Here is a 123,570-nt window from a genome sequence, read left to right on the forward strand (position 1 = left end):
ATAGCTTGTTTGGAAGAATGGGCGTTTTAAATGATCTCTCAGTAAATATATTTTCTTTGTTAAAAAAAAAAAGCTAAATGATTCTTCTCCCATCAACCTTCACACTAGATGGGCATGATGAAATAGATAAACTAAGTAAGCCCTTAACTGTATCCCATACCTTTTCAGAATATTTTTTTACAAGCAATAAAAGCATTTTTGTAAAATATATATTTTTTCTTACAATTTAATTTAACTGCATAATTACGTAGTGTTCTATAATTATGTTAATCCTTTTCTAGTTTAGATTTGGCTGCTAAGACTTTTGCCATATTTATTTGAGAAAATGCCTCACCCAATTCATCATCAATCCATGGAGATGGACGTGCCCCAACTGTACAGTACTCTTTCTTACTGGGGCACTCCTTTGGTCGTAATGGACCAATTATTCCGTAATTATTCCTCCTTTGGTCATCTTTCCTTCCAGTTCTCTCCTGCCCACGACTAACGAATTGCAAAAATCTCCCTCACTAGCTTTAAGCACCAGCTGTCAGAGCAGCTTACAGATCACTGCACCTGTACATAGCCCATCTGTAAACAGCCCATCTATCTACCTACCTCATCCCTATACTGGTATTTATCTATTTATTTTGCGCCTTTGCACCCCAGTATCTCTACCTGCACATTAATCTTCTGCCGATTTACCATTCCAGTGTTTAATTGCTATATTGTAATTACTTTGCCACCATGGCCCATTTATTTCCATAACTTACCTCATTTGCACTCTGTATACAGACTTTTTGTTTTCTTTTGTTCTACTGTATTATTGACTGTATGTTTTTGTTTATTCCATGTGTAACTCCGTGTTGTTGTGTGTCGAATTGCTATGCTTTATCTTGGCCAGGTCGCAGTTGCGAATGAGAACTTGTTCTCAACTAGCCTACCTGGTTAAATAAAGGTGAAAAAAATTAATAAAATAAAAACCTCAGTGAGCAAATAAATAAAACATTCTGTAGCGTGATTTAAATCATCCTCTACATAAATCAGCTCCCAGGGTACAGCAGCCAAATCATTGTAAAATAACTCATGATTAATTGTTTCAATTTCCTTTGACCGCAATCTTTGGGGGTTTCTTTGGAACCTTGATGTTCATGGTTATGGTCACAATATTATGGTCTGTCCAGCCCACTGGTATTGATCTGGCTTTTAAGCATTGCAATGGTATATTAAAGATCAGATCAATGCACATGTCCGAATGATGACCTAACTTAGTTTATGATCATATCATTAATTTAGTTATTTCTGAATTATTGTGATCCTTCCAATTGTTGCAGCGTTTGCTGTCATAATGTGAAGCTTGTTGTTCTCAATTCTCTGTGTAATTATTCTGTGATTAATTAAACAAATCACGGAATAGTAATTAACTAGGAAGTCGGGGCACCACGGGAAAATGTTGTTTATAGATTTGCAATTTTCTGAATATAATGCTTCAGATATTTTATCTTATCGATTAGTCTTCTCTTAATGTATTATTACCTCATCAGTCTCATTCCTGAACATCACAAACCCTTGGATATCTGCACAAACCCTAGCATCATGAATCAGCGATATACAAATTGGCTTAATTATTTATTTCCTAACTAATCAATCACAGAATTACATAAACACACACATACATTTGTTACTAACATGACACAAAGAAAAGTCCCTAGTGGATGAAACTGATATGACGGCTTGGTAGACAAAGGAAAGGGGTGGGGACATCTCAAGAGCGGGAAAATTCAGAGTTGATAACTACACTCATGGAAATGCTAATTCTTTGAACATGAACAACTGCTCATTCGAAAATAAATTGCAATTGACATATTTATGATTGTATGCCTTTGTTGTCCCTCTCTGCGATCGCCGTTCCGTCTGCTGGGTAGATTGTCGACAGTTTCTGGTTTGTCCACCAGAGATCAAAGTCTTTCGTAGTTGTAGCTTGTTATAATGGACATGTCAGAGTACCATTCGGTCGTTCGACGAATGGTGCAGGTCTACAATTTTGTTTCTGGTGTCCTTTGACAGCTCTTTGGTCTTGGCCATAGTGGAGTTTGGAGTGTGACTGTTTGAGGTTGTGGACAGGTGTCTTTTATACTGATAACAAGTTCAAACAGGTGCCATTAATACAGGTAACGCGTGGAGGACAGAGGAACCTCTTAAAGAAGAAGTTACAGGTCTGTGAGAGCCAGAAATCTTGCTTGTTTGTAGGTGACCAAATACTGATTTTCCACCATAATTTGCAAATAAATTGATAAAAAATCCTACAATGTGATTTTCTGGATTTTTTTCTTCTCATTTTGTCTGTCATAGTTGAAGTGTACCTAAGATGAAAATTACAGGCCTCATCTTTTTTGTTGGAGAACTTGCACAATTGGTGGCTGAGTAAATACTTTTTTGCCCCACTGTTTATGACACAATTTATAATAAAATCACCCAAGATAAATACATTTCTGTTACTGTCTGTGGCCAGGTCAAACCCAGTGCATAAGTCATCCAGATCGAACACCTTAGACGTAGGAGGTCTATACACACATTCTACCAATATGGGTGCCTGGTGAAGCAGATGTACTTGAACCAATATGGGTGCCTCTATTTGACATTAAGGTCATCCCTCCTCATCCATCTTAAAAGGTATGTGATTTTGAATATACAGTGCTACACCCCCAACATGTCCCTTCTCAGTACACTATATCCATGAATGTTAATTTGCCCATAATTTACATATGCATCCAAATGCATTTCGGTCAAAGCTAAAATATGAATATTATTTATGTTGACTAAGTTAAAAACCTCATGTATTTTGTTAGTGTAAGGGGTGCGAACTGGCGGCAGAGAAGTCAGACGCAGGAGAGCAATAACTGTTTCCAACAGCACAGTTTATTAACAAACAAAACCCTGGAAAACAGACTAATAAAATAAATGGGTACATAACCCAACGCACACCAGGACAGATGAGCACAAGCACTTACAACAATCACCCACAAGGACATGAGGGGGAACAGAAGGTTAAATACACAACATGTAATTGATGGGATACAGTTTTTTTTCTCCTTTCACTGATCTCAGTGGGGAAGTGATCATTCATTCCAAAATCAGTGTTTCTGAGTTCTCTGCCCCTGCTTTTCGCCATTTCCTTTTGCTTAAAATGTTCAAAACATCGACTAATATCCCGTGGCCTATTTCCAGATGCCTTACTCATTCTATGGACTCTGGAGAAAGTGACATTACGCGCGACATCTGTGGGCAGTTTCAGTTGAGTTGGGACAGTGTCCTTACAGCTTCTGCTGTTGTCATTCTCCGGTATCACTGAAAAGATTGTCCAGCATTGAAAAGATTGTCCAGCATTGATTGACACTTTACATCAAGCAAGGTTTCTTTAAGTTGTTTGTTCTCCCTTTGCACCACCTCCACCTTGCCATAAATTGAGTCTACAGTACCTTTCAGCTCCGTGTTCTCTTTCCTTCGATCATCAATCTGACATTGGCTGAATTCTAGACTGGCACATAATGCATTGTTGTCCTCTCGTAGTATATCCAAGGTATCAAGTTTGGCAAGCTTTCATTTCATGGATTTCAACAAGTCAACATCCATATCCGTAAACCTCTCCCCCCCTCTCCAAGCGTCCCCTCTTGCTTGGGGTTGGTTCGATGCTTTCACTGATACTGCTTGGCCAATTTGGCTTTGTTTTATTTGTTGATTGGGTTTGTTGTCCTTAACAGTGCTTGAATCCTCCGAAACCAGCAACATGTTTCTTTGAGCTCGTAAGTATCTCTCGTCAATGAATCTTTCAAGCTCTTCAATGGATTCTGAATCATCCAGTGTGTTTGCAGGCAGTGAAAAACAAAAATAACAAAAGAACGCATGTATCTTTCCGGACCTGTACAGGCCATTTGTAGATACACCCAATAATGTTTTTTTTTTACGATAGTGTACTCACTGAGGGTAGAGGGATGGCTCCCTACAGAAAGATCTTCCTATATGAGTAGTACAGAGGACCTGGAGCAGCTACAAGTTCATGTCTACGGTTATAGGAGCTCTCTGATCCTCTACACAACAGGAGCTGGGCCTTAAACATGAGTCCCAACAACTGCTGCAGGTTTACACACACACGCACACACGCACACACACACACACACACACACACACATCTCTAATGTATTATGGATTGTTGTCCAACACAGTCTGCTAAAGCATGAGGTGAAATGGACTGATCTGCAGATTTCATTTTCACATCTAATTGTAGCAAATTGTAACACATTTAAAGCATAATAAGCCGGTGAATTTGTTATCTCATCCTCCGGGAGCCTTATTGCATTACAGACAAATGCAGATTGATTCGCTAATACAGGTTTAGCTGTTAGCCAGGGTGCTATTTGATTACCCCTCCAGCCTTGTTCTGTAGCTCTCTGAAGATTAGGACCTCTTTCACATCAGAGAATGGCTGATAAACCTGATTAGGTCTAAATGAGTTAGCGTCTTACTGTATGTGTCCATTTTTATAGATCAGAGTGAAAGGGGTACTAACTCGCAGACGATCTGTGTGTGTGTGTGTGTGAGCGCGAGTGTGTTTATGTGTGTTAACTTGGTTAAAGCGCATGCAATCCAATTGTGTGACCTGGGTTGGCGTGTGTTGATAGCCGTTGTGATTACTCCAATTCTTGTTAATCACATTTCTCCCTGCGTTCTGCCACTCCATTATATATCTGATGGATTAGACCACTAAATTAGCAGGAAGCTTATCACATTTAGCTTTGTCCTCAACAATGGTTGCCCCAAATCATTTATGATTTAGTGATTTATTTATGTCTGGACTATTTTTCATCTCTTCATGACCTGCTTGTTTTAATTGACTGAACAGAACCACGAAAGAGATAGGACTTCGATTTAGCTTCTCGAAAGGCAATTGAATGCATTGTACATTATTACTCATAACATATCTAGCCGCTGGTCATCATTGTTTCTGGACTGCATATTCACATACCTCATACATCTGAATACTGACTGTGAACTGAATAGCTTGGTCCAGGCTTTTCTGTTCGTGCTGTCCTGTAAAGGGTTAATTCTGTATTGGTTCAAGGACCTGGATTTATGCCTGTATTGTTTCCATATTATCTCCTCAGCAAACACGTTAACTGGTATCTCTCTGCCTTATCCATTGAATCTCTATAATGTAACATCCTCTGCATTGTTCGTTAAATAGTCAGAAAGGACTAAAGCACGGATGGAGTCAGAATATAGTATGTGATTCTTCTTTAACTCTCTCTCCCCCTCTTTCCAATCAGTTCTGAAGGTCCTGGAGACAACCATTTCCGTGAACGGGGTGGTTCACCTAATAAACTGGCCACTAGGTGTATATTAAGTAGCCTTTACATATTTTTTTGCACAGAAGGGGTTGAAAAAGTGTCAGATTACTCTTTTTTTGTCAATGTTTTCACCCCTTTTTAAATGTTGTTTGACATTTAAACCTTTTAAAATGTTATTTCGTGTTCCCTGAAGTCTACTGGTTACAATGATACAGTACCTTCAGAAAGTATTCTCACCCTTTGACTTTTATCACATTTTGTTGTGTTATAGCATTTAAACATTGTCACAATGAGGCCAATGGTGATTTTAAAACAGTTACAGAGTTTAATGGCTGTTGTTACGTTATAGACTTATTCTAAAATTGAATACATATTTTTTTGTTCCACAGCAATCTACACACAATACCCCATAATGACAAAGATAAAGGTTTTTGCAAATGTATTATATATAAAAACAGAAATACCTTATTTACATAAGCATTCTAACCTTTTGCTTTGAGAAATTGAGCTCAGGTGCATCCTATTTCTATTGATCGTCCTTGAGATGTTTCTACAACTTGATTGTAGTCCACCTGTGGTAAATTCAATTGATTGGAAATGGTTTGGAAAGGCACAATATAAGGTCCCACAGTTGACAGTGCATGTCAGAGCAAAAACCAAGCCATGAGGTTGAAGGAATTGTCCGTAGAGTCTGAGACAGGATTGTATCGAAGCACAGATCTGGCGAAGGTTACCAAAACGTTTCTGCTGCATTGAAGGTCCCCAAGAACACAATGGCCTCAATCATTTGGAAATTGAAGAAGTTTGGAACCACCAAGAGTCCGCCCGGCCAAACTGAGAAATCAGGGGAGAATAGCCTTGGTCAGGGAGGTGACCAAGAACCTGATGGTCACTCTGACAGAGCTCCGGAGTTCCTCTGTGGAGATGGGAGATCCTTCGTGAAGGACAACCATCTCTGCAGCACCCTTTATTGGAGAGTGGCCAGATGGAAGCCATTCCTCTGTAAAAGGCACATGACAGCCCACTTGGAGTTTGCCAAAAGGCACCTAAAGGCTCTCAGACCATGACAAACAAGATTATCTGGTCTGATGAAACCAAGATTGAACACTTTGGCCTGAATGCCAACCGTCACGTCTGGAGGAAATCTGGCACCATCTCTATGGTGAATCATGGGGGTGGCAGCATCATTGGCAGCATCATGCTGTGGGGATTTTTTTCAGCGGCAGGGACTGGGAGACTAGTCAGGATCAAGGCAAAGATGACGGACCAAAGTACAGAGAGATCCTTGATGAAAACCTGCTCCAGAGCGCTCAGGATCTCAGACTGGGGTGAAGGCGCACCTTCCAACTGGACAACAACCCTAAGCACACAGCCAAGACAACGTGGCTTCAGGACAAGTCTCTAAATATCCTTGAGTAGCCCAGCAAGAGCCCGTACTGAGTAAAGGGTCTGAATACTTATGTAAATGTGATATTTCAGTTTTTTATATATATATATAAATTAGCAAAAATGTTAAACCTCTTTTTGCTTTCTCATTATGAGTTATTGTGTGTAGATTGATGAGGGCAAAAATGATTTAATCCATTTTAGAATAAGCATGTAACATAACAAAATGTGAAAAAAGTCAACACATCACTTCATATTTTTCAGCGTGGTGGTGGTGGCTGCGTTGTGTTATGGTTATGCTTTGTCTTCAGCAAGGACTAACCTTTTCACGCATGACTTCCAAATATCTCTAAGGGTCGCCCCCAGCGTGAGTTTTTTTTTTTATGTGCTTGATGTCAGAATACACTCACTGTTCCAAAATTGGATTGTTACTCAACAGGACAGTTAACCTGCGCTGCCCTTAAACCAAGACACCTGCTAATTATCTATAGGCTGTATTTCAACTTATTCACTTGACATTTTGTTTTCTAACAACAATTTGAATTGAGGTGTGTTCCGCATCCTCATTAATTCATATTGAAGTAGCCAATTTCACTGTTGCGGACAATTTATCAAATCAAATTAAATCAAATATTATTTGTCACATGCTCCGAATACAACCTTAGCGTGAATTCCTTCTTATCAAGCCCTTAACCAACAATGCAGTTTTAAGCAAAATAAGAGTTAAGAAAATATTTATTAAATAAAGTTAAATAACAAAAACGAGGCTATATGAAGGGGGTACCGGTACTGAGTCAATGTGCGGGGGTACAGGTTAGTCAAGGTAATTGAGGTAACATGTACATGTAGGTAGGGGTAAAGTGACTATACATAGATAATAAACAGCAAGTAGAGCAGTGTAAAAAAACAACCGAAAAACAAAACAGGGGGGTGTCAATGCAAATAGTCCGGGTAGCCATTTGATTCGCTTTTCAGCAGTCTTAAGGCTTCTTAACAGCATCTATCCCAAAGCCCTTTGGACCAAGACTTGGCAATTCATATCGCGGAACAATTTCTTCTTTAGCGGATGGTGGGGGTGGGGGGTGGGGGTGGGGTGGGGGGGGGGGGGACACAATTACAAGTCATTTGTAGACTGCAAATTGACCCCAAGAAGTCCGAACAGATTTAAAATTTGACTAAAACATAATAATTTCAAACCTTTCTTACATTTGTATATGATGACGTGTCTCTCTATTATGTGTGAAAATACATTTTACATTTACATCATTTAGCAGACTGTCACGACTCCCACCGAAGGTGGCTCCTCTTCCTGTTCGGGCGGCGCTCGGCGGTCGTCGTCACCAGTCTACTAGCTGCCACCGATCCCCTTTTCCTTTTCTGTTAGTTTTGTTACACCTGTTTCTTGTTTGGGTTTTGGGTAGGGCTATTTAAGCCCGTTATGCCCGCCTGCTTTTGTGCGGTCTTGTTCCTCTGTTGGTTTGTGGATGTGCATTTGTATTTAATTTCTCCTGACTGTTTGGGTCCTGTTTTTGGGCCGGTCAGTTTAATGCGCCTAGTGTTTTTGTCGTGACCATTTTGTACCGGAATAAATACTATTGTCCTTTGCGTCTCCAAACCCACTACTCCTAGAATACCTGACACAGACGCTCTTATCCAGAGTGACTTACAGGAGCAATTAGGATTAAGTTTCCACCTAGTCGGCTTGGGGATTTGAACCAACAACCTTTCGGTTACTGGCCCAGCGCTTACTGACCCAGCACTCTTAACCGCTAGGCTACCTGCCGCTCAGATTTCCCGAATTAAAATCACTTGGAGCTGATTTCCTCGGGTTTTTACAGGCAGCGATGCAACCAGTCAAGATGCTCTCGATGGTGCAGCTGTAGTTGTAGAGTGTTTCTGAGGATCTGAGGACCCATGCCAAATCTTTTCAGTCTCCTGAGGGAAAATAGGTGTTGTCAAGCCCTCTTCACATCTGTCTTGGTGTGTTTGGACCACGATTATTTGTTGGTGATGTTTGTTGGTGATGTTCTCAACATTCTCAACTACAGCCCCGTCGATGAGAATGGGGGCATGCCCCGCCCTCCATTCCTGTAGTCCATGATCATCTCCTTTGTCTTGATCAAGTTGAGGCTTTGCTGAATGGGACAAACTTCTCTCTTCAATGAGAGCCCAAGCACCTCCCCAGTGCTTCCCCCGATCAGGTATGCAGACATTTGCACAATCTAGCACAAACTTTTTCCCCCTGTCACATTTTCTGGATGGCGCTCCTATTGCCTTCCTTGTTGTTTTCTGTACAAATACTAACTTTGGACATGTATGCGTTCCAGTCAAAGTAAGTGCCTTATGTTCTGTATATATTGTTGTTTCTTCTGTAGTATACCGTATGTATGTGTGGAGCATAATGTATTTACTGTTTTATTCACATGTTTTAGAGTGCTGGTGACAGTACTGGTATCTTGCTTTACGATTCTTGCATGGATTGTAATGGACATATGATGTGTGTAAAATACTTTTTGAAGGTTGTACTGATTATGATGAGCTAATGCTAAGCTATTTCCCAAGCTATGTGTGGCACCATTCTGGGTGTCAGGTAAATGTCTATCAGACAAAAGATGTTATAACAAAATGAGGTGAGTAATGGTTCACTCATCTTTCGAGTAAACTTTCCGGAAGTGAATGATGGTAGATGACACACCCCCTTCAACATGCATACTGAAAACAGACCAAACGCATCTTGTCTCCTCTTCTTATCTTTGGTTGACCTGAAAAAACAAACATGGTGGCATGCACAAACTACCCAACGTCAGATTATTTAGATCAATGATGAGCTCACCCGTGATGTGATGAATTGTAAATAGTAATTTATATTAGCTAATTCATATTATGGTTTCTGTCAGTCAAGAGCTAGGTAAATATGTCAATGTCTGAACATTGCATCCAAAAAATAAACTGGTCACATTCAGGACATAACGTTGTAAGGAATGTGTTCGTGCAAAATATTTATGTGGAAAAAACAGTGTTGCCAGCTCAAACAGTTACTGTTGCTTCAAACCGGATGTTCTAAATAAGCATTCTAATCAAACCGGTTTGAGCGTAAGCTGCAGGGAACACTGTAGAATGATCACACCCATGTACTGTCAAAAGGGCTAGGGAGTTTTTTAGGATAAAAATAAATGGAATAGAGCTACGCACAGGCAAAATCCTAGAGGAAAACCTGGTTCAGTCTGCTTTCCAACAGACACTGGGAGACAAATTCACTGTTCAGCAGGACAATAACCTAAAACACATGGCCAAATATACACTGGCGTTGCTTACTAAGACAACATTGAATGTTCCTGAGTCGCCTAGTTACAGTTTTGACTTAAATTGGCATGGTAACCTATGGCAAGACTTGAACAAATATTGTACAATCTAGGTGTGCAGATCTCTTTATGCGCGTTTGAATTGTTTTTCTATTTACATCCATTTGGATACCTCCGTAACAATGAGCTCATGTCGCCCGATTTTTACCTGGCATAGCTAGAAAAGTTTGCCTTCTCATCAGGACACTCAACACTGTTCATTAGGAGGAGATCGCATTGCATATCAAACACACTAGACTAGAAGCTAGCTAGAAAACTTGACAATATGACAACCACTTTTTTTTAAAACAGAACACTCGTGTGAATTGGCCTCTATGGATAGGGCTACATTTAAATGTTTCTTACAGAAGAAATATGGAAAGCATACGCATAACCATGGTAGTAAATGAAAGGGAACAGTTTGGAGATCATGTAGACCAAAGGTGAGGACAGAACAGTTCACCTGACACAAGGCTGAATCCAAACATTACACTGTTGATTTGATGTACATTTAGCATTTGCTGTACTTTTCGCCGTATTTGTTGATAACAAAATCTGAAAAAATACTCTGGGATACATTCAGTAACATGATAAGAATATCCCTGGAAAATATGGGGTAGTTGCAACATAAGACAAAAAAGTACAAGGGTTTGAGAGAGAGGACTAACTGGTGTCTCTAAGTCGCCACACACCTCTGCAAAGCATGCACAGTTCCTAAGTCATTTCAATGCACTTTTATGACTCAAAAGAATTCCAGTCGTTTAACATTATCGGTGTGGAAACGTTATTTGTGGAGTTCACAACCTACTACACTTGTGAGAAGCAAGCTTTTTATTTATTTCATAACCATTGCGAGTTTTGTCAATCTTTTCATTGTCTTTTGTTTGGAGTGCTCCATGAGCAATGAGTATGAGTCTGGTTTCTCTGTCCTGATAACATTGAAGGAGCATGCGTGCCTCTGCAAGCATAGAAGTAGATCTAACTGGCCTGCTGCGTGAAAATGTAGGAAAGTACCCATTTGGCAATGTCTGATTTCTGATTGTCCTAACACACCACATAAGTTGGTCGTAGAAAAACAGTGTTACGATCTGATCCACCCAGTGGAGGTCTGGCCAAGGATGAATACGCTTTGGGGACCGAGCCGTAACATAAGTCAATGATCTTATTTTTCCTTGTTAGACAGGTCACATACTGGGTGTAAGTACTCAAAGTGCAGCCATTGAAATCCCCCTGATGAATTTGGGGTAAAAAATTATGTCAGCTGCAATGACAATGTTTGCTTTTGAATGCACTGATCAAGTTTGGAAGCGCAGAATTGTCCGAATATTATGAGAGGGTTTTCTATTTAGGAGCTGAGATGTGGAGATATATAAGTGGTTTGTAATACCCTACATTTTTTTATTTGTAATCAAAATCACATCACAGGCAAATAAGATCATCTTAAAACAATGTGGTCTCTACGCTGGCGAGACGTGCTCCTCTAGGTGATAGATGGGCTGTGTGTGTGTGTGTGTGTGTGTGTGTGTGTGTGTGTGTGTGTGTTTGCCCATAAACATGGACATATCTGTGTGTAAGTGTGTGAGATCGATGCGTAGCCTCTGTACAGTGGTGTTTTATGAATGCGGTGTATGTGTTAACAGAGTTACGACAACAGACTCTACTTCATCATCTTAGACATAATCACCTCATGGCCTGTTAACCTGAGAGGTGGCTGGGGGGCAAGAGGGAGAATGTAGGGAGGGGTGCAGGGGGTTGTTTGGAGAGTACAAGGGATGAGTGCGGGGAGGAGAGGAGCCATCTGGTGGTGGGAGGCACACAAGGTTGTATTTTGAGACGTGCCTTGTAAGAGGCTTTTTTTTGTTCCACCCATTAGTGAGAGTGCCGTAGAAATGTAATAACTGTATGTGGTAGTCAGTGGCGGCTGCTGAAAGGAGGACGGCTCATAATAATGGCTGAAATGGAGCGAATGGAATTGCTTCAAACGCATGGAGATCACGTGTTTGATGAATTTGATACCATTCCACCTTTTCCGCACCAGCCATTCCAACGAGCCTGTTCACCTGTGGTGGTAGTAGTGCCCCATCAATTTAAAATGTATAGGGTACAGATTGGGGTGGCAGAAAGTCTTAAATCTTGAGCATTTTGCCATGTCATTTTGGTCTGCTTTGCCTTGTAGTTGCTGCCAGCTTGGAAGCGTTTGTTAAGGCCTCTAAAAGTGGAAGTGACACAAAACACCAGATATTCAGTCATATGGAGAAGGTGGAAACGAGTGTCTAGGGTTAGAGACAGAAGCTTGACATCTGGAGTGGGAGAAAGTGGCTTTAGCAGCAGATACAGAGGAAGAAGGTAGAGATCAGGGAGTGAAAGGATAATAGGTCCTCCGGAAGTTTAGTTTTCCTCCATTTTCGCTCAGCTGCCCGCAGCCCTGTTACGTAAGCTCGCAAGGAGTCACTCAGCCACGGAGCGGGATGGGAGGGTCGAGCTGGCCTGGAGGAAAGGAGACAGTGCGAGTCATAGGATGCGGAAAGGGAGGAGAGTAGGGTCGAAGAGGCCGAATCAGGAGACAGGAGGGAGAAGGATTTAGCATTAGGGATGGATGATATAAAAGGAGAGAGTAGAGGGGGAGAGAGCGTTTGGGCTTCTTGTGTACAATTTGCTGTCTACAAATGATTTGTAATTATGTTCCCTGACCATACCCTCAAGAAACTCTATATTAGGAAGGTGTTCCTAATGTTTGGTATACACACTTGGGATTCTTATTTTCCTGAAAATCTTTCCCAGCGTCCTGGCAAAATACCGCAAAAATCACAAGTGCCAATTTAAAACGATTTAAACCAAGACATGTTCATAACCCCCTGTTCACAGTCTTATGGCTTCGGGGTAGAAGCCTCTTGGACCAAGGCTTGGCGCTCCGGTACCGCTTGCCGTGCGGTAGCAGAGAGAACAGTCTATGACTAGGGTGGCTGGAGTCTTTGATCATTTTCTGGGCCTTCTTCTGACACCGCCTGATGTAGAGGTCCTGGATGGCTGGAAGCTTGGCCCTAGTTACCCTCTGTAGTGCCTTGCGTCGGAGGCCAAACAGTTGCAATACCAGGTGGTGATGCAACCATGCTCTTTTTGAGGATCTGAGGACCCATGCCAAATCTTTTCAGTTTCCTGAGGGGGAAAAGGTGTTGTCATGCCCTCTTCAGGACTATTTTGGTGTGTTTGGACCATGATAGTTCGTTGGTGATGTGAACACCAAGGAACTTAAAGCTCTCAACTTGCTCCACTACAGCCCCATCGATGAGAATGGGGGAATGCTCGGCGTTCCTTTTTCCTGTAGTCCACGATTTCCTTTTGTCACGCCCTGACCTTAGAGAGCCTTTTATTCTCTATTCGGTTAGGTCAGGGTGTGACTAGGATGGGCAATCAATGTTTTCTATTTCTTTTTTGGCTGGGTATGGTTCCCAATCAGAGGCAGCTGTCTATCGCTGTCTCTGATTGGGGATCATACTTAGGCAGCCTTTTCCCACCTGTAGTTTGTGGGATCTTGTTTTTGGTACTGTGCTGTTTAGCCCTACTAGACGTTACGTTTCATTTTGTATTTGTTGTTTTTTTGGTGTTCATTTAATATATTAAAATGTATGCTTACCACGCTGCACCTTGGTCCGATCCTTCCATCGACGAACGTAACAGAAGATCCCACCACAAACGGACCGAGCAGCGTGGCCAGGAGGAGCAGACATCCTAGACATGGGATGATATCTTGGACGGTAAGGGATCCTGGACGTGGGAGGAGATCCTGGCCGGAAAGGATCACCTTCCATAGGAGCAGACGGAGGCAGCAAGGGAGGAACAACGAAAACACCGGGGTTCGCGACCACGATGGAAGCCCGATAGGCAGTCCCCCCAAAAAGTTTTTGGGGCGGCACACGGGGTGGTTGGCGGAGCCAGTGTTTGAACCAGAGCCAACTCCCCGTACTCACCATGGGGAGCGTGTGACCGGTCAGGCACCATGTTTTGCGGTGATAGGCACTGTGTCTCCAGTGCGCATCCACAGCCCGGTGCGTGCTGTGCTAGCTCCCCGCACTTGCCGTGCGAAAGTGGGCATCTGTCCAGGACGGGTGGTGCCGGCTCAGCGCGCCTCGTCTCCAGTGCGCCTCCTCGGTCCAGGATATCCTGCGCCGGCCATACGTACTGTATCTCCGGTGTGCCTTCACAGCCCAATGCATCCTGTGCTAGCTCCCCGCACTTGCCGTTCGAGGGTGGTCATTTGTCCAGGATGTGTTGTGCCAGCTCTACACTCAAGACCACCAGTGCGACTCCACGGTCCAGTATATCCTGTGCCAGCTCCATGCACCCGGCCTCCAGTGCGTGTCTCCAGCCTGGTACGTCCTGTGCCAGCTCCACGCATGAAGCCTCCAGTGATTATCCATGGCACGAAGCCTCCAGTGATTATCCATGGCACGAAGCCTCCAGTGATGATCCATGGCCCAGAGCCTCCAGTGATGATCCATGGCCCGGAGCCTCCAGTGATGATCCATGGCCCGGAGCCTCCAGTGATGATCCATGGCCCAGAGCCTCCAGTGATGATCCATGGCCCGGAGCCTCTAGCGATGGTTCCCAGTCCGGAGCCTCCAGCGGGGGTTCCCAGTTCGGAGCCTCCGGCGACGATCCACGGTCCAGAGTCCCCGGCGACGATCCACGGTCCAGAGTCCCCGCTGACGATCCAAGGTCCGGTTCCTCCGGCGACGATCCACGGTCCGGTTCCTCCGGCGACGATCCACGGTCCGGTTCCTCCGGCAACGATCCACTGTCCGGTTCCTCCGGCGACGATCCACGGTCCGGTTCCTCAGGCGACGATCCATGGTCCGGAGGCCCTGGCGACAATCTACGGTCCGGTTCATCTGGCAACAATCCACGGTCCGGACCCTCCGGTGATGATCCACGGTCCAGTTTCACGGATGTGGAGGAATCCGCGAGTGGAGCAGGGTCTACGTCCCGAACCGGAGCCGTCACCGAGGCTAGATGCCCACCCAACCCTCCCCCATAGTCAGGTTTTGCTGCCGGAGTCCACACCTTTGGGAGGGGTACTGTCACGCCCTGACCTTAGAGTCTTTTTATTCTCTATTCGGTTAGGTCAGGGTGTGACTAGGGTGGGCAATCTGTTTTCTATTTCTTTGTTGGCTGGGTATGGTTTCCAATCAGAGGCAGCTGTCTATCGTTGTCTCTGATTGGGGATCATACTTAGGCAGCCTTGTCCCAACTGTAGTTTGTGGGATCTTGTTTTTGGTACTGTGCTGTTTAGCCCTACTAGACGTTACGTTTCATTTTGTATTTGTTGTTTTAACTGTGTTCATTTAATATATTAAAATGTACGCCTACCACACTGCACCTTGGTCCGATCCTTCCATCGACGAACGTAACACCTTTGTCTTGATCACGTTGAGGGAGAGGTTGTTATCCTGGACACACACTACCAGGTCTCAGACCTCTTCTCTATAGGCTCTACGTCTCATCGTTGTCGGTGATCAGGCCTACCACCATTGTGTCGTCGGCAAACTTAATGATGGTGTTGGAGTCGTGCTTGCCCACTCGGTCATGGGTGAACAGGGAGTACAGGAGGGGACTAACCATGCACCACTGAGGGGCCCCCGTGTGGAGGATCAGTGTGGCAAATGTGTTGTTTCCTACCCTTACTGAAGAACACTACTGCTAGTCAGATGATAACTCACATTGTCATTCTTTGCTCACCATGGGGTCGCAGGGGTAGTCCATACGGACAACACTACACAGTTCAGCTGTTCGGCTTTCAGTGATTTTGCTAAACTGTAGGGGTTCAAGTATGTCAGATCAAACCTACTGTACTCACAGTCTAATGGATTAGTCGAGAAAGATGTCAGAATAGTGAAACTACTGCTTAAGAAAGCTCTTGACTCAAAGACTGATCCATATCTAGCTTTGTTAATCTACCGGACTACTCTCCTGGAGAGCTGTTGTTCAACAGGAAACTCAATACTAGGTTGCCAGTACTACTATAGAAACAGAAAAGGATGACAAGGCCATTCTTAACAAACAGAGAGAAAAGGGAGTTACACACAGGATAAATAGGAGACACTTGTTACTGTACATGTACCTGAGTGTGAGAAAACAGACGGGCAAGAGTGAAATTACAAGTCAGACAATGTCCAGCCCAGTCCAGCCCAGACACTCCTGTGTCAGACAACACCAGGGCAGCCTGTTGAAACAGGACAGTCAGGTAGAGAATTAGAGGCTGATCGAGGAAATGTTAATGTGTTATTGAAATGCAATGTTTACCATGCAAATGTATTGTAACCAGGTTGTTTATGGAGAATTGTTTTCTCTCTTACGGAACAAAACGTATCTTGATAAGGTGGATGTGGCATATTTTATGTGATTTCCCGATTTAATTCCTGCGCAACCTCCATAAATAACTCCCTTGACAGGGGCCCTGCTTTGGAAATCCATACACAAAACATTCCATTCAAAAATAATTTTGAGGCACAAAAGTGTCATGGTTCTTTCAGGCACCAGAGGGTGGCAGAGACAACCATAGATACTTTCTTTGTTACTCAGGTGTTGCTTATCATTTCATTATGATTTCCCTTTGAAAAGAGCTGTGTTTTCTGTCCATGTTTGCAGAAGCGTGATTTTGGTTGCTCTGTGTGTTTGTCGCCTGAGTAAGTTTTCGAGTCCTTGTTGGTTTTTCAGTATTACTGTGATCCTTCTTTTACCTTATTTTCAGGAATTATTTATGTTTATCCTGATTCCTCATTTGGTCCATTCTCTGTACCTGGGCCCAACACCACCATGTCACAAAAGCACACTTCTTCTGTTCCGCGGAACACACAACAAATCCGAGTAAGAACAGGTCTTGTTGTTCTCACTGACGTCACCTTACCCAACTCTTCCATGATACTCCTCGTGACTTCGAACGAATCCTCCAGGCAACATTGATTTTGTTTCCTTTATTTTTCACGACTGTAGCCCTCTCATTCTCTGTACTCTCATCTTCACCCGACCCACCATTAGTTTTTGAACAGAACATCTGTTTCCACCATCTTCCACCTTCATCCCATGGGAGCCTCCCGCTGCTCCTTTTTCCTTCTGGTCCCTCACTCCACATTGAGACCTGTTTGGCTTGTTATAGACCTGTCATGTTACTAATATTGATGATGATGATAGCAGGGAAAAAGTGTTGCCAAACATCAACAACAATATTTTCTGTGATATTGCACTTCCCTATACACCTCAAGGTATGGAAATATGTCCATATGAATAATTACTTTATAAGTACTGATAGTTTATTCTCACTTAATATACACTCTAAGGACTATAAAATAGATAATAAATAATTGTACATCAAAGGCAATCACTTTGTGTAATGCTGTAGGTTTTTCAATGGGTGAAGAAGTACATGGCTCTCACTATAGTTAGTAGTGCTGTGTGAGAAGCCTGCCACTAAGTCCTGGTAGATAGCACCATCTTCTGGTGTGTAAACTTCAAATGAGCAGCGGGTACTGATGAGAATTACAACCCTGGATTATCATAAAATAATAGGCCTTAGGCCTATACATTGTATCTTTCGCTCAAACTGTCCAGTAAAATTCCCATTAACTATGTCTTTCGCATCCCCTACTTTTAGCCACTGACTTTCTTAACAGTAAATTCAACAAGTGGTTATTATTAAACATTACCAACATACTGTATTTCTTCAGAGTTTATCATTTCAATAAAACCCAATTCTTGTGTTCTTTTTTAGGCAGCTCTACAGCGTTGTCCATATGGGTTGGAATGTTCTACTGGTTTTGAACCTAGGGGCAAGTAGACCCCCAGCTCCGCTAAAACCATTGACAACCATACTGAACAAAAATATAAACGCAACATGAAACAATTGCAAAGATTTTGCTGAGTTACAGTGCATATGAAGAAATCAGTCAATTTTAATATATTAATTAGGCCCTAATCTTCGGATTTCACATGCCTGGGCTGGGGCACAGCCATGGGTGGGCCTGGGAGGGCATACGCCCGCCCACTTGGGAGCCAGGCTCAGACAATCAGAATTAGTTTTTCCACACAAAGGGGCTGTGAGGCCGGTTGGACGTACTGGCAAATTCTCTAAAACGACGTTGGAGGTGGCTTATGGTAGAGAAATGAACATAAAATCTCTGGCAACAGCTCTGGTGGGCATTCCTGCAGTCAAGATGTCAATTGCATGCTCCCTCAAAACTTCAGACATGTGTTGCATTGTGTTGTGTGACAAACTGCACATTTTAGAGTAGCCTTTTATTGTTCCCAGCACAAGGTGCATCTGTGCAATGATCATGCTGTTTAATAAGCTACTTGATATGCCACACTTGTCAGGTGGATGGATTATCCTGACAATGGATAAATTGCGCACAAACAGGGATTTAAACATTTGAGAGAAATAAAGCTTTTTGTGCTCATGGAAAATTTTGTGAGGGTAGCCTCATGATATTTCTCAATATTGGCCTCCATTAATTTGATATTTGAGGTATATAAAATAAAAGTGAACTATACCTGACAAGTATGAGTGGTTTAGGTTCATTTCCCATACTTTGTGGGCTCTACCTGTCAAGCAGCAAAGGGCTCATTTGCCAATGTACTGTTGGCTGATAATGTTTACTTTGCGAGCTACGGTAGAAACTTTTTGTACAGTTAGCTAAACATAGTGTTGGCTATGCCAGCAACATTCATTTTAAATATGTCTTTCAATGGAAGAGATTTATTGTTGAGATGTTCAGTTTCTCTGACATAAATCAACAAATCCATATACGCAGCCTCGTCTCATAGACTAGCCGTAACAGTAAAAGTAAATCCAGGACCGTAAAAATAGTATGATTGATATGTTGTGTTTGATATGGTTAAATATGACAGAAGGTTACGTCTAGCAATCAAAGATTGCATATTCGAATCTCATGGACAACTTTAGCATTTAGCGAATTAGCTACTTTACAACTACATAGCATGTTAGCTAACCCTTCCCCTAACCTTTTCCCTTTTAGCTAACCCTTCCCCTAACCTTAACCCTTTATACTAACACCTAGCCTAGTGAATGTTAGCCAGCTAGCTAACGTCAGCGTTAGCCATCTAGACACCTAGCTAACGTTAGCCACAACAAACTGGAATTAGTAAAATGTCATATGTTTAGCAAAATTGTAACATTTGTAGCTTTAGCAAATTCATAACATATCATACAAATTGTAATTCATAACATAGTAAGTAATAGATGATGGACATCCACAAAATAATACCATACCACCATAACATATCATAGTAGATGGAGAGTATTGGGTTTACATACAGAATAATACTAAATGCTCTGCGACCAGGTTGCAGCCAGCACTGCATGGTTTTATTTCTAGGAACACAAGTTAAAAAATACATATATATTATGAATACAACAAATACAAAAAAACTGAAATATACAAACAAGAGTACATAAACCTAGCAGACATATTACATATCTAGATTTATTTTAATTATTTTAATGCTTTTTTGTTTTTACATTTACTGATCATTTCAAAATAATATTTAAATTATATCTTAAATAATGTGAAGAGGGGTTTGTTCTCTTCCCATGAAAGAAACAAATTAACAATGAAAGTTCAATCAGGGTCCATTTCATTTGGATCAAAATAAAACATAAACATCAGAGTCTCTCAAATTAACATTATAATAGTCGTTTCTTTTCAAATAAAATATTCTAGGAGCACAAGTCGTGATGAGGAAAACTCAGAGCCGGGTCACGTGTGAATATATCTATTCAGATGCGCTAGGCGGGGTCTGTCCTGCCAACTGCAGTCTAATCTAACGTGAACGTAGCATGCGTGACTGCAGACAGTTTAAAGACAACCACAAAAAAATCAAAATCCTTGATAGACAAGGGTCTTTACTAAATGAACGTATGATTGTTGTTACAATGTATCGTCTCTGTAAAGATGTGTTGTTTACATTGACAGAGTGATAGTCAGGCGTCACATTATTCGCATTATGCATCCGATGCCTAGGATCGACGGGGACATTTTTGACTGTATCCAACGAGGGAACATTGATCAGTGTGCACATTTCATTGAACATGATCGATCTATCCTCAAAGAGAAAGGTACGTTTATAGGCCTGCCTATGCATTTTGTAGTATGCATTAGCCAACCATTTACTGTACACACATTTGGGGAATGAATGTTATTTTCGATCTTTTTTTAAATCCAAAAGCCTACCATATTGCAGAAGAGCATTTGTGGAAACCAAGACTGTTCTCAGGACAGGCCTGGTAGCTAGATATTTTTGCTTCGGAGACAATTTCAACAAACCCAACCCTTTTCGTGCGCAGCCGGCTATACAAGTAAATGTATCCCCGTGGAGCGGTTCGTACATAACATTGTCCATTCAGGCTGCAAAGGTGTCTATTTCCTCTTTAACTCGATTTATTGGCGAAAAGAAAACAGGGAAATACGCATACTTTATTTATGAAACACCATGCTACAATGCTTGTCCCGGATGTCGCATACTGTGTTCTTTCAATCAGGTTGCAGCGGTCCATTTTTTTCAACCCTGGGGTGTAATCATTAGTTCAAACAGTACCGTTTTGCTACTAAAACAGAGGAAGGCCCGAAACATTGTAAAAGACTCCAGCCACCCAAGCCATAGACTTTTCACTTTGGTACCGTCCGGCAAACGGTACCGGATACCGGAGCATCAGCTCTCGGGCCAACAAGCTCTGAGACAGCTTCTACCCCCAAGCCATGCTGTGCTGTTGTCTTAGGTCTCTCTTTATGTAGATTTGTGGTGTCATTTGTCGTGATCTGTGTTTTGTCCTACATTTAAATGTTTAATCCCCTTCATTGTAAATAATAATTTGTTCTTAATTGACTTGATTTAATTGAATTGACCATTTTTACCAGAGGTGGACTCAAGGATGATCAATGGAAAGAGGATGCACCTGAGCTCAATTTAGAGTCTCATAGCAAAGGGTCTGAATACTTATTTAAATATGGTATCTGGTTTTTTAAAATATTTTTTATAAATTAGCAAAAAATTCTAAACCCGTTTTCACTTTATCATCTTGGGGTATTTTGTGTAGATTGATCAGGATTTTTTTTTCAATCAATTTTAGAATAAGATGTATATACAATGCCTTAAGAAAGTATTTACACCCCTTGACTTTTTCCACAAAAAAATTACAATTAAATCCATTTTAAGCCGACCTTGTAACACAACAAATTGTGTTACAAGGTCGGATTAAAATGGATTTAATTGTAATTTTTATGTCAACGATCTATACAAAATAATCTAATGTGGAAGAAAAATTCTAACTTTTTTGTAAAAAAAAATATATATATACATACACACTATTTTGATTACAAAAGTACTCAAGCCCTGAGTCAATACATGTTACAATCACCATTTGCAGTGATTACAGCTGTGAGTATTTCTGGGTAAGTCTCTAAGAGCTTTGCACACCTGGATTGTACAATATTTGCACATTATTCTTTTAAAAAACCCTTCAAGCTTTGTGAAGTTGGTTGCTGATAATTGCTTGACAGCCATTTTAAAGTCTTGCAATAGATCTTCAAGCCAATGTAAACTGTATCTTGGCCACTCAGGAACATTCAATGTTGTCTTGGTAAGCAACTCCAGCGTATATTTGGCCTTGCGTTTTAGATTATTGTTATCCAGCTGAAAGGTGAATTTCTCTCCTACTGTCTGTTGGAAAGCAGACTGAACCAGATTTTCCTCTAGGATTTTGCCTGTGCTTACCTCTATTCTGTTTATTTTTATCCCCAGTGAACCATAAACAATTAATGAACATGCACCAGTGGAACGGTCGTTAAGACACTAACAGCTTACAGATGGTATGCAATTAAGGTCACAGTTATGAAAACTTAGGACACTAAAAGAGGCCTTTCTACTGACTCTGGAAAAACACCAAAAGAAAGATGGCCAGGGTCCCTGCTCCACTGCGTGAACGTGCCTTAGGCATGCTGCAAGGAGGCATGAGGACCGCAGATGTGGCCAGGGAAATAAATTGCAATGTCCGTACTGTGAGACGCCTAAGACAGCACTACAGGGAGACAGGACGGACAGCTGATCGTGCTTGCAGTGGCAGACCATGTGTAACAACACATCGGTACATCCGAACATCACACCTGCCGGACAGGTACAGGATGGCAACAACTGCCTGAGTTACACAAGGAACGCGCAATCCCTGCATCAATGCTCAGACTGTCTGCAATAGGCTGAGAGAGGCTGGACTGAGGGCTTGTAGGCCTGTTGTAAGGCAGGTCCTCACCAGACATCACCGGCAAATCTAGTGCCTCCATGAGGAGGAGATGCACTGCAGTACTTAATTCAGCTGGTGGCCACACCAGATACTGACTGTTACTTCTGATTTTGACCCCCCTTTGTTCAGGGAAACAGTATTCCATTTCTGTTAGTCACATGTCTGTGGAACTTGTTCAGTTTATGTCCCAGTTGTTGAATCTTATGTTCATACAAATACTTACACATGTTAAGTTTGCTGAAAATAAACGCAGTTGACGGTGAGAGGACATTTCTTTATACAGTTGAAGTCAGAAGTCAGAAGTTTATATACACTTAGGTTGGAGTCATTAAAAGTCGTTTTTCAACCACTCCCCAAATTTCTTGTTAACAAACTATAGTTCTGGCAAGTCAGTTAGGACATCTACTTTGTGCATGACACAAGTAATTTTTTCAACAATTGTTTACAGACAGATTATTTCACTTATAATTCACTTTATCACAATTCCAGTGGGTCAGAAGTTTACAATACACTAAGTTGACTGTGCCTTTAAACAGCTTCGAAAAGTCCCGAAAATTATGTAATGAATTTAGAAGCTTCTGATAGGCTAATTGACATCATTTGAGTCAATTGAAGGTGTACCAGTGGATGTATTTCAAGACCTACATTGAAACTCAGTGCCTCGTCGCTTGACATCATGGGAAAATCAAAAGAAATCAGCCAAGACCCCACCCTGTACAACTGGGTCCTGGACTTTGACTGGCCTCCCTCCGCTGATCCATAACACTGGGGCCCCACAAGGGTGCGTTCTCAGCCCTCTCCTGAACTCCCTGTTTACCCATGACTGTGTGGCCATGCACGCCTCCAACTTAATCATCAAGTTTGCAGACGACACTACAGTGGTAGGCTTGATTACCAACAACAACGAGACGGTCTACAGGGAGGAGGTGAGGGCCCTTGGAGTGCGGTGTCAGGAAAATACTCACACAACGTCAACAAAACAAAGGAGATGATCGTGGACTTCAGGACACAGCAGAGGGAGCACCCCCCTATTCACATCGACAGGACAGTATTGGGGAAGGTGGAACATTTTAAGTTCCTCGGCGTACACATCACGGACAAACTGAAATGGTCAACGCACACAGACAGCGTGGTGAAGAAGGCGCTGAAGAAATTTGGCATCCTGAGAGCATCCTGTCGGGCTGTATCACCGCCTGGTATAGTAACTTCTCCGCCCACAACCGTAAGGCTCTCCAGAGGGTAGTGAGGTCTGCACAACGCATCACCGGGGGCAAACTACCTGCCCTCCAGGACACCTACACCACCCGATGTCACAGGAAGGCCAAAAAGATCATCAAGGACAACAACCACCCGAGCCACTACCTGTTCACCCCGCTATTATCCAGAATGAGAGGTCAGTACAGGTGCATCAAAGACCGAGAGACTGAAAAACAGCTTCTATTTCAAGGCCATCAGACTGTTAAACAGCCGTCACTAACATTGAGTGGCTGCTGTCAACATACTGACTCAAATCTCTAGCTACTTTAAATGTATCACTAGTCACTTTAAACAATGCGACTTTATGTAATGTTTACATACACTACTCATCTCATCTATATACTGTATTCTATAACATCTACTGCATCTTGCCTATGCTGCACGGCCATCGCTCATGTATATATTTATTTGTACATATTCTTATTCATGCCTTTACACTTGTGTGTGTATAAGGTAGTTGTTGTGAAATTGTTTGATTACTTGTTAGATATTACTGCACGGTCGGAACTAGAAGCACAAGCATTTCGCTACACTCACATTAACATCTGCTAACCATGTGATCAATAAAAGCTCCCAGACAAGCTCCCAGAACGGAAATGCAGAGTGCTGAAGCGTGTGTCCTCGGTTGCAACACTCACTACCGAGTTCCAAACTGGGTTTTCATGGCCGAGCAGCCACAGACAAGCCTAAGATCACCATGCGCAATGCCAAGTGTCAGCTGGAGTGGCATAAAGCTCGCTGCCATTGGACTCTGGAGCAGTGGAAACGCGTTCCGAGTGATGAATCATGCTTTAGCATCTGGCAGTCCGACAGACAAATCTGGGTTTGGCGGATGCCAGGAAAACGCCACCTGTCCCAATGCATAGTGCCAACTGTAAAGTTTGGTGGAGGAGGAGGAATAATGGCCTTGGGCTGTTTTTCATTTTGAAATTATCAGACCAGGGGTGAAAATACAGACTGCTAAAACTTGATTGGCTTAACGCGGTACTTGGCTTAACGTGGTACGCGACATCCGGGACTAGCAATAGCCACTCTAGCATGGTAGTGGAAAATGGTGTTTCATAAAGAATGTATGCATATTTTTTTTATTTTCTCCCGCCTTCTTCAGTTAAGGAGGAAACTGACTTTGGGCTAACCACACTATTCTAAGGCCACATCCGGGTAGTGTGCCTAAATTATCATATCGTTATTCTCGGGAATTTGTTCTTAACTTCTATAAGTAAATGCTGAATAATAAGTATGTCAGAGGTGATCATACTGAGATGATTGTTGTCAGAGCTTTTCCAGAAGCCTTTTTCACACAGCTATCGCTTTGCAGCATCAAACATGCATGAGCAAATTGCTTTGTTACAGGCAGCAGATATTGATACATATGTATATGTGTGTGTATATACACTGCTCAAAAAAATAAAGGGAACACTTAAACAACACAATGTAACTCCAAGTCAATCACACTTCTGTGAAATCAAACTGTCCACTTAGGAAGCAACACTGACAATACATTTCACATGCTGTTGTGCAAATGGAATAGACAACAGGTGGAAATTATAGGCAATTAGCAAGATACCCCCAATAAAGGAGTTGTTCTGCAGGTGGTGACCACAGACCACTTCTCAGTTCCTATGCTTCCTGGCTGATGTTTTGGTCACTTTTGAATGCTGGCGGTGCTTTCACTCTAGTGTGGGTTGTAGACTCCGTCTCATGCTACCACAAGTGGCTCAGGTAGTGCAGCTTATCCAGGATGGCACATCAATGCGAGCTGTGGCAAGAAGGTTTGCTGTGTCTGTCAGCGTAGTGTCCAAAGCATGGAGGCGTTACCAGGAGACAGGCCAGTACATCAGGAGACGTGGAGGAGGCCGTAGGAGGGCAACAACCCAGCAGCAGGACCGCTACCTCCACCTTTGTGCAAGGAGGAGCAGGAGGAGCACTGCCAGAGCCCTGCAAAATGACCTCCAGCAGGCCACAAATGTGCATATGTCTGCTCATACGGTCAGAAACAGACTCCATGAGGGTGGTATGAGGGCCCGACGTCCACAGGTGGGGGTTGTGCTTACAGCCCAACACCGTGCAGGACGGTTGGTATTTGCCAGAGATCACCAAGATTGGCAAATTCGCCACTGGCGCCCTGTGCTCTTCACAGATGAAAGCAGGTTCACACTGAGCACATGTGACAGACGTGACAGTCCCAAGACGCCGTGGAGAACGTTCTGCTGCCTGCAACATCCTCCAGCATGACCGGTTTGGCGGTGGGTCAGTCATGGTGGGGGGTGGCATTTCTTTGGGGGGCCGCACAGCCCTCCATGTGCTCGCCAGAGGTAGCCTGACTGCCATTAGGTACCGAGATGAGATCCTCAGACCCCTTGTGAGACCATATGCTGGTGCGGTTGGCCCTGGGTTCCTCCTAATGCAAGACAATGCTAGACCTCATGTGGCTGGAGTGTGTCAGCAGTTCCTGCAAGAGGAAGGCATTGATGCTATGGACTGGCCCGCCCGTTCCCCAGACCTGAATCCAATTGAGCACATCTGGGACATCATGTCTTGCTCTATCCATCAGGAGCATGCCCAGGCGTTGTAGGGAGGTCATACAGGCACATGGAGGCCACACACACTACTGAGCCTCATTTGGACTTGTTTTAAGGACATTACATCAAAGTTGGATCAGTCTGTAGTGTGTTTTTCCACTTTAATTTTGAGTGTGACTCCAAATCCAGACCTCCATAGGTTGATAAATTTGATTTCCATTTATAATGTGTGTGTGATTTTTTTTTTTTTGTCAGCACATTCAACTATGTAAAGAAAAAAGTATTTAAGAATATTTCATTCATTCAGATCTAGGATGTGTTAATTTAGTGTTTCCTTTATTTTTTTGAGCAGTGTGTGTGTGTGTTAAGATGGTAAGATTGGTTAACACCACTACTGGCCATATTCCACCTAGTTTAAAATCATACAAAATTTAAGGTCCAGCATCACAGTTCCAGAATGCATCACCACACACTGTTCTTAGATGACTGCTGAAAACCGACTCCTGATGTCTCTTGTTGGGATTTTGTCATGTCTAGTTTAACTACTCATCTCAGATCATTGATAATCAGTCTATCCTTTCAGACAGACCTCCTGTGACAGTATGGCAGGAAGTCACAGCAGCCAAAAAGACCGTGGTATAGAGACAATAGTAGACCTACTGCTCTTTGGGTGGTTAGGTTGGAAGTGACTAAGTAATAAAATAAATGGGATCATTTACAGTTGTAGCACCCTAATCATCTTTGTGTGTCGGTCTGTATCTGCGTCTGTGTGTAGGCTGGGGTGGTTTCACTCCTCTCCACTTTGCGGCCCTCCAAGGTAACCGTTGGATAGTTAACCTGTTGCTAAGCAATGGAGCTGACCCCAACCTGACCTGTGATGCAGGAATGACGGCCTTCCATTTAGCCTGCAGGTCAGTAACGCTACCTGTCTCCTACCACTTCAGTATTTGCAGATTTTAATGGATTGAATAGGTCCCCCTATCCAGTCCTATTAGATCTATGGAAAGGGACTAGGGGAAGAGTGTTGGGCCCCTGGAGCATCTAGAAATGCCCCCGTCTCTCCCTCTTCTCCCTGAAATGTGTACTTGTACACTCCCCCTCATTGATGTGAAAGGAATGGACTGGTGTAAGAAATATGGTGGAACCTCCCTCCAGCCTGTGCTTACATCAGTCCAATGCTTTGAAATCCTTGAGGGGGAGTGATCAAGTGCAAATCAAATTGTATTGGTCGCATATACATATTTAGCGGGTATAGCGAAAAGCTTGTGTTCCTAGCACTAGTAAAGAATTAATTTTACTATTAATGCTAGTAATTATTATTGACTGTAATGTCTGTGTCTCTCCAGGCATGGTAATGTATATGTGATGCACCAGATTATGCAGCATGGAGCTGATCTACGCATAGTAGACCATCAGGGAAAAACCGCCCTACACCATGGAGTGTCTGGAGGCAACATGTAAGAACACACACACACACATAGCTACATAATATTACATGTGTGTGTGTCTGTCTGTCTGTCTCAGCAAAAAAATAAACGTTCTCTCACTATCAACTGTGTTTATTTTCAGCAAACTTAACATGTGTAAATATTTGTATGAACATAAGATGCAACAACTGAGACATAAACTGAACAAGTTCCACAGACATGTGACTAACAGAAATGGAATAATGTGTCCCTGAACAAGGGGGGGTCCTCGGACTGCACCAGATTTGTCAGTTCTTGCTGTGACATGTTACCCCACTCTTCCACCAAGACACCTGCAAGTTCCCGGACAATTCTGAGGTGAATGGCCCTAGCCCTCACCCTCCGATCCAACAGGTCCCAGATGTGCTCAATGGTATTGAGATCTGGGCTCTTCGCTGGCCATGGCAGAACACTGACATTCCTGTTTTGCAGGAAATCGCACACAGAACGAGCAGTATGGCTGGTGGCGTTGTCATGCTGGAGGGTCATGTCAGGATGAGCCTGCAGGAAGGGTACCACATGAGGGAGGAGGATGTCTTCCTTGTAATGCACAGCATGGAGATTGCCTGCAATGACAACAAGCTCAGTCCGTTGATGTTGTGACACACTGCTCCAGACCATGACGGACCCTCGATCCCACTCCAGAGTACAGGCCTTGGTGTAACGCTCATTCCTTTGACGATAAACGCGAATTCGACCATCACCCCTGGTGTGACAAAACCGTGACTTGTTTTCAATTTTTTTAATTTTCAATGACTGGATGGGAACAGTGGGTTAACTGCCTTGTTCAGGGGCAGAACTACAGATTTTTACCTTGCCTGCCCGGGGATTTTATCTTGCAACCTTTCGGTTACTAGTCCAACGCTCTAACCACTGTAATCACCCCTGGTGAGACAAAACCGCGACTCGTCAGTGAAGAGCATTTTTTTGCCAGTCCTGTCTGGTTCAGTAACGGTGAAATACATCCACAGGTACACCTCCAATTGACTCAAATTATGTCAACTTGCCAATCAGAAGCTTCTAAAGCCATGACATCATTTTCTGGAATTTTTCAAGCTGTTTAAAGGCACAGTCAACTTAGTGTATGTAACCTAGTGACCCACTGGAATTGTGATACCGTGAATTATAAGTGAAATAATCTGTCTGTAAACAATTGTTGGAAAAATTAATTGTGTCATGCACAAAGTAGATGTCCTAACCGACTTGCCAAAACTATGGTTTGTTAACAAGAAATTTGGGGAGTGGTTGAAAAACGAGTTTTAATGACTCCAACATACGTGTATGTAAACTTCCGACTTCAACTGTATGTGGACCCTTTGAAATTATCTGGATTTCTACATAAATTGGTCATGAAATTAGATCTGATCTTCATCTAAAACACAACAACAGACAAACACACATTATTGTATTGTTCTTGTCTATATTAGAATACATAATTTAAACATTCACAGTGTATGTTGGAAGAAGTATGTGAACCCCTAGGCTAATAACTTCTCCAAAACCTAATTGGAGTCAGGAGTCAGCTAATGTGGAGTCCAATCAATGAGACGAGATTGAAGATGTTGGTTAGAGCTGCCCTACCCTTTAAAAAACACTCAAAACATTTTTTAGTTGGCTCTTCACGAGAAGCTTTGCCTGATGTGAACAAAGCCTCGAACGAAAGACATCTCAAACGACCCGAGATTTAAAAAATTTGACTTGCATAAAGCTGGAATGGGTTACGAAAGCATCTCTAAAAGTATTGATGTTCATCAGTCCACTAAGACAAACTGTCTATAAATGGAGAAAGTTCAGCACTGTTGCTACTCTCCCTAGGAGTGGCCGTCCTGCAAAGACGACTGCAAGAGCACAGCGCAGAATGCTCAATGAGGTTAAGAAGAATCCTAGGAGTGTCATCTAAAGACTTACAGAAATCTCTGGAACATGCTAACATCTCTGTTTATGAGTATACGATACGTAAAACACTAAACAAGAATGGTGTTCATGGGAGGACACCACGGAAAAAGCCACTGCCGTCTAAAAAAAAACCATTGCTGCACATCTGAAGTTCGCAAAAGAGCATCTGGATGTTCCACAGTGCTACTGGCAAGATATTATGTGGACAGATGGAACAAAAGTTGAGTTGAATGGAAGGAGCACACCAACATCAACCTCATGCCAACTGTAAAGTATGGTGAAGGGAGTATCATGGTTTGGAGCTGCTTTGCTGTCTCAGGGCCTGGACAGCTTACTATTGTCGACAGAAAAATGAATTCCCAAGTTTAACAAGACATTTTGCAGGATAATGTAAGGCTATATGTCCACCAATTGAAGCTCAACAGAAGTTGGGTGACGTAACAGGACAACGACCCAAAATACAGAAGTAAATCAACTAAATGGCTTCAACAGAAGAAAATAGTCCTTCTGGAGTGGCCCAGTCAGTCCTGACCTCAACCCGATTGAGATGCTGTGGCATGACCTCGAGAGTGCTTCACACCAGACATCCCAAGCATATTGCTGAACTGAAACAGTTTTGTAAGGCGGAATGGTCCAAAATTCCTCCTGACCATTGTGCAGGTCTGATCCACAACTACAGAATGTTTGGTTGAGGTTATTGCTGCCAAAGTAGAGTCAACCCGTTATTAAGTCCAAGGTTTTACATACTTTTCCCACTCTGCACTGTGAATGTTTACAGTGTTTTCAATAAAGACATAAAAACATATTATTGTTTGAGTTATTAGTTTAAGCAGACTGTGTTTGTCTATTGTTGTGACTTAGATGAAGATCTGATCAAATGTTACGACCAATTTATGCAGAAGTACAGGTAATTTCAAAGGGTTCACATACTTTTTCTCGAACCAAGTATGTATGTGTGTTGTGCATCAGTGACATATGTCACGCCCGCACGCACACACACAAACGCGCACACTTACCCCGCGTCGTGTCTCCTAGTGTTGCGATGCAGTACCTGTGGGAGACGGGAATGTTCAGGTGGTGCGATGGAGACATGTACAATGTCACACCTCTACACCTGGCTGCTGATGCTGGCAACACCGAGGTGATCCGCTACCTGCTCCGAAACAAGGTGAGGTGGACACACTTAATGCTTGGAGAGTAAGTCTGATGATGACCATGTTCCCTTTCTATTGTGGAGTTTTGCTATGGAGTTTACCTTACAGAGTTAGGTGCGTCACGATATCTCCTTTCTCCTGGAGTGTGCACTCATTCACTACTTCCCACAAATGTAAAATCTTTAAATTAGTGGAGGCGGAGGAAAGTGGGAGTTCCACCATATTTCCAGGCAGGTCTGTTCAAGTCAGTCAGAGGTGAACAAGTGCACAACCTCTGTAACATGCGCTGCTTGCTGAAAGAGCTGGGGCCCGATGGAGCACTCGGCTGCAGTACCCTTCAACTATTTAGGATTGCTGCCTCACTATTTAAAATGTGTGTGTGTGTCAGAGGTGTATGGTAGAGACTGTGGATGAGGATGGGTTGACAGCGGTCCATGTGGCATCAGAGAGAGGCTGTATAGAGATGTGTTGGACGCTACTACAGAGATCAGGCTTCAGGATACTACACTTGAAGACCTACAGCGGACACACGCCACTGGACCTCTGCAGGCAGGGAAGGACATTCAGGTGGGTCGCAATAGCTCTAACCTTTACCTGGGTATTAATTAGGCACAACACGGAGGACAACAGACAAAAACAGGGACTTGTCTAATAAGGAACTTTTATTTTCAGGTGCAAAAAGTTTTAACGTTTTCCATTGTGTGACAAATACCACCCAGGAATATATCACACTGTCAACCTCTTCTGTCCCATTGCCGTACCACCATCACTTTCTGTGTTGGGGTTGTATTTCCACAGACATCTGCAGCTGGCCAAACTACTGACCCGCTACATGAAGGAGCCACCCTTCAGCAAACCTGAAGAGTCACCAAGTTAGTGCTACGCCTTTAGTCTCTAATGAGGCTGTGATAAGTTTAACTGTAATAAACATTGTGTGCCAACGAATCATGTTAATGTGTATAATTGTTTGTGTGTATCCGTGCATGCGTGGATCTTTGTGTGTGTGTGTGTGTGCGTGCGTCCAGTCCTGTACTACTGGACATTATTCTTCCCGTGTCTGATCGGAGGAGTGATTCTGATTATCGCAGCGATGTTGGGGGGCTACGGAGGGATAACGTGCGCCGTCCTCTTCCCTTGGCTGGCCAGGAGTATTTTCTCCCAGTTACACCGCATGACCACCTACCAGAGGTACAGACTGTGTGTCTATGTGTGGCCTAACTGTGTGTTTGTGTATGTCTGCGTTATACATTATATTCATCCATTGTATTGTTCTTTGTTCCATTAACTGTTGTGTTGCAGGTTGGCCAACCCCGTCTACCTAGGGACTATGATAGCTGGACTGTTCCACTCTCTAGTCTGTTTCTACTACAAAATACTGCCGCCTAATATCCTTTATCTTAGTGATACTGTACTGCCTAATGTATACATACAATTGAAGTCGGACGTTTACATACACCTTAGCCAAATACATTTAAACTGTTTTTCACAATTCCAGATATTTAAACATAGTAAAAATTCCCTGTCTTAGGTCAGTTAGGATCACCACTTTATTTTAAGAATGTGAAATGTCAGAAGGATAGTAGAGAAAAGGATTTATTTCAGCTTTTATTTCTTTCATCACATTCCCAGTGGGTCAGAAGTTTACATACACTCAATTAGTATTTGGTAGCATTGCCTTTAAATTGTTTAACTTAGGTCAAACTTTTCGGGTAGCCTTCCACAAGCTTCCCACAATACGTTGGGTGACATTTGACCCTTTCCTCCTGACAGAGCTGGTGTAACTGAGTCAGGTTTGTAGGCCTCCTTGCTTGCACACGCTGTTTCAGTTCTGCCCACAAAATTTCTACACGATGAGGTCAGGGCTTTGTGATGGCCACTCCAATACCTTGACTTTGTTGTCCTTAAGCCAATTTTCACAACTTTGAATGTATGCTTGGGTCATTGTCCATTTGGAAGACCCATTTACGACCAAGCTTTAACTTCCTGACTGATGTCTTGAGATGTTGCTTCAATAAATCCACATAATTTTCCTCACTCATGATGCCATCAATTTTGTGAAGTGCACCAGTCCCTCCTGCAACAAAGCACCAACACAAACAGTTCTATTTTTGTTTCATCAGACCAGAGGACATTTCTCCAAAAAGTACAATCTTTGTCCCCATGTGTAGTTGCAAACCGTAGTCTGGCTTTTTTTATGGCGGTTTTGGAGCAGTGGCTTCTTCCTTGCTTTGCTGCCTTTCAGGTTATGTCAATATAGGACTCGTTTTACTGTGGACATAGATACTTTTATACCGGTTTCCTCCAGCATCTTCACAAGGTCCTTTGCTGTTGTTCTGGGATTGATTTGCACTTTTCGCACCAAAGTACGTTCATCTCTAGGAGACTGAACGCGTCTCCTTCCTGAGCAGTATGATAGCTGCGTGTTCCCATGGTGATTATACTTGCATACTATTGAACGTGGTACCAAGGATGAACCAGACTTGTGGAGGTCTACTATTTTTTTCTGAGGTCTTGGCAGATTTTGTTTGATTTAACCATGATGTCAAACAGAGGCACTGAGTTTGAAGGTAGGCTTTGAAATACATCCACATGTACACCTCCAGTTGACTCAAATTATGTTAATTAGGCTATCAGAAGCATCTAAAGCCATCAAATCAAATTTATTTATAAAGCCCTTCGTACATCAGCTGATATCTCAAAGTGCTGTACAGAAACCCAGCCTAAAACCCCAAACAGCAAGCAATGCAGGTGTAGAAGCACTGTGGCTAGGAAAAACTCCCTAGAAAGGCCAAAACCTAGGAAGAAACCTAGAGAGGAACCAGGCTATGTGGGATGTCCTCTTCTGGCTGTGCCGGGTGGAGATTATAACAGAACATGGCCAAGATGTTCAAATGTTCATAAATGACCAGCATGGTCGAATAATAATAAGGCAGAACAGTTGAAACTGGAGCAGCAGCACAGTCAGGTGGACTGGGGACAGCAAGGAGTCATCATGTCAGGTATTCCTGGGGCATGGTCCTAGGGCTCAGGTCCTCCGAGAGAGAGAAAGAAAGAGAGAATTAGAGAGAGCATATGTGGGATGGCCAGTCCTCTTCTGGCTGTGCCGGGTGGAGATTATAACAGAACATGGCCAAGATGTTCAAATGTTCATAAATGACCAGCATGGTCGAATAATAATAAGGCAGAACAGTTTAAACTGGAGCAGCAGCACGGTCAGGTGGACTGGGGACAGCAAGGAGTCATGTCAGGTATTCCTGGGGCATGGTCCTAGGGCTCAGGTCCTCCGAGAGAGAGAAAGAAGGAGAGAATTAGAGAACGCACACTTAGATTCACACAGGACACCGAATAGGACAGGAGAAGTACTCCAGATATAACAAACTGACCCTAGCCCCCCGACACATAAACTACTGCAGCATAAATACTGGAGGCTGAGACAGGATGGGTCAGGAGACACTGTGGCCCCATCCGAGGACACCCCCGGACAGGGCCAAACAGGAAGGATACACTTTCTGGAGTTTTCCAAGCTGTTTAAAGTCAGTCAACTTAGTGTATGTAAACTTCTGACCCACTGGAGTTTTGAAACAGTGAATAATAAGTGAAACAATCTGTCTGTAAACAATTGTTGGAAAAATTACTTTTCTTCCAAATGGACAATGACCCCCAAGCATTCTTCCAAAGTTGTGGCAAAATGGCTGAAAGACAACAATGTCAAGGTATTGGAGTGGCCATCACAATGCCCTGACCTCAATCCCATAGAAAATGTGTGGGCAGAACTGAAAAAGCGTGTGCGAGCAAGGAGGCCTACAAACCTGACTCAGTTACACCAGCTCTGTCAGGGGGAATGGGCCAAAATTCACCCAACTTATTGTGGGAAGCTTGTGGAAGGCTACCCAAGTTAAACAATTTAAAGGCAATGCTACCAAATACTAATTGAGTGTATGTAAATATATATGTGTATAAATATCTACAGTGGGGCAAAAAAGTATTTAGTCTGCAACCAATTGTGCAAGTTCTTCCACTTAAAAAGATGAGGCCTATAATTTTCATCATAGGTACACTTCAACTATGACACCACCCGGGCAACGAAGGAGTGGCTTCGTAAGAAGCATTTCAAGGTCCTGGAGTGGACTAGCCAGTCTCCAGATCTAAACCACATAGAAAATCTTTGGAGGGAGTTGAAAGTCTGTGTTGCCCAGCAACAGCCCCAAAACATCACTGCTCTAAAGGAGATCTGCATGGAGGAATGGGCCAAAATACCAGCAACAGTGTGTGAAAACCTTGAAGACTTACAGAAAATGTTTGACCTCTGTCATTGCCAACAAAGGGTATATAACAAAGTATTGAGAAACTTTTGTTATTGACCAAATACTTATTTTCCACCATAATTTGCAAATAAATTAATAACAAATCCTACAATGTGATTTTTTTTTCTCATTTTGTCTGTCATAGTTGAAGTGTACCTATGATGAAAATTACAGGCCTCTCTCATCTTTTTAAGTGGGAGAACTTGCACAATTGGTGGCTGACTAAATACTTTTTTGCCCCACTGTATATAAAAAAATGTGTGGCCTACGTGTAGTATATTGTTGGTTGAGCCTTAACCCGCTGTGACGCTTGTGGGGGGATAGTGTTCTGGGTCATGTGTCGCTGGTCCAGTTCTCTATGGTTTTGGCCATGTTCTGGAAGATTCTAACCCAGGATCCTGGGGAGCTGGGACCGGGAGATGCAGATCCTCGCTTCTCCTCCATAGCAGACCTGCTGGAGAAAAAACAGAATCCTCAGAGGTTCTGCATCTACTGTGAGGTGAGGAGAACCAATCCATTAATCAATGCCTTTTCCCACATCTTTTTTTCATCCATCCTCCATATTCCCGAACAAAACTGTGCACATCCACAGAGAACTACATTTCCTAAATGCTCACCAAACAGCGCCTCGATCCAGTCGGCAGTTTTCTTTATCTAGATTACTCAACTTTGGCAAATGTGTTGAGACAACAAAGAAATGTATGTACCCAGAACTCTCCTGCCCCAAAATTTAGTTAACTAAAAATCGTGTTGCAGCAGATTGCCTTGATTTAAAACTTAACTCAACTTAAAAAAATAAAATAAAATGTTTTACAGTGGTGTTCATCAATAGCAGCAGATGTAATAAGCTGAGTTTTCTGTAAATGTTTTGTTCAAATGTAAAATATATTGTTACTTAATTGAATTTTGGGTATTTTTGGGGAATTGCCAACACTGTCACTTAAAACCAGGGGTTGGAACCAAAATTACTTTCCAATCGTTTCATTCTGAACAGAACCATCGGTTGCAGTCCAAACACTTAAAAGACAGACCCTCATCCACTTATGCCCTTGGGGGAAATCCCCGTCGCCATCTTGGCGGGTGTTCCAAATGAGTAGCCAAGCAAGGGAAGTTTGTAACGTAAGCCCCTCAGCCCTCGGTTTTAGTCAGCTTTGTGAGTGTACCATTATGTTCACTCCTGGCCTGAAACTCCCCATAATTCAATTCGCGGCGATTGTACATCCGTTAAGAAAAGTCTGCGAAAACTTTTTAAAATATATATCAATGGAGAAGTCAACATACAAGAATAAACAAATGCAAATAAGTTAGACATTTTGCTACTACGTAAAAAGTAAATTGTTTTGTTTGGTTATCTTTTGGAAATTGTAGAGATGAAACATTTCCCTTGTTCTGAAGTTCCAGTTCTGAAGTTCCAGCTAGGCAGGCTAACGTTAGTTAGCTAATTTATTTGCTAGCTATTACACAGTAGGCTTATATTAATAATGAAATATTTAATATGTAGACATACACTCATAATTGACTGTAGTGCATATAAAGCACCCACAAGTTACCGGTGGCTGGAAACACAATCATCGCGTGATGAATGAGTGACAAATTTCCAGCCAAGGGTGGCCCATTTAAAAATCATTCCTGTCTTCTTTTTCTTTTTTTTGGAGAAAAATCAGTATACATACAAGAACTATACAGACAATGATAACATATGCTAGGGGGTACAACAAATGACAGATTATAGAAAGACCTTAAAAGATGCACACATATTGATTGTTTTAACAGCGTTCTTATTAAAATAATGTATAATGGTCTTAATATACTGCTCGATTTCCTTATAGAGAACAGTGTTTTTTTTATTAGTGAATTTACATTTTTGAATATGAAATTTTGCCATTAGCACAATTAGATTTATAAGGTAAAATTGTTTTTCTTTATCTTTATTATGGTTAAGGAAACCGAGCAGCACATTCTCCCATTAAAAAACAAAAGTCATCAAGAATATTAACGATTATAAAACCGTGAATATCTTTCCATAATTGTTTGACATGTAGACAATGCCAAAATAAATGTGAAACTGTTTCTGGGTGCTCAACACAAAAAGTACAATCAATGTTAATGTATTTTTTGACTTTCTTCAGGTAAGGATTCGCTGGGTAATACTTATGGATCGTTCTGAAAGGGACCTCCTTTGACCTTGTTAACAAGCAAGTATGTGTGGTAATAACCAGACTTTTTTTCCCAACAGATAATGTATTCCATTAACTTGTGACATAAGGGATGGATACAATATCCCTTTGAAATAAAGCACGAATAGATCTGTTGTTCTGAGGGAGCAAGGAGAGAAACATATTTTCCCTATTGGAGAGTCAACTGGATTAAGCAAGGGTAGGTCAGGAAGGTGAGGTCTGGTTACACCTCTAAATAACATGAGAGTTCCAGATGGAATAGCATCAAAGACTATGGCGAACTCTCTAGGTGTTACAGGGATATTGTAACGAGATAAAAAAAAATCCTCATAATTGAGTAACAATCTTTCTGCATTAAAAAGTTGACTCACCAGCAGGATATGATTATTGAACCAGTTGTTAAAAAAGAAAGACTTTCTATACAAAATGTCCTTACTGTTCCAAATGAAATACCTGAGGGGAAAAATTATGTTTATATATTAACGACCACGCTACGAATACTTGTCTATGAAAAGCAGATCATTTTGCAGGAATCTTATCAATGTTATAGTTACAAAGTAACAAAATTGAAGCCACCAAAACAGGAGAAGAAATAATGAGGGATGAAATTCCAAATTGAAGTAGGATTCTTTACAATTAATCTTAAAAGTATTATTCAAAGTAGGAAAATCTACAAAATTGTGTCCACCATATTCATGAGTTCATAACGACAAATTGCCTAATATAATGTGTACGATTTTTCCAGGTGAAGTTGAAAACATCTGGTCAACCGCTTTACCTTTTTTGTTGTCAAGATATAGGGACTCCTTCCTTCTTAGCCCTCCAAGTGTATACTCCTCAGGCGTCATGAGACGTCAACAGAAATATCCACTTCATTTGAAGGCTGAGGTGTTAGGGTGTGTCTAAGTGTTTGGACCGTAACCATCATTTTTTTGGATTCCGTTCCGACCAGAAAAATAAAGTTCTGAATCGGTTCTAACCAAAACATAGTAATGGTTTATATAGTTTCTTTCTGTTCCTTTTTAAACCTCAAAACTATATTTTTGTACATTTAGCTAGACATTAAATTACTTAACCAATGGATAGAACAGCTTGCTATGTAGCTACATGCGTTGGACAACAAGTGTAGGGTGTGCGAGATGCAACTGAAATTTTGCAGAGCGCGCTGGGCATCTTGTTGTTATGACATACAATATCTGAACAAGGCCCATGGAATTATACACATACGGTGGAGTGGCTTCTATGAAGGAACTTTTGAATGTCTTTGAACTTCAGCGAGTTGGTTTCACTAACGTTGGACTTAGAGAATTACCTTTCCGTAGTTAATAAATCCATTGTGAAACGTGATAACTGTGGTATCTGTAACTAGCATTGAAAAGTAAATCCATTCTAATAAAAAAATCTCCCTAATTTTTGAATCATGCTTGTAACGTCAGTAGCTGCCGTAGACTATGCTTCCGAGGGAGGGGAGAGGCAGATGGCCTACACACTGATAAAAACTTCCAGCTGGCAGGCAGACACTGGAATACGTTTGAGTGACAGCAAGGGCTTTGCATAGACTCCTTGTTGCGTTTTTTTGTGGGACTGGAAAAAATAATGCCCAGAACGTTAACCGGTTCCCATGCTTTTAAAATAACTGTTCTGTTATGGAATAGTATAGATCACTTTCGCTCTGGTTCTGTTCCTCAAATGTAGTTATTTTACGGTTTTCAGTTATTTCAGGTATTTTCCCTGAACCGGTTCCAACCCCTGCTTAAAACAGTTGTGTTTATGATATGATTTATAGAAGTGCATAGATGCGATAAACAAGTCAATCGAACATAACCATGGAATTGCCATGGAAACATGCAAAATTTGCCTACATTTAGGGGTATTTCACTCTGTTGAGGCACAAATTGGAGTATAATGCTTGTATGGATGTCAACCCCAACACAAGTTTACGTACTTCCGGCGCCAACAGAGATGGCCGCCTCGCTTCGCGTTCCTAGGAAACTATGCAGTTTTTTGTTTTTTTACGTGTTATTTCTTACATTAGTACCCCAGGTCATCTTAGGTTTCATTACATACAGTCGAGAAGAACTACTGAATATAAGATCAGCGTCAATTCACCATCAGTACGACCAAGAATATGTTTTTCGCGACGCGGATCCTGTGTTCTGCCTTACAAACAGGACAACGGAGTGGATCCTATGCAGCGACCCAAAAAAACGACTCCGAAAGAGAGGGAAACGAGGCGGTCTTCTGGTCAGACTCCGGAGACGGTCACACCGTGCACCACTCCCTAGCATTCTTCTTGCCAATGTCCAGTCTCTTGACAACAAGGTTGATGAAATCCGAGCAAGGGTAGCATTCGAGGGACATCAGAGACTGTAACGTCCTTTGCTTCACTGAAACATGGCTCACTGGAGAGACTCTATCCGAAGCGGTGCAGCCAACGGGTTTCTCCACGCATCGCGCTGACAGAAACAAACATCTTTCTGGTAAGAAGAGGGGCGGGGGCGTATGCCTCATGGCCAACGTGACATGGTGTGATGAAAGAAACATACAGGAACTCAAATCCTTCTGTTCACCTGATTTAGAATTCCTCACAATCAAATGTAGACCGCATTATCTACCAAGAGTTCTCTTCGATTATAATCACAGCCGTATATATCCCCCCCCCCCCAAGCAGACACATCGATGGCTCTGAACGAACTTTATTTAACTCTCTGCAAACTGGAAACGATTTATCCGGAGGCTGCATTCATTGTAGCTGGGGATTTTAACAAGGCTAATCTGAAAACAAGACTCCCTAAATTTTATCAGCATATCGATTGCGCAACCAGGGGTGGAAAGACCTTGGATCATTGTTACTCTAACTTCCGCGACGCATATAAGGCCCTGCCCCGCCCCCCTTTCGGAAAAGCTGACCACGACTCCATTTTGTTGATCCCTGCCTACAGACAGAAACTAAAACAAGAGGCTCCCACGCTGAGGTCTGTCCAACGCTGGTCCGACCAAGCTGACTCCACACTCCAAGACTGCTTCCATCACGTGGACTGGGAGATGTTTCGTATTGCGTCAGATAACAACATTGACGAATACGCTGATTCGGTGTGCGAGTTCATTAGAACGTGCGTTGAAGATGTCGTTCCCATAGCAACGATTAAAACATTCCCTAACCAGAAACCGTGGATTGATGGCAGCATTCGTGTGAAACTGAAAGCGCGAACCACTGCTTTTAATCAGGGCAAGGTGTCTGGTAACATGACCGAATACAAACAGTGCAGCTATTCTCTCCGCAAGGCTATCAAACAAGCTAAGCGCCAGTACAGAGACAAAGTAGAATCTCAATTCAACGGCTCAGACACAAGAGGCATGTGGCAGGGTCTACAGTCAATCACGGACTACAGGAAGAAATCCAGCCCAGTCACGGACCAGGATGTCTTGCTCCCAGGCAGACTAAATAACTTTTTTGCCCGCTTTGAGGACAATACAGTGCCACTGACACGGCCTGCAACGAAAACATGCGGTCTCTCCTTCACTGCAGCCGAGGTGAGTAAGACATTTAAACGTGTTAACCCTCGCAAGGCTGCAGGCCCAGACGGCATCCCCAGCCGCGCCCTCAGAGCATGCGCAGACCAGCTGGCCGGTGTGTTTACGGACATATTCAATCAATCCCTATACCAGTCTGCTGTTCCCACATGCTTCAAGAGGGCCACCATTGTTCCTGTTCCCAATAAAGCTAAGGTAACTGAGCTAAACGACTACCGCCCCGTAGCACTCACATCCGTCATCATGAAGTGCTTTGAGAGACTAGTCAAGGACCATATCACCTCCACCCTACCTGACACCCTAGACCCACTCCAATTTGCTTACCGCCCAAATAGGTCCACAGACGATGCAATCTCAACCACACTGCACACTGCCCTAACCCATCTGGACAAGAGGAATACCTATGTGAGAATGCTGTTCATCAACTACAGCTCGGCATTCAACACCATAGTACCCTCCAAGCTCGTCATCAAGCTCGAGACCCTGGGTCTCGACCCCGCCCTGTGCAACTGGGTACTGGACTTCCTGACGGGCCGCCCCCAGGTGGTGAGGGTAGGCAACAACATCTCCTCCCCGCTGATCCTCAACACTGGGGCCCCACAAGGGTGCGTTCTGAGCCCTCTCCTGTACTCCCTGTTCACCCACGACTGCGTGGCCACGCACGCCTCCAACTCATCAAGTTTGCGGACGACACAACAGTGGTAGGCTTGATTACCAACAACGACGAGACGGCCTACAGGGAGGAGGTGAGGGCCCTCGGAGTGTGGTGTCAGGAAAATAACCTCACACTCAACGTCAACAAAACTAAGGAGATGATTGTGGACTTCAGGAAACAGCAGAGGGAACACCCCCCTATCCACATCGATGGAACAGTAGTGGAGAGGGTAGCAAGTTTTAAGTTCCTCGGCATACACATCACAGACAAACTGAATTGGTCCACTCACACAGACAGCATCGTGAAGAAGGCGCAGCAGCGCCTCTTCAACCTCAGGAGGCTGAAGAAATTCGGCTTGTCACCAAAAGCACTCACAAACTTCTACAGATGCACAATCGAGAGCATCCTGGCGGGCTGTATCACCGCCTGGTATGGCAACTGCACCGCCCTCAACCGTAAGGCTCTCCAGAGGGTAGTGAGGTCTGCACAATGCATCACCGGGGGCAAACTACCTGCCCTCCAGGACACCTACACCACCCGATGTCACAGGAAGGCCATAAAGATCATCAAGGACATCAACCACCCGAGCCACTGCCTGTTCACCCCGCTATCATCCAGAAGGCGAGGTCAGTACAGGTGCATCAAAGCTGGGACCGAGAGACTGAAAAACAGCTTCTATCTCAAGGCCATCAGACTGTTAAACAGCCACCACTAACACTGAGTGGCTGCTGCCAACACACTGACACTGACTCAACTCCAGCCACTTTAATAATGGGAATTGATGGGAAATGATGTAAATATATCACTAGCCACTTTAAACAATGCTACCTTATATAATGTTACTTACCCTACATTATTCATCTCATATGCATACGTATATACTGTACTCTATATCATCGACTGTATCCTTATGTAATACATGTATCACTAGCCACTTTAAACTATGCCACTTTGTTTACATACTCATCTCATTTGTACATACTGTACTCGAGACCATCTACTGTATCTTGCCTATGCTGCTCTGTACCATCACTCATTCATATATCCTTATGTACATATTCTTTATCCCCTTACACTATGTACAAGACAGTAGTTTTGGAATTGTTAGTTAGATTACTTGTTATTACTGCATTGTCGGAACTAGAAGCACAAGCATTTCGCTACACTCGCATTAACATCTGCTAACCATGTGTATGTGACAAATAAAATTTGATTTGGTTTGATTTGATATCATTACCAATCAACTGCATTGGTTAAAAAAAACAACCGACTACCACCATCTAATTATACGAACGGGAATTAGCATTTAGTAGTCACTTCTTCTAAATCTGAAAAGGGACATCTTCTACATTTTAATGCACGAAAACAGACATATATCCAAATGTAACTTAAATACATAAATCGTGACGGATTTGACATCAATCTGGTCCGCATCTATCCCTTCTCAAGTTAACCACTCAAACAGGAAGTGTTTCTCACTGCTGTTCCCTCTCTTCTCTAGTTGTTCCAGCCGGACCATACTAAACACTGCAAATTGTGTGATGTGTGTGTGAGGGATTACGACCACCACTGCCTGTTCCTGAACCGCTGCATTGGTAGGGGAAACCACCGCCTCTTCATCATCTTCATCCTCTCCATGGCCGCAGCACACCTCCTTTTTGTGGCTGCGGCAATTTACCACCTGTATGTGGTGGTGGTGTCCCTTGAGGACCAGTCGTTGGTTAGGGCAGTAGCTAAACAGTTCTGGGTGGTCACATTGACAATAATGAACGCTCTGACAATCCTTTGGGAGGCTTGGCTGTTGACAGAACAGTTTGATGCCATCGCCATGGGGACTACAACCTACTTCAAACCTACCTGCGAGACTCGGCAACGGTCACTAGGACACCGCTGGACAACGGTTCTTACCTTCCTATTGGAGGGGAGGAGACGGTTAGATTATGGACAGACGGAGGACAATATCTCCATAGACATTTAGACAATATGCACTCTAAAACCTGTGGTATAATGAAGAACAATGTATATATGAATTCTATATTCCATTCTTGAAACCAACTGGATCATCTGTGAGACTGTTAGCATGGTGAGCTAGAGTCTAGGCATTACCTTGGGAAGCTAATACCGCTATTAAACATATAACAAGTGGTGTGTAGACCAGAATTGGTTCTAATAGATCTTAACATTAGAGATTCCTTAGATTGTCTTTGGGGGTGTGGTCGTCAATATATCTGTTTAAACTTTATACTTGAACATAGGTATTGAAAAATTATACTTTTAACATATAGTAGTAGTAGACAGTAGACTGAATGCGGAAATCTTGCCAGCTAACATGTCACACTCCTCACATAACGCACTGACTTAACACTATGTCCTGGTTAAGCATTTCCTATGTATACAGTACATGTAGAGCTAGTTTTATGTGATGCTCTGAGCTATTTTAAAGCTGACAGTACTTCTACAACAATGTAGCTAGTTTATGAACAACTGATCTTGCGCTGTCCTGTGAAGGATCCCACTATTTTACTACAGTATATCCCGTGGAGTTAGCTTTCTGTTTTACATTTTTAATGCATTGGTGTATTTAAAACAGTGTTTCGTGGGAGATAACTGGTCACTTGAAACGTGACCGGTTTCTTTTTACTTAAATAAAAAGTAATATGATGATGTGATGCGTGCCTTTATGTTATTGGTGGCGTAAACCATAGCTAACAGTGACTAGACTTTAGCTTATAAGTACGATGTAATTTGGCTAATCGTATGGCTATGTTAGTTCAGGGAGCTAACACAAGTCTACAGGTCTCAGGCAACATGACTTATTAGGCAAGAGTGGTTCGACATGTAAAACCACCTTCGTCACATGTTAACATTGGCTAATAACATGTCGTGACTCTGCCCTACTCTATAGCAAAACCAAGACTCGGCACTGCTAACAGACCACATCCAGTCATCTCCCGTTACTCTCACTGATTTCCTCAATATCCCATGGGGACATATTGCTAGATTAAAAGATGATGATTCAGTAGCCATCTAAGCGTGGTGTAGTCAGGTAATGAATAATGTACAGTGCCTTCGGAAAGTATTCTAACCCCTTGACTTTTTCCACATTTTGTTAGGTTACAGCCTTATTCTAAAATGTATTAAATTGTTTTTTCCCCTCAATCTACACACAATACCCAATAAACACACAATACCCAATAAAAATAAATGAAATATTATATTTGCATAAGTATTCAGACCCTTTACTCAGTACTTTGTTGAAGCACCTTTGGCAGCGATTACAGCCTCAAGTCTTCTTGGGTATGACGCGACAAGCTTGGCACACCTGTATTTGGGGAGTTTCTCCCATTCTTCTCTGCAGATCCTCTCAAACTCTGTCAGGTTTGATGGGGTGCAGCAACGCACAGCTATTTTCAGGTTTCTCCGGAGCTGTTCGATTGGGATTAAGTCCGGGCCACTCCCAAAACATTCAGAGGCTTGTCCTGAAGCCACTCCTGCATTGTCTTAGCTGTGTGCTTAGGGTCATTGTCCTGTTGGAAGGTGAACCTTCACCTCAGTCTGAGGTCATGAGAACTCTGGAGCAGGTTTTCATCAAGGATCTCTCTGTGCTTTGCTCTGTTCATCTTTGACCCAATCCTGACTAGTCTTCTATTCCCTGCCACTGAAAGACATCCACACAGCATGATTCTACCACCACTATGCTTCACCGTAGGGATGGTGCCAGGTAGCCTCCAGACATTTCGCTTGGCATTCAGGCCTAACAGTTAAATATTGGTTTCATCAGACCGGAGAATCTTGTTTCTCATGGTCTGAGAGTCTTTAGGTACCTTTTTGCAAACTCCAAATGGGCTGTCAGGTGCCTTTCACTGAAGATTTGGCTTCCGTCTAGCCACTACCATAAAGGCCTGACTGGTGGAGTGCTGCAGAGATGGTTGTCTTTCTGGAAGGTTCTTTCATATCCACAAAATAACTATTGAGCTCTGTCAGAACTTTTTTGGTACCCTTCCCCAGATCTGTGCCTTGATATATTCCTGTCTCAGAGCTCTACGGACAATTCCTTCGACCTCATGGCTTGGTTTTTGCTCAGACATGCACTGTCAACTGTGGGACCTTTTATATAGATGTGTGTGCCTTTCCAAATCATGTCCAATCAATTGAATTTACCACAGGTGGACTCATCTCAAGGAGGATCAATGGAAACAGGATGCACCTGTGCTCAATTTCAAGTCTCTGTTATCAAAGGGTTCTTATGTAAATAAGGTATTTCTGTTTTGCATTTTTAATACATTTCCAAACATTTCTAAAAACCTGTTTTTGCTTTGTCATTATGGGGTATTGTGTGTAGATTGAGTATTTTTATTTATTTAATCAATTTTAGAATAAGGCTGTAACAAAAATGTGGAAAAAGTCAAGGGGTCTGAATACTTTCCGAAGGCACTGTATCTGAGCGGTTTAGCCATTTGTGTCACATGCAATATTATTGAATGTCCTCTGCATGGCCTGCTCTATATACAGAGTGTTTAAGATGGGAGAAAGCAGTCTGTACAGGTTGAGGAGGCCAGAAGACCTAACATCCATTCTACTCTCTACCACTCTCTCTCTCTCTCGTCACTCGCTTACAAACACTCTCACTTGCACTCTCTCATACACACACACACACTCCCTAAATCGGCATTAAGGATGCTAGCAGTAGCAATTTTCTGACGTGGCATCGCCTCTGTTCCTGGCACTCCATTCCATCTGGTCCTTTTCCATTAGCCAATCAAATCATATAATGTTAATTATCTCTGTCTTATTGGTGAGCTGGTCTGGGATCAGAGGGGATCAGAGGGGATTGTATGTGTCATGATGTGATTATTGTCTATGACTGCTGCCGGTGACCATAGCAACGGAATAAACAAACATTAACAAAGTGTGAAAAGTGAATAGCTAGAACACCATAAGCGGAGGCTAGTGATTTAAAAAATGGAGGTGAATGAGAGACCCACGGTATAGATGCAGACCGCAACGGAAGTGATAATGCGTGTTTACAAAAAATAAATGATTTTAACCTAAAACATTTAATAAAGACATGTATATTAAAATATTATGGGCAATGAGATGGCTACTTAGTGTTAGGAAGATATCACAGCAGTGATTGAATGAGAGTATGAGTTGGGGTGTATTCGGAGGCTTGACTTCAGTCCAGGACAGGGGTTGAGGTGTTCAGAGGCTTCAGTGCAGGACAGGCTCATCATGGATGGATGATGTTGGAGAAGAGCTCAACTCTTCCACTGGGGGCAGGACACGATTTGACTGGGAAGACATAACACAACACAGACAAAAAAAAGCTAAGAATAAATTAGTCCAAGCAAAGATTTTTTTTTAAATCCCATTGATGTGTAATAATGTGATGGTGTTTATCTGATTTTCTCTCATCACTGTATGTAGAGTCAATTGACAGGGCTACTCACAGTGCATGGAGATGAAACATTCAATGCACCAGTGGATGAGAGGGCACGTGAGACATGGCTTTAGTTCATGTCAGGAGAGTGTTGACACTGGTAGTGGAGTGGAGAGGGCCATCATGGCTTAATCAGGGAACAGGAGGGGACTTAGCTGTAAATACAAATAGCAGATACATTGAGTTACACATGAATCACTGATTTGAAAATGTAATTCGCTCTCCATAAAGTAATTTCCTCCGCTGCAAATAGAACTAGCGGTTACAGTCCATTACAGCAACGTCTTCATAATGGGCAAACACGTTTCTCCATTAAATTAAACTCAGACATCTGAGAATTCACAAAGTCAAACTCAAACTGCGCATCTCACCCTCTTGACGTATCAAGGTAGCCCAGAAACATTCTAGAATAAAGCACTGATCATCCACATACCTGATGAAAACTGACAACTGCGAGCTACAGCTGATGTCTGTGGTTTAATCCATTTGCCATGTGAAAAAATGAGCTGAGTCAACCTCTTAATCTCACTTTTAATGGATGATGCAATGAAAGCTATTAAATCATTCTGAATTGATTTTGACATTCCAGAGAAGACCGTAGGATCTTCCACATGCTCAGTAAGTAAAGCATTGTAAAGTGCAATTTCCTCTGCAAGCTCCTTGTAAGAGGAACTTCCCTTTCATCGTGCCCCCGAAAAGCCAAAAATGATTTGGCCAGAAATACAGTAGTGTCGATAAACTGCTTGAGAACATCCCAGTTTATTCTTACAGTACCTTCTCGTTGTGTTGCGCAGTTGGAATATGCAGACCTTTGTGCATTACATGATCGATGCAGTTTTTTCCCAGAAGCTTGAATCTGATCTGGGCAATAAAATAAAAATCAAATAAATGTGCTACATTGTTGTAGGAAGGCATTCTGGCAGAGAAAACTGCACTCTGGTAGCTATCTAGCTTCTTGTTACTAAAGTTAGCAAAGCAAACTGAAATAAATAAACTCAACACAAAAATTAAGTTCTAAAACCAAGAAAACAATATATATAATTTACCTAATTTGTTTCCTGTAATTTGAAGAAACTCATTTTAATCTAACCGTTTTTTGGGGATATTATCTCAGTCTCTAACTGTCAATGTCACCGAGTCACCAAGCCTCTCCACACATATGACCCCCATGATGTTCTACAGCCCAACCCCAATACACCACACTAGATTAATGATCTGTTCCTATGATTGGATGGACAACGTGTCAGTTCATACTGCAAAAGCATCGATTGGTTGGACATCCTCCGGAAATCGTCAAATTACCAAGTAGGTTTATGGAAGGGGGTGAGAAGTATGAGCCTCCTAGGTTTTGTATGGAAGTCAATGTAGCCGGAGGAGGACAGAAAATAGCTGTCCTCCGGCTACACCATGCTAGCCTAGAGGGTGCTGTTGAGACTACTGTAAGCCATTGCAAAACAGTGTGTTTTATTTAATATATTTAGTATAGTTTTATCTTAAAGGATAACTTTTTAATGTTTTTTTTTTAAATTACTTCTGAAATTCACTGATTAGGATGGTCCTCTCCTTCCTCCTCTAAGGATCCTCCACTGATAATGTATTTACATGCAACAGAAATGACTCATCCAAAAATAGATTTTTATTGGTAAACTTGACTCTGTTAACAGATAGTGTTAGCCAGCTAATTAGCTAGAGTGGGAAATTTATGAAGCTTTCAAGACAACTTGGACATTTCTGACTTAGAAAGACGTTGTAGAAAAATGACCTCAGAGTTTCCCAATTGGAAAATATCAGAATCAACCACACTGCATCTAGCTGATCTAGGGTGTAATCATTTGTCCAACAGTTGCAAACGAGAGTTTCTATTGGCCACATTCAGGTGTGCTTAGCCCAGTTTCGTTCCGTTTGCTTCCGTTCTAAGAAAAGTTTTTCAACAGAATCGGTGGAATGAATACACAGTTCACTTTCATAGCAGCAACGTTGTATTCCTTCTCACGTTTACTCTCTCCTCCTCTCACCTTTTCCCTTCGCTTGTGGACTTCAATGCACAACACATCAGTTAGCCTGTAACCAGGCAAAAAAAACGTGGCAAAGCCAAACCATATCATAAATGTTGACAACTACACACAACCTACATTGTTGTCACCATATTAGCTAACGTAACGTGGCATACTAAACATACTGTAGCTATTAGAACTAATGCGTTAGTAAACCCGCTACAATCATGCAGTACAGTGTACAGTCACTAAGCAGTTTAGCAGTTACACGGGTGGGCCCCGGTGACAATAAATTAGTAAAACATTAGCTTACCTTGACTTAGAAGAGCTCCAGTTTTGGATAGTCATAGCCAGCTAGCTAACATAGCATCCCTCTGTTTGAGCCGGATGTTTGAGTAGGCTAAATGTACCCAGAGGAGGACGGAAGCTAGTTGTCCTCCGCATACACCATTGTGCTAATGTTTTATACATTTTATGGTGACATGCATATATTTAGTATAGTTTTATCTAAAAGAATATACATTTTTTTTATATTTCAATATTTTTATTTTTATGACATTCACTGAGGAGGATGGTCCTCCTGTTCCTCCTATGAGGAACCTCCACTGGTGCTGACGTATCACCATGCAGGCTACGTTTTCTATTGTGATTGGTCAACAATGACGGCACCTCTTGAAAATTAAAGCAGATTCCAATTTTCTCCGACTCAACTGAGCGACTACCAGCACCGGAGATCACTCCACCTCTCTTTCAGAACAGACGTAACTTTTATGTTTGCAGGTTTTGCAACCATGGGGTGGTCCACCTTCCTCCTGGAGAGCGATGGTATGTGCAAGCTTTTTTCCCGTCCTGCTTTAACACACCTGATTCAGCTCATCAAGATTCTGATGAGCAGCTGATTAGAATTAGGTGTAAGAGCAGGGTTGGACTTGGAACTAAATCCTGCACACCCAGTAACTCTCCCAGGAAGATTTTGGTTTGCCATCCCTGGCACAGACGAAAATGGGAATGTAAATGCTACGACTGTCTGTATGGACTGTCTATTAATACCCAGAGGAACCAACATGTGTTTAGCCAGAGGGCTGCACATTCACTTCTCCATGCTGACTACCCACTTCCTGAGACAGAGAGAGAGAGGAAGCACATGATTCTGACCCCACACTATGTGAAGACCTGTGTCTGCATTTCATACCACTGTCTCTGAGCTGTGTGTTTCTTTCTGTGTGTGTGGATGCCTATGTGTATGTAGGTCTGTGTGTGTGTGTGTATGTGTGTCTCCTATCTCCACAGTGAGCTATTGAGGACTGAAAGGCGTCTCTCTCTCTCTGTCTGAGATGACGTGGCAGGTAATAGTCTCTTCTATTTAGTAGCATCATCAGTCCTGAGCATAGCCTTCTATAGCTCCAGACTATCACTGCTCTGTTGTGCTGGTGTCAACTCTGGGTATAGAGCATTAGCGCTATCATTATCATCTGAATGCCTCTCACAATTATCAATTATATGACTGACCGACTGAGCATTCAGGCTGTTGAATACATCTTGTAAGTTGGAGTGAGGGTCATGGTATGATAGTTGTTGACTTTCTGTTGTAGTTTTTCTCAGACGCTCTCTCTCTCACTGTGTGTGTGTTGACTCTGAATGTTTGTGTGTCCGGTCAGCATTCCAGATAGTGGTACCGAGCAGTAGACAGATGGAGTAGTGTCTGTGATTAACCTTTCCAAGACTCTACCAATGGACAGACAGAGACGAGACTCAGGTAATGACCAGCTCAATGTTCTAACAACACCTGTGCTATGTTCGAATACCCATACTAACATACTGTATACTACATACTAATGAGTATATGTATTTTATTCCCCCTAGCAGAGCTGGTTAGGCTGTTTTTATGTTATTTGGAGCGTTGGTGACTGTAACTGTGCTGCTGGCAACAATTTTTAATTACCCTATTTGCCAACGTTTACTGACACCGGCCATATTCAACGGATGTTGAGCGTTTGTAAATTCGTCAGTTATTCTGCGGTCTGGCACACTCAGACACTAGTGCTCTGAAATCGGAGTAGAAGGCCAGAGCGACTTAACAATGACCATTGAGAACGCACAACAACTATACCACTTAGCTAAGGTAAGAATGACATATAGTTAATAAACTGGCAGTTCAATGTATTAGTAGCCAACTAACGTTAGGTAGCTAGCTAACATACCAGTACGTACTGCTGTAATGATATGCTACGAGGATAACGTAGCTAACAAATTGTCAGCCAACCTAACTGATTTGAAAAAGTCATTACTTTATTTACACTGCTGAAAATGTTCTTAACATTTGTCATAATTACTTAAAGCAAAGAAATTGTATCCGCTCTCGTCGGACTTCAGCTGCATATTTTCTGCCATTTTCTTGAAATCTGAAAATGTTGTGAAGCCACGCCCATTTTCTGAAGAATTGTATTATCGGCCCTAAAAGCACAGAGTGTCCAGAGCTGGTATACTTTGTATATTGGCGAATTTAGTACGACATCCTAGAACTCTTGGCATACTAACTCTATCCATACAATAACCAATACGCATGCTACATACTCAATTTACATCACAAATAGTACGGTTAGTGCAGTTAGTATGAATATTTCGAAACACAGCTCTAGAGTGTTAGATGTCCACAGAATTTGCTGTTCTAAAATGATACGGACAGCATTTGTAGTCTTTTCTGGGTGCAGAAGGCTAGTGAATGGCTTACCTGAAAACAAGAGTAGAATAGTTTTACATACCTGGCTAGTAACATAAAGTGGACTATGGCAAACTGTGATTATGTGTGTTTGTGCATGTGCTTGAGTGTGTGTGCACCCTTCTGTGTCTGTCTGAATAATGCAGCAGGAGTAATATTAGAACTGAGCATGTGCAGGAGATGTCTACCCCTCGCAAAACCTCTAAATCCCTCTAAACATATACATCTCTCTCTCTCTCTCTCTCTCTCTCTCTCTCTCTCTCTCTCTCTCTCTCTCTCTCTCTCTCTCTCATTGGGCAGGGCTGTAAGTACACTGGGCAGGGCTGTAAGTACACTGGGCTAGTGAGACAGAGAGAGAAGGGGAGAGAGAAAGGGGAAGGGAGAGAGAGTGTAACTGGAAAGGAGACAGAGGGAGAGTGGAAAGAGAGCCCGGAGGGTGCTTGCCCGGAAGGAGATTGAGTGGCAGTGAAGAAGAGAGATAGAGAAAGGGTGGTGCCTCAGGGAATAAGAAACAGGGTGAGGCAGCAGAGTGAGAGGAGAGAGCAGTGTGCGTGTGACTGGAGGGATCCAGACATGGGACTAGCGCTGCAATGACAACCATGCTTAGCCCTAAAAACAGACAGACACGCAGGGGTAAGAACAATCTTTCATCCTCTCATCCTCTCTTTCTCTCTGCAGCATCTCAGCAGTATGCCGGTCTTGCTGTCTCACGCTCTCTGCAACTGTTATAGCAACTGTGTCTCCATAATGCATGCAGCACACTTTATCTCTTAGTGTTTTGGCTGTGTGATAGTTTACTTCTGTATTTGGAGGATATGATTATTGCATCTCCTTGCATGTGATAATGCCACTATCTGATGAGAGCTGTTCTCTCTTTTCCAGTCTCTGCTAGACTCAATGAAGTTTATGGAATTGATAACAATTGATCAAGTATTCAGAACCCTTGACTTTTTCCACATTTTGTTACGTTAAAGCCTTACTCTAAAATTGATGAAAAACAATTGTCATCAATCTACACACAATACTCCATAATGACAAAGCAAAACAGGTTTTTAGCCACTCTTCAGAAAAAGGCACATGACAGCCCGCTTGGAGTTTCCTAAAAGGCACCTAAAGACTCTCAGACCAAGATAAACAAAATTCTCTGGTCTGATGAAGCCAAGGTTGAAATTCTTTGGCCTGAATGCCAAGCATCACGTCTGGAGGAAACCTGGCACCATCTCTACAGTTTAGCATGGTGGTGGCAGCATCATGCTGTGGGGATGTTTTTCAGTGGCATGCAATTGGCATGGTTACTGCAGAAATGTCCAACAGAGCTTTTGCCATAGAATTGAATGTTCATGTCTCTACCATAAGCCGCGTCTAACGTTTTTTCAGAGAATTTGGCAGTCCATCCAACCGGCCTCACAACCGCATACCACGTGTAACCACGCCATCTCATGACCTCCACATCTCCACAGCTTCTTCACCTGCGAGATCATATGAGCGTGGGGAGGGAGGTGCTCAGGATTATTTCTGTCTGTAATGAAGCCCTTTTGTGGGGGAAAAGTAATTTTGATTGGCTGGGCCTGGCTCCCCAGTGAGAGGACCTGTTTCTTAAGTGGGTGGGCCCATGGCTGTGCCCATGCCCAGTCGTGGAATCCATAGATTAGGGCCTAATTTATTTATTTAAATTGACTGATTTCCTTATATGAACTGAATCTCAGTAAAATCTTTAAAATTGTTGCATGTTGCATTTATATTTTTGTTCAGTTTACAAATCACGGATGCATTCTTTAAAGGTCCAATGCAGCCATTTTTATCTCAATATCAAATAATTGCTATTTAACATTTAAGTACCTTACTGTGATTGCTTTCAATTACAATACTAAAAAATAAACCAAAATAGCTTCTTAGCAAAGAGCAATTTCTCAAGAAAGAATTTTGCTAGACTGTCTGGGAGGGGTCTGGCGAACCGGACACCCCTACAGCCTCCGCAAGGCGTGGGGCCCACGAGCTCTGGGGGCCAATGCTCCATTCATCATTGTCTATTTTTAAATATAAATCGTTTTAACAGTAACCCTCCAAAAAGTGTTTCATAAACCTTTTTTAATTTCCATATGTAGTTAGGAAGCTAAGTGTTTGTTTCTTGGGCTTGAAGAATATGACTGATCAAAGTGCCTCAGACCTTGAAAAATAAATCATTGAACTGATTGAAAATAAGGGGATATTGTAGCCCTTGATTCTGATTCTCAGTTCCATTCCATTACACATACGAGTCATTGGACAAAGGCGTCTTCTGTATGGGGGAGTTTTATTAAGAGCTGCAATGCTCGGTCTAAACATTAACACGTATCGTTTGCAGTACGGTTTTGGAAACATATCAGCAAGAAATAATTTTAAAAAAGGTTCAATTCATACACACTGCCATATTTCCATGGTACATCGCTTGTTTGCGGAAAACAGACAGAAGACAGAGTGGACTACCTGTGCTAATTAGCTATCTGTGTCTCCCAACACCTGTGTGTAAATAAAAGACTGACTCCAAAAATGTGTTGTCAGCTGCAACTGTGTTAAAACCAGTTAAAACAGTGTACAACAAGTGTGTATTTTACATTTGTGAAATTATTTTGACGTGATATGAAAGTAGAGTGATTGATGTTTCTAGAACAATAACACAATTGAGAATCGATTGACGTTTAGATGGAGTATTTGGCTGTTTTGGCTTCCAGAGCCAATTCACCCTTTAAACAGAACATGTAATGAATGTCCTTGTGAAACTGGAAAGAAAGGAGTGGTGCTTCAAATACAGCAGTTCTGGAACCTCTTTAATTCAGCCTCTTGCATTCTCTTTAATTGCCAGCCTCAACAGGTTGCGGGAAGAGGTTAACTGTAGGCTATTGGAAGCTCTGGGCAAAGGGTGGCTACTTTGAAGAATCTAAAATCTATTTAGATTTGTTTAACACTTTTTTTGGTTACTACATGATTCCATATGTCTTATTTCATCGTTTTTATGTCTTCACTATTATTCTACAATGTAGAAAATAGTTTTAAAAAACTACAGAAAACCTAAATAATTATGTAAAGACAAGATTAAATCAAGAATAGTCTGATGGGTGATAATATTACCCTATCACTTTTACCACTCCCCAGATCTGTGCCTCAACACAATCCTGTCTCTGAGCTCTATGGACAGTTAATTCAACCTCATGGCTTGGTTTTTGCTCTGACATGCACTATCAACTGTGGGACCTTATATAGATAGGTGTGTGCCTTTCCAAATCAAGTCCAATCAATTGAATTTACCACAGGTGGACTTCAATCAAGTTGTAGAAACATCTTAAGGATGATCATTGTAAACAGGATGCACCTGAGCTCAATTTCGAGTCTCATAGCAAGGGGTCTGAATACTCATCGCCAAACCCACTGGCTCCAGGTCATCTACAAGACCCTGCTAGGTAAAGTCCCCCCTTATCTCAGCTTGCTGGTCTCCATAGCAGCACCCACCTGTAGCACGCGCTCCAGCAGGTATATCTTTTTGGTCACCCCCAAAACGAATTCCTCCTTTGGCCGCCTCTCCTTCCAGTTCTCTGTTGCCAATGACTGGAACGAACTACAAAAATCTCTGAAACTGGAAACACTTATCTCCCTCACTAGCTTTAAGCACCAGCTGTCAGAGCAGCTCACAGATTACTGCACCTGTACATAGTCCATCTATAATTTAGCCCAAACAACTACCTCTTTCCCTACTGTATTTATTTATTTATTTTGCTACTTTGCAACCCTTTATTTCTATCTCTACTTTGCACATTTCTTCCACTGCAAATCTACCATTCCAATGTTTTACTTGCTATATTGTATTTACTTTGCCACCATGGCCTTTTTTTGCCTTTACCTCCCTTATCTCACCTCACTTGCTCACATTGTATATATACTTAGTTTTCTACTGTATTATTGACTGTATGTTTGTTTTACTCCATGTGTAACTCTGTGTCGTTGTATGTGTCGAACTGCTTTGCTTTATCTTGGCCAGGTCGCAATTGTAAATGAGAACTTGTTCTCAACTGGCCTACCTGGTTAAATAAAGGTGAAATAAATAAATAAAATACTTAAGTAAATAAGCTATTTAATTTTTAGATTTTTTTATACATTTGCTAAAATTTCTAAAAGCATGTTTTCATTTTATCACTATGAGGTCTTGTGTGTAGATTGATGAGGATTTGTATTTATTTAATCCATTTTAGAATAAGGCTGTAACGTAACAAAATGTGAAAAAATTCAAGGGGTCTGAATACTTTCCGAAGGCACTGTAGGTATGAAACACAGTTCAATCAAGTTTATGACTGCACTGGTCCTTTAATATTATTTACATGTTGCCTTTGAATTGAATGAATCAGCACTCACTTTTTCAGAAACAACTGTACAGTGAAGCCTATCATTACAACAGTTATTATCTAGGTGATTTTCTTTCCAGGTTGCATAGCAAAATATCCAGGAAACAAAATGGTCGCACTTTAGAGCCCTGGTTACGGACATGCATACATATGCATCTTACAGTGTACAATTCCACACTAGGGAGTTATAGCTTAATGAAATATTTGGTTGCTTGGCCCTCTTATCTCAGAAGGATATATTTCAATAGAAGACGGAGCTGATCATAGTGTACTGTACATACTACAATGTTGTATTTATTCCCGATGATGAATTGTGGTTGTGGCTGTGTGACATGTCGGACTTACTACTGCTGTATTTCACAGCTTACTACTACTGTAAGGGCTAAAAGTGTCCATCACGACAGCTGAATGATAAACATAGTTTCTCTCACACGGTACTAATCACTGACGCAGTAGACGGCTCCAGGCCTACAGGCAGGCAGACCTGCCCGCAGCGTGACATACCTTCATGCATGACTGGATGGACATGGATGTGGAGGCAGCGAATCACAAGACTGAGACTAGACTGTATGGTGTACCACCACTTAACTCTTGCACTTGTCGTTCATCCACTCGCATTTGAAGAAGCTTTTTACTTGAGAAGATGGTGATCAGTGGTTATTTTACCGACCGAATGGGTTGCGCAGTACACGTAATCCATTGCGATCATGACTCTGCAAAATATAAGGGAGAGGTGGAGAGAGGGAGAGAGAGCTCAGCCCTGAGCTGTCCTCAGCAGAAACAAGGGGTGCAATTAACAAGAAAAATATAAATAATTGATTCTCCTCTCACTCTCTCTCTCTCAGCCTGACATAGAGGTTTATCCGATACACCAGTGTCTGATGTGTCATTTCTCTTTTTATCAGTCTGTTATGGTTGTTCTGAGCTGTTGGAGAGAGACACATAGGACCTCTACAGCATTTATATCTACTCGATTGGAGGGTTTTGTTTCAACCTTATTTCAACATACTTGATTCCTATAATCATCTGCCCCATTGGCTGTATTAGGTGTGTTAGAGCAGGGCTAGCGCAAAAGCCTGGACAGCCAGTAGCTCTCCAGGATGGTTTTCGATTACTGATAATAGACTGGTCCAGGTAGTAATGGATAAATCAGCATGTGCGGCTCAGACTCTGGGATCAGACTGCTCTCATATTATAGGGACCTCAGTGAATAGGCTTTAGGGATGCTCTAGCTGTGTGTGCCTTTGTACATGCATAGGTTATGTGTGTGTTCATCTCTGTGGAGAATTAACTAGGATCCAGGTGTGTTAGAGCAGGGCTCCAGCAGCTGAGGGTTGTCCATCCCTGATAATAGACTGGTCCAGTTGATAATGAATAAATCATTATGCACGGCTCAGACACTGCAATCAGACTGTTCTCATAGGGAACTCAGTGGAGAATGATTAGGGAGGGTGTGTGTGCGTGTGTTGCGTGCATTTGTATGTATATAGGTTATATGTGTTTGTGTTCATGTTTTTCTCCCCTCCCCCATCTATAACTCCCCAGCCCGCTCTAAGAGCATGGTGCTGGGCCGCTGCAGTTCTCCTCTAGGCCAGGAGATGACGTTGAAGGCCGGCTGGCTGAAGAGACAGAGGAGCATCATGAGGAACTGGCAGCTGCGGTGGTTCGTTCTCCACACTGAAGCACTGTACTTCTATAAGGACCAGGATGAGACTAAACCTCAGGTATACTACACTCTAGTTTAATGTACATATTCAGGACACTTTCAAGCCACTCGAAATATATCAAGACTAAAGGAGACGATGGAGTCTATAATGTTTCGTAACATTTTTGTAATGTTTTTCGTGCACAGCACGTCTTCCTTCCCTGTGCTCTAAGTGATTTCAAACAGAGAGTTAAGTAATGTTTCTGTTTGATTATAGCAAACCACACAATGCTCTACCTTTTAATACTGTGTTCTCGCCTTTCTTTGTCTCTCTGTTTCTGTCTCTCTCTGTTTCTGTCTCTCTCTCTCTCTCTCTCACACTCTCTCTCTCTCACACTCTCTTTCTCTCTCACACTCTTTCAGGGATGCATCATTCTCCAGGGCAGTCAGGTCAGTGAGCTGTCGGCCAATCAGGATGAAGCTGGTCGCCACCTGTTTGAGATTGGTCCAGGTAAGAAACCATGGAGACATCTAAGCCCTCCCTCTGATGATGCACTTCCTGGTTCAAATCAAATTGTATTCATCACATGCTTCGTAAACAGCAGGAGTAAATTAACAGTGAAATGTTTACTTACAGGCCCTTCCCAACAATGCAGAGAGAAAGAAAATAGAGAAACTGTAGAAAAGTAAAACACATAATAAAAGCAACAATAAATACATGAGTAATGACAACTTGGCTATATACACAGGCTATCAGTACTGAGTCGATGTGCAGGAGTATGAGGTAATCGAGGTGGATACAGTATGTACATAAAACTAGGAATAAAGTGACAGAAAATAGACAGTAGCAGCAGCATATGTGATGAGTCAAAAAAGTGAGAGCAAAACGGGTCAAAGCAGATAGTCTTGGTAGCTACAGATTAAGTCGGAAGTTTACATACACCTCAGCCAAATACGCTTAAACTCAGTTTTTCACAATTCCTTCCTGACAATTCCTGTATGTAATCCTAGTAACAATTCCCTGTCTCAGGATAATAGCAGCGAGTGATTTATTTAAGCTTTTATTTCTTTCGTCACATTCCCAGTGGGTCAGAAGTTTACATCCACTCAATTAGTATTTGGTAGCATTGCCTTTACATTGTTTAACCTGGGTCAAACGCATCTGGGTAGCCTTCCACAAGCTTCCCACAATAAATAAACAATTTTGGTCCATTCCTCCTGACAGAGCTGCTGTAACTGTGTCAGGTCTATAGGCCTCCTTGCTCGCACACGCTTTTTCAGTTCTGCCCACAAATGTTCTATTGGATTGAGGTCAGGGCTTTGTGATGGCCACTCCAATACCTTGACTTTGTTGTGCTTCAGCCATTTTGCCACAACTTTGGAAGTATGCTTGGGGTCATTGTCAAATTTGGAAGACCCATTTGTGACCAAGCTTTAACTTCTTGACTGATGTCTTGAGATGTTGCTTCAATATATCCACATAATTTTCCTCACTCATGATGCCATCTATAATGTGAAGTGCGCCAGTCCCTCCTGCAGCAAAGCACCACCACAAGATGATGCTGCCACCCCTGTGTTTCACGGTTGGGATGGTGTTCTTCGGCTTGCAAGCCTCCCCCTTTTTCCTCCAAACATAACGCTGGTCATTATGGCCAAACAGTTCTATTTTTGGTTCATCAGACCAGAGGACATTTCTCCAAAAAGTACGATCTTTGTCCCCATGTGCAGTTGCAAACCGTAGTGTAGCTTTTTTATGGTGGTTTTGGAGCAGTGGCTTCTTCCTTGCTGAGCGGCCTTTCAGGTTATGTCGATATAGGACTCGTTTTACTGTGGATATAAAAACGTTTGTACCTTTTTCCTCCAGCATCTTCACAAGGTTCTTTGTGTTGTTCTGGGATTGATTTGCACTTTTGGCACCAAAGTACGTTCATCTCTAGGAGAGAGAACGTGTTTCCTTCCTGAGTGGTATGATGGCTGCGTGGTCCCATGGTGTTTATACTTGCGTACTATTGTTTGTGCAGATGAACGTTGAATTGATCCCAAGGATGAACCAGACTTGTTGAGGTCTACAATTTTTCTTCTGAGTTGTTGGCTGATTTCTTTTGATTTTTCCATGATGTCAATCAAAGAGGGGTGAGTATGAAGGTAGGCCTTGAAATACATCCACAAGTACACCTCCAATTGATTCAAATGATGTCAACTAGCCTAGCAGAAGTTTCTAAAGCCATAATTTTCTGGAATTTTCCAAGCTGTTTAAAGTCACAGTCAACTTAGTGCATGTAAACTTCTCACCCACTGGAACTGTGATACAGTGATTAGATTAGACATAACATTTGATTTGATTTTAGAAGCACAAGCATTTCGCTACACTCGCAATATCATCTGCTAACCATGTGTATGTGACCAATAAAATTTGATTTGAGCTAGTTGGTTGGTTAGCTAGTTTCTCTATGAAAAACTATAGAGCTTACATTTTTACTGTCGGCCATTGTCCCTAATGCTACTTCACCACTAACCCGTTTTTCAGGGGAAACGGAACATTGGTTGAAAATACTGTACCCCTGAAAACCGGATGTTAGTGTTTTCTAGCGACTCATAGGCTACTTCATTACTTTGCCTTTCACCGTCAAAATCCGAATCGAGAGCGGTCAAGCTGTGATCGGTCCAGAAACCTGATGAATTGCGTTTCAGTAGAATGCTACAGGCTCTGTTCATTACCTCGAATTTAAGTGAACGATTGCAGTTGCGATATTGTTTGGTGTGAGATTGTGAAATCCATGTGGGGATGCAATGTATTTGTGAGAACGCCGTAACTTCTGAGTCTTGACGCTTAGCAAGTATCTGCAAAACAAAACAAAAATCTCTGTTCTAAAATTCACATTTTGCGTGTTGCAATAATGTTCTGATCACTCAAAGTGACACTTGCAAGTGCAACTCAACTTTAATTTGCGTGACCCCTGCTGCCTGCCCGCTCGTGGGACCAGTCCCCTGCTCGCTCGACCCACATTCTGCGCTCTCGACTGGCCTTTATGCTTGTGGAACCCATCCTCTGCGCTCTCGACTCAGTGTTTGCATGCTCAATTATGTCTGATCTAGCTCGACAGCTCCATCTCGCACGTGCTCGACTCCAGAGATCCATTTGACACCATACATATAGACAGACAGACAGGACTGACCATGCCCTGTAGTATCTAGGGGCTCCCGAGTGGGGCAGCGGTCTAAGGCACTGCATCTCAGTGCTAGAGGCTTCGCTGCAAACCCTGGTTCGATTCCGGGCTGTATCACAACAGGCCATGATTGGGAGTTCCATAGGGCGGCACACAATTGTCCCGGGTTAGGGGAGGCAGGGGTAGGCCATCATTGAAAATAAGAATTTGTTCTTAACTGACTTGCCTAATTAAATAAAAATAGATATAATAATAATAATAATAATAGATGGATATTAGGAGCAGAACATCTTATATTTGGCATAGTTGCACCACCAACATCTAGTGGTCTACTCAGAAAAATACAGAAAAATACAAAGATTGGCACCACTGTTAAAGGCTCTTTGTATGGCACATAAGCACAGAGCATTGCATGATGAAAATGACAATAGCAATGACAACGTACTATGTAGATGGCATCAGTGCTAAAGACAAGCACAGTGCTCATGAAGACATCAACAGTGCACTCGGCATATAGTTACCAATGACAATGTACTAAGCATACAGAATCGATTAATCCATTTCCACCTGCCATACTTGATGCTAGTGGTTCATGCATTGTTTTTAAATCCCCTCAGAGACTGAAGAGTAAGTGTTGAAATGTACACTGTTGGCGTCATATCAGTTGCTCACACAGGGTGTGTGTGTGTGTGTGTGTGTGTGTGTGTGTGTGTGTGTGTGTGTGTGTGTGTGTGTGTGTGTGTGTGTGTTTGCAGGAAGCAATGGAGAGAAGGATCGTTCAGGTCTGAGCGAGTCTTTCCTGTTGATGGCTAAGTCTCAGAGTGACATGGAGGAATGGGTCAGAGCCATTCGAAGAGCTATATGGGCCCCGCTAGGAGGAGGTAACACACACATGCACACACAAACACACACATGCTCATACACATACTCAAACACAAATACACACACAGACACGCACACACACACACACAAACATGTAAAGTCCTGTAAGAGCAAGTTGATTGTGTGTGTGTGTGTGTGTTCTTGGAATCTGGGTGTCATTGCTCTAGGTATTTTTGGGCAGCATTTAGAGGAGACAATGCAGTGTGAGAGTGGGTGTGGCAGCAGCAGCAAGCCTCTGGTGCCTCTGCTGGTGCAGCAGTGTGTGTGTTTTATACACCAGCACGGCCTAACGGAGGAGGGGCTGTTCAGAATGCCTGGACAGACCAATCACGTACGAGAGCTGCAGGACGCCTTTAACTGCGGGGAGAAACCACTGTTTGACAGGTAGTACTTTCCCTTTACATCAACTTTTCTTTCACAGGTAACACAGCATAACACAACGTAAAACAAAACTTATTGGGGCCTCCCGAGCGGCGCAGGGGTCCAAGGCACTGGATCTCAGTGCTAGAGGCGTCACTACAGATCCTGGTTCGATTCCAGGCTGTATCACAACTGGCCATGATTGGGGGTCCCAAAGAGCTGCGCACAATTGGCCCAGCGTCGTCCGGGTTAGGGTTTGGCTGGGGTAGGCAGTCATTGTAAATAAGAATTTGTCCTTAACTGACTTGCCTAGTTAAATAAAGGTTCAAAATAAAATTAAAAACACAACACAAACAGGTAGATGAGCTCTATTGTAAATCTGTCATAATTCTTATGTTTAACAGTAACACTGATGTCCACACGGTGGCGTCCCTGCTGAAGCTGTACCTCAGGGAGCTGCCAGAGCCTGTGGTGCCTTTCAACAAATACACAGAGTTCCTCTCCACCGTTCAGCTCCTGGCCAAGGACCAGGAGGAGGTGTGTGTGTGTGTGTGTGCGCGCACACATGACACACATGTGCCCCTTTTCAAAGTAGTAATGCTCTCATTCAAATCCTAATGAATAATGATATTGGGACTTTGTCTTTTTGAAGGGGATCCTTGAGCTGGGCAGGCAGTTGAAGAGTCTTCCTCAGGTCAACTACAACCTCCTCAGATACGTCTGCAGGTAAAAATATGCTCTACTAGATGGTTGAGTTGCCCATTAAAGGAATGCTATTAAGTCAAAGCTAGTGATAATGGGCAATAAAGACATATTTTTATGGGATTTTTTTGTCTGTGCAAATACAGTGCCTTGCGAAAGTATTCGGCCCCCTTGAACTTTGCGACCTTTTGCCACATTTCAGGCTTCAAACATAAAGATATAAAACTGTATTTTTTTGTGAAGAATCAACAACAAGTGGGACACAATCATGAAGTGGAACGACATTTATTGGATATTTCAAACTTTTTTAACAAATCAAAAACTGAAAAATTGGGCGTGCAAAATTATTCAGCCCCCTTAAGTTACAATTTTCTAGCGCCACCTTTTGCTGCGATTACAGCTGTAAGTCGCTTGGGGTATGTCTCTATCAGTTTTGCACATCGAGAGACTGAATTCTTTTCCCATTCCTCCTTGCAAAACAGCTCGAGCTCAGTGAGGTTGGATGGAGAGCGTTTGTGAACAGCAGTTTTCAGTTCTTTCCACAGATTCTCGATTGGATTCAGGTCTGGACTTTGACTTGGCCATTCTAACACCTGGATATGTTTATTTTTGAACCATTCCATTGTAGATTTTGCTTTATGTTTTGGATCATTGTCTTGTTGGAAGACAAATCTCCGTCCCAGTCTCAGGTCTTTTGCAGACTCCATCAGGTTTTCTTCCAGAATGGTCCTGTATTTGGCTCCATCCATCTTCCCATCAATTTTAACCATCTTCCCTGTCCCTGCTGAAGAAAAGCAGGCCCAAACCATGATGCTGCCACCACCATGTTTGACAGTGGGTATGGTGTGTTCAGGGTGATGAGCTGTGTTGCTTTTACGCCAAAAATAATGTTTTGCATTGTTGCCAAAAAGTTCAATTTTGGTTTCATCTGACCAGAGCACCTTCTTCCACATGTTTGGTGTGTCTCCCAGGTGGCTTGTGGCAAACTTTAAACGACACTTTTTATGGATATCTTTAAGAAATGGCTTCTTCTTGCCACTCTTCCATAAAGGCCATATTTGTGCAATATACGACTGATTGTTGTCCTATGGACAGAGTCTCCCACCTAAGCTGTAGATCTCTGCAGTTCATCCAGAGTGATCATGGGCCTCTTGGCTACATCTCTGATCAGTCTTCTCCTTGTATGAGCTGAAAGTTTAGAGGGACGGCCAGGTCTTGGTAGATTTGCAGTGGTCTGATACTCCTTCCATTTCAATATTATCGCTTGCACAGTGCTCCTTGGGATGTTTAAAGCTTGGGAAATCTTTTTGTATCCAAATCTGGCTTTAAACTTCTTCACAACAGTATCTCGGACCTGCCTGGTGTGTTCCTTGTTCTTCATGATGCTCTCTGCGCTTTTAACGGACCTCTGAGACTATCACAGTGCAGGTGCATTTATACGGAGACTTGATTACACACAGGTGGATTGTATTTATCATCATTAGTCATTTAGGTCAACATTGGATCATTCGATCGATCCTCACTGAACTTCTGGAGAGAGTTTGCTGCACTGAAAGTAAAGGGGCTGAATAATTTTGCACGCCCAATTTTTCAGTTTTTGATTTGTTAAAAAAGTTTGAAATATCCAATAAATGTCGTTCCACTTCATGATTGTGTCCCACTTGTTGTTGATTCTTCACAAAAAAATACAGTTTTATATCTTTATGTTTGAAGCCTGAAATGTGGCAAAAGGTCGCAAAGTTCAAGGGGGCCGAATACTTTCGCAAGGCACTGTATAATACATTAAAAAATCCATATCATTATTTACTGTCTGCCTGTTATCTTCAAAATGTTTCAGAATATCATTCCGTACATGTCATTAAACTGTAAATGCATACATTTACATGCATTTGAATTTTCTGATTTTGACACACAAATGTAGCATATTTTATTAACATTAACATTTCATATAACTAAGCTTATCTTCCATTATAAGTCAATTAAGCAGACATAATATAAATGAATGTTTTTTTTTTTATTATTTAAAAAGTAATATGCAAATTCCAATACAGTTTACTCTAATTGGGCAGCTCAACCTGCTGGTTGAGATGTTTGCCCTGTGTTATCTATCAAAGTTTAAGTAATGTAAACACAAATGATTCATTTATATGTAGTGAGGCTAAATACACATTTCACAGAACAATCATTTTGCAGATTTTTTCTTCTTGGTGTGCCAGTTAAAGTGTTAACACTTGAAATAGATGTTTAATGGCATCAACAGGCAGCTGAGACAGTAGAATGAGGCAGATCACACAGACTGTGGCAACAGCATGACTCACCACCACTTCTCATACTGTATCTGTCTCAGTTTGAATCCAACTGAACATACGCGAGTTGAGATTTTCAGACAATCTTAGAGGAAATAAAAATGTTGCTTCGGGGGGCTATTTATATTTCTCCTCGTTTTTATTCTTACCAGCCTTTACATGTGCGTGCATATTTGCGTGTGTGCTTGCATGTGTGCATGTGTGTGTGTGCACTATAGATTCCTAGATGAGGTCCAGTCCCACTCAAGTCAAAACAAGATGAGTGTTCAGAACCTGGCCACTGTGTTCGGGCCCAACATCTTCCGACCCAAGATGGAAGACCCACAAATCATGATGGAGGGTAGATACCAGCACATGTTTCTCTGTGATGACACGTGCTATGAGCAAACTAACCATAACATTTTACATAGAGGGGATTTGCTCAAGTTTAAACTTTTATTTTAAAATATCAGTGAGAAGGAGGCATTGTTGAAAGAGTTTAAAGCCAATATATTTCATGTATTTCTCAGCTAAACAGCAGCCCTGCTACTTTTTTGCTATAATCTGTGGGATTAGGCTGGAGAAAGCATTTTCATTGTCTGGTGTTAGGTTCTGAACAAACTGAGTAAAAACTCAAACGGACAACTAGGAAAAGCTGAAACCAAGTCTATTCATCCACTGCGTCAAACAGCTATATGTGCTTGTTTACACAAGCACATATATTTATACCCTGCTACTAGGAATAATCAACTCCTTGCACATCTCGACAGCCAATAAATACTTTGTTGCTAGTCAGGAACTTAACTGGTTCCTCTCAATGGTGTAGTCATGGCCCTGCCTCATGCTAGAACCTTTGTGGGCATGGAAATATATGCATGTGGGATAGGACTATTCCTTCTCACTTCATCTGACCTGACCTCGGGCCGAATTCCTTGCTCCTCCCTAATCCACGGCTGTCCTAATTGATCAGTGACTGAAACCCTTTGCCTCCCTCCTTAGGAGCCATGAGATTGAACAATATTATGTTTTGACAGAATGTAAACTTTCTGCACTCCGCCCTCCTCACTCAGTTACTTTCCATACACCTAGATCTTATCCCACCTCCACTGACCCCAACATATACAGTGGGGCAAAAAAGTATTTAGTCAGCCACCAATTGTGCAAGTTCTCTCACTTAAAAAAAACGAGAGAGGCCTGTAATTTTCATCATAGGTACACTTCAACTATGACAGACAAAATGAGGGGAAAAAATCCAGAAAAACACATTGTAGGATTTTTAATGAATATATTTGCAAATTATGGTGTACTTTACATGTAAAGTAATCAATAAGTTCTAGTATGGAAACATGATCAAATATATATTTCAAGCTAGAATCCCACACTGGAAAAGGGGTACATACAAATCCTCTAACTAACGATTAGCTTTTTATTGCATCCTGCAGGTAGTTCCCAGGTGCAGCACCTGATGACTGTACTGATCAGTGAACACTCTCGTCTGTACCAGGGGCAGGCAGAGACTCACAGGGAGGACCAATCTGCCCCTTCTCCAACTCCCTATCCCCGGGTCCCCCCGATTCAGCGCTGCAGGGTAGAATGGCTCTCACAGGAGGACATCCTGCCCCCCAACCCCTCCAAGGACTATACATCCCTGGAACAGACCCCTAACACCCCAAGCCAGGAACCACTTCAACCCCTCCCGACCTCCGCAGTGTCCTCTCTTGACACTGACCGCCCTGGATCAACCCCCAAGGAAAGAACAGAGGGAGATTCTGAGGGAATGAATGGTGGAAGAACAGAAGAAAAGACGGAGAGAAAGAGTGAAGGAAAGAGCGGAATAAAACTCTCGGGTGGTAGTGGCGCAGACCTCAGCCCCAGTAAACAGTCCAAAAGCCAGTCTTCATGGAGGTCCTCTTTGAAGGGTAGGTCCGGGTCAGGGGGGGTAAGGGGGAAGTTGGGGGGGTCAGCAGTTGATGTGTCGACAGTCACCGGAGGCCACTGGCTGATGAATGGCCTGACGTCCTTCCGGAGTCACCGACGGACCGCTTCGACTGGCGAACGACTCAAAGAGTCCTCGCTTTGCCTGAAAGAGACACATATAGATTCTCTGCTAGACTCATATACTGAGTCCTCTTTGTCACTAAAAGACTCCCAAAGAAGCATGCTAAAAGACTCATCTCCTTTACATATAGACTCCTCCTGTTCTACTATAGTCTCGTCCTGTCCCAATATAAAGCCCTCCCAATCTGTCAGAAACTCCCCCCATTCCAACAGGCTCTCGACCTATGACAACGTTAATGTCACTCCCTGCAGTCTGAGCTTGCCCATTGGCAGCCCCTCCCCCTGGACCTCTTGTGAGATCCCATTGGCTGAATCTACAGGAAGTGAGCACGGGACACTGATTTCTGGTTTAGGGTCAGGGCCGTCTGTGGCAGGGCCCTCGATACCTGGGGACAGTAGCTCTCCTCTAGAGCTGTGTGTGAGCAGCGCTGACTGGAATGAGGGTGACCCTGGGGATGACATCACAGGTCAGAGGTCAGGGGTCAATGAGGGTCTGTTCAGCCTGGTGACGGAGTTGAAGGAGGAGCTGAGGAGACAGAGGATCAGCTATGAGATACGCATACAAAAGTAAGAACTAGCTTGGGTTCTTGTTGATATGGCAATGTTATGTTGTGGTGTTTGTGTATATGTGAGTGTGTGCACATACATGCATGTGTGCACATCCACGCGTGTGTGTCTGTTATACTCTCAAACCTCTCTCTCTTGATGTTCTCAGGTTAGAGGATTCGTGTTCAGGTCTTCGTCTCCAGTCTGGTCGTTTAGAAGAGGATCTAGGCCAGGAGAAGAAGAGGTTATTCATGTTGGAGATCCAACTGGGGAACTCGGAACGCGCAAGGCAAGATGCTGAGACTCGGAATGTTCTCCTGCAGAAAGAGATGGAAGAGTTATTTGCTACACTGGGGAACCTGACCACTGGCACAGATACCAGCTAGACCTGAGCAGACAGCATTAGCCCACCGAGCAAAAGCCTACAAACTGGGCACAAACTGAATGACTCACTGTTGTTTCAACATAATATGTCAACGTATAGCGACATGGAATTTGAGGAAAATGCATTCGATTTGAAAAAAGTAATGAACGTAAAATGTTGTTTTGAGGGTGATATTTCAAACACGGGATTATGTCATCCTGGTAACCAAATTTCAACATAGACAAACCTTGTATCAAATATGTTGAACTTGTACCTTTAAGAAAACATCAGATCTTCAACCTTATATCCACGATAAAAAAAAATAACTATAGGCTGGGCAGCACCTCCTGCTGGATAATGTATCTATAGCTACCCTTTGGTCTCCCATCCAGGGTTTTAACCAAGCTTAGCCCTGCGGAACTATTATATTTGTCACTGACTATCACTAATGTTCTATTGCGAGAATGATTGTTAAGAGATCTCCACTTATTCCACAAACTGGAATTAAAGCCAGACTAAATCAGTGGCACAGATGGAACTATCCAAGCAGAAGACACATCTCCTTCAAATGTTGATATTTGGTTGTGTTGGCAACCAAACACAATTCAATGTCACTTTTGAAATACTATAAATAGCCTATAAACTTGTCGACAAATTGTATGTTGGATTCACTTCTCTAACTCAACCAAAAATAAAAGTTAAAGAATAGGATTAAGCCAGTGGCTCAGATGCAACTATCCAAGAAGTAGATACATCTCCTAACACAATTCAATATGGGCCCGATTCAGACGTAGGAAAGGCGTATATTTCCTACGCACGCCTTTCCTACACACTTCTCAGTAGTTCCTATTCAGACTTACCTTATGCAGGTGCGTAAAGGGCTTTGAAGGTGTGGTTCCCTTGCACACTCAGAATAAATGTAATTCGACTGCTGAAAACCCTCCCACTTGCTAGCTAACATATTTTCTTGTGGAGTTTTCATTGAATAGGGTTTTCAGTACATTACCCCTTTAAATTAGGTGTACCTTTTCATTTGAATTTTCTCAACAGACTCACTAGAATATACAGTGCCTTCGGAAAGTATTCAGAGCCCTTGACTTTTTCCACATTTTGTTACGTTACAGCCTTGTTCTAAAATTGATTAAATAGTTTTTTCCCCTCATCAGTCTACACACAATATCCCATAATGACAATGCAAAAAAAATGTTTTTTGTGCCAAAGTATTCAGACCCTTTACTCAGTACTTTGTTGAAGCACCTTTTGCAGCGATTACAGCATCAATTATTCTTGGGTATGACGCTACAAACTTGGCACACCTGTATTTGGGGAGATTCTCCCATTCTTCTCTGCAGATCCTCTCAAGCCCTGTCAGGTTGGATGGGGAGAGTCACTGCACAGCTATTTTCAGGCCTCTCCAGAGATCGGGTTCAAGTCCGGGCTCTGGCTGGGCCACTCAGGAACATTCAGAGACTTGTCCCGAAGACCCTCCTGTATTGTCTTGAATATGTGTTTAGGCTCTGAGGTCCTGAGCTCTCTGGAGCAGGTTTTCATCAAGGATCTCTCTGTACTTTGCTCTGTTCATCTTTTCCTCGATCCTGACTAGTCTCCGAGACACTGCCGCTGAAAAATATCCCCACAGCATTATGCTGCCACCCCCATGCTTCACCGTAGGCCAGGTTTCCTCCAGATGTGATGCTTGGCATTCAGGCCAAAGAGTTCAATCTTGGTTTCATCAGACCAGAGAATCTTGTTTATCTTGGTCTGGCCGTCTTTAGGTGCCTTTTGGCAAACTCCAAGCGGGCTGTCATGTGCCTTTTAATGAGGAGTGGCTACCATCTGGCCACTCTACCATAAAGGCCTGATTGGTGGAGTGCTGTAGAGATGGTTGTCCTTATGGATGATTCTCCCATTTCCACAGAAAAACTCTAGAGCTCTGTCAGAGTGAACATCGCGTTCTTGGTCACCTCCTTGACCAAGGCCCTTCTCCCCCGATTGCTCAGTTTGGCCGTGCGGCCAGCTCTAGGAAGAGTCTTGTTGGTTCCAAACTTCTTCCATTTAAGGATGATGGAGGCCACTGTGTTCTTGGGTACCTTCAATGCTGCAGACATTTTTTTGTACCCTTCCCCAGATCTGTGCCTCGACACAATCCTGTCTCTGAGCTCTACAGACAATTCCTTCAACCTCATGGCTTGGTTTTTGCTCTGACATGCACTGTCAACTGTGGGACTGTGGGACTGTACAGGTGTGTGCCTTTCCAAATAATGTCCAATCAGTTGAATTTACCACAGGTGGACTAAAATCAAGTTGTAGAAACATCTCAAGGATGATCAATGGAAACAGGATGCACCTGAGCTCAATTTCGAGTCTCATAGCAAAGGGTCTGATTACTTATGTAAATAAGGTATTTCTGCTTTTTATATTTTATAAATGTGCAAAAATGTTTTTTTTTAAACTGTTTTCGCTTTGTCATTATGGGTTATTGTGTGTAGATTGCTGAGGATTCTTTTTTTTTTGCATTTAGAATAAGGCTGAAACTTAACACAATGTGGAAAAAGTCAAGAGGTCTGAATACTTTGCGAAGGCACTGTAAGTAGAGAACGGTTCAGAAAATTAGGGATCATTTAATGATCATTAAATGAGCCATGTAAATACACACATATGTCTCATTTTCAGCATCTATTGGTATATTTAAAATGCTCTGATCTTGTATTATTTAGGGTTAGGGAAAAAAAACTGGTTTGTAGAGCCTTTATGCGCAAAATAATGGTGAATAAAACAATAGAACATTTTCCCACGTGAAAACCTCTCACATGTAAACATTTGAATTGGTAGATTCATGTAAAAACTTTTACATGTGATTGTTTTTCACGTGAACTTGCAATTCCACATGTGAAAGTGAGAATTTAATGTGAAATATTTGAAACTGCAAATTCAATCATTTCTTTTACACGTGATTGTTTGCAATTTGCAATTCCACATGTGAAAGTGAATCTAATTTGCATTCTCATGTCAGAAAACTCCACATTTACTCCAATGTTTGTAAACAAAGTAAATGTAAACAAACCATACATAACCTAAAAACATGCTTTAAACTATAATATTGAAATCATAGATGGTCATTTCTTGCAGCCATAGCGTAGTCTATGGATTTGAGAGCAGTTGCATTTCTCCAGCCCCAGGCCTTACATTTTTTTTGCGAAACTGTGGTAGGGATCACACTTATTTCATGTTTAAATTAAGGATTGCCGCTTTAAACACCTTTAATAGAGTAGTAGTGTCATTATATGGTGCAATCCTCTAGTGAGTGAGTTACTTTTGTGCCATTAGTATCAAGCAAAACTGAAGTCGAGAAGAAAATTGTTACTGTTGCAAACAAAAATAATGATATTGAAAGCAAAACAAAATATTGCAAGGAAAACATTTTTAATGCGAGAGCAATAAATTGTAAATGGATGCAAAAAAGTGTATTCAGTTTTTAAAAAATTGATAACGCAAATAAATAAAACATCTCCCTCTTTCCTGCAATTTTCCCTATCTTTTATTGTTAACCTGGCCTTTTCTCCAGTTGCACGTTTTAGCACACTTATTCTAGCAACATAGCACCCTGTATCGCACTTTTGGTTTGCTGCTGAAGCTAAGTAGGGTTGGTCCAGTTCGATCCCTGGAAATGGTGTCCGAAAACCAAGTCAGACTCATGAACATTTCACATGTAAAACAATTAAATAAAAGATATATGTGATTTGTTCACGTGTCTCAAAACCAAGCTTTTTTCATGTTTTGTTTTAAGGGTTGAAAGGTGAGAAAAGTGTACAATAGGGGTTAAACAGTAGTCCTATAAATATACCCTAATAATCCTCAGTAATCATGGAACTGTGATAACGTTCTTGAAAACGCCAGGTGAAAGTTTTTTTTGCACCATAAAAGAAACACTGTAGAAATCATCCACACAGTTGGACAGTTTTTTGTGTTTTGCAAACCTATCTTTTGTGATGTCCTTACAATGTTCTCACCAGCCATATAGAAAACTCCCTGAGCCACAGACAGACTGCATTACTGCAACGCACAGCCCCCACAAACACCTTGAAAACGACTGGTTCCCATAGGCTTGTACTATCTATGAAAGCCTCAGCAGTTAGCTACCAAAAGCTGGCAGACATGTTTACATTTGGTTCGTTTTATCAGTGTTATTTAGATGGAAAACGTGCACTAAATGCTGTAGCTCTATAACTAGCTAACTTTAGCATAGAGGTAGCAATCTAGCCCTTTCACTTTCCCAGTTCACTTCCATGGCAGTAATAAAAAAAAAGGTGCAAAAACAGCGAATAACGTTCTGTTTCCGTGCGCTTAACTCGGTTCGGAATTCCCCCCTATTACTTTTGTAATAAAGTTAAGTCTATCTTGTAAACTAATGTGAAATTCAACCTTAAAATGTGACCCACCATCTCTTTTCTGTCTCATGTTCTAAAAAAACGATCAAGCACTATGATGGAACTGGCTCGCATGAGGACCGCCACAGAAAAGGAAGTCCCAGGGTTACCTCTGCTTCAGAGGATATCGTAATTACAGTTACCAGTCTCAGAAATTGCAGCCCAAATAAATGCTTCAAAGTGAATCAGGCTTTCATAGTCGAATTGCTGCAAAGTAACCACTACTAAAGGACACCAATAATAAGAAGAGACTTGCTTGGGCCAAGAAACACAAGCAATGGACATTAGACTGGTGGAGATTTGTCCTTTGGTTTGATGAGTCCAAATTTTAGATTTTTGTTTCAAACTGCCGTGTCTTTGTGAGATGCAGAGCATGGATGATCTCCGCATGTGTGGTTTCCACTGTGAAGCATGGAGGAGATGGTGTGATGGTGTGGGGTTGCTTTGCTGGTGGCACTGTCTGTGATATATTTAGAATAAAAGACACACTTAACCAACATGGCTGCCACAGCGTTGTGCAGCGATACGCCATCCCATCTGGTTTGTGCTTAGTGGGAGGGACAATTTTTAGTTTTTCAACAGGACAATGACCCAACACACCTCCAGGCTGTGTATGGGCTACTTGATCAAGAAGGAGAGTGATGGCGTGCTGCATCAGATGACCTGGCCTCCACAATCACCTGACTTCAACCCTATTCAGATGGTTTGGGATGAGTTGGACCGCATAGTGAAGGAAAAGCAGCCAACAAGTGCTCAGCATTCCAGGTGAAGCTGGTTAAGAGAATACCAAGAGTGTGCAAAGTTGTCATCAAGGCAAAGGGTGGCAACTTTGAAGAATTTGTTTAACACATTTTTGGATACTACATGATTCCATGTGTTATTTCATAGTTTTGATGTCTTCACTATTATTCTACGATGAAGGAAAATAGTAAAAATAAAGAAAAGCCCTTGAATAAGAATACTTGTCCAAACTTTTAAATGGTACTGTAGTAAAAATGTATACGTACACAAAGGTAAAAACAATATATAAACAGAAGTTGTATATACACTCAATTAGTATTTGGTAGCATTGCCTTTAAATTGTTTAACTTGGGTCAAACATTTCGGGTAGCCTTCCACAAGCTTCCCACAATAAGTTGGGGGAATTTTGACCCATTCCTCCTGACAGAGCTGGTGTAACTGAGTCAGGTTTGTGGGCCTCCTTGCTCGCACACGCTTTTTCAGTTCTGCCCACAGATTTTCTATAGGATTGAGGTCAGGGCTTTGTGATGGCCACTCCAATACCTTGACTTTGTTGTGCTTTAGCCATTTTGCCACAACTTTGGAAGTATGCTTGCGGTAATTGTCCATTTGGAAGACCCATTTGTGACCAAGCTGTAACTTCCTGACTGATATCTTGAGATTTTGCTTCAATATATCCACATAATTTTCCTCACTCATGATGCCATCTATTTTGTAAAGTGCACCAGTCCCTCCTGCAGCAAAGCACCCCCACAACATGATGCTGCCACCCCCGTGCTTCACGGTTGGGATGGTGTTCTTCGGCTTGCAAGCCTCCCCCTTTTTCCTCCAAACATAACGATGGTCATTATGGCCAAACAGTTACATTTTTGGTTCATCAGACCAGAGGACATTTCTCCAAAAAAGTGCAATCTTTGTCCCCATGTGCAGTTGCAAACCGTTGTCTGGCTTTTTTTATCGCGGTTTTGGAGCAGTGGCTTCTTCCTTGCTGAGCGGCTTTTCAGGTTATGTCGATATAGGACTAGTTTTACTGTGGATATAGATACTTTTGTACCCGTTTCCTCCAGCATCTTCACAAGGTCCTTTGCTGTTGTTCTGGGATTGATTTGCACTTTTCACACCAAAGTACATTCATCTCTAGGAGACAGAACACATTTCCTTCCTGAGCGGTATGACTGCTGTGTGGTCCCGTGTTCCCATGGTGTTTATTTTCTCAGGTCTTGGCTTATTTATTTTGATTTTCCCATGATGTCAAGCAAAGAGGCACTGAGTTTGAAGGCAGGCCTTGAAATAAATCCACAGGTACACCACCAATTGACTCAAATGATGTCAATTAGCACCATGGCATCATTTTCTGGAGTTTTCCAAGCTGTTTAAAGTCACAGTCAACGTAGTGTATATTAACTTCTGACCCACTGGAATTGTGAATAAGTTAAAGAATTTGTCTGTAAACAATTGTAAAAATTACTTGTGTCATGCACAAAGTAGATGTCCTAATCGACTTGCCAAAATTATAGTTTGTTAACAAGAAATTTGTCGAGCGGTTGAAAAACAAGTTTTAAAGACTCCAATCTAAGTGTATGTAAACTTCCGACTTCAACTGTGTATCATAAGATCCTTTGAGTAACTTTGGTTCAGGTCATGTTATTATATGAACCTAGCCTGAGGCATATTTCTGTCCTGCCCTCTGGAGCAGGACATGTAATGTCCATGGCCTTTTCAATGCAAAAGTGCTGATGTTCTCAAAAATACATGTTTTCTGGGTCATGGGGATGCTTACAAGTCTCTGGGAGGAAGGACGTCAACATTGCACAGCAGCTGAAACCAGGTTCCATCGGAGTGGAAGCTCCTTGGCCACAACAACACCGGGCTCCAGACAATTAAAGCTGTAAAGGAGGAAAGCAGAGAAAAAAATAGACAAGACATTAGAACCTTGCATACCAGCGATAACATTAATTCACCCCCAAGTTCAAGCAACAAGCTCAAAGTACAAAGACAACATACCTGAAGTTTTACTTGTTCATCCTCGATCATCTCCTTGTACTGGTGGTGGAGAGCATATCCATGCTGAAAGACAAAATCCAGAAAAGTTGTTTAAAACATGAATTCATTAATGTCATAAAGCTTGTTATTGTCTGTTGACTGCTACAGCTGCACTAAAATGCCCTGTACACACTTAACCTGCTTCCAGACCAACAATTGCCAACAATTCTAATAACTAACTAGATTTAGCTTCATAATTACCAGCTGGCTAGATGTAAATGGTATTAATCTAGCTAACCAGCTAGTTCAAGATGCAAAAAAGTGACATCTAAAATCCAATAGCTAGCTAGCTATTCAGCTATAATTTCATCGTTGCTAACTAGCTAGACAACTTAGTACGTATCCCTATGACGTAACATGGGGTTTGATAAGCACTCGCAGCACAGTGGCTATTTTCAGAAGCTAGATAGTTAAACATCACAAACTGGCAAACATGAAAAATAGTATTATCATGTTATGCATGCCTGAGCACATCAGCAATCACCATTAACAGCAGAACGCAACTGGCCACCTCAGCTACAGTAGCTTGCTTAACGTTGCCTCGTCCCATCTGTAAACAATGGTTCATTGTGGAACAGAGCAAGCTATAACGGTAAGTACAGTACCTGTAAGCAACTGTCTAACTGCCTAGCTATCTATATACACTACATGACCAAAAGTATATGGACACCTGCTCGTCGAACATCTCATTCCAAGATCATGGACATTAATATGAAGTTGGTCCCCTCTCTGCTGCTACAGAATAACAATCTCCACTCTTCTGGGGAGGTTTTCCAGTAGATGTTGGAACAAGAGCATTAGTGAGGTCGAGCACTGATGTTGGGCCATTAGGTCTGGCTCGTAGTCGGCGTTCCAATTCATTCCAAAAGTGTTCGATGGGGTTGAGGTCAGGGCTCTGTTCAGGCCAGTCAAGCTCTTCCACACTGATCTCGACAAACCATTTCCATACATACCTCGTTTTGTGCACCAATGCCTCCGTGTGATGAAACAGGAAAGAGCCTTCCCCAAACTGTTGCCACAAAGTTGGAAGCACAGAATTGTCTAGAATGTTGTGTTAAGATTTCCCTTCATTGGAACTAGCCCGAACCATGAAACACAGCCCCAGACCATTATTCCTCCTCCACCAAACTTTAAAGTTGACACAATGCATTGGGGCAGGCAGCGTTATCCTGGCATCCGCAAACCCAGATTCGTTCGTCGGACGGCAAGATGGTGAAGCGTGATTCATCACTCCAGAGAACCTATTTCCACTGCTCCAGAGTCCAATGATGGTGAGCTTTACAACACTCCAGCCGACACTTGGTATTGCGCATGGTGAGTGTAGGCTTGTGTGCGGCTGCTCGGCCATGGAAACCCATTTCAGGAATCTCCCCATTTAACTGTAAACTCTTACCGGTGTATGGATTATGATGATTCACTGCTTTAGCCACAGAAGACAGAGCTGTCGATACCAGCAGCTATATTCAGGACAACACTGGTATTGAAAGCTGCAGCTACACTTTACATAGTGCATGTAAAAATTAGTAAATCCAATGGCTCTTTCAAATATCCATGGTAGCAGAGAGCAGGATGTTCCATTTGACAGAGAAGCCTTGAGTGACAGAATGGACTCTCTTTCTTGTGAATGTCCCATCCCCAGCAACATAATAAAAAAAATCCCCATCCAAATCTGTCAGTTTAAGCTAGAGATATGTTTTTTTTGCATGGGCTGTGTCTCAATCCACCGCATCTGCCTATTGCGGATTTCCGCATCTGCGGGGGAAGGTGGCCGAGCTACAGCGGTGTTTGTCAGACCATATGACCACTCTATGGAGAAATGAGACTCTGACGAACACAATGGTGGTGTTTTGCTCCACGACCCACACAAGTGTCACGGGACTCGTCTGAAGTCGGTACCGTCTATGTGCCAACATCTGCCCGAACCGTTTGGGCTACAAACTAATGTGAGCCCACTTTTGTTCCCACGTTCGCGTAAACTGCATTGACGTTAAATGCTGCATACTGTATGTCGGCTCAATTACCTTTAAATGTCAAGCACGTTATAATCGCAGATATACAGTTGATTTGAATTAATCCCGGCCTTAATCTGTGTCTGGGAAACTTCCCCTGTGTGTGCTAGACTGTTAGTTATCACTTTAAAAATAGCCCTGTAAATGGTTACATTTGATACTTACTGAACTTACACTGTTAATTAAAATATCTACCTCAGGTGTTCCAAACATTCTAGGCTAAGAGATGCTGCATCTCTATTCCCGCTCTTGAATAATCCTCAGAACCACATAACTTTTCCCACGCCAGTTTCACCACACCACAGAAAAGTTTAGTGATTGTCGTTTCTGATTTTTTAAATGTACCTTGTTTATCATAGCGGTATCCGGTACATGTCCCAAAACTGACCAGACGCTAGTGAAAGCCTCCATTCATTTGTCAACATAAACAAATGTCCTTACAAGAAGTATGTGTTGAGAATAAAAACAATTCAAACATGATCAAATTCAACCCTTTATTTGCAGGAGTTGCAGGTTGACATTGTCTAACTTTTTCCAGTGTGTACATTAAGTCTGTAGTGAGGCCTTGTCCAGATCAAAAGGCTAAAATTTATACAACTGGCCTTTGCGGAAAACACCACGAAACCTGGGTTGCGCTCAGGAGGGTGAAACTTACTAGACGGATTCCACAGATTCCACTGAACGTTCCAAAGTATTGAGCCCTCCTGAACGCAGCCATGTTTCTGGTGTGTGATAGGCCTGACCACAGCCAGGGATGGGGCCCAGTTCCAAACATACACAGGTCATATAGGGATTGAACGTTGAGAAGAGGGGTGAGGGATCGGTTTGGAATCGAGCCATCAAATACGTCTTCATCTAGAAAAAGGAAAACATAGCTGGCGGCAAACCTTTTGAAACCCCTGGAGAACATCCATCTAGCATACAAATCAACCACTCACTACCTACTCTATAGTCTACAAATCATAGGTATTGCACATACACTGAAAATAAAACAAAAATAAATGTATATACATAGTACACATGGGTCGAATCAACATTGTCTCCCACGTCATCCCACATCATGGAATAGACATTGAATTGACGTCTGTGCCCAGTGAGTACGTACAATACTAGCAGTCTTCTAACATTGATAATTGTACATTTCCAAATAAATAAATAAAAAATAAAACTTTATTCACGTGTTTTTTTAAGACCGTTTGCTGTGGACTGTTATGTCAGTCAGAAACTCATATAGGCGAGGTAGTTAATGAAAACCAAGTCCTCTAACAGAGACGGCACAGAGAGAGGAGCTCAGGCGTACTAAGCTAACAAAACACTCTTCGAGTGCCTCAACAGCAGAGCGAGATAGAGAGGGGCTAAAAAAAAACGCAGACAACTGTAAGAGCACTTAAATCAAATTGAATGAATTAGGGCTAGGGGTTTTGCCTGGTCATGTAACCTGAGGAAAGACTCCTGGCCCCAACAATAAAACATAAGCAGCCAATTTGTCCCAAATTGGTCCCTTACCGCTACCCTTGGCCCCAACCCTTTGATGTTTGCAGAACTGTTCAGGTGTTTCTACTTATCCAGAACTACTACTACTGCAAACGTCGAAGGGTGAGGGACAAGCAGGAGGGACAGGGAGCAAATTGTAACTGGTTGAAGAAGTCAAGCAACAAAGAGGGGAAAGTGTCTAAAGTATTTGGGCCAGGTGATTTTATTGCCTTCCCATACTCCCATGTCTGCTCATTAACATTTGATAACAAAGCTATCTCCAGATCCAACACCCCAAAAAAACTTTACAATTACAGTCATATAATAAATAAAGAGATGTTCCATTACTAGAAAAAATAAAGGTGTAGCCATGACTCCAGAACACTACAGCTACGGGTAGGCAGAGTAACAGGGTGTCAAAATATTTTTTAGGATCCATTTAAATAGAGATGACCACTAAATACTAGAAAATAAAATATGTGTTTGTAAGGAAACACTTTCTAATAGAGAAAAGGGGGAAAAAGTTCCATCCACTGTGAGATCCAAAAGACTACAACTTACAGCATAGAAATACTGTACACAGCTTGGAGGGACAGAAGCTGACACAAGAAAATAAATAAATAAATATAATAATTTACAGCATGTACACAATCGGCAATACAGAATATAGGAGACAGAGAAATTAAAAGAAGCTGTACATTAAAAAAAAATGTTTTTAACAAAGGACCCTTAAGTGTCTCAAACTATGTATACTATGACAGGATGTGTAGGGCTGTGTCTGTGTGTGTCTGTGTGTGTGTGTGTGTGTGTGTGTGTGTGTGTGTGTGTGTGTGTGTGTGTGTGTGTGTGTGTGTGTGTGTGTGTGTGTGCGTGCGTGCGTGTACGTGTGTTATCTGCAGCAGGCCAGTGCTCCCAGGGAGGTGTGGCTGTCCAGGCTGATGTCCGTGTCAGAGGTCATGGTGGGGTCACTTGGCTCAGTCGACATGGAGGATACGTCATTGGCCGAGGAGGAGGATGAGGCGGGCTGAGGGGAGCTGTCAATCACTGCTGCACCTGTGCTGCGAGAAACACACAGGATGACTGATACACCTGTACTAGGTACTAGCACGCACATTTACAAACACACACACAAACACACACACTGTCCTGTAAGATACACCTGTGTGGCACACAACATAGGGTGCCGGAAGAGCCCCTCTGAGTCTGTAAGGGGTGCAGCAACCCCCCTACAGTATCCAACTACATAATTCACCTCCCTCCCATGAGTCAGATCTGCATGCTCTCTTTCAGTAACAGCATTTTACTTGTGGTGTTTTTCAAAGTGAAGATGTAATACAATAACAGCAGAGACCAGCTCACATAAGAACAATAAAAAACATCAGAAACAGTGTGTTAACTAACCTAAAGGAGGAGGTTGTCCTCTGATCACTCCATTCTGCTTGGTCCACTCGTCCCACTCATACACCTCCTTCCAGATCAGGTCTAGGAAGAGAGGGAAGGGAGGGAGGGAGGGAGGGAGAGAGAGAGACATTTGTCCTCATGACAAGTAACAAAACACAGAAATCATCACCGGGGGAAGATCATAAACACCCATTGGGGGGGGGGGGGGGGGGGGGGGGGGGGGGGGTCAGTATCAGTATGACCTCATCCTATTGGACCCTGACCCTGACAAAACCGGTGACAGTGGTATTTACACCCAGCCGTTGAACCTGGCCAGCTCTGCAGCATCACGTTTCACACCATAACATAACATGGAAAAGTCGTAAACCAGTCAAATGTCAACGTTACAGTGAAAATGTTGTCATGAAAAGTGAAAGCTCCTCTGGTACAATGGAACCAAAATGAAGTCCTAAAAGTGCAAACTCCAAGATAAATCGGGCATATACGTTCAAGTATTTCAAAGTTGTTGACATACGTATGTCTAGTGAAAAGTAGTAACGTCTCTAACCTTTCCACTCCTCCACCGTATGCTCTCGCTCATCCAGCTGCTTGTCTGTGATCTTTGGAGGGGGCTGAGAGGAAAAAGAAAGCAAAGGAAAGAGAGAAGAGAGGGAAGAAAGGTTCATCCCTACATCAAACCATTGACCGTAGTTCACTCTTCTGACTAGGAGTGTCAACCGTTTCAGTCCAATTCCCAAGTTTCCCCTACAATAGATCATACCACTTGTTAAACACTTACTGCCTCCACTTCTGCTGGGTCGTACCACACGTTGATATAGGGGTGTTTCAGAGCCTCGTCCACCGAGATCCTCTTAGACGAGTCAATCACCAACATCTTAGACAGCAGGTCTCGGGCCTGGCTCGCTGGGATGGAGAGAAAATATAGTTCAGACCAGCAGATGCATACACACAAACCCTACCCACACACATTCTCAGTCTCCAGTACCTTTCAGTTTGTTGTGTTCTGAGTCTGCAGGGAAGAGGACATCCGGGAAGAGTTTGTCGAAGCTGTATCCTGCGTAGCGCGGTCGGTTCTCAACATACGTCCTCACTGATTGGTTGAGCTTCATCAGGAACTCCTGGGGCGGAGTCCCGAGCTGCTCTATCACTTTGTTCCACTGGTCAATGTCTGAGCGGGTGGAGTTAGGGAAAGAGCACACACAGATTTCTCCAACAAACACACACTTTTACTTTGTTAGAGAACTACTTCGCCAGAACTATCCCTATGTTCTAGAACTATCTGTATGTGCCGGCAGAAGCTGAGGTGATTATTGGGGAGGGAGGATGGGAGCATGGCTGTACTTGGATATGGTGGATATGGTGGATATGGTGGTGGGTGGAGAGCAAAAGCGGTGCGCTATAGAGCAGTGGTTGATGGTATGAACATGGTAAAAAAAAACACACAGGCAGGATTTTAAAAATTATATCATGGTAAAAGAGGAAAGGATACGGTCAGTGCCTGGGAACAGCACACTACCTCTGACCATCTCAGCCACAATACAGCCCACTGACCACACGTCCACTACACGATGAATGGAGAGATGACATGCAAGCACAACGGAGAGGGGGGGAGGATGAAGAACAGAGGAAGGAAATGAGAGAGTAAAGAGTTTATGGATTACCCCAAAAAAATGGATATCGCAAATAAATCAGATGAATGAAACAGAAGACGGAAAGAGTGATACATCTGATGAATTGAAGGAGAAGCATTGAATGAGTACATTGGGTAAATGAGAGTGAGAGTGGATGCAGCATGAAGAATCTGCAAGTCTCGAGCGGCGGAGCCCTCTGTCAAAATGGGAAGGAAGAAGCGGGAAATCAGTGAGATTCCTTTTCCATCTCGGAAACTGAAGAGAAATAGCTCCGCAGAGGTGGCAAACTGTTTTATTACTTAATAAGGAGGTGATTCACAGCCAGAAGCACTAAGGATACAGTCCCTTCCTGGGAACAGGATTTTGTGACGGACCATTTCTGCCAGAATACACCCCACAGACCATATGTCCACTGTTTACAACATGGAGAAGAGGAGGGGAGGGGGGTGGAGACACAGAAACAAGCTAATTAGATTTTACCCGTTAATAAAGAGACCATTGTTTCTGCAGTGGTGGTAAACGCATACAATTGTTATGGGTAGAATAAATATTTGATTTCTTGATCAATTTATTCATTGTTTGATTGACAGGTACTGACCGTTGGCCTGGTAGCCCATCCCCAATATGACCTCTGGTGCTCTGTAGTATCTGGTCACTACATAGGGGGTCATCAGTAAACCTGTAGCCGCTGTTCGAGCCAAGCCAAAGTCCAAGATCTTTAATGTACAGTCTGACTTCACCACAATGTTACTGGGCTTCAGATCCTAGAGGAGGGACAAAGAGAGATCAATATCATCAACGTTGTCATCATCATCATCAATAGCAGGGCCAAAACTGTCATTAAGCGACTTATCAGCTGCACACCACAATTTGGGGGGGGGGGGGGGTGTAGCCTGGGAAGTGTGTTCCAGGGCATTTTTTACTAAAATATTCTGGCCGACAGAATCTCCATCAGAGAGCATTATTGCATTCTTGGCAATATGTTTTCTCTATTATGTCTCCCGACCCCTCCTGTCTCAGCCTCCAGTATTTACGTTGCAATAGTTTATGTGTCGGGGGCTAGGGTCAGTCTGTTATATCTGGAGTATTTCTCCTGTCTTATCCGGTGCCCTGTGTGAATTTAATCTCTCTCAATTCAATTCAATTCAATTCAATTTGCTTTATTGGCATGACGCAACAGTTTACATATTGCCAAAGCTTATTTTGGATATTTACAATATAAAAATGAGAATCAAAATTGTCAACGGGACAACAGTAACAACAATAACCAAGTGTCAAAATAACCATACATTCAACAATAACAATAAGCATACAGTAGAGTACATGTGCAGGTTGATTGGTCTGTCAGACACTGTCCCTCAACTTATGGCAGGCAGCAATGTAGTGCGCTGCCAAACCACAGCTCTCTGCGTCCTCCCCCAACAGGACGGGTAGCCTACTCTCATCAGAGAGGTCTTTGAAACCTTGAATAAGGGTTTCAAATTTGGGGAAATTACACTCTTTCCTGACATTTTGCCAGGAAATGCAGCTCCGTCTCAGGTTCTGCTGTTGTGCAGTGGTTGTACAGCCTTTCCTCTACAGGGAGCCAGGTTTTCCTGTGTCTACCCTTCTCAATGGCAAGGCTGTGCTCACTGAGCCTGTACTTTGTCAAGGTTTTTGGTTTTGATCAGTAACCATAGTCAAATATTTAGCCACAGTGTACTGTCGAATTAGGGCAGGATAGCACTGCATTTTGCTTTGTGTTTGTGCTTGTGTTTCCCAATAAGCAATATAGTTTTGTTTTGACTGTGTTGTAATTTGGTTTATCCTGATTGATTGGATGTTCTGGTCCTAAGGTTTCAGTGTGTTAGTAGAACAGGTCTGTGAACTCAGCCCCAGGAGCAGCTGGATGAGGGGACTCTTTTCTTTGCTCAGCTCTTAGCATTGCAGGGCTTGGTAGTGATTTGAGAGGGGGTCACTGTATTTTAGATGTTTCCAAATCTTAATTGCTCTTTTTTGGCTTTTTATTGTTAGTGGATATTGGCCTAATTCTGCCCTGCATGCATTGTTTGTAGTTTTCCTCTGGACATGTAGGATAATCTTACAGAACTCTGAATGCAGGGTTTCAATGGGGTGTTTGTCCCATTTGATGAAATCTTGTTTTGCAAGTGGACCCCACACCTTGCTGCCATAAAGTGCAATTGGTTCAATGACATATTCAATTAGTTTGAGCCAAATTTTAATAGGTATTTCAATTTGAATTAGCTTTTTAATGGCGTAGAATGACCTGCGTGCTTTCTCTCTCAGTTCATTCACTGTCTCATTAAGGTGTCCAGTTGAGATTATTTTTAAACCTAAGTAATTGTAGTGTGTGCAGTACTCTATATATTTTGTACCAATTGAGAACTTTGGTCTAATTCCCTGAGATCTGGATCTTCTCTGGAAAACCAGTATTTTAGTATTTTGGGGTTTACTGCCAGGGCCCAGGTTTGGCAGTACTGCTCTAGCAGGTCCAGGCTCTGCTGTAGGCCATGTGCTATGGTCATCTGCGAAGAGTAGGCATTTAACTTCTGAATTGTGGAGACTAACAACAGGGGCTGAGGATTTTTCTAGAATAGTGGCCAATTCGTTGATGTAAATATTGAAGAGTTCAGGGCTCAGATTGCAACCCTGACAAAGGCCCCGCCCCTGGTTAAAGAATTCTATTATTTTCTTGCCAATTTTAATGCTGCACGTATTGCCAGTATACATTAATTGAATTATGTCATATGTTTTACCCCCTACACCACTTTCATTAACTTTGTAGAACAGTCCTGTATGCCAAATAGAATCAAATGCTTTTCGGAAGTCGATAAACACATTTGAAACACTCACACACATCGTTCCAAGACTCACATTCCCTATATCTATCACTGAAATGCAGGGTTGATATGGTCTTTCATTCCATTTTTGATTATCTATAAACTACATGTCTAAACTATTATCTTGGTATTATGTTGGTGGACATGTTTATCTCTCAGGGTGTGTAGGGTGTAAATATGATCAGTTGTGCGATGTTTTGGTATAAATCCAATTTGGCTTTTACTCAAGACATTGTTCTTATTTAGGGAGTTTAGAACTCTTACATTTATAATACTACAGAAAACCTTCCCCAGGTTACTGTTCACACAAATGCCTCTGTAATTTTTAGGGTCAAATTTGTCTCCATTTTTAAAGATTGGGGTTATGAGTCCTTGATTCCAGATGTCAGGGAAATAACCTACACTCAAATTAAACAGTAATTAATATAGCCAATTGAAACTTTGTACAAGTGTTTGAGCATCTCATTTAGGATGCCATCAGGTCCGCATGCTTTTTTAAATTAGAGAGCCTGAAGTTTCATATAGAGCTCCTGGTCAGTAAAATGGATTTATTTAGTCCTTTATATCTTTTTCTAATTCATTCAACTTCTCATGAATTTTCTCTCTCTCTCTCTCTCTCTCTCTCTCTCTCTCTCTCTCTCTCTCTCTCTCTCTCTCTCGGAGGGAGGAGGAGGAGGACCTGAGCCCTAGGACCATGCCTCAGGACTACCTGGCCTGATGACTCCTTGCTGTACCCAGTCCACCTGGTCGTGCTGCTGCTCCAGTTTCAACTGTTCCGCCTGCGGCTATGGAACCCTGACCTGTTCACCGGACGTGCTACCTGTCCTAGACATGCTGTTTTCAACTCTCTAGAGAAAGCAGGAGCAGTAGAGATACTCTGAATGATCGGCTATGGAAAGACAACTGACGTTCACTCCTGAGGTGCTGACCTGTTGCACCCTCTTCAACCACTGTGATTATTATTACTTGGCCCTGCTGGTCATCTATGAACATTTTAACATCTTGGCCATGTTCTGTTATAATCTCCACCCGGCATAGCCAGAAGAGGACTGGCCACCCCTCATGACCTGGTTCCTCTCTAGGTTTCTTCTTAGGTTCCAGCCTTTCTAGGGTGTTTTTCCTAGCCACTGTGCTTCTAGGCTGGGTTTCTGTACAGCACTTTGTGACATCCGCTTATGTAAGAATTTTATAAATACATTTGATTTATTGATTGACTGATGGTAAGGGAACATAAACAATGAGAGCGACAGATGGGGGACATTAGTGAAGCTACGTAGGAGTATTGGAGTGGCGTCAACATAATATATTATAAAACCGTCAGCATCCATTTCCCTCACCATATTAACAACAGTAATGAGTCACACCATTTTAACTACAATAGTATAGTGAGTCATCTTTCTCAGATTTGCATGTATGCTAGCAGCTTAGTAGTATTACATACAAACCAGTTACAGTGTTATAGAATCAAGATTATTCATTGGGATTTTCCCATTCTTGTCTAAGGTGTACAGTTGAAGTCGGGAAGTTTACATACGCGTATGTTGGAGTCATAAAAACAAGTTTTTCAACCACTCTACAAATTTCCTGTTAACAAACTATAGTTTTGGCAAGTCAGTGAGGACATCTACTTTGTGCATGACACCAGTCATTTTTCCAACAATTGTTTACAGACAGATGATTTCACTTATAATTTACTGTATCACAATTCCAGTGAGTCAGAAGTTTACATACACTAAATTGACTGTACCTTTAAACAGCTTGGAAAATTCCAGAAAATTATGTCATGGTCTTAGAAGCTTCTGATAGGCTAATTGACATCATTTGAATCAATTGGAGGTGTACCTGTGGATGTATCTCAAGGCCTACCTTCAAACTCAGTGCCTCTTTGTTTGACATCATGGGAAAATCAAAAGAAATCAGCCAAGACCTCAGAAAAAAATGTAGACCTCCACAAGTCTGGTTCCTCCTTGGGAGAAATTTCCAAACGCCTGAAGGTACCACGCTCATCTGTACAAACAGTAGTACGCAAGTATAAACACCATGGGACCACGCAGCCGTCATACCGCTCAGGAAGGAGACGTGTTCTGTCTCCTAGAGATGAACGTACTTTGGTGCGAAAAGTGCAAATCAATCCCAGAACAACAGCAAAGGACCTTGTGAAGATGCTGGAGGAAACAGGTACAAAAGTATCTATATGCACAGTAAAACGAGTCCTATATCGACATAACCTGAAAGGCCACTCAGCAAGGAAAAGCCACTGCTCCAAAACTGCCATAAAAAAAGCCAGACTACAGTTTGCAACTGCAAATGGAGAAAATGGAGAAATGTCTTCTGGTCTGATGAACCAAAAATAGAACTGTTTGGCCATAATGACCATCGTTATGTTTGGAGGAAAAAGGGGGAGGCTTGGAAGCTGAAGAACACCATCCCAACCGTGAAGCACGGGGGTGGCAGCATCATGTTGTGGGGGTGCTTTGCTACAGGAGGGACTGGTGCACTTCACAAAATGACGGCATCATGAGTGATGAAAATTATGTGGATATATTGAAGCAACATCTCAAGACATCAGTCAAGAAGTTAAAGCTTGGTCGCAAATGGGTCTTCCAAATGGACAATGACCCCAAGCATACTTCCAAAGTTGTGGCAAAATGGCTGAAGCACAACAAAGTCAAGGTATTGGAGTGGCCATCACAAAGCCCTGACCTCAATCCTATAGAAAATTTGTGGGCAGAACTGAAAAGGCCTGCGTGAGCAAGGCCTACAACCCTGAAGCTTGTCAAAGGCTGCCCAAACCATTTGACCCAAGTTAAACAATTTAAAGGCAATGCTACCAAATACTCACTGAGTGTATGTAAACTTCTGACCCACTGGGAATGTGATGAAAGAAATAGAAGCTGAAATAAATAAGTCTTGTTACTATTATTCTGACATTTCACATTCTTAAAATAAAGTGGTGATCCCAACTGACCTAAGACGCGGAATTTTTACTTGGATTAAATGTCAGAAATTGTGAAAAACTGTATTAAATGTATTTGGCTAAGGTGTATGTAAACTTCCGACTTCAACTGTACCTGCTCCATTGCTCCAAATATGTTTCCCAAATGGCACCCTATCTATCCCTCCCTATACAGTGCACTACTTTGACCAGAGCCCGGGAATAGGGTGCCATTTCAGATGCAAACACAGTTAATTAGAGCAGAAGCAGTGTTTAGATCATTAGCAGGTTCCTCTTGATCTCCTGTGGATGTAGCCAACATCAAAGCTCTGACATCATCACCTACTCTTTGTGGAGGAGTTACTGTAATCAGAGCTTTGGGCTTACTTTTCCTGGAAATACAAAAATACCCCAGAATTTGTAATGACGAGCTACAAATTATAATGATGAGCTACATTATTGCTACATTATTAGCCTAGTGTTACCCTGAGCCATACCCTGTGTCTACCTGTTAGCTAAGTGTTAGCACGTACAGCATGAGCCGATCCCTGTGTCTACATGTTAGCTTAGCGTTAGCGTGTATGAGCCAGCATGAGCCTTACCCTGTGTATGATGCCGGCATTGTGGAGGTGTTTGATGCCACACAGCATCTGGTACAGCAGGTAGGACAACCTCTCATGGTCCAGCTCCATCTGAATCACCTGGCACAGGTTGGCATCCATCAGCTCCATCACAATGTATCTACACAGGTAGGAAGTGAGATGAGAATATGCACACAAATGCTCGTACACATAACGGTACACATACGGGCACACACACATAGGCGCAAACACACACACAAACAGGAGCGGGCGCACACACCCTCCTCGTGAGGTAACTGTGGAGCCGGCTGGATGGCTTGAACAGAGAGAGCTGACATGTATGCATAAATAAGACCTTATAGATGCCAAGTCTTGGTCATGATGTGGTTTCAGTTTTTTTTAGCTGGCAGAGAGATTTCACACAGTTATTCTGGTAATGGCCGAGTCATTCTGCCACTGATGACAGACAGGCCTGTTCAAAAGGTCCTCCCTATGTCTTAATTCCTAACAGCAAGTAACCATTTTACACTGTCAAAGGTTGATCATGTTATTCGACACCAATTAATGTACTTACACATCTGCAAATTCTTCTAATGATTTTTGTGGGCTGAATACGTTTAATAAGCCAATGATCTGTAGAGGTAACATAAGCACATAAACACAACAACATTAAGTCATACAGGTTGCTTGCTAGATTAGTTTCCTCAATGTAAGAAAACACAGTCCACATGTTTGTAATCAATTCAATTTCAAATGTATTATACAATAAAACAATAAAAAGTCCCTGGATGCTGATTGACTGAATCCGCGTTCTAGTCCTCCGTATATTCACAATATAAGCTACCATGGCAAATGCCTGTTTACTGTTCTATCTCTCTGAGTATCATTGCGCATTCATAACATATTATTCCTACTGTTCCTGTCCAGCCAGGCCAATCATAAACATAATCGAGCATTATTGTCATAGAGTCTCATCTAGAATATAATCGGAACAGCAGGAAGAAGTCGTTGACCAGTGTTGCTCGGCAGACTTACATTTTTGTGATTGACACATTTCATTAACACCAGTTCTCTGTACGCTCGCTTGGCGTGCGTCTGGTTCTGGAACGGCCGACTCAACTTCTTAATAGCCACATTTCTCTCAAGGTTGTGGTCATACGCTGAACTGAAAGTCAAGACAAAGAACATGGTAATACATGAACACATCTGCGACAATGGCGTGATACAGACTGTGGTAAATAGGAATTTAAATGGATGTCTGATTGGTGTTTCTTTTCATTGGGTATTTTACTGCATATGACCTTGAAACATAACCTAAAATGAGGACACTGTCCAAATGAATGAATTCCATGGTTCATTTTGCCATTGATGGACCAGCTTTGGCATTAGCCTTGGTCCATTGATTCAGCACCAGAGTGTTTAGACAAATTCAAACATCGGGGTACTTTGGTATGTAGCTCTGAATTGTATGTTACCTTGGAAACCAATTTCATCTCAAATAAAAGTATTTCATTGGGGCTAAATAAAATAAAATATATCTCAAGCAAAAAGGATTTGGAAACAATAAACTGCAACACTTCATTTTGCATCGCATCGTTTACTACCTGGCACAAACCACTGTTCAAACATTAATGAAGTAGTATATGACTGGCAGAAAAAAACTAAGGGGAGGAAAAAATACCCAATTGTCATACTTGAGTAAAAGTAAAGACACTGTACCTTAATAGGAAATGACTCAAGTAAAAGCAAAAGTCAACCAGTAAAATACTACTTGAGTAAAAGTATAAAAGTATTTGGTTTGAAATATACTGAAGTATCCAACGTAAATGTAATTTCAAAAATGTACTTAAGTAGCAAAAGTAAAAGTATAAATCGTTTGAAATTCCTTATATTAAGCAAAGCATTTGGCACAATTGTTCGTGTTTTTTTTTTTTAAATGTACGCATAGCCAGGGACACACTCCAACACAGACATCATTCAGAAACAAAGCATTTGTGTTTAGTGAGTCGTCAGATCAGAGGCAGTAGGGATGAGTGTGTGAATTGGACCATTTCTGTCCTGCTTTCAAAATGTAATGAGTACTTTTGGGTGCTGGAGGGGCCTCCCGAGTGGCACAGTGGTCTAAGGTTCTACTAGCTGATTCGAGTCCAGGCTCTGTTGCAGCAAGCAATTGGCCCAGTGTCGTCTGGGTAAGAGGAGGGCTTGGCCGACAGCGACTCCTGTGGCGGGCCGGTTCCAGTGCATGCTGACATTGTCGCCAGGTGTTTCCTCCGACACATTGGTGCGGCTGGCTTCCGGGTTAAGTGGCCATTGTGTCAAGAAGCAGTGTGGCTTGGCTGGCTTGTGTTTCGGAGGATGCATGGCTCTCGACTTTCGCCTCTCCCGTGTCCGTATGGGAGTTGCAGCGATGGGACAAGACTGTAACTACCAATTGGATACCATGAAAAAGGGGTAAAAAAAAAACTAACTTTTAGGTGTCAGGGAAAATGTATGGAGTAAAAAGTACATCATTTTCTTTAGGAATGTAGTGAAGTAAAAGTATAAGTTGTCAAAAATATAAATAGTAAAGTACAGTACAGATAGTACAGATACCCCAAAAAATACTTAAGTTGTACTTTAAAGAATTTTTTTTTTTGTTTTTCAAATGTATCATGGGGCTGACATTTTCCATCAGGGCACTCTTGAAGAAAACAAATTGATGAACTTGTTGATTAAAAGCATTTATTTCTAAATATTTAAAAGCATAACAAACAAACGCCAATGCATTTCGGCATGATGTCAGCCTTCATCTGGGGGTAAAGGTTGTAATGTCCACATGGGGGCTCTATGAATCACATTTGAGTGGCAGAATAACCAATAAGAAAACATGTGACATAAACAAAATAACAGCACAAGGAAATTAAACCAGGGGTGTGAACATAAAGTAAATTATAGAAGAATAATTCAAATTGGCCCCAAGAAATCATACAAATAGCATAAAAGATATATACATAAAAATTACCATACCAATCGAACAATTTGTATTTACTAAGACCTTCATCCCCTTTGTTTGTTTCTGCCAGTCATAGACTGCCCTTTTCAAAGAGTACCTTGTACCAAGTCTCCATGGCCTTATAGCTTTTACCCATTTGAGCCCACCAGCACATTGTTTTTTCTTCTCAGTAATGAAATAGTAATTGCAAAGTGATTACACTTACCAGACGATTCCCTGTGCTCCTGAGCCAATGGGCCTTAGATTCTGGTAGCGCTTCAGAACTTTGAAGGTGGAATCTCCGACATCTAAACTATAGAACTCCCTCTCTCCTCCTCGCTTGTTTTTATTCATGATGAAACCTGGAGGAGCTACTTTCTGGGCATCCAAACTAGGCTCTCTGTACTATGGACCCGCACACACACACACACACACAAGAGTGCAAGCACACGTGCACAAACACACACACACAGAGAAAGAGAGAGAGCATAACATATTTTTAGGATACAGAACACAGGTAGCTACGGTATGTTTGGAAGTGCATGTTTCTAGCTTTAAGATCAAATCTGCATTAGGAGAAATAGCACCACTGATCACCCCCGGTGCCATTGTTATTGTTTTTTTGCTGTTGATAAAAACGAAGGAGATTTGCATTCAGCAGTGTGGTAAAAAAAAAAAAATTAAAGGGCATATTCTGCTGTCCTATCGTGAGTGCAATGATGTCACATAAAAAGTGTTTGATGTTTGCAATAACTTCTTTATTGTAGTAATATTCCGAACGGACATGGCAGTTTCACAAATTAAGGATTCCAGCTTTAACCTATTATTCTTATTAACCTTATCCAATGCTACAGTTTTCCTTCTTAAACCTAAAAGGTTTAAAGATCAGATGATCAGATGTTTTCAAAACTCAGAAGCAATCTTCTTTTGAGATAAGTCCACGTCCCAGGCCATGTGTATATGCCACAATCAAAAATGAATGGAGAAGATAAGCACCATGCAATTTCCAGATCTGTGGTGCTTATCTTTCAATGATTTTGTTGGTTGAGGTATTGTATATACAGTGCCTAGTGAAAGTCTTCACACCCTTTCACAGTTGTCACATATTGCTGGCTTAAATTAAAATCTAAAAAGGAATATAATTATATATTTTTTTTCTACAGATCTGCATAAACTGCTCCACATTTTCAAAGCGTAAGACAAATTGTAGACGTGCGGAAATGAATAAAAAATAGAAAACGAAGATATTTTAATTGCGTAAGTCTTTACACACCTTCCTGGGTGAAGAGCAAATATTTTCCTGAAAAAAAACACTCAATTTATTGAATGGTGTCCATCTGTTCGCATAAGTAGTGGTTCTCATTATTTAATAATAACTTACACTGTCTTTGTAAGGTCCCCCTGTTAGATAGTGATATGCAAACATTGATTCAACCTCAGAGCCACCAATTAGTTTTAAAAACATGTCAGTGATTCATTTTTAGACAGGGGAGGTTCCAAAATATTTAATAGACACTGAACATTTGGGGCGGCAAGTAGCTTAGTGGTTAGAGCGTTGGTTCAGTAAACGAAAGGTTGCTAGATCTAATCCCTGAGCTGAGAAGGTAAAAATCTGTCGTTCTGCCACTGAACGAGGCACTATTCCTAAGCCATCATTGTAAATAAGAATTTGTTCTTAGCTAACTTGCCTAGTTAAATAAAGGTTCAATATATATATATATGTCACTTTGGGTAAATAATGTGTAGGTGGTGTATCATATCACTGGGGATCTGGCTGTCCTTCCTAACTGAGCTGCAGGAAAGAATGGAAACTGTTCAGGGATATCACTATGTGGCCAAATATGATTTTAAAACAGCCACAGAGTTCATTGGCTGAGCAGGGAGAAAACTATGCATTGATCAACAACACTGCATTCACTCCACATTACTGGCTTGTTTGAAAGAGTGAAAAAAAAAGGAATCTTCGACAACAACAAAAATCACTACTGTTTGCAACATGGCCCTTAAAGTTATACTGTACTTCAAGTCAGCATGGCAGAATATTACACTTTTGGGTCAAATCCAACACAACACATCACAGAGTGAAGCCCTCTACATTTTCTTGAATTGTGGTGGTAGTATTATGTTATAGTTATGCTTGTCACAAGCAGGGACTGGGGACTTGTGTCAGGCCCAAAGTAATCAGTCTTTTGAAGAACTAACACTTGTTTTTCCAGAGGGAAAATTACACACATTTTAAGACATATGACACACCAGCTGTCCACAAGGTGTTGAGTGTTCCTGAGTGGTCCAGTCTCAGTGCTGACATAAATCTGTTTGAAAACCTGAGATAAGACTTGAATATTGCTGTCCATCAATGATCCCCAAACAAATTGACTTAGCTTCAGCAATTTTGCCAAACACAAAGGATATATACTCAAGAGGACTGTTATTATGCATGTTTAACCACTCATCTGTAAATGGTAGATTATCAGACACTTAACAAGGTCTGATTTAATTATTACTGAAACAGGATACAAGTGGGAAATATAATGATCCAGTCCATTAAAAAAAATTGGAGGCCCCTTACACTTCAGTGTTGTGATTAAAAAATTAGAGCAAAATGCACAGCCCATCGAATTAAAAAGGTATTGTCTGACATTGTTCATTCAGACAGGTGTTTTTTACATGGACGACACATATAATAATATAAAGGATAGTACTGGAAACAATAGAACACTATAAAAAATATGGGAAACCAGGCCTGCTATTCATAGCTGACTTGCCTGGAACATTTCAATTTGAGAGAATCTCTTATAAAAATGGGTTAAAATCATGTATAGTAAAATAGTAAATAATGGCTACTTCTCTGAAAGTATTAAACTGTCAAGAGGAGTAAAACAAGGTTGTCCACTATTGGCATACATGTATGTCAGCTATTAAATTCAGGTCCAACAATGATATCATGGGATTAGAAATGTGGTGTCATTGTTTGCTGATGATTTAAATCCTCAGAGGATCTCTGGATTACAAAACAATTTTGGTAAATTTACTCTATTATGTGTTTGATCATTTAAAAAAAATCTAACTTTTACATTACCGTGTAGTTAACCAATAAAATAGTCTGATGGTGATGTGGATATACTCTGTATACATATTCCGTAATAAATTATCTCACTCCAATAAATGTTTATAGATAATATCTTGCTACCATGGACAGGTAAAATACCTGTCTATTTGTGGGGGAAAATCACCCTGATTAACTCTTTAATCATATCCCAGTTTACCTATTTGCCTACACCTAGAGAACAGTTCAAAATGATATGAGAAAACAATATTACATTTTATTTGGAACGGCAAGCCAGACAAAATTAAATGGGCCTATTTATCTAATGATATATTATATAAATAGGCCTGTTTGTAATGAATACTCAGCGAGAAAAAGGTGTAGATTCACGCGCAGAGCACAGCAGATGTTTATTAAGCCTTCGCAGAAGGCAGGAATCATGGTCACAGGCAGGCAATGGGCAAACACAGGTAGGCAGTCAAAACCAAACAATACCTCACAACCATACAAACAGAAAGAACTGAACTAAATAGGGAGCTGATGAGACCATGTGAGAAACGAACACGTGAAATCAATGAACAAAAATGAAAGACAGGGCTACGTTCAAGAACATAAAGAAAAAGAACACAAGGTTGACTACGAAAACAAAAGCAGAACCTTACACCATTTTAATTAATTATTATACAAAATTCTCGCAATCAATATCATGTTATTTATATGGGGGATACAACCTTCCCAGCTCTTCAGATTTAGTTGTGAAGAGACAGAATCAGTTGAAGTAATAAGGCTACAGATTCATCTGCCTCACCTAAAGCCCATTCTTGTGGGAAGCTGCTATAGACTAGAGGTCGACCGATTATGATTTTTCAACGCCGATATCGATACCGATTTATTGGAGGACCCAAAAAAAGCCAAAACCGCTTATTTCAACGATTTTTTTTATTTTATTTGTAATAATGACAATTACAACAATACTGAATGAACACTTACTTTAACTTAATATAATACATCAATAAAATCTATTTAGCCTCAAATAAATAATGAAACATTCAATTTGGTTTAAATAATGCAAAAACAAAGTGTTGGAGAAGAAAGTAAAAGTGCAATATGTGCTATGTAAGAAAGCTAACGTTTAAGTTCCTTGCTCAGAACATGAGAACATATGAAAGCTGGTGGTTCCTTTTAACATGAGTCTTCAATATTCCCAGGTAAGAAGTTTTAGGTTGTACTTATTATAGGAATTATAGGACTATTTCTCTCTATACCATTTGTATTTCATTAACCTTTGACTATTAGATGTTCTTAAAGGAACTTTAGTATTGCCAGTGTAACAGTATAGCTTCCGTCCCTCTCCTCGCTCCTACCTGGGCTTGAACCAGGAACACAACGACAACAGCCACCCTCGAAGCAGCGTTACCCATGCAGAGCAAGGGGAACAACCACTCCAAGTCTCAGAGCGAATGACGTTTGAAACGCTATTAGCGTGCACCCCGCTAACTAGCTAGCCATTTCACATTGGTTACACCAGCCTAAACCTGGAGTTGATAGGCTTGAAGTTATAAAGAGCGGCTGGCAAACGCACGAAAGTGCTGTTTGAATGAATGCTTACGAGCCTGCTGCTGCCTACCACTTCTCAGTCAGACTGCTCTATCAAATCATAGACTTAGTTATGACATGATAACACACAGAGATAGGAGCCGTAGGTTATTAATATGGCCGAATCCGGAAACTATCATCTCGAAAACAAGACGTTTATTCTTTCAGTGAAATACGGAACTGTTCCGTATTTTATCTAACGGGTGGCATCCATAAGTCTAAATATTCCTGTTACATTGCACAACCTTCAATGTTATGTCATAATTACGTAAAATTCTGGCAAATTAGGCGGCCCAAATGGTTGCATATACACTGACTCTGCGTGCAATCAACGCAAGAGAAGTGACACAATTTCACCTGTTTAATATTGCCTGCTAACCTGGATTTCTTTTAGCTAAATATGCAGGTTTAAAAATATATACTTCTGTGTATTGATTTTAAGAAAGGCATTGATGTTTATGGTTAGGTACACATTGGAGCAACGACACGCACCACATCGATTATATGCAATGCAGGACACTCTAGATAAACTACACTGCTCAAAAAAATAAAAAGAACACTAAAATAACACATCCTAGATCTGAATGAATGAAATATTCTTATTAAATACTTTTTTCTTTACATAGTTGAATGTGCTGACAACAAAATCACACAAAAATTATCAATGGAAATCAAATTCATCAACCCATAGAGGTCTGGATTTGGAGTCACACTCAAAATTAAAGTGGAAAACCACACTACAGGCTGATCCAACTTTGATGTAATGTCCTTAAAACAAGTCAAAATGAGGCTCAGTAGTGTGTGTGGCCTCCACGTGCCTGTATGACCTCCCTACAACGCCTGGGCATGCTCCTGATGAGGTGGCGGATGGTCTCCTGAGGGATCTCCTCCCAGACCTGGACTAAAGCTTCCGCCAACTCCTGGACAGTCTGTGGTGCAACTTGGCATTGGTGGATGGCGCGAGACATGATGTCCCAGATGTGCTCAATTGGATTCAGGTCTGGGGAACGGGCGGGCCAGTCCATAGCATCAATGCCTTCCTCTTGCAGGAACTGCTGACACACTCCAGCCACATGAGGTCCAGCATTGTCTTGCATTAGGAGGAACCCAGGGCCAACCGCACCAGCATATGGTCTCACAAGGGGTCTGAGGATCTCATCTCGGTACCTAATGACAGTCAGGCTACCTCTGGCGAGCACATGGAGGGCTGTGCGGCCCCCCAAAGAAATGCCACCCCACACCATAACTGACCCACCGCCAAACCGGTCATGCTGGAGGATGTTGCAGGTAGCAGAACGTTCTCCATGGCGTCTCCAGACTCTGTCACGGCTGTCACATGCTCAGTGTGAACCTGCTTTCATCTGTGAAGAGCACAGGGCGCCAGTGGCGAATTTTCCAATCTTGGTGTTCTCTGGCAAATGCCAAACGTCCTGCATGGTGTTGGGCTGTAAGCACAACTCCCACCTGTGGACGTCGGGCCCTCATACCACCCTCATGGAGTCTGTTTCTGACCGTTTGAGCAGACACATGCACATTTGTGGCCTGCTGGAGGTCATTTTGCAAGGCTCTGGCAGTGCTCCTCCTGCTCCTCCTTGCACAAAGGCGGAGGTAGCAGTCCTGCTGCTGGGTTGTTGCCCTCCTACGGCCTCCTCCACGTCTCCTGATGTACTGGCCTGTCTCGTGGTAGCGCCTCCATGCTCTGAACACTACGCTGACAGACACAGCAAACCTTCTTGCCACAGCTCGCACTGATGTGCCATCCTGGATGAGCTGCACTACCCGAGCCACTTGTGTGGGTTGTAGACTCCGCCTCATGCTACCACTAGAGTGAAAGCACCGCCAGCATTCAAAAGTGACCAAAACATCAGCCAGGAAGCATAGGAACTGAGAAGTGGTCTGCAGAACCACTCCTTTATTGGGGGTGTCTTGCTAATTGCCTATAATTTCCACCTGTTGTCTATTCCATTTGCACAACAGCATGTGAAATTTATTGTCAATCGGTGTTGCTTCCTAAGTGGACAGTTTGATTTTACATAAGTGTGATTGACTTGGAGTTACATTGTGTTGTTTAAGTGTTCCCTTAATTTTTTTGAGCAGTGTAGTACTACCATGAACCATGTGTAGTTAACTAGTGATTATGATTGATTGATTGTTTTTTATAAGATAAGTTTAATGCTAGCTAGCAACTTACCTTGGCTTACTGCATTCTCGTAACAGGCATTCTCCTCATGGAGTGCAATGAAATCAGGTGGTTAGAGCGTTTGGACTAGTTAACTGTAAGGTTGCAAGATTGAATCCCCCGAGCTGACAAGGTAAAAATCTGTCGTTCTGCCCCTGAACGAGGCAGTTAACCCACCGTTCCTAGGCTGTAATTGAAAATAAGAATGTGTTCTTAACTGACTTGCCTAGTTAAATAAAGATTAAATAAAGGTGTAAAACTTGAAATCGGCCCTAATTAATCGGCCATTCCGATTAATCGGTCGACCTCTACTATAGACCACCAAGTGCTAACAGTCAGTATCTGGATAATATGTGTGAAAGGCTTGATAATGTATGTGACATCATCAGAGAAGTATATTTTCTGGGTGATTTAAATATTGACTGGCTATCATCAACCTGCCCACTCAGGAAAAAAATGCAAAACTGTAACCAGTGCCTGCAACCTGGATCAGGTTGTCAGTCAACCTACCAGGGTAGTTAAAAACAGCACAGGAATTAAATCTTCCACATGTATTGATCACATTTTTACTAATGCTGCAGATATTTGCTTTAAAGCGGTATCCAAATCCATAGGATTTAGCGATCACAATATAATAGCCATATCTAGGAAAACCAAAGTTCCAAAGGCCTAATATAGTGCATAAAAGGTCCCACAAGAAGTTTTATGGTTATGTTGATGTTGATGATGTAAAGAATATTTGCTGGTCTGTGGTGTGTTATGAGGAGCAACCAGAGGCTGCACTTGATGCATTTATGAAACTACTTATTCCAGTTACTAATAAGCATACACCCGTTAAGAAAATGACTGTAAAAACGGTTAAATCCCCTTTGATTGAGAGGGATGAGGCAAAAGGTATGGCAATTAAGTCTGGCAGCCCAACTGATTGGCAAACGTACTCCAAATTAAGAAATCATGTGACTAAACTAAATAAAAATAACCTACACTATGAAACAAAGATATATTATATAAAGAATGATAGTAAAAAGCTTTGGTGCACCTTAAATTACATTTTGGGAAAAAGGCCACCTCAGCTCCTTCATATATTGAATCAGATGGCTCATTCATCACAAAGCCCACTGATATTGCAAACTACTTTAATGATTTATTCATTGGCAAGATAAGCAAACTTAGGGATGACATGCCAGCAACAAACGCTGACACTATACATCCAAGTATATCAGACCAAATTATGAAAGACAAGAATTATACTTTTGAATTCCGTAAAGTCAGTGTGGAGAGGTGAACAAATGATTGTTGTCTATCAACAATGACAAGCCACCAGGGTCTGACAATCTAGATGGAAAATTACTGAGGATAATAGCAGACGATATTGCCACTCCTATTTCCTAAATCTTCAATTTAAGCATGTGCCCTCAGGCCTGGAGGAAAGCTAAAGTCTCCCTTTACTGGCTCAAATAGCCGACCAATCAGCCTGTTACCAACCCTTAGTAAACTTCTGGAAAAATATTGACCAGATACAATGCTATTTACAGTAAACAAAACATTTCAGCATGCTTATTGGGAAGGACACTCAACAAGCACAGCACCTACACAAATGATGGATGATTGCCTGAGAGAAATTGATGATAAAATGATTGTGGGGGCTGTTAGACATCAGTGCAGCTTTTGACATTATTGATCATAGTCTACTGCTAGAAAAACGTATGTGTTATGGCTTTACATCCCCTACTATAATGTGGATAAAGAGTTACTTGTCTAACAAAGAGGGTGTTCTTTAATGGAAGCCTATCAAATATAATCCAGTAAGAATCAGGAATTCCCCAGAGTAGCTGTTTAGGCCCCTTGCTTTTTTCAATTTTTACTAACGACATGCCACTGACTTTGAGTAAAGCCAGAGTTTCTATGTATGCGGATGACTCAACACTATACACGTCAGCTACTACAGCGACTGAAATGACTGAAACACTCAACAAAGAGCTGCAGTTAGTTTCAGAGTGGGTGGCAAGGAATAAGTTAGCCCTAAATATTTCTAAAACTAAAAGCATTGTATTTGGAACAAAACACTCACTAAACCCTAATCCTCAACTAAATCTTGTACTAAATAATGTGGAAATTGAGCAAGTTGGGATGGCTAAACTGCTTGGAGTAACACTAGATTGTAAACTGTCATGGTCAAAACATATTGATGCAGTAGTAGCTAAGATGGGGAGAAGTCTGTCTATAATAAAGTGATACTCTGCCTTCTTAACAACACTATCAACAAGGCAGGTCCTACAGGCCCTAGTTTTGTCGCATCTTGACTACTGTTCAGTCGTGTGGTCAGGGGCCACAAAAAAGGACTTAGGAAAATTGCAATTAGCTCAGAACAAGGCAGTACTTTTACTTATGAGAGGTATTGACATGTTGAATGCACCGAGCTGTCTGTCTAAACTACTGGCACACAGCTCGGACACCCATGCATACCCCACAAGACATGCCACAAGAGGTCTCTTCACAGTCCCCAAGTCCAGAACAGAGTATGGGAGGCACACAGTACTACATCGAGAGATGACTACATGTAACTCTATTCCACATCAAGTAACTGACGAAAGAAGTCAAATTAGATTTAAAAAACAGATTAAAAAAACACTTTATGTAACAGCGGGGACTGTGAAGCAACTCAAACATTGGCACAGACACATGCATACACACACACACACACACACACACACACACGATAACATACACACTATACGTACACATGGATTTTGTCATGTAGATATGTGGTAGTGGTGGAGTACGGGCCTGAGGGCACAGGCGTGTCCAAACTTTTGACTGGTACTGTATATATATTTGCAAAAGAAATCTACAATCTCAAAAAAACTTTTTTTTTTAAATAAGGATATTTGCTGCTCCAAGAGTTGCGTAAAGTTGGTGAAATCTTACTCAACATGATTCACAGCTGTAATTATTGCTTCCCAAGGTGCTTTGAACAAGTATTAACTCTGGGGTGTGAAGACATACGCAATCAAGATTTACATTGTTTTTTTTTTATGCATTTTTTTAAGTGTATTTTTGATTTACTTTTAAGTGTAGAGTAGGTTGTGTAAATCAGTAGGAAAAAAATCTAATGTAATCCATTTTATATTTAAATATAAGGCAGCAAAATGTGACAACTGTGCAAGGGGTATGAAGAGTTTCCCTAGGGACTGTAGCTGGATCTAAACAACGCATGTGTAACGATTCTCTTCTTGTGAAGTAGAGGCGGACCAAAGCGCAGCGTGGTGGTTGTTCATTGTATTTATTGACGACACTATACATGAACAAACTAACGGAAAAAAACAAGAAACGTGAGAACTCAAAACAGCCCTGTCTGGTGCAAACACAAAAACAGGAACAATCACCCACAAACACACAGTGAAACCCAGGCTACCTAAATATGGTTCCCAATCAGAGACAATGACGAACACCTGCCTCTGATTGAGAACCATATCAGGCCGAACATAGAACTAGACCAAAACATAGAAAAACAAACATAGACTGCCCACCCAACTCACGCCCTGACCATACTAAATAAATACAAAAACAAAGGAAATAGAGGTCAGAACGTGACAGTACCCCCCCCCAAAGGTGCGGACTCCGGCCGCAAAACCTTGACCTATAGGGGAGGGTCTGGGTGGGCGTCTGTCCGCGGTGGCGGCTCTGGCGCGGGACGCGGACCCCACCTCGCCATTGTCTCAGTCCGCCTTATTGTCCGCCTCCGTGGCTTACTCACCATGCCCACCCCTCTCAATGACCCCACTGGACAGAGGGGCTGCTTGGGACAGAGGGGCAGCTTCTCGGGACAGAGGGACAGCTGCTCGGGACAGAGGGACAGCTGCTCGGGACAGAGGGACAGCTGCTCGGGACAGAGGGACAGCTGCTCGGGACAGAGGGACAGCTGCTCGGGACAGAGGGACAGCTGCTCGGGACAGAGGGACAGCTGCTCCGGGCGGAGGGGCTCTAGCGGCCCCTGGCTGACTGACGGCACTGGCGGCCCCTGGCTGACTGGCGGCCCCTGGCTGACTGGCGGCACTGGCGGCCCCTGGCTGACTGGCGGCGCTGGCGCTGGGCTGACTGGCAGCACTGGTGGCCCCTGGTTGACTGGCGGCCCCTGGCTGACTGGCGGCATTGGCGGCTCCTGGCAGACGGGCGGCACTGGCGGCGCTGGGCAGACGGGCGGCACTGGCGGCGCTGGGCAGACGGGCGGCACTGGCGGCGCTGGGCAGACGGGCGGCGCTGGCGGCGCTGGGCAGACGGGCGGCGCTGGCGGCGCTGGGCAGACGGGCGGCGCTGGCGGCGCTGGGCAGACGGGCGGCGCTGGCGGCGCTGGGCAGACGGGCGGCGCTGGCGGCGCTGGGCAGACGGGCGGCGCTGGCGGCGCTGGGCAGACGGGAAGCTCCGATGGCGCCGGGCAGACGCGAAGCTCTGGCAGAGGCGCCGGGCAGACGGGAAGCTCCGGCAGAGGCGCCGGACAGGCGGGAGGCTCCGGCAGCGGCGCCGGACAGGCGGGAGGCTCCGGCAGCGGCGCCGGACAGGCGGGAGGCTCCGGCAGCGGCGCCGGACAGGCGGGAGGCTCCGGCAGCGGCGCCGGACAGGCGGGAGGCTCCGGCAGAGGCGCCGGACAGGCGGGAGGCTCCGGCAGAGGCGCCGGACAGGCGGGAGGCTCCGGCAGCGCTGGAGAGGAGGAAGGCTCTGGACGGATGGGCCGGAGAGACAGCCTGGTACGGGGAGCTGCCACCGGAGGGCTGGGGTGTGGAGGTGGTGACGGATAGACCGGGCCGTGCAGGCGCACTGGAGCTCTTGAGCACCGAGCCTGCCCAACCTTACCCGGTTGAATGGTCCCGGTCGCCCTGCCAGTGCGGCGAGGTGGAATAGCCCGCACTGGGCTATGCAGGCGAACCGGGGACACCGTGCGCAAGGCTGGTGCCATGTAAGCCGGCCCAAGGAGACGCACTGGAGACCAGATGCGTAGAGCCGGCTTCATGGCACTTGGCTCGATGCCCACTCTAGCCCGGCCGATACGCGGAGCTGGAATGTACCGCACCGGGCTGTGCACCCGCACTGGGGACACCGTGCGCTCCACAGCATAACACGGTGCCTGCCCGGTCTCTCTAGCCCACCGGTAACCACAGGAAGTTGGCTCAGGTCTCCTACCTGGCGTAGCCATACTCCCTGTTAGCCCCCCCCCAAGAAATTTTTGGGGCTGACTCCCGGGCTTCCATCCACGACGCCGCGCTGCCTCCTCATACCAGCGCCTCTCCGCTTTCGCCGCCTCCCGTTCTTCCTTGGGGCGGCGATACTCTCCTGGCTGAGCCCAAGGTCCTTTACCGTCTAATTCGTCCTCCCATGTCCATACCTCCTCGCGCTGCTCCTGCTGCTGCTTTCTCCTTTGCCCATTACCACACCGCTTGGTCCTGTTGTGGTGGGTGATTCTGTAACGATTCTCTTCTTGTGAAGTAGAGGCGGACCAAAGCGCAGCGTGGTGGTTGTTCATTGTATTTATTGACGACACTATACATGAACAAACTAACGGAAAAAAACAAGAAACGTGAGAACTCAAAACAGCCCTGTCTGGTGCAAACACAAAAACAGGAACAATCACCCACAAACACACAGTGAAACCCAGGCTACCTAAATATGGTTCCCAATCAGAGACAATGACGAACACCTGCCTCTGATTGAGAACCATATCAGGCCGAACATAGAACTAGACCAAAACATAGAAAAACAAACATAGACTGCCCACCCAACTCACACCCTGACCATACTAAATAAATACAAAAACAAAGGAAATAGAGGTCAGAACGTGACAGTACCCCCCCCCAAAGGTGCGGACTCCGGCCGCAAAACCTTGACCTATAGGGGAGGGTCTGGGTGGGCGTCTGTCCGCGGTGGCGGCTCTGGCGCGGGACGCGGACCCCACCTCGCCATTGTCTCAGTCCGCCTTATTGTCCGCCTCCGTGGCTTACTCACCATGCCCACCCCTCTCAATGACCCCACTGGACAGAGGGGCTGCTTGGGACAGAGGGGCAGCTTCTCGGGACAGAGGGACAGCTGCTCGGGACAGAGGGACAGCTGCTCGGGACAGAGGGACAGCTGCTCGGGACAGAGGGACAGCTGCTCGGGACAGAGGGACAGCTGCTCGGGACAGAGGGACAGCTGCTCCGGGCGGAGGGGCTCTAGCGGCCCCTGGCTGACTGACGGCACTGGCGGCCCCTGGCTGACTGGCGGCCCCTGGCTGACTGGCGGCACTGGCGGCCCCTGGCTGACTGGCGGCGCTGGCGCTGGGCTGACTGGCAGCACTGGTGGCCCCTGGTTGACTGGCGGCCCCTGGCTGACTGGCGGCATCGGCGGCTCCTGGCAGACGGGCGGCACTGGCGGCGCTGGGCAGACGGGCGGCACTGGCGGCGCTGGGCAGACGGGCGGCGCTGGCGGCGCTGGGCAGACGGGCGGCGCTGGCGGCGCTGGGCAGACGGGCGGCGCTGGCGGCGCTGGGCAGACGGGCGGCGCTGGCGGCGCTGGGCAGACGGGCGGCGCTGGCGGCGCTGGGCGGCGCTGGCGGCGCTGGGCAGACGGGCGGCGCTGGCGGCGCTGGGCAGACGGGCGGCGCTGGCGGCGCTGGGCAGACGGGCGGCGCTGGCGGCGCTGGGCAGACGGGCGGCGCTGGCGGCGCTGGGCAGACGGGAAGCTCCGATGGCGCCGGGCAGACGCGAAGCTCTGGCAGAGGCGCCGGGCAGACGGGAAGCTCCGGCAGAGGCGCCGGACAGGCGGGAGGCTCCGGCAGCGGCGCCGGACAGGCGGGAGGCTCCGGCAGCGGCGCCGGACAGGCGGGAGGCTCCGGCAGCGGCGCCGGACAGGCGGGAGGCTCCGGCAGCGGCGCCGGACAGGCGGGAGGCTCCGGCAGAGGCGCCGGACAGGCGGGAGGCTCCGGCAGAGGCGCCGGACAGGCGGGAGGCTCCGGCAGCGCTGGAGAGGAGGAAGGCTCTGGACGGATGGGCCGGAGAGACAGCCTGGTACGGGGAGCTGCCACCGGAGGGCTGGGGTGTGGAGGTGGTGACGGATAGACCGGGCCGTGCAGGCGCACTGGAGCTCTTGAGCACCGAGCCTGCCCAACCTTACCCGGTTGAATGGTCCCGGTCGCCCTGCCAGTGCGGCGAGGTGGAATAGCCCGCACTGGGCTATGCAGGCGAACCGGGGACACCGTGCGCAAGGCTGGTGCCATGTAAGCCGGCCCAAGGAGACGCACTGGAGACCAGATGCGTAGAGCCGGCTTCATGGCACTTGGCTCGATGCCCACTCTAGCCCGGCCGATACGCGGAGCTGGAATGTACCGCACCGGGCTGTGCACCCGCACTGGGGACACCGTGCGCTCCACAGCATAACACGGTGCCTGCCCGGTCTCTCTAGCCCACCGGTAACCACAGGAAGTTGGCTCAGGTCTCCTACCTGGCGTAGCCATACTCCCTGTTAGCCCCCCCCCAAGAAATTTTTGGGGCTGACTCCCGGGCTTCCATCCACGACGCCGCGCTGCCTCCTCATACCAGCGCCTCTCCGCTTTCGCCGCCTCCCGTTCTTCCTTGGGGCGGCGATACTCTCCTGGCTGAGCCCAAGGTCCTTTACCGTCTAATTCGTCCTCCCATGTCCATACCTCCTCGCGCTGCTCCTGCTGCTGCTTTCTCCTTTGCCCATTACCACACCGCTTGGTCCTGTTGTGGTGGGTGATTCTGTAACGATTCTCTTCTTGTGAAGTAGAGGCGGACCAAAGCGCAGCGTGGTGGTTGTTCATTGTATTTATTGACGACACTATACATGAACAAACTAACGGAAAAAAACAAGAAACGTGAGAACTCAAAACAGCCCTGTCTGGTGCAAACACAAAAACAGGAACAATCACCCACAAACACACAGTGAAACCCAGGCTACCTAAATATGGTTCCCAATCAGAGACAATGACGAACACCTGCCTCTGATTGAGAACCATATCAGGCCGAACATAGAACTAGACCAAAACATAGAAAAACAAACATAGACTGCCCACCCAACTCACGCCCTGACCATACTAAATAAATACAAAAACAAAGGAAATAGAGGTCAGAACGTGACAGTACCCCCCCCCCAAAGGTGCGGACTCCGGCCGCAAAACCTTGACCTATAGGGGAGGGTCTGGGTGGGCGTCTGTCCGCGGTGGCGGCTCTGGCGCGGGACGCGGACCCCACCTCGCCATTGTCTCAGTCCGCCTTATTGTCCGCCTCCGTGGCTTACTCACCATGCCCACCCCTCTCAATGACCCCACTGGACAGAGGGGCTGCTTGGGACAGAGGGGCAGCTTCTCGGGACAGAGGGACAGCTGCTCGGGACAGAGGGACAGCTGCTCGGGACAGAGGGACAGCTGCTCGGGACAGAGGGACAGCTGCTCGGGACAGAGGGACAGCTGCTCGGGACAGAGGGACAGCTGCTCGGGACAGAGGGACAGCTGCTCCGGGCGGAGGGGCTCTAGCGGCCCCTGGCTGACTGACGGCACTGGCGGCCCCTGGCTGACTGGCGGCCCCTGGCTGACTGGCGGCACTGGCGGCCCCTGGCTGACTGGCGGCGCTGGCGCTGGGCTGACTGGCAGCACTGGTGGCCCCTGGTTGACTGGCGGCCCCTGGCTGACTGGCGGCATCGGCGGCTCCTGGCAGACGGGCGGCACTGGCGGCGCTGGGCAGACGGGCGGCACTGGCGGCGCTGGGCAGACGGGCGGCGCTGGCGGCGCTGAGCAGACGGGCGGCGCTGGCGGCGCTGGGCAGACGGGCGGCGCTGGCGGCGCTGGGCAGACGGGCGGCGCTGGCGGCGCTGGGCAGACGGGCGGCGCTGGCGGCGCTGGGCGGCGCTGGCGGCGCTGGGCAGACGGGCGGCGCTGGCGGCGCTGGGCAGACGGGCGGCGCTGGCGGCGCTGGGCAGACGGGCGGCGCTGGCGGCGCTGGGCAGACGGGCGGCGCTGGCGGCGCTGGGCAGACGGGAAGCTCCGATGGCGCCGGGCAGACGCGAAGCTCTGGCAGAGGCGCCGGGCAGACGGGAAGCTCCGGCAGAGGCGCCGGACAGGCGGGAGGCTCCGGCAGCGGCGCCGGACAGGCGGGAGGCTCCGGCAGCGGCGCCGGACAGGCGGGAGGCTCCGGCAGCGGCGCCGGACAGGCGGGAGGCTCCGGCAGCGGCGCCGGACAGGCGGGAGGCTCCGGCAGAGGCGCCGGACAGGCGGGAGGCTCCGGCAGAGGCGCCGGACAGGCGGGAGGCTCCGGCAGCGCTGGAGAGGAGGAAGGCTCTGGACGGATGGGCCGGAGAGACAGCCTGGTACGGGGAGCTGCCACCGGAGGGCTGGGGTGTGGAGGTGGTGACGGATAGACCGGGCCGTGCAGGCGCACTGGAGCTCTTGAGCACCGAGCCTGCCCAACCTTACCCGGTTGAATGGTCCCGGTCGCCCTGCCAGTGCGGCGAGGTGGAATAGCCCGCACTGGGCTATGCAGGCGAACCGGGGACACCGTGCGCAAGGCTGGTGCCATGTAAGCCGGCCCAAGGAGACGCACTGGAGACCAGATGCGTAGAGCCGGCTTCATGGCACTTGGCTCGATGCCCACTCTAGCCCGGCCGATACGCGGAGCTGGAATGTACCGCACCGGGCTGTGCACCCGCACTGGGGACACCGTGCGCTCCACAGCATAACACGGTGCCTGCCCGGTCTCTCTAGCCCACCGGTAACCACAGGAAGTTGGCTCAGGTCTCCTACCTGGCGTAGCCATACTCCCTGTTAGCCCCCCCCCAAGAAATTTTTGGGGCTGACTCCCGGGCTTCCATCCACGACGCCGCGCTGCCTCCTCATACCAGCGCCTCTCCGCTTTCGCCGCCTCCCGTTCTTCCTTGGGGCGGCGATACTCTCCTGGCTGAGCCCAAGGTCCTTTACCGTCTAATTCGTCCTCCCATGTCCATACCTCCTCGCGCTGCTCCTGCTGCTGCTTTCTCCTTTGCCCATTACCACACCGCTTGGTCCTGTTGTGGTGGGTGATTCTGTAACGATTCTCTTCTTGTGAAGTAGAGGCGGACCAAAGCGCAGCGTGGTGGTTGTTCATTGTATTTATTGACGACACTATACATGAACAAACTAACGGAAAAAAACAAGAAACGTGAGAACTCAAAACAGCCCTGTCTGGTGCAAACACAAAAACAGGAACAATCACCCACAAACACACAGTGAAACCCAGGCTACCTAAATATGGTTCCCAATCAGAGACAATGACGAACACCTGCCTCTGATTGAGAACCATATCAGGCCGAACATAGAACTAGACCAAAACATAGAAAAACAAACATAGACTGCCCACCCAACTCACGCCCTGACCATACTAAATAAATACAAAAACAAAGGAAATAGAGGTCAGAACGTGACAGTACCCCCCCCCAAAGGTGCGGACTCCGGCCGCAAAACCTTGACCTATAGGGGAGGGTCTGGGTGGGCGTCTGTCCGCGGTGGCGGCTCTGGCGCGGGACGCGGACCCCACCTCGCCATTGTCTCAGTCCGCCTTATTGTCCGCCTCCGTGGCTTACTCACCATGCCCACCCCTCTCAATGACCCCACTGGACAGAGGGGCTGCTTGGGACAGAGGGGCAGCTTCTCGGGACAGAGGGACAGCTGCTCGGGACAGAGGGACAGCTGCTCGGGACAGAGGGACAGCTGCTCGGGACAGAGGGACAGCTGCTCGGGACAGAGGGACAGCTGCTCGGGACAGAGGGACAGCTGCTCGGGACAGAGGGACAGCTGCTCCGGGCGGAGGGGCTCTAGCGGCCCCTGGCTGACTGACGGCACTGGCGGCCCCTGGCTGACTGGCGGCCCCTGGCTGACTGGCGGCACTGGCGGCCCCTGGCTGACTGGCGGCGCTGGCGCTGGGCTGACTGGCAGCACTGGTGGCCCCTGGTTGACTGGCGGCCCCTGGCTGACTGGCGGCATCGGCGGCTCCTGGCAGACGGGCGGCACTGGCGGCGCTGGGCAGACGGGCGGCACTGGCGGCGCTGGGCAGACGGGCGGCGCTGGCGGCGCTGGGCAGACGGGCGGCGCTGGCGGCGCTGGCGGCGCTGGGCAGACGGGCGGCGCTGGCGGCGCTGGGCAGACGGGCGGCGCTGGCGGCGCTGGGCGGCGCTGGCGGCGCTGGGCAGACGGGCGGCGCTGGCGGCGCTGGGCAGACGGGCGGCGCTGGCGGCGCTGGGCAGACGGGCGGCGCTGGCGGCGCTGGGCAGACGGGCGGCGCTGGCGGCGCTGGGCAGACGGGCGGCGCTGGCGGCGCTGGGCAGACGGGAAGCTCCGATGGCGCCGGGCAGACGCGAAGCTCTGGCAGAGGCGCCGGGCAGACGGGAAGCTCCGGCAGAGGCGCCGGACAGGCGGGAGGCTCCGGCAGCGGCGCCGGACAGGCGGGAGGCTCCGGCAGCGGCGCCGGACAGGCGGGAGGCTCCGGCAGCGGCGCCGGACAGGCGGGAGGCTCCGGCAGCGGCGCCGGACAGGCGGGAGGCTCCGGCAGCGGCGCCGGACAGGCGGGAGGCTCCGGCAGAGGCGCCGGACAGGCGGGAGGCTCCGGCAGAGGCGCCGGACAGGCGGGAGGCTCCGGCAGCGCTGGAGAGGAGGAAGGCTCTGGACGGATGGGCCGGAGAGACAGCCTGGTACGGGGAGCTGCCACCGGAGGGCTGGGGTGTGGAGGTGGTGACGGATAGACCGGGCCGTGCAGGCGCACTGGAGCTCTTGAGCACCGAGCCTGCCCAACCTTACCCGGTTGAATGGTCCCGGTCGCCCTGCCAGTGCGGCGAGGTGGAATAGCCCGCACTGGGCTATGCAGGCGAACCGGGGACACCGTGCGCAAGGCTGGTGCCATGTAAGCCGGCCCAAGGAGACGCACTGGAGACCAGATGCGTAGAGCCGGCTTCATGGCACTTGGCTCGATGCCCACTCTAGCCCGGCCGATACGCGGAGCTGGAATGTACCGCACCGGGCTGTGCACCCGCACTGGGGACACCGTGCGCTCCACAGCATAACACGGTGCCTGCCCGGTCTCTCTAGCCCACCGGTAACCACAGGAAGTTGGCTCAGGTCTCCTACCTGGCGTAGCCATACTCCCTGTTAGCCCCCCCCCAAGAAATTTTTGGGGCTGACTCCCGGGCTTCCATCCACGACGCCGCGCTGCCTCCTCATACCAGCGCCTCTCCGCTTTCGCCGCCTCCCGTTCTTCCTTGGGGCGGCGATACTCTCCTGGCTGAGCCCAAGGTCCTTTACCGTCTAATTCGTCCTCCCATGTCCATACCTCCTCGCGCTGCTCCTGCTGCTGCTTTCTCCTTTGCCCATTACCACACCGCTTGGTCCTGTTGTGGTGGGTGATTCTGTAACGATTCTCTTCTTGTGAAGTAGAGGCGGACCAAAGCGCAGCGTGGTGGTTGTTCATTGTATTTATTGACGACACTATACATGAACAAACTAACGGAAAAAAACAAGAAACGTGAGAACTCAAAACAGCCCTGTCTGGTGCAAACACAAAAACAGGAACAATCACCCACAAACACACAGTGAAACCCAGGCTACCTAAATATGGTTCCCAATCAGAGACAATGACGAACACCTGCCTCTGATTGAGAACCATATCAGGCCGAACATAGAACTAGACCAAAACATAGAAAAACAAACATAGACTGCCCACCCAACTCACGCCCTGACCATACTAAATAAATACAAAAACAAAGGAAATAGAGGTCAGAACGTGACAGCATGGTGTGGGATGTTGATTCTTCTTGACATAAGACTACTTTTGTGGTATGAGAACACCTGACAAAACGTGAAGCGGAATGTAATGTCCCTTAAACGTTACAAACAGAGGAGGTGGGAGTATAGAATATCCTCAGAAGCCACTGGTCTGAGTGTGAACCATAGGTGGTCTACTTCTCTCAATAAATTTGTGTATGAAACATGAGCCGAAGAATATCTCTCTCAGGGCTCAGGGTTCAATGGGATGGGGTCATACTGATACTGACCCTCCAATGAGTGTTTCCCCCTCTTCCTCTCTCTCCCATCTTCTCACTGATCTATACTGAACAAAACAATAAATGCAACATGTAAAGTGTTGGTCTCATATGTCATTAGTTGAAATAAAAGAGCACAGAAATGTTCCAAAGCTTATTTCGCTTTTTGTTAATTTCTCTACCATAAGCCTTCTTAACAACACTATCAACAAGGCCTCCAACGTTGTTTTAGAGAATTTGGCAGTACGTCCAACCGGCCTCACAACAGCAGACAACGTGTAACCACGCCAGCCCAGGACCTCCACATCCGGCTTCTTCACCTGCGGGATCGTCTGAAACCAGCCATCTGGACAGCTGATGAAACTAAGGAGTATTTCTGTCTGTAAAAAAGCCCTTTTGTGGCAAAAAACTCCTTATGATTAGCTGTGTCTGGCTCCCCAGTGGGTGGGCCTGGTTACCAAGTGAGTGGGCCTATGCCCTCCCAGGCCCACCCATGGCTGTGTCCCTGCCCAGTCATGTGAAATCCATAGATTAGGGCCTAATTCATTTATTTAAATTGACTGATTTCCTTATATGAACTGTAACTCAGTAAAATCTTTAAAAATGTTGAATGTTGCATTTATATTTTTGTTCAGTGTACGTTTTCATTACTGTCTTAAGCCCAGTCTGAACTGGACTAAAGCCCAGAGACATTGGCCCGATTTGACTACATTGAAAATACATATTTTGTAACCATCGGATAGTAACGTCTGCGTTCACCTATCATGTCAGGCAGCCTAGTGGTAGCCTCGTGGTTAAGTGCATTGGGATAGTAACTGAAAGATTGCTGGTTTGAATCCCTGAGCCGACTAGGCGAAAAATCTTTTGATGTGCCATTGAGAACTTAATCCTAATGCTCTGGATAAGAGTGACTGCTAAATGACTAAAATGTAAATCAATGATTTTCCTCCATTTTGAAATACATCCTTCTTTACCATTGGAGGTAACAGCCACTAAGGGTTTCATTAGCTTTCACATATCTTATCAGTTCAAAACTGTGGTTTCCCAAGGAAGGGAGGACAGAAGCATGCATTGTGATTAGTCCATCATAATAGGGCTAAATATGTTTCAGCCCATGCTGTTTCCTCTGACATCCCGACTGTCCTGCTAACGTCACACTTGCGCATCAGAGACAACCCCCGCCGTGTCAAAGTAAACACTCAGATTCCACACACACAGACCCCGCACAGTGTTACAGTAATTATTTATATCAATCATCAGACAGAAGCCAGGCATTCATACGATCATGGTTCAGATGGATCAGGTGAGTGGATGGAGTGTGGTGCTTAGCGTACTGCTTTTAATTGTAGATTATATACCTGCATGGGTATACTGTAAGTCTGAATGAATAAATTAACAATTGCTGTATAATGATTGCAAACATACTATGCTTAATGGATAAAGCATAACATTATGTAGCCAACTTATGCTATACCAATTGAGCTAATGTTCTACTTAGCTCTTGGATGATGTCAATTACTGTAAGATGCAGTTACCAGTGAACAGTAATACCTGTTAATGTATTACAGTGACTGTTTATTATGTGTAATCATTACGTGACAAAAGGATGAATACGGGCTATAAATGCAGTATCTTATCTTTCCACTTCAGTCAGTGACTGCACCAACAGCAGCTCTCTTTCTCTCTCCCCCTTTCTATAGCTCCCTCCTCCTCTCTCTCCTTTCTCTGTCCATCTCCACTTGGCATTATTAGGTAGGTCTATCAAGGGCCTATGAGTCAGGCCGGCAGCTACACTTCTACAGCCCTGCAATTACAGTCAGGGGCCCTCCACTCCAGTTGTCTTCATAATTAACATGATAAACAGCCCCTCAACACTGGCAGTCAATCCTGAGCCCCACCAATACAGGGACTGACTATAGCGTATATCCGACAAAACATCCACAATCATGAATCTCCCCTCAAGATATTAAAGGGGCAATCCAGTCAGAAATGTGATTTCCCTGTGTTTTACACATATTTCCACACTATGAGTTTGGAATAATACCGTTAAATTGTGAAAATTATTTTAGTGTAAGAGCTGTTTGAAAAGACCACCTGCAATTTCTGCTTGTTTGGACCACCTGGCAACATCACCAGGTGGTGTAAGTTAATAGACCAATAACAAAGAGTTTTCCCTTCTCTCTGTTAAAGATGCACTATGCAGATATCGCTCCGCCATTTCCTGGTTGCTAAAAGTCTAATAGATCACTTAATTTCAGTTTATGTGACAAAACAAGCAAGTATAGTGTAGAGAATCATTGTACCAGGGGCCAACTTTCACTGGGGACGGGGAGGGACATGCAAATAGAAATAGCACACATAGAACAGATCTACCATGTCGTAGACTTGCTTTCAATGAGAATGACAGATCTATAACACACATTTCTATGTGAATTTGGTTACATATTGCAGTTAGTTAATAGCAGCTGATTTTCAGGTTACATATCCCTCCCATTAGGCTCCTCTAATTAGGCCCTTCACTCAGGCCACTCCCAGACAGTCCTAGCTAAATTATTGCTTGAGAAATTGCTTTTTGCTAAGAACCTATTTTGTTTCCTTTTTTACAATTTTAATTGAAAACAATTACTTAATTTCTGTTACCTAGATATTATTTGATATTGACACAAAAACAGCTGCATTGGACCTTTAATACAGTATAACTAAGCAATAAATAACATTGGAACATACACATAAACCGTCTGATTAAATTCCTACATTTCCCTTTGTATTTTTATATAGAGTAATAGATTATTCACCAGTGTCATTACCTATATGGGCTTAACCTCTACGGGATCGGGGTCCCCCGGGGTCCCCCCCCCCCCCGGTCCCCCCCCCCACGCAATGGTTGAGCTAACATAGGCTAATGTTATTAGCATGAGTAACAAAATAAATTCCAGGACATAGACATATGTGATATGGGCAGAAAGCTTAAATTCTTGTTAATCTATCTACACTGTCCAATTTACAGTAGCTATTACAGTGAAAGAATACCATGATATTGTTTGAGGAGAGTGCACAATTATGAACTTGAAAATGTATTAATAAACCAATCAGGCACATTTGGGCAGTCTTGATACAACATTTTGAACAGATATGCAATGGTACATTGGATCAGTCTAAAACGTTGTACATACACTGCTGCCACCTAGTGGCCAAAATCTAAATTGCGCATGGGTTGGAATAATACATTATGGCCTTTCTCTTGCATTTGAAAGATGGTACAAAACAAAAAAAAACAAAAAAAATAATGCTTTTTTCTTTGTATTATCTTTTACCAGATATAATGTGTTATATTCTCCTACATTAATTTCACATTTCCACAAACTTCAAAGTTTTTCCTTTCAAATGGTATCAAGAATATGCATATCCTTGCTTCAGGTCCTGACAGATAGGCAGTTAGATTTGGGTATGTCATTTTAGGTGAAAACTGGAGAAAAAAAAAGGGTTGGATCCTTAAGAGATTTTTAAGTATTGAACATGTTATTGTATAAGTGGGTGGGTATATAGATAAGACCATAAAATAGTATAGGCCTATTCTGGCACTAGACTATATGTAAATACTAGGCCTATACTTTCCAATTGTTATTGTACCTTAAATATATCCCAGGCATAGCTGCCTTCATCATAACATTGTACACTGATCATCGTGTTGCCAAGACTTCAAGAATGACAGAGGGAAGATCTTCAGGCTTAAATATCGACAATTCAGATTGTTTATAATTCAGTAGTGATCAATTGATTTAATGGCCCTGACAATCCCCGGTATGTAACTACAGTCATGATAACCTTGGCCAGCCGACCCTTTATCGTTATATGTAGATGTGACTGCCAGGTAAAAACAAACACAGGTGCCTTGAAAACATGACAATAATATGACAATAACCAACCTCGCTACAATGTAGCAAGTGAGTCTATACTTCCAAAGCCGGCTTTTTGGTAATAGCCTGGTTATTACAGCTTGTATGTAGCCGAGCCTATGCGATGCAGTATTGTGCTACACATAGCAGGATAACTTATTTTGAGCGCTATCTATGCCAATCCAACAATCGAAATCATCGTGGTACAGCAACATTAAATCCTGGACACGTTGTGCTTTTAGCTAAATATGATAGAATAAATTGCACAATTCTAATCTATTTACAACAAACAGCATCTGTAAATTGTGTGCGGTGCGGCGAAAACGACCCTCCCCCACAGCTAAACAATACCATGGACAGCGGCGCGGAAACATAAGGCTTACCTCCGTCAACAAAATACAGAATGTCAGTTCTGGATTAGCCACAAAAGTCCGAGTCCTCGAAGATGAATTAAGTTGAATTATTTGGATAATAAATGATGGCTATTCTGTTGTCCTGCTACAAAACATGACCTCACGGAATTCACTACAATCTCTCTGCATTGACAGGCCGAGCGCGCACTGCAAGAAGACATGCGTACCACGTCACTAAAGCCCTACGCATCCGTGAGATAGGAGCTACCGCCCTATGCTTTCCTTTTATCAATAGAAATACATACAAAAATATCCTCTTCCCTGTAATGAATAAAATCAATACAAAAATCAGTACAAATCTCTCTCTCACACGCACATTATAGGCCTACCTCAACCCTTTTGGCTGAATGCTGGTTTTAGGCCTGTCTATTTGGGATGGTACCATATCAAATTATTATCTTCCACACAACAGCCAATCCACAGACTTTGCAATTATATTTATACAGGCCTATTCATCCACCTCTGTTTTGGAATGCTCGGAGACTGATGGCAGACATGCTGTGACAGAGGCAGTAAACTGAGGGATAATGAAAGGAGAACATTAAGAATGTCAGCTTTGGCACCCAGCCAATGAGTTAGTACCTTCACAGTAATGAGTCATGCCAGTAGTTATTTACACAGTGCCAGAGGGTCAAAAGTCAGACAGAAAGGGTTAAAACACAAAGCGAAGTACAGTGCATTAGGGAAGAATTCAGAACTCCTGACTTTTTCCAAATTTCGTTACGTTACAGCCTTATTAAAAAATTGAATCGATCTACAATCAATGGGCTCCCGAGTGACGCAGTGGTCTAAGACACTGCATCGCAGTGCAAGAGGGCTCACTCCAGTACCTGGTTCGAAACCAGGCTGCATCACATCAGGCCATGATTGGGAGTCCCACAGGGCGGTGCACACTTGGCCCAGGGTTGGCATTCATTGTAAATAAGAATTTATTCTTCACTGACTTTTTAGACATTTCCCCAAAACAGAAATATCAAATTTACATAAGTATTCAAACCCTTTACTCAGTAATTTGTTGAAGCACCTTTGGCAGCGATTACAGCCTTGGGTCTTCTTGGGTATGGCGCTACAAGCTTGGCACACATGTATTTGCAGATCCTCTCAAGCTCTGTCAGGTTGGATGGGGAGCGTCACTGCACAGCTATTTTCAGGTCTCTCCAGAGATGTTCGATCGGGTTCAAGTCCGGGCTCTGACTTGGACACGCAAGGATATTCAGAGACCACTTGGCTGTGTGCTTAGGGTCGTTGTCCTGTTGGAAGGTGGACCTTCGCCCCAGTCTGAGGTCCTGAGCGCTCTGGAGTAGGTTTTCATCAAGTATCACCCTGTACTTCACCCTGCCTCTTGTTGAAGAGGCATCAGCTAACTTTAGCATTTGGGGCGGCAGGGTTTCCAAGTGGTTAGAGCATTGGACTAGTAACCGGAAGCTTGCAAGATCGAATCCTGAGCTGACAAGGTAAACATCTGTTGTTCTGCCCCTGAACAAGGCAGTTAACACACTGTTCCTAGGCCATCATTGAAAATAAGAATTTGTTCTTAACTGACTTGCCTAGTTAAAAATGCTATTGCTAGCTATCCTCTTCCTCCGTTTCTGAATACATTTTTGGCTTGCAAAATAAGTGAGCTAGATTTTGTTTGTGCACTACCATATGTCGATAGCCAAGTTTGTCACTGGTATGGGATAGTAAATGACCTAAAGCTAGCCAGCCAGACAGTGATAGCCGCAAGCTAAAACCGGAGAGAGAGTGAGAGAATTCACTTTCTGTTTCAAGTGTTGAATTGATCAAGTTCACTCAAATACGTTTTTCAACATTTAATTGATGAAATTACATTTTTATTCTATAAAGATTGTAATTGTGGCTATAAAACCCTCACAGCCGTTTTCCATACTAAAACATGAAGTACAACTTCATGCACGCCAGCTTTCCGTGTACAGTAAGCTCACTGTGTGAGCCATCAAAATTGCAATCTTGAATTCGGGCGTTTCCAGTAGACTTCATGTTTTTATATGCGGGGAACAAATATTGTCCAATCGTAAAATAACAAATAATTTCTCAAGTTAGAACACATGTATGCTGAACCAAGATAATCTATCTACCTGACAGGTGTGACATAACAAAAAGCTGATTAACAGCATGATCATTACACAAGTGCACCTTGTGCAGGGGACAATAAAAGGCCACTAAAATATGCCGTTTTGTCACATAACACAATGCCACATTGGTCTCAAGTTTTGAGGGAGCATGCAAATGGCATGCTGACTGCATGAATGTCAATCAGAGGTAGAAAATGGCAGAAAATGTCATGTTCACCATAAGCTGCCTCCAACATCATTTTAGAGAGCTGGGCAGTATGTCCAACCGGCCTCAAACCGCAGACCACGTGTAACCATGCCAGCCCAGGACCTCCACATCCGGTTTCTTCACCTGCGGAATCGTCGGAGACCAGCCATCCGGATAGCTGATGAAACTATGGGTTTGCACTGCTGAATAATTTCTGCACAAACTATCAGAAACCATCTCAGGGAGGCTCATCGCGTGCTCAACGTCCTCACTAGGGTCTTGACCTGACTGCAGTTCATTTTTGTGCCATTCTTCCGCCACCATCACCTCATGTTTCAGCATGATAATGCACAACCCCATGTGGCAAAGGATCTGTACACAATTCCTGGAAGCTGAAAATGTCCCAGTTCTTCCATGGCCTGCATACCCACCAGACATGTCACCCATTGAGTATGTTTGGGATGCTCTGGATCGTTGTGTACGACGAAGTGTTTCAGTTTATAGAGAGGAGGAAAGGGCCTAGAAACGAGCCCTGGGGCACACCACAAGTGAGAGTATGTGGTGCAGACACAGGTCTTCTCCACGTCAAATGGTAGGAGCGGCCTGCTAGGTAGGATACAATCCAAGAGTGTGCAGAGCCTGAGATGCCCAACCCTAAGAGGGTGGAGAGGAGGATCTGATGGTCCCCAGTGTTGAAGGCAGAGGATAGATCTAGGAGGATGAGCACAGAGGAAAGAGAATCAGCTTTGGCAGTACGGAGAGCCTCTGACACAGACAAGAGCAGTCTCAGTTGAGTGACCCGTCTTGAAGTGTTTTGGAAAGGAAATAAAGATGTTTGATGTCAGAGGAGTGGAGTGTTGGTTTCTTGAGGAGGGGAGCACTTGGGCTGTTTTTAAGTCAGAGGGGACACAGCCAGTAGTCAGGGATGAGTTGATGAGGGAAGTGAGGAATGGGAGAAGGTCTCCAGAGATGGTCTGGAGAAAGGAGGAGGGGATGGTGTTGGTTGTCGGGCAGCCGGACCTCCTTAGTTCCAGGATTTCATCTGGATAGAAAGGGGCGAAAGAGGTCAAGGCGTGGGGTAGTTCTGTGTCAGTGGGACCAGTGGACTCAATTGGCTGAGTGAATGAGGAGCGGATGTTGTCAACCTTCTTTTCAAAGTGGTTGACAAAGTCATATGGAAGGAGGTAGGGGGTGGAGGATTAAGGAGGGAGAAGAAGGTGGAAAATAGTTTCCTAGGGTTAGAGATAGAAGCTTGAAATGTAGAGTGGTAGAAAGTGGCTTTAGCAGCAGATACAGAGGAAGAGAAGGTAGAGATCAGGGAGTGAAAGGATAATAGATCCTCCGGAAGTTTAATTTTCCTCCATTATCACTCAGCTGCCCAAGCACCGTTCTGTAGGCTCGCAATGAATCAATCAGCTATGGAGCAGGAGGGGAGGGACGAGCTGGCCTTGGAGGAAAGGGGACAGTGAGAAATAGGATGCAGAAAGGGAGGAGAGTAAAGTCGAAGAGGCAGGATCAGGAGACAGGATGGATAAGGATTTAGCAGAAGGGAGAGATGATAGGATAGAAAAGGACAGAGTAGTGGGAAAGAGAGCGTAGATTGCGACCATCTGGGTAGGGCTGAGTGGAAACAAAGTCGTGATCAGAGACCTGGAGGGGGGGGGGGGGGTTACAATGAGATTAGTAGGTGAACAGCCTCTAGTAAAGATGAGGTAAAGCATATTGCCTGCCTTGTGAGTGGGAAGGGACTGTGAAAGTGGGAGGGGACTGTGAAAGTGGGAGGGGACTGTGAAAGTGGGAGGGGACTGTGAAAGGATGAGGTCAAAAGAGGCAAGGAGGGTAAAGAAAGAGTTGAAAGAAATGAATCGAAGTCAGACATTGGGAGGTTGAAGTCGCCAAGTACGAAGAGCGGTGAGCTATTGTCAGGAAATTAGCTTATCAGGGTGTCAATGTAATTTGAGGAACTCTAAGGACACCTGGTGGTGCGAAAGATGACTACAATTTTAAGCTTGAGTGGACACCTGCCTGTGACAGAAAGGAATTCAAATGAGGAGTTGGACAGGTGAGTGAGGGAGAAAAGAGAAAATCTCCACATAGGAGAATTTTGTAGCCCTGTGCCACCACCGCGACTACCAGATACGCTCGTATTATGAGCGAAAAGGTTCTCTGGGGCGATCCATGTCTCCGTCAGGACGAAAAAGTCAAGGGACTGTAGGGCATCATAGGCTTAGATTAACTGCATTCTTGACCGCAGATCGGCCGTTCCAAAAGCTGCCAGAGACCAGGAATTTCACATGGGTTGTGCCCGCAGGGTACACTAAATTAGAAGGGTTGCAGCCAAGGGGTGCGGAGCGTCTGTAAAGCCTACAGGGAGAGGAGTGGACAGGTATAGAAAACACACATAGTTGCCAAAGCTACAAAAGAGCTAAATGAGGTCTGAAAATAACTAGGTAAGATACTCAAGTGAGAGAGTGGTGTGGAACCTTCTTCTCTTTACTTCCTCAAACAACTCCGCGGAGAAACTCGACAGATACCGTCTTAGTTTTGCAACAAGACCGCCACTGACACAGCCCCCTCAGAGAAACCAGCAGAGACTGAAGTACTAATCACCTTGCAGAGATGAAAACTCCCAGTACTAATTGCTAACTGACTAGGAGAGGAGAAACCACCTCACCTCCAATACAGCCACCGATTACCAAAACAACAACAGTCACGCATTGCTCTGCCCCTTAATCCTGGTTGATGTGTCAACAATCATCTGCAAGTTATGAGCAGTCAGCGTTTCACACACCAGGTAGGCTACTGGGAAGACAGGCAGCACTTAAAGTAGCAGGACCTAGTTAGTAAAAAGACAGTAAGTACTAGACAACGACAGACAAAAAAAGTATTTAGCTCTCCTGGGGATATCAGGAGTCCTTAGCTGTAGAAGGACTAACCATTAACAAAATAAAACAATACTGTAGGTCTTTCTATGCATTTAATGTCTGTGGGTGAATTATGCAACAATTACTGTAAGCAGATGTTCTAAAAAATGTGATGTAGATTTGTTTATGCCATTGCTTGATCTAAATGTAAGAATATGTTGCAGATTTAAACTTGAATTGGTGCCTATGGAAACAAATAGAAATGTAATGAACAATGTTTTCAATATTCAACTTTAACCTCTGCAATACTTTTTACAGTAGGTAATAAGTAAGCTGTAGTCAGGTGGTCATTGCCAGGTTATGATGAGGTCTTAACCATGACAGTACATAATATAGCACATTATGGCCTAGTGGTCAAAATTATGATAGAGGACACAATTATGACCAACTGGTCAGAAAAAATACATAATATTCGGGTCAGTAAAAATACCTAGAAAATTTTAAATAGTTTGTGACCAGAAAAAGACATACTGACATAGGTTTATGGTGCTTTCAAGACAACTGGGAACTTTGACAAAAAACAAGGTCAAATCATGACGTTGGTGGTCTTCAGGTTGGAAAGTCGGAGCTCTACAAAGATGCCCGAGTTCCCAGTTGTCTTCAACGCACTAAAGAAGGTTCAAATCGTCTTACCCGGGAACACATCTTAACACTTGTAATTATAATTTTTCACTTGCTTTTTTCAAGTGTCAAATGTCCTTTTTTGTACACGTGTTCTTTACACCTGTTCTGTTCAGTGTGCATTTACAGGCGATTAGAACGCTTGTCATGGTCATGTTTACACGCGTTCAGCCTATTGGGTAAGGAATGGCGTTTTGTACTTGACTTTGGATAATTGTCGAAAACAATTTACTTGGTAGCTAATTTTTTAAAACATTTATGTATTGAAAAAAAAGCTTCATAATTGATAAAGGTCATGTTAAATGAATGATATTATCTCATAGAAGAAAACATATAAGAACTCTTAAGCCCGTCTTAACCTGACCTTATTTTAGGCATTTTGTCATATTTCTACCATTATTATATTTACATTTGAGTAATTAAGCAGACGTTCTGGTAATATTTTGATAAATACAAATACTGTAACTCACGTCTCTGGGCCATCTTTTAGCATTTTCCTCACAGTAATACACATTTTCAGTCTTTATTGGTCTTGTTACACAAATTATTAATTCATTTCTGCCCAGAAAAATCTATTCAGTCCCTCCACATTGAAATAAATGGTGGCCAACTTGAAAATAGTCTGCTGTGACTGATTTTACACTGAATCCATGATGACTCTATGAAACTTTTCCAATGGGTCTCTTTGTTCTGTGGGAAGTTTGGTGTAGTTATCGTCTAGGGTACCATGTGATAATAAAGCACATCCCAATGCTCCCCATTCTGTCAAATAATTATACCCCAAAATGCATACAGGTACTGTATGACCTTTGACCCCCCCCCCCCTCCCAAGTTGGACCCATGGAGATGTCATTAACATTCAAATTATTTTATACCTTATTTCATACCTCAAGTTAATAACATGTCAATTGCCTTATTTGTCAAACGATTGTTCCCTGATAACACATTAATTTCTATTTTCTGCATATCAACAATTTGGCCTCTGAAGTAACAAGCTATAAGTCCATGTGAAAACAAATCCCCTCCATTGTGTATTCATTATTTTATAGTAACAATATGTTCCTCCAGCCTTTGTCTTGAATAGTGATTTCCTACTCATTCTAATGACACTGTATGTCCACTAGATGGGTATGTTTTGACTAAAGTACTTACTTTTCCAAAACCTCATCTGTTTGATTATTAAATGAATGTATTAATAATCACTACCCTTTCCAAGCCACAAAGCCTGGAGGAAAGGACCTGGCTGCAGTGGAGGAAGGACATGGGTCATTTCAAAGGCCATTTATTCTGGAACAGAGTTATAAATCAAATCAAGCTTTATTTATATAGCACATTTCAGACATGAACGCAACACAATCCACTTCACAGGGGGAAAAAAATATGAAAATAAAAACTTAAATATTTACACCATAAACAAAAGAATAACAATTTTAAACTAATAGACTAAAATCACCATAAGGAAAAGCTAAGCTAAAAAGGTGTGTTTTAAGATCCCTTTTAAATATGTCCACAGCTTCGGGACCCCTCAGGTTCTCTGGCAGGCTATTCCAGAGGCTGGGGGTCTGGTAACTAAAAGCTGCCTCTCCATGCCTCTTGGTCCTTTGACCCCCCACAAGGTGGAAAGTTAAAAGTCCCGTGCCAGAGGACCTGAGGGACCTACTGGCCACATAACTCAAAAGCATGTATGACATGAATTGAGGTGCAAAATCATGGATGGAGTAGAAAACCAATAGAAGAATCTTAAAACTAATTCTAAAACTCACAGGCAGACAGTGCAGAGACTTTAAAACCGGTGTAATGTGTGATCTCCGTCTGGTCTTGGTCAGTAACCATGCTGACCAATGGCTTTCTTGGGTAGACCAGACAGGAGAGCATTACAGTAGTCAAGACCGCTTGTAATAAAGCATTGTTGCGTCTCTGTATCAGCTTGAGATAAAAACAGGCGCCTGAGAGGGGGGGGGGGGGGGGGGGGTAAAAAGCTATTTCGGTCACATTCGTAATGTGATTAGAAATTGAGTTCAGAATAAAAGATTACACCTAGGTTTTTTTACCTAGTGTTTTATTTTTGGTGGCCGTGAATTAACATGTCCGGCCAAATTCTCTCTGTGCTTTGGCTCCAATAATAAGTACCACGGTGTTTTCTTGATTTAGCTGGAGGAAGTTTCACTTGCTTGAAGGAATCAGTCAGTGGGCTTCTATATTGATATACTGTACTGTATATATATTTTTTTAAATCTAAATATAAAGGCTTTTGGATAAGAGAAAATCAACCATATACAATTTTCCTACTTTGAAAAGCAACTTCACAGAAAACACGCGTTTTCTACACTTTTAAATGCAAACACAACATGTGCAAGAATCACATATAAAAATGTACACCAAGGGATTAGAACGTTTGAATATTGTACTTTCAGACTCATGAAATTGTGCCACAGCACACGTTCCGAGCCCATGTGTAGTAAGGGGCCCATAAGAGATCAATATCATGCCAAATGTATTCACAAATGTAAATCACCAATACACATATGTAAATCACTTTCCACAAATGTAAATCGCTATCCACAAATACAATTCACTATCCACAAACCAACACCTTTTAATATATATTTGTTTATCGATATATTGCATTAGAATTTTTTTTTATAACTGCAGATATGC

The 123,570-nt window shown here is 43.8% G+C and overlaps 3 protein-coding genes and 1 long non-coding RNA gene across 11 annotated transcripts; 2 read left to right on the plus strand and 2 right to left on the minus strand.

Moving 5' to 3' along the window:
- The first annotated feature begins 19,852 nt into the window (after nt 1-19,852).
- On the plus strand, nt 19,853-43,992 carry si:ch211-223a10.1 (putative ZDHHC-type palmitoyltransferase 6). Of its 3 annotated transcripts, none has more exons than XM_036981213.1 (10): nt 19,853-20,180; nt 26,913-27,048; nt 27,484-27,594; nt 30,535-30,667; nt 31,042-31,220; nt 31,452-31,525; nt 31,679-31,841; nt 31,953-32,038; nt 35,266-35,456; nt 37,087-39,198. In XM_036981213.1, the coding sequence occupies exons 1-10, from the start codon at nt 20,069-20,071 to the stop codon at nt 37,138-37,140; spliced, it is 1,239 nt and encodes a 412-aa protein (XP_036837108.1). In that variant the 5' UTR covers nt 19,853-20,068; the 3' UTR covers nt 37,141-39,198. The 3 variants fall into 3 exon arrangements, with proteins under 3 accessions (XP_036837108.1, XP_021462092.1, XP_021462102.1); XM_021606417.2 differs by lacking the exon at nt 37,087-39,198 and adding an exon at nt 42,825-43,992 and having other exon boundaries at nt 19,856-20,180; XM_021606427.2 differs by lacking the exon at nt 37,087-39,198 and adding an exon at nt 42,825-43,992 and having other exon boundaries at nt 19,856-20,180; nt 31,742-31,841.
- Nucleotides 43,993-49,750: 5,758 nt separating this feature from the next.
- LOC110525930 (rho GTPase-activating protein 22) lies at nt 49,751-69,036 on the plus strand. 4 transcript variants are annotated; one of them, XM_036981233.1, is made up of 10 exons: nt 49,751-50,103; nt 50,416-50,513; nt 57,395-57,573; nt 57,918-58,005; nt 61,417-61,927; nt 62,308-62,440; nt 62,556-62,629; nt 65,130-65,251; nt 66,333-67,515; nt 67,664-69,036. In XM_036981233.1, the coding sequence occupies exons 2-10, from the start codon at nt 50,489-50,491 to the stop codon at nt 67,878-67,880; spliced, it is 2,532 nt and encodes an 843-aa protein (XP_036837128.1). In that variant the 5' UTR covers nt 49,751-50,103; nt 50,416-50,488; the 3' UTR covers nt 67,881-69,036. The 4 variants fall into 4 exon arrangements, with proteins under 4 accessions (XP_036837128.1, XP_036837135.1, XP_036837121.1 ...); XM_036981240.1 differs by lacking the exon at nt 49,751-50,103 and adding an exon at nt 50,119-50,298; XM_036981245.1 differs by lacking the exons at nt 49,751-50,103; nt 50,416-50,513 and adding an exon at nt 51,045-52,109 and having other exon boundaries at nt 61,417-61,542; nt 61,711-61,927.
- LOC118964951 lies at nt 67,337-74,925 on the minus strand. Its single transcript, XR_005052269.1, has 3 exons — nt 74,807-74,925; nt 67,642-67,718; nt 67,337-67,474 (listed from the first exon to the last, which is right to left on the minus strand). It is a non-coding gene; the product is annotated as an uncharacterized LOC118964951 (long non-coding RNA).
- A 2,633-nt stretch (nt 74,926-77,558) lies between these two features.
- On the minus strand, nt 77,559-115,247 carry LOC110525944 (mitogen-activated protein kinase 8). 3 transcript variants are annotated; one of them, XM_036981284.1, is made up of 12 exons: nt 115,058-115,247; nt 91,137-91,315; nt 88,975-89,104; nt 88,514-88,572; nt 87,961-88,099; nt 82,182-82,347; nt 81,442-81,513; nt 80,938-81,120; nt 80,731-80,855; nt 80,500-80,563; nt 79,953-80,033; nt 77,559-79,604 (listed from the first exon to the last, which is right to left on the minus strand). In XM_036981284.1, the coding sequence occupies exons 2-12, from the start codon at nt 91,262-91,264 to the stop codon at nt 79,441-79,443; spliced, it is 1,311 nt and encodes a 436-aa protein (XP_036837179.1). In that variant the 5' UTR covers nt 91,265-91,315; nt 115,058-115,247; the 3' UTR covers nt 77,559-79,440. The 3 variants fall into 3 exon arrangements, with proteins under 3 accessions (XP_036837179.1, XP_036837162.1, XP_036837171.1); XM_036981267.1 differs by lacking the exon at nt 81,442-81,513 and adding an exon at nt 81,924-81,995 and having other exon boundaries at nt 115,058-115,246; XM_036981276.1 differs by lacking the exon at nt 81,442-81,513 and adding an exon at nt 81,924-81,995 and having other exon boundaries at nt 79,448-79,609; nt 115,058-115,246.
- Nucleotides 115,248-123,570: the final 8,323 nt, after the last annotated feature.

This window comes from Oncorhynchus mykiss, chromosome 1 (assembly GCF_013265735.2).
Source record: "Oncorhynchus mykiss isolate Arlee chromosome 1, USDA_OmykA_1.1, whole genome shotgun sequence".
Lineage (NCBI taxonomy): Eukaryota > Metazoa > Chordata > Actinopteri > Salmoniformes > Salmonidae > Oncorhynchus > Oncorhynchus mykiss.

Excerpts from the sequence above, each read along its gene's own strand:
- LOC110525930 (XM_036981226.1), top strand. The coding sequence starts at position 52,067 with ATGACAACCATGCTTAGCCCTAAAAACAGACAGACACGCAGGG. Across the intron at positions 57,574-57,917 it reads AGGATGAGACTAAACCTCAG|GGATGCATCATTCTCCAGGG; the intron begins GTATACTACACT and ends ACACTCTTTCAG. Across the intron at positions 67,516-67,663 it reads TATGAGATACGCATACAAAA|GTTAGAGGATTCGTGTTCAG; the intron begins GTAAGAACTAGC and ends TGATGTTCTCAG.
- LOC110525944 (XM_036981284.1), bottom strand. The coding sequence starts at position 91,264 with ATGAATAAAAACAAGCGAGGAGGAGAGAGGGAGTTCTATAGTTTAGAT. Across the intron at positions 89,105-91,136 it reads GGAGCACAGGGAATCGTCTG|TTCAGCGTATGACCACAACC; the intron begins GTAAGTGTAATC and ends CTTGACTTTCAG. Across the intron at positions 80,856-80,937 it reads AGAACACAACAAACTGAAAG|CGAGCCAGGCCCGAGACCTG; the intron begins GTACTGGAGACT and ends TCTCCATCCCAG.
- si:ch211-223a10.1 (XM_021606417.2), top strand. The coding sequence starts at position 20,069 with ATGCATCCGATGCCTAGGATCGACGGGGACATTTTTGACTGTATCCAA. Across the intron at positions 20,181-26,912 it reads ATCTATCCTCAAAGAGAAAG|GCTGGGGTGGTTTCACTCCT; the intron begins GTACGTTTATAG and ends GTCTGTGTGTAG. Across the intron at positions 27,595-30,534 it reads GGAGTGTCTGGAGGCAACAT|TGTTGCGATGCAGTACCTGT; the intron begins GTAAGAACACAC and ends CGTGTCTCCTAG.